Source organism: Meles meles, chromosome 8 (genome assembly GCF_922984935.1).
Source record: "Meles meles chromosome 8, mMelMel3.1 paternal haplotype, whole genome shotgun sequence".
In the NCBI taxonomy this organism is placed as follows: domain Eukaryota; kingdom Metazoa; phylum Chordata; class Mammalia; order Carnivora; family Mustelidae; genus Meles; species Meles meles.
In genome coordinates, this window is record NC_060073.1 from 7501 (window position 1) to 119419 (window position 111919).

At 58.4% G+C, this 111919-nt stretch overlaps 7 protein-coding genes, 1 long non-coding RNA gene and 1 pseudogene across 19 annotated transcripts; 5 read left to right on the top strand and 4 right to left on the bottom strand.

The window, feature by feature from the left end:
• Positions 1-35443: 35443 nt before the first annotated feature.
• LOC123948124 lies at positions 35444-36701 on the bottom strand (annotated as a pseudogene).
• An 800-nt stretch (positions 36702-37501) lies between these two features.
• On the top strand, positions 37502-39390 carry LOC123948317 (collagen alpha-1(VII) chain-like). Of its 2 annotated transcripts, none has more exons than XM_046015076.1 (2): positions 37502-38659; positions 38749-39390. In XM_046015076.1, the coding sequence occupies exons 1-2, from the start codon at positions 37674-37676 to the stop codon at positions 39137-39139; spliced, it is 1377 nt and encodes a 458-aa protein (XP_045871032.1). In that variant the 5' UTR covers positions 37502-37673; the 3' UTR covers positions 39140-39390. The 2 variants fall into 2 exon arrangements, with proteins under 2 accessions (XP_045871032.1, XP_045871031.1); XM_046015075.1 differs by having other exon boundaries at positions 37502-38655; positions 38745-39390.
• Positions 39391-42035: 2645 nt separating this feature from the next.
• Positions 42036-44166, bottom strand: LOC123948322. The gene is made up of 2 exons (XR_006819962.1): positions 43892-44166; positions 42036-42458 (listed from the first exon to the last, which is right to left on the bottom strand). It is a non-coding gene; the product is annotated as an uncharacterized LOC123948322 (long non-coding RNA).
• A 2554-nt stretch (positions 44167-46720) lies between these two features.
• Positions 46721-49727, top strand: SCGB1C1 (secretoglobin family 1C member 1). The gene is made up of 5 exons (XM_046015082.1): positions 46721-46790; positions 46870-46963; positions 48307-48415; positions 48938-49137; positions 49594-49727. Exons 3-5 carry the CDS (start codon positions 48361-48363, stop codon positions 49624-49626), a joined length of 288 nt encoding a protein of 95 aa, XP_045871038.1. The 5' UTR covers positions 46721-46790; positions 46870-46963; positions 48307-48360; the 3' UTR covers positions 49627-49727.
• A 1463-nt stretch (positions 49728-51190) lies between these two features.
• On the top strand, positions 51191-54216 carry ODF3 (outer dense fiber of sperm tails 3). Of its 2 annotated transcripts, XM_046015077.1 has the most exons (6): positions 51191-51299; positions 51550-51750; positions 52186-52287; positions 52481-52602; positions 53390-53530; positions 54084-54216. In XM_046015077.1, the coding sequence occupies exons 1-6, from the start codon at positions 51191-51193 to the stop codon at positions 54171-54173; spliced, it is 765 nt and encodes a 254-aa protein (XP_045871033.1). In that variant the 3' UTR covers positions 54174-54216. The 2 variants fall into 2 exon arrangements, with proteins under 2 accessions (XP_045871033.1, XP_045871034.1); XM_046015078.1 differs by lacking the exon at positions 53390-53530 and having other exon boundaries at positions 54084-54173.
• A 1310-nt stretch (positions 54217-55526) lies between these two features.
• On the bottom strand, positions 55527-59485 carry BET1L (Bet1 golgi vesicular membrane trafficking protein like). Of its 2 annotated transcripts, none has more exons than XM_046015080.1 (4): positions 59342-59485; positions 58358-58449; positions 58029-58085; positions 55527-57887 (listed from the first exon to the last, which is right to left on the bottom strand). In XM_046015080.1, the coding sequence occupies exons 1-4, from the start codon at positions 59358-59360 to the stop codon at positions 57720-57722; spliced, it is 336 nt and encodes a 111-aa protein (XP_045871036.1). In that variant the 5' UTR covers positions 59361-59485; the 3' UTR covers positions 55527-57719. The 2 variants fall into 2 exon arrangements, with proteins under 2 accessions (XP_045871036.1, XP_045871035.1); XM_046015079.1 differs by having other exon boundaries at positions 59192-59485.
• Positions 59486-60329: 844 nt separating this feature from the next.
• On the top strand, positions 60330-66228 carry RIC8A (RIC8 guanine nucleotide exchange factor A). 2 transcript variants are annotated; one of them, XM_046015074.1, is made up of 10 exons: positions 60649-60844; positions 61068-61115; positions 61199-61798; positions 62224-62315; positions 62800-62950; positions 63998-64093; positions 64175-64319; positions 64397-64541; positions 64932-65051; positions 65419-66228. In XM_046015074.1, the coding sequence occupies exons 1-10, from the start codon at positions 60761-60763 to the stop codon at positions 65537-65539; spliced, it is 1602 nt and encodes a 533-aa protein (XP_045871030.1). In that variant the 5' UTR covers positions 60649-60760; the 3' UTR covers positions 65540-66228. The 2 variants fall into 2 exon arrangements, with proteins under 2 accessions (XP_045871029.1, XP_045871030.1); XM_046015073.1 differs by having other exon boundaries at positions 60330-60844; positions 63998-64319.
• Positions 66229-66807: 579 nt separating this feature from the next.
• SIRT3 (sirtuin 3) lies at positions 66808-86424 on the bottom strand. 8 transcript variants are annotated; one of them, XM_046017010.1, is made up of 9 exons: positions 86107-86297; positions 82663-82810; positions 81289-81480; positions 80952-81184; positions 78709-78809; positions 71993-72154; positions 68782-68991; positions 67225-67359; positions 66808-67073 (listed from the first exon to the last, which is right to left on the bottom strand). In XM_046017010.1, exons 1-8 carry the CDS (start codon positions 86159-86161, stop codon positions 67339-67341), a joined length of 1122 nt encoding a protein of 373 aa, XP_045872966.1. In that variant the 5' UTR covers positions 86162-86297; the 3' UTR covers positions 66808-67073; positions 67225-67338. The 8 variants fall into 8 exon arrangements, with proteins under 8 accessions (XP_045872966.1, XP_045872964.1, XP_045872969.1 ...); XM_046017008.1 differs by adding an exon at positions 68258-68396 and having other exon boundaries at positions 66808-67359; XM_046017013.1 differs by lacking the exon at positions 82663-82810 and adding an exon at positions 68258-68396 and having other exon boundaries at positions 66808-67359; positions 86107-86424.
• A 256-nt stretch (positions 86425-86680) lies between these two features.
• PSMD13 (proteasome 26S subunit, non-ATPase 13) lies at positions 86681-98353 on the top strand. The gene is made up of 13 exons (XM_046017016.1): positions 86681-86840; positions 87865-87943; positions 91086-91120; positions 91206-91261; positions 91498-91541; positions 91723-91809; positions 93445-93616; positions 94738-94817; positions 94898-95023; positions 96460-96522; positions 97058-97138; positions 97273-97389; positions 97925-98353. The coding sequence occupies exons 1-13, from the start codon at positions 86746-86748 to the stop codon at positions 98018-98020; spliced, it is 1131 nt and encodes a 376-aa protein (XP_045872972.1). The 5' UTR covers positions 86681-86745; the 3' UTR covers positions 98021-98353.
• Positions 98354-111919: the final 13566 nt, after the last annotated feature.

Here is a 111919-nt window from a genome sequence, read left to right on the forward strand (position 1 = left end):
CCCTAACCCTAATCCTAACCCTAACCCTAACCCTAACCCTAACCCTAACCCTAACCCTAACCCTAACCCTAACCCTAACCCTAACCCTAACCCTAACCCTAACCCTAACCCTAACCCTAACCCAGTCCTCATGACAGAATGTCCCGTGGCTACTTTCTCCGTGTGTCTGGGGCACGGGATCGCGGCAACCCCTCCTGAGACCCCACGCCTGCCATCCTGCTCCTGGGGACATTCAGAGTTGTTGAAGGAGGAGGTGGAGAGGATCCAGGACGACAGAGGGCCAAGGAGAAGGAAGGTCAGCACAGGGAGGACAGATGGGCCTGCCCCGAGCCACCACTCAGGGCCGAATCCTCACCTGAACCAAAACCCCAATACTAAACCTTACCCAAACCCGAACCCGAACGCGAACCCGAACGCTAACCCGAACCCGAACCCGAACCCGAACCCCTAACCAATAACACTAACACCGAATCTGAAGGCGAACCGGAAGCCCAACCCTAACCCTAATCCTAACCCTAACACTAACCCCTAACCCTGACCCTGACCGTTACCCAGAGCCGGACCCCAACCCGGACCCTAACACTGACCCTGACCCGAACCCTCACAACCCTGACCCTAAACCCTAAACCTGACCCTAACCCTAACCCCGACCCTGACCCTAGCCCTGACCCTGACCCTGACCCTAACGATAGCCCTGACGCTGACCCTGACCCTAATCCTAACCCTATCCCTCTAGCCCTAACCCTTACCTTCTAAACCTAACCCTAACCCTCACCCTAACCCTCTAACGCTCACCCTAACCTTCTAACCCTAACCCTAACTCTAACTGTGACCCTCACCCTAACCCAAACCCTAACCTTCCCTGTCCTCCTTCCCACCCAATGACTCAAGCCAGGGCTAAATCCAAGGACAGGCTGGACCTCTGTCCCCAGGAACAACCAGGAAGACCAAGCAGAGGGAGAGAGGAGAAGTGGAAGGGGCCCACTGACCTCCCTGCCACCGATGTCTCCAAGGCCTCTGGCTCAACCCCGCATTTCGCGGGACCCTGGGAGGGATTCTGAATTCCAGGCCAGCTGGGTGGGGAGTACTCGGTGACCTTTGCATCCCTAGAGGTCCAACCCGCCTGGCCTTGCACCCTGAGCCTTGCTCCCCGGGATACGCATGGCTCTGGTGCCCAGCAGACTTCGGGGCCACAGAGCACTTGGCAGACGTGAGGGAACATGGGGGACCAGTCAGGGACAGCGCCATGGGTCGCGTACACATCCACCGCAAGGCTGGGTCACGGTCCAGGTGCAGTGTGCAGGTCTCCTGGGCACACCTGGCCCTCTCGGAATGGAGGTCTGTGTGCCTGGGGCACCTTTCCTCCACCTCCACCTCCACCTCCCCCTGGAGGAACGGCCAGATTCAAGCATTTCCATGTCCAAGCCTCAGGAACAGTTGGAAACCTGGGGTCAAGAGAGGCAGGGACTGGCCCAGGACGAAAGACGGGTACAGAGTCCAAGGAGCAGCGCTTCCCTCCAGTCCTAGGCAAGCCCCGACCCTCCCATGAGGTCTGCTTTGAGGGTGAGAGCCTCTCAGATCCTTGGGGAGAGCTACCCACCCCGTCCCATGTGGGGACGTGACCTCGAGCATCCCCAGACAGGTAGAGGCGTATGTGCTTGGGCGTGCGCACGTACACACGCACACACACACACACACACACACACACACACACACACACACACACCACTCTGCCCGGCTAGGGGTCAGAGGGGGAGACACCCTGGGAAAATGGTGGGTAACAAGGTGGAAAAGAAGAAAGAGGTTGGAGACAGCTGGGCCGTGGGGTCAGGGGCGTCAGGACTCCTGGCAAGGACCGAGATCCTTAGCATGGGGAGGGGAGACAGGAAGGGCTGATGGTCAAGGGGTCCTCAAGGGGCCCAGGGGCTTTGCCAGGGCACTGGGTGAGGACAGGGTCTGGGGCCTGGTGTCCTTCACCACCCCGGACTCCTGGAAGTAGGAAGAGGTAACCCCCCCCCTCACCCAGTGTGGACAGGGTTACACCGCCAAAGGCCTCCCCTTACTCTTCCATCAATGGGGCCATAGACACGGGCTGTCCCTAGGCTCCCACAGGCTTGCCGAAGAGCCTGTTGGCCTTGAATCTCTCTCCCTGATCCACTGTGCTCCCAGTCTTGGGAACATGCTTTGGACTCCCTCGAGGTCCTTCTGAGCAGAGGACAGCCTGCAGGCTTGGGGGGCTGACATCGTGGGCTTGCAGAATGTGGCAGAGCCCTAGAGCCCTGGTCTGGGGACCAAGGTCGGGACCCTCCTTGTTGCAGCCTCAGGGGCCCCATGTGCCAGAGGTTCCAGAGTCAGTGCTCTGCTCAGGGGGACAAGGCCTTAGCAAGGAAGCAAGCACCGGCCCAGGGGAGGGAAACAGGGACAAGGGAGACTTCTGAGGGTTCTCCCATCACCCCTGGAGCCCACAGATCCTGCTCCTGTGAGACACACAAAACCAGAGACAGAGACAGAGACAAAGACAGAGACAGACACCGAACACAGGGGAGAGGGAACCAGGAGAAGTCACAGACTTTCCTCCATCGGCTGGGAAATGACCGCCAAACACTTTGTCCCCTTCTCAGTCCCAGGGGCCATCCACCCTGGGAGGACGGATTCGGGATTGCCCGGGAACCACGGTGGGGGCTGTCCGGCACATGGGCGCAGACGAGGCCCTTGGACCTCAACCTAATGGGAGCCCCTGGAAGTCTGTGTCACCACGGTCAGACTCCATGCACTGCCACCTTGCCACGGCTGATGGGACCCAGGCAGAGGAGGGTGGCCTTGCCTGGATCCCAGAGCAGATCCAGGCCCCTCTGGGCTGTGCTCCAGGCCCCCGCCCAGCCCCTGGCTCGCCCGTGCATCGCCAAGGGTGTGCACGAGCCTCCCGGGAGAGCGGGTATGGAACGTATGGAGAGGTCCCACCCCTGATGGCATCCCCAGAAGTAGAAGCCAGAACACCCCCAGTGTGCACACGGGGAGACTGGGGAGGCCCTGGGAGCCACAGGGTGCGTCCGCGGTCCCAGTCCTGGGCAGGAGCCAGAGCAGGAGCCCGGTCTGAACCCAGCTCTGGGCCCTCACAGCGGGGACCACAGCTGCACCCAGGCCTCCCAGGGGCCGTGGGTAGGCCATGTGGGGAGTCACTGTAGAGACAGGGCATGGGGTGGGGGTGAGCCTGGAGCAGCTGGGGGAGGGGCGCCCTCAGGGAGCTCGGGGGTGAGGAGGAAGTCGGGTAAGGAGCCCCCAGGCAGCGGTGACCTCACTTCCCTGACGACACAGCCCAACGGAATTGGAACCCACGTATCCAGGCACCCACGTTCCAGAGACGACCCCCTGCCCAGCTCATTTCTGCGGAGATCCCGACAGAAGACAGAAGCGACATGTTCCTCTGTTGCATACCCAAGTCCAGAGCAGGCGAGCAGAGGAGAGCTCGCCCGCCAAGCACTTCCCCTCGCTGCGGAGGGCCTGGCAGGGCTCCCTGACGCCTCTGGCCCTTTGGCAAGAAGAATCGAAAGGTGACCCCGGGAGGCTCCGAGTCAGACAGCCCCACACCTTCCGATCGACCCGTGTCGCCCCAGGCCTCCTCCCCGTGTGTGTGTGTCCGTGTGTGTGTGTGTGTGTGTGTGTGTGTGTGTGTGTGTGTGTGTGTGTGAAGAGAGCTCATCGGGGGTGGACACGCCCCGAGCAGGAGCAGGCTGATGAGGGGTCAGATGCCGGGTGGGCAGGTCATGTTCACACCCCAGGTTCAGGCTGGCTACGTGGGATGGGGTGTGGGGGCTGCGCCCTTCTGCCCGGGGTTTATCCTGACACCCTGCAGGGACGGGTCACTGACCCAGGTGCGGGGCTGTGCACGTGCAGGTCTGCGTGTGATCCGGGAGAAGCCGGGGGACTGGGCAGGAGGACGGTGGGTATGGCCGGGCAGGGCTCTGAGGCCTCTTGCACACTCCCCGTCTCTGCCTTGGCAGGCCACGGATGAAAGAGGAAGGAGGCGGGAAGGCACGCACTCCTCCCTGACCCTGGAGTCCCCGGTCCTGGGAAGGCTTCCGGTCCCTCCCAGACCACGGTGCCCGCTACTCCATTGGACTGCGGTCCTGGACACGGAGCCCACGGAGGCCAAGGCCGAGGGTGAGAAGGCTGGGATGGGGTGCCTGTGGCTGTGTGGGGAGGGGTCGGTGCTGGGCCCCACAGGGAGAAGCCCCCACAGGCTGGCGTGGGGCCGGGAGCCACGACCTGCCTCGGAGCACCCAGGGGGCGGCCTGCCGTCGGGGAGACGTCCCGGGGAGGGTTCCTTCGTGGCTGCGGCTTCTCCGGGAGACCCTGGGCTGCGCTCGGTCTCCGCCAAGCCGCAAGGAGAGGCAGGCCCGCGGGTGACCTTCTCTCCTCTCACAGCTACTCTGGCGGAGGAGCTAGACCCACTCCCAACTTCAGCAGCTCCGGAGGGGGACATGGTGACGGGAGAGACTTCGGCGGGAGACCGGGAGCCGACAGGGGACCGGCCGCCTGCCCACGGAGGTGCTGATGCCGTGCAGGGAGAGCCGGCTCCTGCTCCTGCCCCCAGCCCTGCTCCTGCCGCTCCCCCTGCCCCTGCCCCTGCCAGAGCTACCCCCACGTCCCCTGCCCCTGCCTGTGCTCCTGTTCTGGCCCCTGACCCAGATCCTCCCTTGGTCCCACCGCTTCCCCGGGCCCTCAAGGGGCCCCTGTTCCTGCCCCAGACCCAGCTCCTGCCCTTGACCCTGCACCAGTCATCACCACTGCCCTTGTCCCAGCTCGTGCTCCTGCCCCTGCCCCTGCCCCTTCATCTGCCCCTGCCCCTGCCCCTGCCCCTGCCCCTGCCCCTGCCCATGCACCTGCCCCAGACCCAGCTCCTGCCCTTGACCCTGCACCAGTCATCACCACTGCCCTTGTCCCAGCCCATGCTCCTGCCCCTGCCCCTGTCCCTTCTCCTTTCCCTGCCAGGGCCACTGCCCCTGCACCTGCCCAAGACCCAGGTCCCACCCCTATTCCCGCCCCAGACCCAGCCCTTAGCCCTTCTTCCTGCTCCTTTCCCTGCCCTTGCCTGGGCTCCTGTTCCTGTCTCTGACCCAGCTCCTGCTCTGGATCCTGCGCTGGCCACGACTGCTGACCCTGCCCCCGCCCCGATCCCAGCCCCTGCCCCGACACCTGCTCCTGCGGGGCTCCCAGACCCGCATCCAGAGCCCACAACTCTGCGGGGAGATCTCCCCGTAAAATTACCCTCCGTTCCGTCCCCTGACCCCGACATCCCCGCAGAATGTTTCCTCCCCTCCCCCTGTGTTCTTCCTCTCCTGTATGGAGTCACCGTCCTAGTCGCCGTCCATCTCCTCTATGCTGTGTATTATTTATTTTAAATAAAAGTACCTGTTTTCCCTTGAACGCGTCATGAGCATGAAGTGCATTCCCGACGCTGCGCCACCACACCCCAGAACGTCGCTGCAGGATAGCTCCGTCCCCAGAGGAGACCCTGAGCCCAAGCCCTCCCTGCCCATGGCTCCCCCGGCCTGGCCCCTCGCAGCCCCTAAGCTGCTTTCTCTTTCTGCTCCTGCACGTGTTCTGGAGGTTTCTGGAAGTGGAATCCCTCAACAGGTGCCTTGGAGTCTGCCCACCTCTTTTCAATGGGCACTCGCTTGGTTTTTTTCTCTGTTGGACATAGAGTTGCCCTTATTTGATGTTGAAACGCCCAACGGATTACAGAGGCGATGTCATCCTAGGGACCCCTTTAGGAACTCTGGGCACAATCTTGGGGCCAAGGCCCCGATGTCCGTGGTGGGACACCCAAGTCGGTCCCCAGACAGGACACGGCTGTTTCCTCCCGTGGCCCACACAGAAACCAGGGAAATGCAGAAAGCTGGAAGGCACGCTGCAGAGGGCAGACGCATCGCTCCCAACCCAAGGCCAGGGAAAGGTTTCCCATGGGTCTGCTCCAGTCCATGCTCCAAGTCACTGGGTCCCACAAGGACAGAGACAGGGACAGAGACTAAACACGTGCAAGCTCAAGGGGGAGGATGGGCACACGGGGAGTATGTGTCAGGAGATGCAGGAGCTCCCGGGGAAGGACTCAGGCAAAGGAAACCCTGGGGAGGCAGGGCTGGTCACCCTCAGACCGGCAGGTGTCTGGTCTGGGGACCAGCAGCCCTGGGGAGAACGTGAGGAAGCAGAGGTCCAATGCAGGTGTCCTGGAGAGAAGGGGGACAGGCACCCCCGTCTGGGACCACAGTGAGCGGCACCCGTCCCAGGCCACAGGTGCACCGTTCACCTAGCAGGGCTCAGCCTGGGACTCACCCCCAGAAACTCTGGCTCGGTCGTTCCCAGACGTGTTTTCAGGAGCAGCCGGCACAGCGGTGGTGGAGACAGCAGGGGCTGGAACCGTGTTCATGCCCAAGGAGATGGATGGGATCCTCCTCCCAGTCCTCATGACAGAATGTCCCGTGGCTACTTTCTCCGTGTCGTCTGGGGCACGGGATCGCGGCAGCCCCTCCTGAGACACCACGCCTGCCATCCTGCTCCTGGGGACATTCAGAGTTGTTGGAGGAGGAGGTGGAGAGGATCCAGGACGACAGAGGGCCAAGGAGAAGGAAGGTCAGCACAGGGAGGACAGATGGGCCTGCCCCGAGCCACCACTCAGGGCCGAATCCTCACCTGAACCAAAACCCCAATACTAAACCTTACCCAAACCCGAACCCGAACCCGAACCCGAACGCTAACCCGAACCCGAACCCGAACCCGAACCCCTAACCAATAACACTAACACCGAATCTGAAGGCGAACCGGAAGCCCAACCCTAACCCTAATCCTAACCCTAACACTAACCCCTAACCCTGACCCTGACCGTTACCCAGAGCCGGACCCCAACCCGGACCCTAACACTGACCCTGACCCGAACCCTCACAACCCTGACCCTAAACCCTAAACCTGACCCTAACCCTAACCCCGACCCTGACCCTAGCCCTGACCCTGACCCTGACCCTAACGATAGCCCTGACGCTGACCCTGACCCTAATCCTAACCCTATCCCTCTAGCCCTAACCCTTACCTTCTAAACCTAACCCTAACCCTCACCCTAACCCTCTAACGCTCACCCTAACCTTCTAACCCTAACCCTAACTCTAACTGTGACCCTCACCCTAACCCAAACCCTAACCTTCCCTGTCCTCCTTCCCACCCAATGACTCAAGCCAGGGCTAAATCCAAGGACAGGCTGGACCTCTGTCCCCAGGAACAACCAGGAAGACCAAGCAGAGGGAGAGAGGAGAAGTGGAAGGGGCCCACTGACCTCCCTGCCACCGATGTCTCCAAGGCCTCTGGCTCAACCCCGCATTTCGCGGGACCCTGGGAGGGATTCTGAATTCCAGGCCAGCTGGGTGGGGAGTACTCGGTGACCTTTGCATCCCTAGAGGTCCAACCCGCCTGGCCTTGCACCCTGAGCCTTGCTCCCCGGGATACGCATGGCTCTGGTGCCCAGCAGACTTCGGGGCCACAGAGCACTTGGCAGACGTGAGGGAACATGGGGGACCAGTCAGGGACAGCGCCATGGGTCGCGTACACATCCACCGCAAGGCTGGGTCACGGTCCAGGTGCAGTGTGCAGGTCTCCTGGGCACACCTGGCCCTCTCGGAATGGAGGTCTGTGTGCCTGGGGCACCTTTCCTCCACCTCCACCTCCCCCTGGAGGAACGGCCAGATTCAAGCATGTCCATGTCCAAGCCTCAGAGACAGTTGGGAACCTGGGGTCGAGAGAGGCAGGGACTGGCCCAGGACGAAAGACGGGTACAGAGTCCAAGGAGCAGCGCTTCCCTCCAGTCCTAGGCAAGCCCCGACCCTCCCATGAGGTCTGCTTTGAGGGTGAGAGCCTCTCAGATCCTTGGGGAGAGCTACCCACCCCGTCCCATGTGGGGACGTGACCTCGAGCATCCCCAGACAGGTAGAGGCGTATGTGCTTGGGCGTGCGCACGTACACACGCACACACACACACACACACACACACACACACACACCACTCTGCCCGGCTAGGGGTCAGAGGGGGAGACACCCTGGGAAAATGGTGGGTAACAAGGTGGAAAAGAAGAAAGAGGTTGGAGACAGCTGGGCCGTGGGGTCAGGGGCGTCAGGACTCCTGGCAAGGACCGAGATCCTTAGCATGGGGAGGGGAGACAGGAAGGGCTGATGGTCAAGGGGTCCTCAAGGGGCCCAGGGGCTTTGCCAGGGCACTGGGTGAGGACAGGGTCTGGGGCCTGGTGTCCTTCACCACCCCGGACTCCTGGAAGTAGGAAGAGGTAACCCCCCCCCTCACCCAGTGTGGACAGGGTTACACCGCCAAAGGCCTCCCCTTACTCTTCCATCAATGGGGCCATAGACACGGGCTGTCCCTAGGCTCCCACAGGCTTGCCGAAGAGCCTGTTGGCCTTGAATCTCTCTCCCTGATCCACTGTGCTCCCAGTCTTGGGAACATGCTTTGGACTCCCTCGAGGTCCTTCTGAGCAGAGGACAGCCTGCAGGCTTGGGGGGCTGACATCGTGGGCTTGCAGAATGTGGCAGAGCCCTAGAGCCCTGGTCTGGGGACCAAGGTCGGGACCCTCCTTGTTGCAGCCTCAGGGGCCCCATGTGCCAGAGGTTCCAGAGTCAGTGCTCTGCTCAGGGGGACAAGGCCTTAGCAAGGAAGCAAGCACCGGCCCAGGGGAGGGAAACAGGGACAAGGGAGACTTCTGAGGGTTCTCCCATCACCCCTGGAGCCCACAGATCCTGCTCCTGTGAGACACACAAAACCAGAGACAGAGACAGAGACAAAGACAGAGACAGACACCGAACACAGGGGAGAGGGAACCAGGAGAAGTCACAGACTTTCCTCCATCGGCTGGGAAATGACCGCCAAACACTTTGTCCCCTTCTCAGTCCCAGGGGCCATCCACCCTGGGAGGACGGATTCGGGATTGCCCGGGAACCACGGTGGGGGCTGTCCGGCACATGGGCGCAGACGAGGCCCTTGGACCTCAACCTAATGGGAGCCCCTGGAAGTCTGTGTCACCACGGTCAGACTCCATGCACTGCCACCTTGCCACGGCTGATGGGACCCAGGCAGAGGAGGGTGGCCTTGCCTGGATCCCAGAGCAGATCCAGGCCCCTCTGGGCTGTGCTCCAGGCCCCCGCCCAGCCCCTGGCTCGCCCGTGCATCGCCAAGGGTGTGCACGAGCCTCCCGGGAGAGCGGGTATGGAACGTATGGAGAGGTCCCACCCCTGATGGCATCCCCAGAAGTAGAAGCCAGAACACCCCCAGTGTGCACACGGGGAGACTGGGGAGGCCCTGGGAGCCACAGGGTGCGTCCGCGGTCCCAGTCCTGGGCAGGAGCCAGAGCAGGAGCCCGGTCTGAACCCAGCTCTGGGCCCTCACAGCGGGGACCACAGCTGCACCCAGGCCTCCCAGGGGCCGTGGGTAGGCCATGTGGGGAGTCACTGTAGAGACAGGGCATGGGGTGGGGGTGAGCCTGGAGCAGCTGGGGGAGGGGCGCCCTCAGGGAGCTCGGGGGTGAGGAGGAAGTCGGGTAAGGAGCCCCCAGGCAGCGGTGACCTCACTTCCCTGACGACACAGCCCAACGGAATTGGAACCCACGTATCCAGGCACCCACGTTCCAGAGACGACCCCCTGCCCAGCTCATTTCTGCGGAGATCCCGACAGAAGACAGAAGCGACATGTTCCTCTGTTGCATACCCAAGTCCAGAGCAGGCGGGCAGAGGAGAGCTCGCCCGCCAAGCACTTCCCCTCGCTGCGGAGGGCCTGGCAGGGCTCCCCGACGCCTCTGGCCCTTTGGCAAGAAGAATCGAAAGGTGACCCCGGGAGGCTCCGAGTCAGACAGCCCCACACCTTCCGATCGACCCGTGTCGCCCCAGGCCTCCTCCCCGTGTGTGTGTGTCCGTGTGTGTGTGTGTGTGTGTGTGTGTGTGTGTGTGTGTGTGTGAAGAGAGCTCATCGGGGGTGGACACGCCCCGAGCAGGAGCAGGCTGATGAGGGGTCAGATGCCGGGTGGGCAGGTCATGTTCACACCCCAGGTTCAGGCTGGCTACGTGGGATGGGGTGTGGGGGCTGCGCCCTTCTGCCCGGGGTTTATCCTGACACCCTGCAGGGACGGGTCACTGACCCAGGTGCGGGGCTGTGCACGTGCAGGTCTGCGTGTGATCCGGGAGAAGCCGGGGGACTGGGCAGGAGGACGGTGGGTATGGCCGGGCAGGGCTCTGAGGCCTCTTGCACACTCCCCGTCTCTGCCTTGGCAGGCCACGGATGAAAGAGGAAGGAGGCGGGAAGGCACGCACTCCTCCCTGACCCTGGAGTCCCCGGTCCTGGGAAGGCTTCCGGTCCCTCCCAGACCACGGTGCCCGCTACTCCATTGGACTGCGGTCCTGGACACGGAGCCCACGGAGGCCAAGGCCGAGGGTGAGAAGGCTGGGATGGGGTGCCTGTGGCTGTGTGGGGAGGGGTCGGTGCTGGGCCCCACAGGGAGAAGCCCCCACAGGCTGGCGTGGGGCCGGGAGCCACGACCTGCCTCGGAGCACCCAGGGGGCGGCCTGCCGTCGGGGAGACGTCCCGGGGAGGGTTCCTTCGTGGCTGCGGCTTCTCCGGGAGACCCTGGGCTGCGCTCGGTCTCCGCCAAGCCGCAAGGAGAGGCAGGCCCGCGGGTGACCTTCTCTCCTCTCACAGCTACTCTGGCGGAGGAGCTAGACCCACTCCCAACTTCAGCAGCTCCGGAGGGGGACATGGTGACGGGAGAGACTTCGGCGGGAGACCGGGAGCCGACAGGGGACCGGCCGCCTGCCCACGGAGGTGCTGATGCCGTGCAGGGAGAGCCGGCTCCTGCTCCTGCCCCCAGCCCTGCTCCTGCCGCTCCCCCTGCCCCTGCCCCTGCCAGAGCTACCCCCACGTCCCCTGCCCCTGCCTGTGCTCCTGTTCTGGCCCCTGACCCAGATCCTCCCTTGGTCCCACCGCTTCCCCGGGCCCTCAAGGGGCCCCTGTTCCTGCCCCAGACCCAGCTCCTGCCCTTGACCCTGCACCAGTCATCACCACTGCCCTTGTCCCAGCTCGTGCTCCTGCCCCTGCCCCTGCCCCTTCATCTGCCCCTGCCCCTGCCCCTGCCCCTGCCCCTGCCCCTGCCCATGCACCTGCCCCAGACCCAGCTCCTGCCCTTGACCCTGCACCAGTCATCACCACTGCCCTTGTCCCAGCCCATGCTCCTGCCCCTGCCCCTGTCCCTTCTCCTTTCCCTGCCAGGGCCACTGCCCCTGCACCTGCCCAAGACCCAGGTCCCACCCCTATTCCCGCCCCAGACCCAGCCCTTAGCCCTTCTTCCTGCTCCTTTCCCTGCCCTTGCCTGGGCTCCTGTTCCTGTCTCTGACCCAGCTCCTGCTCTGGATCCTGCGCTGGCCACGACTGCTGACCCTGCCCCCGCCCCGATCCCAGCCCCTGCCCCGACACCTGCTCCTGCGGGGCTCCCAGACCCGCATCCAGAGCCCACAACTCTGCGGGGAGATCTCCCCGTAAAATTACCCTCCGTTCCGTCCCCTGACCCCGACATCCCCGCAGAATGTTTCCTCCCCTCCCCCTGTGTTCTTCCTCTCCTGTATGGAGTCACCGTCCTAGTCGCCGTCCATCTCCTCTATGCTGTGTATTATTTATTTTAAATAAAAGTACCTGTTTTCCCTTGAACGCGTCATGAGCATGAAGTGCATTCCCGACGCTGCGCCACCACACCCCAGAACGTCGCTGCAGGATAGCTCCGTCCCCAGAGGAGACCCTGAGCCCAAGCCCTCCCTGCCCATGGCTCCCCCGGCCTGGCCCCTCGCAGCCCCTAAGCTGCTTTCTCTTTCTGCTCCTGCACGTGTTCTGGAGGTTTCTGGAAGTGGAATCCCTCAACAGGTGCCTTGGAGTCTGCCCACCTCTTTTCAATGGGCACTCGCTTGGTTTTTTTCTCTGTTGGACATAGAGTTGCCCTTATTTGATGTTGAAACGCCCAACGGATTACAGAGGCGATGTCATCCTAGGGACCCCTTTAGGAACTCTGGGCACAATCTTGGGGCCAAGGCCCCGATGTCCGTGGTGGGACACCCAAGTCGGTCCCCAGACAGGACACGGCTGTTTCCTCCCGTGGCCCACACAGAAACCAGGGAAATGCAGAAAGCTGGAAGGCACGCTGCAGAGGGCAGACGCATCGCTCCCAACCCAAGGCCAGGGAAAGGTTTCCCATGGGTCTGCTCCAGTCCATGCTCCAAGTCACTGGGTCCCACAAGGACAGAGACAGGGACAGAGACTAAACACGTGCAAGCTCAAGGGGGAGGATGGGCACACGGGGAGTATGTGTCAGGAGATGCAGGAGCTCCCGGGGAAGGACTCAGGCAAAGGAAACCCTGGGGAGGCAGGGCTGGTCACCCTCAGACCGGCAGGTGTCTGGTCTGGGGACCAGCAGCCCTGGGGAGAACGTGAGGAAGCAGAGGTCCAATGCAGGTGTCCTGGAGAGAAGGGGGACAGGCACCCCCGTCTGGGACCACAGTGAGCGGCACCCGTCCCAGGCCACAGGTGCACCGTTCACCTAGCAGGGCTCAGCCTGGGACTCACCCCCAGAAACTCTGGCTCGGTCGTTCCCAGACGTGTTTTCAGGAGCAGCCGGCACAGCGGTGGTGGAGACAGCAGGGGCTGGAACCGTGTTCATGCCCAAGGAGATGGATGGGATCCTCCTCCCAGTCCTCATGACAGAATGTCCCGTGGCTACTTTCTCCGTGTCGTCTGGGGCACGGGATCGCGGCAGCCCCTCCTGAGACACCACGCCTGCCATCCTGCTCCTGGGGACATTCAGAGTTGTTGGAGGAGGAGGTGGAGAGGATCCAGGACGACAGAGGGCCAAGGAGAAGGAAGGTCAGCACAGGGAGGACAGATGGGCCTGCCCCGAGCCACCACTCAGGGCCGAATCCTCACCTGAACCAAAACCCCAATACTAAACCTTACCCAAACCCGAACCCGAACCCGAACCCGAACGCTAACCCGAACCCGAACCCGAACCCGAACCCCTAACCAATAACACTAACACCGAATCTGAAGGCGAACCGGAAGCCCAACCCTAACCCTAATCCTAACCCTAACACTAACCCCTAACCCTGACCCTGACCGTTACCCAGAGCCGGACCCCAACCCGGACCCTAACACTGACCCTGACCCGAACCCTCACAACCCTGACCCTAAACCCTAAACCTGACCCTAACCCTAACCCCGACCCTGACCCTAGCCCTGACCCTGACCCTGACCCTAACGATAGCCCTGACGCTGACCCTGACCCTAATCCTAACCCTATCCCTCTAGCCCTAACCCTTACCTTCTAAACCTAACCCTAACCCTCACCCTAACCCTCTAACGCTCACCCTAACCTTCTAACCCTAACCCTAACTCTAACTGTGACCCTCACCCTAACCCAAACCCTAACCTTCCCTGTCCTCCTTCCCACCCAATGACTCAAGCCAGGGCTAAATCCAAGGACAGGCTGGACCTCTGTCCCCAGGAACAACCAGGAAGACCAAGCAGAGGGAGAGAGGAGAAGTGGAAGGGGCCCACTGACCTCCCTGCCACCGATGTCTCCAAGGCCTCTGGCTCAACCCCGCATTTCGCGGGACCCTGGGAGGGATTCTGAATTCCAGGCCAGCTGGGTGGGGAGTACTCGGTGACCTTTGCATCCCTAGAGGTCCAACCCGCCTGGCCTTGCACCCTGAGCCTTGCTCCCCGGGATACGCATGGCTCTGGTGCCCAGCAGACTTCGGGGCCACAGAGCACTTGGCAGACGTGAGGGAACATGGGGGACCAGTCAGGGACAGCGCCATGGGTCGCGTACACATCCACCGCAAGGCTGGGTCACGGTCCAGGTGCAGTGTGCAGGTCTCCTGGGCACACCTGGCCCTCTCGGAATGGAGGTCTGTGTGCCTGGGGCACCTTTCCTCCACCTCCACCTCCACCTCCACCTCCCCCTGGAGGAACGGCCAGATTCAAGCATTTCCATGTCCAAGCCTCAGGAACAGTTGGAAACCTGGGGTCAAGAGAGGCAGGGACTGGCCCAGGACGAAAGACGGGTACAGAGTCCAAGGAGCAGCGCTTCCCTCCAGTCCTAGGCAAGCCCCGACCCTCCCATGAGGTCTGCTTTGAGGGTGAGAGCCTCTCAGATCCTTGGGGAGAGCTACCCACCCCGTCCCATGTGGGGACGTGACCTCGAGCATCCCCAGACAGGTAGAGGCGTATGTGCTTGGGCGTGCGCACGTACACACGCACACACACACACACACACACACACACACACACACACACACACCACTCTGCCCGGCTAGGGGTCAGAGGGGGAGACACCCTGGGAAAATGGTGGGTAACAAGGTGGAAAAGAAGAAAGAGGTTGGAGACAGCTGGGCCGTGGGGTCAGGGGCGTCAGGACTCCTGGCAAGGACCGAGATCCTTAGCATGGGGAGGGGAGACAGGAAGGGCTGATGGTCAAGGGGTCCTCAAGGGGCCCAGGGGCTTTGCCAGGGCACTGGGTGAGGACAGGGTCTGGGGCCTGGTGTCCTTCACCACCCCGGACTCCTGGAAGTAGGAAGAGGTAACCCCCCCCCCTCACCCAGTGTGGACAGGGTTACACCGCCAAAGGCCTCCCCTTACTCTTCCATCAATGGGGCCATAGACACGGGCTGTCCCTAGGCTCCCACAGGCTTGCCGAAGAGCCTGTTGGCCTTGAATCTCTCTCCCTGATCCACTGTGCTCCCAGTCTTGGGAACATGCTTTGGACTCCCTCGAGGTCCTTCTGAGCAGAGGACAGCCTGCAGGCTTGGGGGGCTGACATCGTGGGCTTGCAGAATGTGGCAGAGCCCTAGAGCCCTGGTCTGGGGACCAAGGTCGGGACCCTCCTTGTTGCAGCCTCAGGGGCCCCATGTGCCAGAGGTTCCAGAGTCAGTGCTCTGCTCAGGGGGACAAGGCCTTAGCAAGGAAGCAAGCACCGGCCCAGGGGAGGGAAACAGGGACAAGGGAGACTTCTGAGGGTTCTCCCATCACCCCTGGAGCCCACAGATCCTGCTCCTGTGAGACACACAAAACCAGAGACAGAGACAGAGACAAAGACAGAGACAGACACCGAACACAGGGGAGAGGGAACCAGGAGAAGTCACAGACTTTCCTCCATCGGCTGGGAAATGACCGCCAAACACTTTGTCCCCTTCTCAGTCCCAGGGGCCATCCACCCTGGGAGGACGGATTCGGGATTGCCCGGGAACCACGGTGGGGGCTGTCCGGCACATGGGCGCAGACGAGGCCCTTGGACCTCAACCTAATGGGAGCCCCTGGAAGTCTGTGTCACCACGGTCAGACTCCATGCACTGCCACCTTGCCACGGCTGATGGGACCCAGGCAGAGGAGGGTGGCCTTGCCTGGATCCCAGAGCAGATCCAGGCCCCTCTGGGCTGTGCTCCAGGCCCCCGCCCAGCCCCTGGCTCGCCCGTGCATCGCCAAGGGTGTGCACGAGCCTCCCGGGAGAGCGGGTATGGAACGTATGGAGAGGTCCCACCCCTGATGGCATCCCCAGAAGTAGAAGCCAGAACACCCCCAGTGTGCACACGGGGAGACTGGGGAGGCCCTGGGAGCCACAGGGTGCGTCCGCGGTCCCAGTCCTGGGCAGGAGCCAGAGCAGGAGCCCGGTCTGAACCCAGCTCTGGGCCCTCACAGCGGGGACCACAGCTGCACCCAGGCCTCCCAGGGGCCGTGGGTAGGCCATGTGGGGAGTCACTGTAGAGACAGGGCATGGGGTGGGGGTGAGCCTGGAGCAGCTGGGGGAGGGGCGCCCTCAGGGAGCTCGGGGGTGAGGAGGAAGTCGGGTAAGGAGCCCCCAGGCAGCGGTGACCTCACTTCCCTGACGACACAGCCCAACGGAATTGGAACCCACGTATCCAGGCACCCACGTTCCAGAGACGACCCCCTGCCCAGCTCATTTCTGCGGAGATCCCGACAGAAGACAGAAGCGACATGTTCCTCTGTTGCATACCCAAGTCCAGAGCAGGCGGGCAGAGGAGAGCTCGCCCGCCAAGCACTTCCCCTCGCTGCGGAGGGCCTGGCAGGGCTCCCCGACGCCTCTGGCCCTTTGGCAAGAAGAATCGAAAGGTGACCCCGGGAGGCTCCGAGTCAGACAGCCCCACACCTTCCGATCGACCCGTGTCGCCCCAGGCCTCCTCCCCGTGTGTGTGTGTCCGTGTGTGTGTGTGTGTGTGTGTGTGTGTGTGTGTGTGTGTGTGTGAAGAGAGCTCATCGGGGGTGGACACGCCCCGAGCAGGAGCAGGCTGATGAGGGGTCAGATGCCGGGTGGGCAGGTCATGTTCACACCCCAGGTTCAGGCTGGCTACGTGGGATGGGGTGTGGGGGCTGCGCCCTTCTGCCCGGGGTTTATCCTGACACCCTGCAGGGACGGGTCACTGACCCAGGTGCGGGGCTGTGCACGTGCAGGTCTGCGTGTGATCCGGGAGAAGCCGGGGGACTGGGCAGGAGGACGGTGGGTATGGCCGGGCAGGGCTCTGAGGCCTCTTGCACACTCCCCGTCTCTGCCTTGGCAGGCCACGGATGAAAGAGGAAGGAGGCGGGAAGGCACGCACTCCTCCCTGACCCTGGAGTCCCCGGTCCTGGGAAGGCTTCCGGTCCCTCCCAGACCACGGTGCCCGCTACTCCATTGGACTGCGGTCCTGGACACGGAGCCCACGGAGGCCAAGGCCGAGGGTGAGAAGGCTGGGATGGGGTGCCTGTGGCTGTGTGGGGAGGGGTCGGTGCTGGGCCCCACAGGGAGAAGCCCCCACAGGCTGGCGTGGGGCCGGGAGCCACGACCTGCCTCGGAGCACCCAGGGGGCGGCCTGCCGTCGGGGAGACGTCCCGGGGAGGGTTCCTTCGTGGCTGCGGCTTCTCCGGGAGACCCTGGGCTGCGCTCGGTCTCCGCCAAGCCGCAAGGAGAGGCAGGCCCGCGGGTGACCTTCTCTCCTCTCACAGCTACTCTGGCGGAGGAGCTAGACCCACTCCCAACTTCAGCAGCTCCGGAGGGGGACATGGTGACGGGAGAGACTTCGGCGGGAGACCGGGAGCCGACAGGGGACCGGCCGCCTGCCCACGGAGGTGCTGATGCCGTGCAGGGAGAGCCGGCTCCTGCTCCTGCCCCCAGCCCTGCTCCTGCCGCTCCCCCTGCCCCTGCCCCTGCCAGAGCTACCCCCACGTCCCCTGCCCCTGCCTGTGCTCCTGTTCTGGCCCCTGACCCAGATCCTCCCTTGGTCCCACCGCTTCCCCGGGCCCTCAAGGGGCCCCTGTTCCTGCCCCAGACCCAGCTCCTGCCCTTGACCCTGCACCAGTCATCACCACTGCCCTTGTCCCAGCTCGTGCTCCTGCCCCTGCCCCTGCCCCTTCATCTGCCCCTGCCCCTGCCCCTGCCCCTGCCCCTGCCCCTGCCCATGCACCTGCCCCAGACCCAGCTCCTGCCCTTGACCCTGCACCAGTCATCACCACTGCCCTTGTCCCAGCCCATGCTCCTGCCCCTGCCCCTGTCCCTTCTCCTTTCCCTGCCAGGGCCACTGCCCCTGCACCTGCCCAAGACCCAGGTCCCACCCCTATTCCCGCCCCAGACCCAGCCCTTAGCCCTTCTTCCTGCTCCTTTCCCTGCCCTTGCCTGGGCTCCTGTTCCTGTCTCTGACCCAGCTCCTGCTCTGGATCCTGCGCTGGCCACGACTGCTGACCCTGCCCCCGCCCCGATCCCAGCCCCTGCCCCGACACCTGCTCCTGCGGGGCTCCCAGACCCGCATCCAGAGCCCACAACTCTGCGGGGAGATCTCCCCGTAAACTTACCCTCCGTTCCGTCCCCTGACCCCGACACCCCCCCAGAATGTTTCCTCCCCTCCCCCTGTGTTCTTCCTCTCCTGTATGGAGTCACCGTCCTAGTCGCCGTCCATCTCCTCTATGCTGTGTATTATTTATTTTAAATAAAAGTACCTGTTTTCCCTTGAACGCGTCATGAGCATGAAGTGCATTCCCGACGCTGCGCCACCACACCCCAGAACGTCGCTGCAGGATAGCTCCGTCCCCAGAGGAGACCCTGAGCCCAAGCCCTCCCTGCCCATGGCTCCCCCGGCCTGGCCCCTCGCAGCCCCTAAGCTGCTTTCTCTTTCTGCTCCTGCACGTGTTCTGGAGGTTTCTGGAAGTGGAATCCCTCAACAGGTGCCTTGGAGTCTGCCCACCTCTTTTCAATGGGCACTCGCTTGGTTTTTTTCTCTGTTGGACATAGAGTTGCCCTTATTTGATGTTGAAACGCCCAACGGATTACAGAGGCGATGTCATCCTAGGGACCCCTTTAGGAACTCTGGGCACAATCTTGGGGCCAAGGCCCCGATGTCCGTGGTGGGACACCCAAGTCGGTCCCCAGACAGGACACGGCTGTTTCCTCCCGTGGCCCACACAGAAACCAGGGAAATGCAGAAAGCTGGAAGGCACGCTGCAGAGGGCAGACGCATCGCTCCCAACCCAAGGCCAGGGAAAGGTTTCCCATGGGTCTGCTCCAGTCCATGCTCCAAGTCACTGGGTCCCACAAGGACAGAGACAGGGACAGAGACTAAACACGTGCAAGCTCAAGGGGGAGGATGGGCACACGGGGAGTATGTGTCAGGAGATGCAGGAGCTCCCGGGGAAGGACTCAGGCAAAGGAAACCCTGGGGAGGCAGGGCTGGTCACCCTCAGACCGGCAGGTGTCTGGTCTGGGGACCAGCAGCCCTGGGGAGAACGTGAGGAAGCAGAGGTCCAATGCAGGTGTCCTGGAGAGAAGGGGGACAGGCACCCCCGTCTGGGACCACAGTGAGCGGCACCCGTCCCAGGCCACAGGTGCACCGTTCACCTAGCAGGGCTCAGCCTGGGACTCACCCCCAGAAACTCTGGCTCGGTCGTTCCCAGACGTGTTTTCAGGAGCAGCCGGCACAGCGGTGGTGGAGACAGCAGGGGCTGGAACCGTGTTCATGCCCAAGGAGATGGATGGGATCCTCCTCCCAGTCCTCATGACAGAATGTCCCGTGGCTACTTTCTCCGTGTCGTCTGGGGCACGGGATCGCGGCAGCCCCTCCTGAGACACCACGCCTGCCATCCTGCTCCTGGGGACATTCAGAGTTGTTGGAGGAGGAGGTGGAGAGGATCCAGGACGACAGAGGGCCAAGGAGAAGGAAGGTCAGCACAGGGAGGACAGATGGGCCTGCCCCGAGCCACCACTCAGGGCCGAATCCTCACCTGAACCAAAACCCCAATACTAAACCTTACCCAAACCCGAACCCGAACGCGAACCCGAACGCTAACCCGAACCCGAACCCGAACCCGAACCCCTAACCAATAACACTAACACCGAATCTGAAGGCGAACCGGAAGCCCAACCCTAACCCTAATCCTAACCCTAACACTAACCCCTAACCCTGACCCTGACCGTTACCCAGAGCCGGACCCCAACCCGGACCCTAACACTGACCCTGACCCGAACCCTCACAACCCTGACCCTAAACCCTAAACCTGACCCTAACCCTAACCCCGACCCTGACCCTAGCCCTGACCCTGACCCTGACCCTAACGATAGCCCTGACGCTGGCCCTGACCCTAATCCTAACCCTATCCCTCTAGCCCTAACCCTTACCTTCTAAACCTAACCCTAACCCTCACCCTAACCCTCTAACGCTCACCCTAACCTTCTAACCCTAACCCTAACTCTAACTGTGACCCTCACCCTAACCCAAACCCTAACCTTCCCTGTCCTCCTTCCCACCCAATGACTCAAGCCAGGGCTAAATCCAAGGACAGGCTGGACCTCTGTCCCCAGGAACAACCAGGAAGACCAAGCAGAGGGAGAGAGGAGAAGTGGAAGGGGCCCACTGACCTCCCTGCCACCGATGTCTCCAAGGCCTCTGGCTCAACCCCGCATTTCGCGGGACCCTGGGAGGGATTCTGAATTCCAGGCCAGCTGGGTGGGGAGTACTCGGTGACCTTTGCATCCCTAGAGGTCCAACCCGCCTGGCCTTGCACCCTGAGCCTTGCTCCCCGGGATACGCATGGCTCTGGTGCCCAGCAGACTTCGGGGCCACAGAGCACTTGGCAGACGTGAGGGAACATGGGGGACCAGTCAGGGACAGCGCCATGGGTCGCGTACACATCCACCGCAAGGCTGGGTCACGGTCCAGGTGCAGTGTGCAGGTCTCCTGGGCACACCTGGCCCTCTCGGAATGGAGGTCTGTGTGCCTGGGGCACCTTTCCTCCACCTCCACCTCCCCCTGGAGGAACGGCCAGATTCAAGCATGTCCATGTCCAAGCCTCAGAGACAGTTGGGAACCTGGGGTCGAGAGAGGCAGGGACTGGCCCAGGACGAAAGACGGGTACAGAGTCCAAGGAGCAGCGCTTCCCTCCAGTCCTAGGCAAGCCCCGACCCTCCCATGAGGTCTGCTTTGAGGGTGAGAGCCTCTCAGATCCTTGGGGAGAGCTACCCACCCCGTCCCATGTGGGGACGTGACCTCGAGCATCCCCAGACAGGTAGAGGCGTATGTGCTTGGGCGTGCGCACGTACACACGCACACACACACACACACACACACACACACACACACACACCACTCTGCCCGGCTAGGGGTCAGAGGGGGAGACACCCTGGGAAAATGGTGGGTAACAAGGTGGAAAAGAAGAAAGAGGTTGGAGACAGCTGGGCCGTGGGGTCAGGGGCGTCAGGACTCCTGGCAAGGACCGAGATCCTTAGCATGGGGAGGGGAGACAGGAAGGGCTGATGGTCAAGGGGTCCTCAAGGGGCCCAGGGGCTTTGCCAGGGCACTGGGTGAGGACAGGGTCTGGGGCCTGGTGTCCTTCACCACCCCGGACTCCTGGAAGTAGGAAGAGGTAACCCCCCCCCTCACCCAGTGTGGACAGGGTTACACCGCCAAAGGCCTCCCCTTACTCTTCCATCAATGGGGCCATAGACACGGGCTGTCCCTAGGCTCCCACAGGCTTGCCGAAGAGCCTGTTGGCCTTGAATCTCTCTCCCTGATCCACTGTGCTCCCAGTCTTGGGAACATGCTTTGGACTCCCTCGAGGTCCTTCTGAGCAGAGGACAGCCTGCAGGCTTGGGGGGCTGACATCGTGGGCTTGCAGAATGTGGCAGAGCCCTAGAGCCCTGGTCTGGGGACCAAGGTCGGGACCCTCCTTGTTGCAGCCTCAGGGGCCCCATGTGCCAGAGGTTCCAGAGTCAGTGCTCTGCTCAGGGGGACAAGGCCTTAGCAAGGAAGCAAGCACCGGCCCAGGGGAGGGAAACAGGGACAAGGGAGACTTCTGAGGGTTCTCCCATCACCCCTGGAGCCCACAGATCCTGCTCCTGTGAGACACACAAAACCAGAGACAGAGACAGAGACAAAGACAGAGACAGACACCGAACACAGGGGAGAGGGAACCAGGAGAAGTCACAGACTTTCCTCCATCGGCTGGGAAATGACCGCCAAACACTTTGTCCCCTTCTCAGTCCCAGGGGCCATCCACCCTGGGAGGACGGATTCGGGATTGCCCGGGAACCACGGTGGGGGCTGTCCGGCACATGGGCGCAGACGAGGCCCTTGGACCTCAACCTAATGGGAGCCCCTGGAAGTCTGTGTCACCACGGTCAGACTCCATGCACTGCCACCTTGCCACGGCTGATGGGACCCAGGCAGAGGAGGGTGGCCTTGCCTGGATCCCAGAGCAGATCCAGGCCCCTCTGGGCTGTGCTCCAGGCCCCCGCCCAGCCCCTGGCTCGCCCGTGCATCGCCAAGGGTGTGCACGAGCCTCCCGGGAGAGCGGGTATGGAACGTATGGAGAGGTCCCACCCCTGATGGCATCCCCAGAAGTAGAAGCCAGAACACCCCCAGTGTGCACACGGGGAGACTGGGGAGGCCCTGGGAGCCACAGGGTGCGTCCGCGGTCCCAGTCCTGGGCAGGAGCCAGAGCAGGAGCCCGGTCTGAACCCAGCTCTGGGCCCTCACAGCGGGGACCACAGCTGCACCCAGGCCTCCCAGGGGCCGTGGGTAGGCCATGTGGGGAGTCACTGTAGAGACAGGGCATGGGGTGGGGGTGAGCCTGGAGCAGCTGGGGGAGGGGCGCCCTCAGGGAGCTCGGGGGTGAGGAGGAAGTCGGGTAAGGAGCCCCCAGGCAGCGGTGACCTCACTTCCCTGACGACACAGCCCAACGGAATTGGAACCCACGTATCCAGGCACCCACGTTCCAGAGACGACCCCCTGCCCAGCTCATTTCTGCGGAGATCCCGACAGAAGACAGAAGCGACATGTTCCTCTGTTGCATACCCAAGTCCAGAGCAGGCGGGCAGAGGAGAGCTCGCCCGCCAAGCACTTCCCCTCGCTGCGGAGGGCCTGGCAGGGCTCCCCGACGCCTCTGGCCCTTTGGCAAGAAGAATCGAAAGGTGACCCCGGGAGGCTCCGAGTCAGACAGCCCCACACCTTCCGATCGACCCGTGTCGCCCCAGGCCTCCTCCCCGTGTGTGTGTGTCCGTGTGTGTGTGTGTGTGTGTGTGTGTGTGTGTGTGAAGAGAGCTCATCGGGGGTGGACACGCCCCGAGCAGGAGCAGGCTGATGAGGGGTCAGATGCCGGGTGGGCAGGTCATGTTCACACCCCAGGTTCAGGCTGGCTACGTGGGATGGGGTGTGGGGGCTGCGCCCTTCTGCCCGGGGTTTATCCTGACACCCTGCAGGGACGGGTCACTGACCCAGGTGCGGGGCTGTGCACGTGCAGGTCTGCGTGTGATCCGGGAGAAGCCGGGGGACTGGGCAGGAGGACGGTGGGTATGGCCGGGCAGGGCTCTGAGGCCTCTTGCACACTCCCCGTCTCTGCCTTGGCAGGCCACGGATGAAAGAGGAAGGAGGCGGGAAGGCACGCACTCCTCCCTGACCCTGGAGTCCCCGGTCCTGGGAAGGCTTCCGGTCCCTCCCAGACCACGGTGCCCGCTACTCCATTGGACTGCGGTCCTGGACACGGAGCCCACGGAGGCCAAGGCCGAGGGTGAGAAGGCTGGGATGGGGTGCCTGTGGCTGTGTGGGGAGGGGTCGGTGCTGGGCCCCACAGGGAGAAGCCCCCACAGGCTGGCGTGGGGCCGGGAGCCACGACCTGCCTCGGAGCACCCAGGGGGCGGCCTGCCGTTGGGAAGACGTCCCGGGGAGGGTTCCTTCGTGGCTGCGGCTTCTCCGGGAGACCCTGGGCTGCGCTCGGTCTCCGCCAAGCCGCAAGGAGAGGCAGGCCCGCGGGTGACCTTCTCTCCTCTCACAGCTACTCTGGCGGAGGAGCTAGACCCACTCCCAACTTCAGCAGCTCCGGAGGGGGACATGGTGACGGGAGAGACTTCGGCGGGAGACCGGGAGCCGACAGGGGACCGGCCGCCTGCCCACGGAGGTGCTGATGCCGTGCAGGGAGAGTCGGCTCCTGCTCCTGCCCCCAGCCCCGCTCCTGCCGCTCCCCCTGCCCCTGCCCCTGCCAGAGCTACCCCCACGTCCCCTGCCCCTGCCTGTGCTCCTGTTCTGGCCCCTGACCCAGATCCTCCCTTGGTCCCACCGCTTCCCCGGGCCCTCAAGGGGCCCCTGTTCCTGCCCCAGACCCAGCTCCTGCCCTTGACCCTGCACCAGTCATCACCACTGCCCTTGTCCCAGCTCGTGCTCCTGCCCCTGCCCCTGCCCCTTCATCTGCCCCTGCCCCTGCCCCTGCCCCTGCCCCTGCCCATGCACCTGCCCCAGACCCAGCTCCTGCCCTTGACCCTGCACCAGTCATCACCACTGCCCTTGTCCCAGCCCATGCTCCTGCCCCTGCCCCTGTCCCTTCTCCTTTCCCTGCCAGGGCCACTGCCCCTGCACCTGCCCAAGACCCAGGTCCCACCCCTATTCCCGCCCCAGACCCAGCCCTTAGCCCTTCTTCCTGCTCCTTTCCCTGCCCTTGCCTGGGCTCCTGTTCCTGTCTCTGACCCAGCTCCTGCTCTGGATCCTGCGCTGGCCACGACTGCTGACCCTGCCCCCGCCCCGATCCCAGCCCCTGCCCCGACACCTGCTCCTGCGGGGCTCCCAGACCCGCATCCAGAGCCCACAACTCTGCGGGGAGATCTCCCCGTAAAATTACCCTCCGTTCCGTCCCCTGACCCCGACATCCCCGCAGAATGTTTCCTCCCCTCCCCCTGTGTTCTTCCTCTCCTGTATGGAGTCACCGTCCTAGTCGCCGTCCATCTCCTCTATGCTGTGTATTATTTATTTTAAATAAAAGTACCTGTTTTCCCTTGAACGCGTCATGAGCATGAAGTGCATTCCCGACGCTGCGCCACCACACCCCAGAACGTCGCTGCAGGATAGCTCCGTCCCCAGAGGAGACCCTGAGCCCAAGCCCTCCCTGCCCATGGCTCCCCCGGCCTGGCCCCTCGCAGCCCCTAAGCTGCTTTCTCTTTCTGCTCCTGCACGTGTTCTGGAGGTTTCTGGAAGTGGAATCCCTCAACAGGTGCCTTGGAGTCTGCCCACCTCTTTTCAATGGGCACTCGCTTGGTTTTTTTCTCTGTTGGACATAGAGTTGCCCTTATTTGATGTTGAAACGCCCAACGGATTACAGAGGCGATGTCATCCTGGGCACCCCTTCAGGAATTCTGGGCACAATCTTGGGGCCAAGGCCCCGATGTCCGTGGTGGGACACCCAAGTCGGTCCCCAGACAGGACACGGCTGTTTCCTCCCGTGGCCCACACAGAAACCAGGGAAATGCAGAAAGCTGGAAGGCACGCTGCAGAGGGCAGACGCATCGCTCCCAACCCAAGGCCAGGGAAAGGTTTCCCATGGGTCTGCTCCAGTCCATGCTCCAAGTCACTGGGTCCCACAAGGACAGAGACAGGGACAGAGACTAAACACGTGCAAGCTCAAGGGGGAGGATGGGCACACGGGGAGTATGTGTCAGGAGATGCAGGAGCTCCCGGGGAAGGACTCAGGCAAAGGAAACCCTGGGGAGGCAGGGCTGGTCACCCTCAGACCGGCAGGTGTCTGGTCTGGGGACCAGCAGCCCTGGGGAGAACGTGAGGAAGCAGAGGTCCAATGCAGGTGTCCTGGAGAGAAGGGGGACAGGCACCCCCGTCTGGGACCACAGTGAGCGGCACCCGTCCCAGGCCACAGGTGCACCGTTCACCTAGCAGGGCTCAGCCTGGGACTCACCCCCAGAAACTCTGGCTCGGTCGTTCCCAGACGTGTTTTCAGGAGCAGCCGGCACAGCGGTGGTGGAGACAGCAGGGGCTGGAACCGTGTTCATGCCCAAGGAGATGGATGGGATCCTCCTCCCAGTCCTCATGACAGAATGTCCCGTGGCTACTTTCTCCGTGTGTCTGGGGCACGGGATCGCGGCAACCCCTCCTGAGACCCCACGCCTGCCATCCTGCTCCTGGGGACATTCAGAGTTGTTGAAGGAGGAGGTGGAGAGGATCCAGGACGACAGAGGGCCAAGGAGAAGGAAGGTCAGCACAGGGAGGACAGATGGGCCTGCCCCGAGCCACCACTCAGGGCCGAATCCTCACCTGAACCAAAACCCCAATACTAAACCTTACCCAAACCCGAACCCGAACGCGAACCCGAACGCTAACCCGAACCCGAACCCGAACCCGAACCCCTAACCAATAACACTAACACCGAATCTGAAGGCGAACCGGAAGCCCAACCCTAACCCTAATCCTAACCCTAACACTAACCCCTAACCCTGACCCTGACCGTTACCCAGAGCCGGACCCCAACCCGGACCCTAACACTGACCCTGACCCGAACCCTCACAACCCTGACCCTAAACCCTAAACCTGACCCTAACCCTAACCCCGACCCTGACCCTAGCCCTGACCCTGACCCTGACCCTAACGATAGCCCTGACGCTGACCCTGACCCTAATCCTAACCCTATCCCTCTAGCCCTAACCCTTACCTTCTAAACCTAACCCTAACCCTCACCCTAACCCTCTAACGCTCACCCTAACCTTCTAACCCTAACCCTAACTCTAACTGTGACCCTCACCCTAACCCAAACCCTAACCTTCCCTGTCCTCCTTCCCACCCAATGACTCAAGCCAGGGCTAAATCCAAGGACAGGCTGGACCTCTGTCCCCAGGAACAACCAGGAAGACCAAGCAGAGGGAGAGAGGAGAAGTGGAAGCGGCCCACTGACCTCCCTGCCACCGATGTCTCCAAGGCCTCTGGCTCAACCCCGCATTTCGCGGGACCCTGGGAGGGATTCTGAATTCCAGGCCAGCTGGGTGGGGAGTACTCGGTGACCTTTGCATCCCTAGAGGTCCAACCCGCCTGGCCTTGCACCCTGAGCCTTGCTCCCCGGGATACGCATGGCTCTGGTGCCCAGCAGACTTCGGGGCCACAGAGCACTTGGCAGACGTGAGGGAACATGGGGGACCAGTCAGGGACAGCGCCATGGTTCGCGTACACATCCACCGCAAGGCTGGGTCACGGTCCAGGTGCAGTGTGCAGGTCTCCTGGGCACACCTGGCCCTCTCGGAATGGAGGTCTGTGTGCCTGGGGTACCTTTCCTCCACCTCCACCTCCCCCTGGAGGAACGGCCAGATTCAAGCATTTCCATGTCCAAGCCTCAGGAACAGTTGGAAACCTGGGGTCAAGAGAGGCAGGGACTGGCCCAGGACGAAAGACGGGTACAGAGTCCAAGGAGCATCGCTTCCCTCCAGTCCTAGGCAAGCCCCGACCCTCCCATGAGGTCTGCTTTGAGGGTGAGAGCCTCTCAGATCCTTGGGGAGAGCTACCCACCCCGTCCCATGTGGGGACGTGACCTCGAGCATCCCCAGACAGGTAGAGGCGTATGTGCTTGGGCGTGCGCACGTACACACGCACACACACACACACACACACACACACACACACACACACACCACTCTGCCCGGCTAGGGGTCAGAGGGGGAGACACCCTGGGAAAATGGTGGGTAACAAGGTGGAAAAGAAGAAAGAGGTTGGAGACAGCTGGGCCGTGGGGTCAGGGGCGTCAGGACTCCTGGCAAGGACCGAGATCCTTAGCATGGGGAGGGGAGACAGGAAGGGCTGATGGTCAAGGGGTCCTCAAGGGGCCCAGGGGCTTTGCCAGGGCACTGGGTGAGGACAGGGTCTGGGGCCTGGTGTCCTTCACCACCCCGGACTCCTGGAAGTAGGAAGAGGTAACCCCCCCCCTCACCCAGTGTGGACAGGGCTACACCGCCAAAGGCCTCCCCTTACTCTTCCATCAATGGGGCCATAGACACGGGCTGTCCCTAGGCTCCCACAGGCTTGTCGAAGAGCCTGTTGGCCTTGAATCTCTCTCCCTGATCCACTGTGCTCCCAGTCTTGGGAACATGCTTTGGACTCCCTCGAGGTCCTTCTGAGCAGAGGACAGCCTGCAGGCTTGGGGGGCTGACATCGTGGGCTTGCAGAATGTGGCAGAGCCCTAGAGCCCTGGTCTGGGGACCAAGGTCGGGACCCTCCTTGTTGCAGCCTCAGGGGCCCCATGTGCCAGAGGTTCCAGAGTCAGTGCTCTGCTCAGGGGGACAAGGCCTTAGCAAGGAAGCAAGCACCGGCCCAGGGGAGGGAAACAGGGACAAGGGAGACTTCTGAGGGTTCTCCCATCACCCCTGGAGCCCACAGATCCTGCTCCTGTGAGACACACAAAACCAGAGACAGAGACAGAGACAAAGACAGAGACAGACACCGAACACAGGGGAGAGGGAACCAGGAGAAGTCACAGACTTTCCTCCATCGGCTGGGAAATGACCGCCAAACACTTTGTCCCCTTCTCAGTCCCACGGGCCATCCACCCTGGCGGGACGGATTCGGGAATGCCCGGGAACCACGGTGGGGGCTGTCCGGCACATGGGCGCAGCCGAGGCCCTTGGAACTCAACCTAATGGGAGCCCCTGGAGGTCTGTGTCACCACGGTCAGACTCCATGCACTGCCACCTTGCCACGGCTGATGGGACCCAGGCAGGAGGAGGGTGGCTTTGCCTGGATCCCAGAGCAGATCCAGGCCCCTCTGGGCTGTGCTCCAGGCCCCCGCCCAGCCCCTGGCTCGCCCGTGCATCGCCAAGTGTGTGCACGAGCCTCCCGGGAGAGCGGGTACGGAACGTATGGAGAGGTCCCACCCCTGATGGCATCCCCAGAAGTGGAAGCCAGAACACCCCCAGTGTGCACACGGGGAGACTGGGGAGGCCCTGGGAGCCACAGGGTCCATCCGCGGTCCCAGTCCTGGGCAGGAGCCGGAGCAGGAACCCGGTCTGAACCCAGCTCTGGGCCCTCACAGCGGGGACCACAGCTGCACCCAGGCCTCCCAGGGGCTGTGGGTAGGCCGTGTGGGGGTCACTGTAGAGACAGGGAATGGGGTGGGGGGTGAGCCAGGAGCAGCTGGGGGAGGGGCGCCCTCAGGGAGCTCCGGGGTGAGGAGGAAGTCGGGTAAGGAGCCCCCAGGCAGCGGTGACCTCACTTCCCTGACGACACAGCCCAACGGAATTGGAACCCACGTATCCAGGCACCCACGTTCCAGAGACGACCCCCTGCCCAGCTCATTTCTGCGGAGATCCCCACAGAAGCGACATGTTCCTCTGTTGCATACCCAAGTCCAGAGGAGGCGGGCAGAGGAGAGCTCGCCCGCCAAGCACATCCCCTCACTGCGGAGGGCCTGGCAGGGCTCCCCGACGCCTCTGGCCCTTTGGCAAGAAGAATCGAAAGGTGACCCCGGGAGGCTCCGAGTCAGACAGCCCCACACCTTCCGATCGACCCGTGTCGCCCCAGGCCTCCTCCCCGTGTGTGTGTGTGTGTGTGTGTGTGTGTGTGTGTGTGTGTAAAGAGAGCTCATCGGGGGTGGACACGCCCCGAGCAGGAGCAGGCTGAAGAGGGGTCAGATGCCCGGTGGCCAGGTCATGTTCACACCCCAGGTTCAGGCTGGCTACGTGGGATGGGGTGTGGGGGCTGCTCCCTTCTGCCCGGGGTTTATCCTGACACCCTGCAGGGACGGGTCCCTGACCCAGGTGCGGGTCTGTGCACGCGCAGGTCTGCGTGTGATCCGGGAGAAGCCGGGGGACGGGGCAGGAGGACGGTGGGTATGGCCGGGCAGGGCTCTGAGGCCTCTTGCACAGTTCCCGTCTTGCCTTGGCAGGCCACGGATGAAATAGGAAGGAGGCAGGAAGACACGCACTCCTCCCTGAACCTGGAGTCCCCGGTCCTGGGAAGGCCTCCGGTCCCTCCCAGACCACGGTCCCCGCTACTCCATTGGACTGTGGTCCTGGACACGGAGCCCACCGAGGCCAAGGCCGAGGGTGAGAAGACTGGGATGGGGTGCCTGTGGCTGTGTGGGGAGGGGTCGGTGATGGGCCCCACAGGGAGAGGCCCCCACAGGCTGGCGTGGGGCCAGGAGCCACGACCTGGCTCAGAGCACCCAGGGGGCGGCCTGCCATCCGGGAGACGTCCCAGGGAGGCTTCCTTCGTGGCTGCGGCTTCTCCGGGAGACCCTGGGCTGTGCTCGGTCTCTGCCAAGCCCCAGGGAGAGGCAGGCCCGCGGGTGACCTTCTCTCCTCTCACAGCTACTCCGGCGGAGAAGCTAGACCCACTCCCAACTTCAGCAGCTCCGGAGGGGGACATGGTGATGGGAGAGACTTCGGCGAGAGACCGGGAGCCGACAGGTGACCGGCCGCCTGCCCACGGAGGTGCTGATGCTGTCCAGGGAGAGTCGGCTCCTGCTCCTGCCGCTCCCCCTGCCCCTGCCAGAGCTACTCCCACGTCCCCTGCCCCTGCCTGTGCTCCTGTTCTCGCCCCTGACCCAGATCCTCCCTTGGTCCCACCACTTCCCTGGGCCTTCACGGTGCCCCTGTTCCTGCCCCAGACCCAGGTCCTGCCCTTGACCCTGCACAGGCCATCACCCCTGCACTTGTCCCAGCTCCTGCTCCCGCCCCTGCCCCTGCCCCTGCCCCTGCCCCAGACCCAGGTCCTACCCCTGTTCCTGCCCCTTCGGTTGCCCCTTCCCGTGCCCCTGCCAGGACGGCCTCCCCTTCCCCTGCCTGCGCCCCTGTTCCCGCCCCAGACCCAGAAACTGCTCCTGCTTCTTCCCCTTCAACTGCCCCCTTCCTGTCCCCTGGCCTTGCCAGGACCACTGCGCCTTCCCCTGCCCCTGCCTAAGCCCCTGTTCCCGCCCCAGACCCAGCCCCTAGCCCTTGCTCCTGCTCCTTTCCCTGCCCTTGCCTGTGCTCCTGTTCCTGTCTCTGACCCAGCTCCTGCTCTGGATCCTGCGCTGGCCACGACTGCTGACCCTGTCCCCGCCCCGGTCCCAACACCTGCTCCTGCGGGGCTCCCAGACCCGCATCCAGAGCCCACAACTCTGCGGGGAGATCTCCCCGTAAAATTACCCTCCGTTCCGTCCCCTGACCCCGACACCCCCCCAGAATGTTTCCTCCCTTCCCCCTGTGTTCTTCCTCTCCTTTATGGAGTCACCGTCATAGTTGCCTTCCATCTCCTCTATGCTGTGTATTATTTATTTTAAATAAAAGTTCTTGTTTTCCCTTGAACACGTCATGAGCATGAAGGACATTCCCAACGCTGCGCCACCACACCCCAGAACGTCGCTGCAGGATAGCTCCGTCCCCAAAGGAGACCCTGAGCCCAAGCCCTCCCTGCCCATGGCTCCCCCAGCCTGGCCCCTCGCAGCCCCTAAGTTGCTTTCTCTTTCTGTTCCTGCACGTGTCCTGGAGGTTTCTGGAAGTGGAATCCCTCAACGGGTGCCTTTGTGTCTGCCCACCTACTTTCAAAGGGCACTCGTTTGGTTTTTTTCCCTGTTGGACATAGAATTGCCCTTATTTGATGTTGAAACGCAGAATGGATTACAGAGGAGATGTCATCCTAGGGACCCCTTTAGGAACTCGGCACAATCTTGGGGCCAAGGCCCCTGTTCCTGCTGGGACACCCCAGTCGGTCCCCAGACAGGACACGGCTGTTTCCTCCCGTGGCCCACACAGAAACCAGGGAAATGCAGAAAGCTGGAAGGCACGCTGCAGAGGGCAGACGCATCGCTCCCAACCCAAGGCCAGAGAAAGGTTTCCCATGGGTCTGCTCCAGTCCATGCTCCAAGTCACTGGGTCCCACAGGGACAGAGACAGGGACAGAGACCAAACACGTGCAAGTTCGAGGGGGAGGCTGGGCACACGGGGAGTATGTGTCCGGAGATGCAGGAGCTCCCGGGCAAGGACTCGGGCAAAGGAAACCCTGGGGAGCCAGCGCTGGTCACCCTCAGACCGGCAGGGGTCAGGTCTGGGGACCAGCAGCCCTGGGGAGAACGTGAGGAAGCAGAGGTCCAAGGCAGGTCCCCCAGAGAGAAGGGTGACAGGCACCCCTGTCTGGGACCACCGTGAGCCGCACCCATCCCAGGCCACAGGTGCACCGTTCACCTAGCAGGGCTCAGCCCGGACTCACCCCCAGAAACTCTGGCTCGGTCGTTCACAGACGTGTTTTCAGGAGCAGCTGGCACAGCGGTGGTGGAGACAGCAGGGACTGGAACCGTGTTCATGCCCAAGGAGATGGATGGGATCCTCCTCCCAGTCCTCATGACAGAATGTCCCGTGGCTACTTTCTCAGTGTCGTCTGGGGCGCAGGATCGCGGCAGCCCCTCCTGAGACCCCACGCCTGTCACTCTGGTCCTGGGGACATTCATAATTGTTTAAGGAGGAGGTGGAGAGGATCCGGGATGACAGAGGGCCAAGGAGAAGGAAGGTCAGCACAGGGAGGACAGATGTACCTGCCCCAAGCCACCGTTCAGGGCCTGGGCTGGGATTCCCTCAGATCTCACCCAAAATAATGGCTCCTGATGTGTGGACCGGCTTCTGCGGTTTCACTCTCTCCCTCCCTCATTTATTCACTCCGTCATTCATTCCCCCTCCTTCCCCTTCATCCCTCCCTCCCTTCCTGCCTCCCTCTCTGCCTCCTGCCCTCCCTCTCTCTTTCCCTCACTCATCCTTCCTCATGCCCTCCCTCATTCAGGAGAGGATCTGGGGTCTCTGCTCTGTACTGAGCACTGGGGCTTCATCAGTGAGCCCCCCTCAACCCATGTGGTCACATCCACTGTGGGAGATGACAGGGGGTAGTCCTCAGGGCTCGCAGTGGTGATAAGCACCAGAAACCTGCTCCTGAAAACAGAGGCCCATTTCACAAAGAAAAGAAAGGAAACACACATGCTTAGCATTTCCTCTAGAAAAATCCGGTCCTGAAAAATGATGAAAAGTAAATATATCCTAGACTTCATGCAATGTGACTTCTAATGGCCCATACACACTGATTCCTAGAAGCAACAAAGAGTAAATCATTCAATGTTGACTGGTGGTTTGTGACACAACTTTTCTGAGCAAATGAGAGCATTTCAGCGAACATCTCCAGGGCCTCTGAGCTTACCCAAAGGTCTCTGTGATCCTCTGACTCTTCCATTGACCTCTGGGGAAGCTTAGTCCTGCTGACTTCCTTGTCTCCTGCTTCTTCTGGGACACTTTCATGGACTCCTACCCCCCACCAGGACCTCCCCCACCAGGAATCCCCATGCCCTGTGGTCTGGTGTCCAGATCCTGCGCTGGGTCCCTTGAGCCCCGTGCTTTGTGCAAGGACTGTGCCCTCCCTCTGGGGTCACTTGGCCTCTCCCGTGTAGTGGCCTGCATCTTCCTGCACTGGGTCTCCTCTGATGAGTCTGCAAGGCCAGCCTGTGCCCATGGGCATGGAAGAATGTGTCCAGAAGGTCCAGATGATCTGCTCCCAATCCCAGCCTGTGGAGCCTGGGCCAAGAATGGTCCCCGAGCAGAGGACGACTTGGGCCTAGGGAGCCCAAGGGAGAACGTAGTATACTGAACCCACAGGAGAGTGAGAACGGTGGGGACCTGGCGCTCAAGTCAACTGGAAGACCACACCCACCCGCACTGGCTCTGCCCCCAGGGCTGGAGGTCATCGGGGTATCTGCCCTCCCAGGCTGCAGGCTGGCAGTGACTAGCCGGGGAGGAGGCCCCGCTGGAGCAGGAGAGAGCCCTCCGCGGAGAGGAGGGGCAGGGGCTTCCAGCAGCAGGTGCACTGGGTTGAACTGAGGGGGTATCGGGAGACAGCAGTGTCTGCAGCTGGGGTCTCCACACAGACCCCCTCCTCAGGCTCAGCACAAGCTTGTCTGGATGGCCTTTGTGTCCCAAACACAAAGTCTGACTCAGGCCCTCCCCTCCAGCTCCTACTCCCAAGCCTTTGCATTCAGCTCAAGTGACAAGAAAGGGCCAATAGTTTAGGTGGTGTTGGGTGCAGAGACGTGTGATTTTTCTGGCCCACACTGTAACACTGCTGGCATTTTAGAGATCTCAGGGCTGGGGCACCTGGATGGCTCAGTGGGTTAAGCCTCTGCCTTCGGCTCAGGTCATGATCTCAGGGTCCTGGGATCGAGCCCCACATCGGGCTCTCTGCTCAGCAGGGAGCCTGCTTCTCCCTCTCTCTCTGTCTGCCTCTCTGCCTACTTGTGATCTCTGTCAAATAAATAAATAAAATCTTCTTAAAAAAATCTCAGGGCTTTGATTCAAAAAACGGTAGGATGCGTGGGACCATGGAAAGCTTTCTGAAACATGCCTCTGTGCCCTACAGCCCTCCCATCCCACCAGCTCTGCTTGGAATCCCTCCAGGCCACAGACCCACAGTCTTGGGTCCTCAGATAACCCAGACAATGTGCCTTCAAAAAGGTGGGGCAACAAGACATACTGCGGATTCCAGCAAATCCCCCTCCCAGGAAGTGAGGGTACCGCTGGACGAGCTATCGAGAACAGCCAGGTCAGGGTTCCAGGTAGACCCCAGAGGCCCAGGAGAAACTGAGGAGCATCTGAAGGCAGCCACCTCACTACTGGGAGAGTTGGTGGAAGTGAGAAGTCACAGAGGACTCCCAAAGTCTGGACTTGGTGTTTCCCTCCCCTGAGATGGGGACACCTGTGGGAGGAGCGGTGGCCAGCTGGTCCAGGCGCCTGACATGGGCAGATGGGGTAAGTGAGGCCCGAGACCCCCGGGGGATGTTCCTGGCATCTGGACTGAACAGGTCTTAAAAGCTACAGAGTGGTTGGGATCATCTTCAGACTGAGAAGGAAGATGAGGGGCAGAGGGGACTGAGGAGGCTCGGCGTAGACAGGAAAGGGCTGAGACACTCCTTTGGGGGGAAAGTGGGTCAGCTCCAGGCTCATGGGGACAGACCTTGAGGCCATTGTGCTACGTGAAATAAGTCAGTCCCCCAAGGACTGATACTGAAGGACCCCACTTGTGAGGGATGGAGAACTGAGTCATAGAGGTGGAAGGAGCTAGTGGGTACCAGGACTGGGCAGGGGAAGTGGAGGGTTAGAGTTAGGGTGAGTAGAGTTCAGTTGGCAGTGAGGACAGAGTTGTGGCAGTGGATGGCGGTGGCAGGTCCAGAAGAGCGAATGTACTCATTGCCACCGAACCGACCCTGAAACGTGCTTCACAGTGTCAGTTACGTGTCTGATACACCACACTAGGAAAGAAGTGAGTCAGGAGGTCAGGGCCATCGTGAGTCCCAGGAGGGCCCTGGAGCGGGGATCCTGTATCTTAGTTCTCACTCTCAGGCTCTGCCCCTTGTCGGTGACAGCTCACAGCAGGCACTCAGTGAATGCTTGCTAAGACACAGCGCAGGCAGATGAGGGCACAAGGGCAAACCCACCGGTGGGCACTGAGGAATCCCAACAGGACCTGCATCCAGACGGAGCCGGTGCCCACATTTTACAAACACCAGCACAGAAATAGCCATTTAAAACCAAGGCAGTGCCTCTCTGCCTACATGTGGTCTCTGTCTGTCAAATAAATAAAATCTTTAAAAAAAATAAAAATTAAAAAAAAAAATAAAACCAAGGCAGGAACCACATATAGCCCAGAGGATTCCATTCTCCTGGAGGCTGAGCTATCGGCCACAGCCAAGGCCTCTGGCAGTCAGGGGACTGGGGATCTGACAGGTGGCTTGACACACCCCTGACCCTGAAGCCCCACGGGACTGGGAGGGAAGACCCAGCCAGGGCCATTCTGGCTCCAGGGTGGCTGCAGGGCCACTCCGAGCCCTACCAAGAAGTGTCTGTTCAGAACCAGGGAGGAACCCTTTTCTCTTGCTTGTTCTTTTTAAAGATGATGCTCAGCATTGATACAGAAAAGCATCTGCCATAAAACTGGAGCTGTTCATAGCTGCCAATGCCCCAGAACTTATCAAAATGTGGTGACCACAAAGAGAGGAACTTGTGTCCCCAGGCAGGCCTCCCATATGCAGGTGCAGCTGGGGGCCCTGGACATCTGGGCCTCACAGTCTCCCTCAAGGGGACTGAAGAAGGAACCTGATCTGACAGCTCCACTGGCAGCATCCCCTGATGGAAATGGGGGCAGCCCCTCGCGTGTTCCTGGTGTCCTGGTGATTCTTGGGCACAGCCATGTATCTCAGCTTCTCCATGATGGGGGAGGGGGGTGGTGGGTAGCCCAGCATGTGCGGATCCCACAGATCCTCCAGGGACAGTCCAGCAGCTGCAGATCCCACAGGTCCTCCAGGAGACGGCCCAGCAGCTGCAGGTACCACAGGTCCTCCAGAGGACAGCACAGCAGCCACAGGTCCCACAGTTTCTCCAAGGGACAGCCCAGCACCTGTGGGTCCCATAGGTCCTCCAGGGCACAGCCTAGCCACTGCAGGTCCCATGAGTCTTCCGGGGGTCTTCCAGGTCTTAGTGAGTTTGTGATACAGCAGGTACCTCTTTAGGGGTCTCTTGTCATGCCACATGACCTCCATCCCATTGGCCATGTCGACCCCCATTGCATGGTGACAGGCCAAGGTCAGTCAGTGAACCTCCACCACCAATACCCCCAAAAAAGCCCCCCATGTAGTAAACGTTGCCCTGATCCCTGGGGATGTGGGCCTGGGACTACAGCTGGCACTCATAGCTGAAGTCCTTGCAGGCTGCCCTGTAGAAACTGGGGTACAGCGTGCCAAAGAGAGGGGAGAGGATCTCCATACCCACGTGGTCACAGAACTTCAGGTCTACGCCTGCACACCAAGTCATCCACCTCACGGAGGAAGTGCTGCTCGCAGAAGCAGCTGACCATCACCATGTGCTGCATGGACACATCCTGCCGGTGTGGGGCACCACAGACCTCAAGGACCATCACCCTCAGCCCTGCCGGATGGGGCACAAGGGCTGGCAGCCAGCTGGTCGGTGAAGATGTAGCAGGTGACCCTGTGTCTCACATTGAGGACCACTATCTTTCAGCCCTCCCGGAGGGGCACATGGGCCCGGCAGCCAGCTGGTCAATGAAGATGTAGTAGGAGACCCTGTGTGCCACCATGAAGGACTTCTCTGCTGTCTGCAAGAACAGGTCCAGGAAGTTATAGGGATGGAGACAGCGTGTGAGAAGGTTCACTGCCAGAGGCTGGCAGCAGGACCCCAGAGCTGGGGGCTGAGAACATGTACACCTTCTTCAAGGGGGCAGGCTCTGGGCTGTTTTAAGTAACAGCCACTCTCCCAGCCACTCCTGAGTCCGCTCATGGGGCCTCCCTACCTCCTGCTCCCAGAGATGGGGGCCATCAGCTCCCCATCTTACAAAGAGGACTCTAAGGCCTAGAGGTTGGAAACCCATGCAGCCCTACATTTAAGTGGGGGAAAGCACATGCACACTCAGCAGGCATGAGCCAGGTCATCAGGGGCAAACCGAGGCTCAGCCAATGGGGAAACAGCGAGACGTGAAGCAGGAGGAGAGAGAGTGCTCCTGGCAGAGGCACAGCATACGCAAAGGCTTGGAATCAGGCTGAGGCACCTGTGGTCAACCACACTCCTGGGTGCCCACAGAAGGGAGGGTCCCAGTGGGAGAGGTGAGGCTGGGGGGGTGGGGGGAGCAAACCACAGAGAGCCCCAAAGGTTATGTTCCAGAAAGATCACTCTGGTTACTGGAGGAGAATGGGCTCTGTGCCGGCGAGGACAGGGAGACCCTAACCCTAAGGCAACCATAACCCTAACCCCTAACCCCTAACCCTAACCATAACCTCCATCCTAACCACTAACATCAATCCCAATGAAATCATCACAAAATCAGCAAAATACATTCCTATACGTTTCTTAAAATAAATGTGAGGAGCCTGATCAGAAAAATTGCAAAACCAAGAGCTCATGGATACATTGTGCGCCATAAGCAAGTGTCTCTTCACAAACCTCTCCAGGGTTGTTAGATAGAGTGAAACAATGTTGCGCACCACAATGAATGTTTAAGTAAAACCCGGTGGTCGTATTAAGTGCTGCAGAAAATGTTAACCAAAATCCATGTCTGTTATGGATATAAACACTCATGAAAGCAGGAATGAGGGTAATTTTTCCGTAAATCTACGGCAAACACCACGTGCACGTCTGAAGGCTGCCGGCTCCACTCTGCAGTCCGGACCGAGGACCAGACGCCGGTGCTCACGGAAGGACAGATACCAGGACCCCCTCGGAGGAGGCGTCTGGGACACAGTCGGATGCGGCTGCGGGCCCAGGGAGGGGACGGGGAGTCGGTGTCTCGTGCCCATGGTCCCCCTCGGGGAGGGGGAGAACCTTCTGGAGAATGACGTGCGGCGCGTGACCTCGGCGGAGGCTGCGGATCTGCCACCTGCCATGTCCGAAGCGGTCCGTGTTGTCATGTTTAGTCGCCGTGAAAACGCGACGGAGGACGCATGTCACCACGCGCACGGACCCGAAAACAGCCCCAGTGACGTGACCCTGCGGCGGCGCCGCTCAGACCGGAGCCCGCTGCGCCCTCAAACCCGTCGGGTCGGGCGCACAGGGGAGTCCGGCAGCGGCTCCGGGAGGAGAAAACCCGACGGGACCGGAGAAGACGGGGTCGGGGCAGCAGGTGTGGCCGCTGACGTGGCCTGCGGTCTGTGGGCCCCTGCGGGCGCCGTCAAGGTTTCCTCACCCGGGGATCCGTGGGGGTTCCGCCGGGCAGCATCGCTGTTCGGGGTCAAACGCCCCGAAGCAGCCCCTGCGACCGACCGACGTGGTTCGGGAGCGACCGCGGGGGTCTGCGTGCGGGGACGACGCGTCTCTGGGCGGCGACACGGTCCGCGGATCCGAGGTCACCACAGAGGACGCAGCGCTTCCCGACCCGGCACCAGGTCGCAGGAGCAGAGACGCCGTCGCACCCGGGAGGGAGGCCGAGCCCGCCGGGTCCGGGTCCCCGTGGACGGGCCACTCGCCCTCGCGGGAGCCGCGGCCGCCGGACACTCGCGGGAGGCCGGGGTCGGGCCGGGTCTCGGGCGCGGCGGACGCGGCGGGACTCGGGGTCCAGGTCCCCGCGGCGCCCCCGCAGCCGGTCGGAGCCGGGAGGAAGCGGGTCGGGCCTCGGGACAGCGGCCGGGGCGGCGGGACGGGGGCGGCTCAGCGCGACAGACCCCGCAGCGGCGACACGCCCGCGGAGGTCGCCGCCCCCGCAGCCCCGCGGAGGGAACCCGCGTCCCCCCGGCCCCGCCTTTCCCCGCGGACGCGCCCTCCCGGCAGCCCTCCCGGATTCGCCGCCTTGTGCGGGACCCGCCGCGCCGGGACAGGCCGGTGCTCCCACCCCGCGCGCCGCCGCCGACGGACGCGGGAAGGACGCGCGGGGCCGAGCGGGCGGCGGGGGCAGCGCGAGCCCGAGGGGGACCGGACCGTCCGCGGAGCCGCAGGAGCCGCGTCCGCCGCGCACGGACACAGCCGCGACCCGGGAGCACCGCCGGGACAGGGGGACCCGCAGCCCCGCGCGACCCCCGCGCGACCCCCGCGCCGCGCACAAACCCGCGGAGGCCGCACCGTCTACACTGCGCGCCCGTCCTGCTCCGGCGGGCCTGAGGGGCCGGACTCCTGTCAGCGTGGACGCGGCCCCACATCCCGCACAGCGGGTCCTGAGAGGCCCGGGCTCCCGGCCGTGGGGGAGGCCCGCGTCCTCCCGGAGCCTGGGCGTCGGCGCAGACGGTCCTGAGGCCTCGGAGCCCCTGTCAGCGCCGGAGAAGGCGGCCTGAGTGCGCATGCGCAGCCACGGTCCCGGCGTGGGGCTGGGGCGCCCCCTGCGGGCGGCGCGGGACGCGGTGCGGTGACTCGGGCGCCCCCTGCAGGCGGCGGGGCAGAGCAGGACGCAGTGCGCAGAGTTCGGGGGCGGGGGTCCCGCTGGCCCCGCCGCAGCCTGGAAATTCGGGCTGACGCGGAGCCCGGCTGTGCCCGGCTTCTCCGGAGAGAGGAGCGACGCACCCGAACCCCCACAGCGCTGAGTGACATGCGGACTCCGGGGTGCTCCCGGGGCGGGGCTGCAGGGCTGGCCAGGCTGGAGGTGGGGGCCGGGAGCGCTCCGGGAGCACGTCGCCCTGTGCCTCGTGTGAGCGTACGTGCCGGTGCGACCGGCGCTGGCCCGAAAGGAAGCGACGGGGCGGGCGAGGGGCGGTGTCCCTCCGTGTCCTCCGCAAGGCGAGGTTCGGGACGAGACTTCCGGCGGCGCGATTTCACGTCCGGGGCGTCCGCCGGAAGCCGGCGCCGCGGACCACGACGTGCGGGTTTGCCTTTCCGTTTGGCTGCGCGCGAGGAGACGGCGCCCTCCGACCCGCTGCCGCAGCGCGAGCGGCCGCGGGAAGCAGCCCCGCGGAGCGGGAACCCGGTGACGGCGCCGGCCCCGGGCTGGTCCTGACCCGAGCCGAAGGCAGTGGCCGGGCCGGCGCGGCCTCCCGGGCGTCCGGCCCCGACGCGTCTTTCAGGTCGGAGGTGCGGGGCTGGCGCAGGCCCGCGGCGGCAGGACGGGGAGGCGGAGAGCGGGGAGCCAACAGCTGGTCGCGCCGGCGAGGCCGCTTCTCCTCCCGCCGGAAGCAGCCTCGCGCGACGGAGTTTGCGGCCCTTGGGCAGGGCAGGGGTGCGCTGAGCTGCGTGCGGGCGTGGGGACGTGGCTGCTGGCCCCGACGCTGCCGGCCAAGGGACCGCGGGAGCAGCCGCCGGTCCCCCGCGGAGGTGAACCGGCGTTTACGTCTGGTGACCTGTTTCCTGGGCGGGCAGTGCTCAGTGACTACGGCCTCCCGCGCTGTGTCTTGAAAACACTCTCGGCGGTAAGACGGACTCACCAAAGCTGCCCGTAATCAACGGAGCAACCGGACCCTGACCCTGACCTCATACCGAGTTAAGATAAACTCGATTTAGAGTATCGCTCGTGAACTGTGGGGTGGTTTTCAGGAGCTGCGGGATCCAGGGGCCAACCTTATTCTGTTTTACTCTCCCTTGAATTTGAAACATCCCGCCCCGCGCCGGCTGGAGAGTGGCCACATGGGGAAACAGTGAGCAAACATTGGCAGGAACAATGCTCAAAAAGAGGGGTTCCAGGAGGCAGGCTGGAGTAGTCAGGGGCCCAGGGGGTGTCTCCCGGAGGAAGGGACCAGGAGACACGTCTCGGGTTCCAACAGTGCAGCATCAGGGTGTACGCTCTGCCTGACCCACGACCCCCAGGGGCACTGGGACATTCTAGCTCCAGAGGATCTGCAGACTGCAAATTGGCCTGAGCACGGCCTCCCCGTCTGGGTGTGGCTCTTTCTCTGCTTCTGGAGGCGGTTGATTGTCCTTTTGTTTTCCTCTGAACTGCACTGTTTTGTGTGGATTCAGCGCTGTTAGCTGACCCAATTTCTTCCTGAAAAAAGGTGGAATAGAAGTCATCCTTCTTTCCTGGGTAGACCTGAATAGATTCAATAGGAATAGCCTTTTTCCAGCTCCCTGGGCCTTCATCTGCTTGACAGCTCTGAGAATTTTAAAAACATATTATTAACAGTTTAAAATAATTGGTTTGGTTTTTTAAAAATTCAACAAAGTCACACTTTTAATAATCTATAAAATGATCTGAAAACATTGAGCTAGTCTTTACAGGATGAAGGACTGAGTCAAGGTTGGGGCCAAGGTCAGGGTTGGGATTAGGGTGTGTGAGGTTGAGGTTAAGTGTAACGGGGTCGTGGTCAGGGTGAGGGCCAAGGTCAGTGTCACAGCAAAGTTAAATCGGCAGCCCCTGCCCCACCACCCAGCACCCTGTGAAGCTTTTTTTTTTTTTTTTCAATTTATTTAACAGACAGAGATCACAAGTAGGCAGAGAGGCAGGCAGAGAGAGAGGAGGAAGCAGGCTCCCCGCTGAGCGGAGATCCCGATGTGGGGCTCCATCCCAGGACCCGGGGATCATGACCTGAGCTGAAGGGAGAGGCTTTAACCCACTGAGCCACCCAGGTGCCCCCCCGTGAAGCTTTTGCTGCCCCTCCTGAAACGCTCTCCCGCCCGGAGCTGGGGGTCTACCTCCCTCACCTGCGTGGAGTCCTCAGTGCTGCTGGACCCTCCCTGCCCACCTCCACAGGACACAAGTGTCATGAAGGCAGGGACAGAACATTTTGTACGTGGATGGGTTCCAAGCCCTCCAAAGAACGGGTGCCACAGGGCAGGAGCTCCACTGAAGCTTGTTTAATAAGCGATGAGTGTCCATAGAGGTATTTCTGGAGGGAAAAGTGGATCTGGAAATGAACCGCTCACAGTTCTCTCTGTGCACGAAACAGAAAGTTTCGTGGCTGACTGGACACATGTCCACACTGTTTAAATTCTTTTCAAGGTAAGGAAGAATTGGTTTATTGATAGTTGCTCAAGAATTTTACAACATGAATAGAGGCTACAATTTTTCAAATTTTAAAAAATTGATGTTGGTTATTTTATAATCACCAAAAATGGATTCTTCCACTTTGAGAGAAAACAAAGAGCTCCAGGTAAAGTGTCTGGTAGAGTGACAAGAGACTCCACACTGTAGCTATAACCCAAGCCTCAAACAACCGGCAGCCTTTTGCGGAGCCCTGGAGACCCTCGAAGGAACCCTGCTCTAGCGCTCTTCTCTAAGGAGGAAAGACAAACCAAGGGGCAAGACAACACGGAAGGTCCATTTATTCAATAGCAGCTTCGGAAAGGAATCCTCGAGACAGCGAGGGGATGTATTTCCCCATCTCTGCTTCACTCCTCTCCCACACACCTCTGTCCTTCGCAGGCTAGAGCCTGATGCAGACAAGGTGACTGTCTTAGATGTACTTACAGCCTTGGAGGGCACAGTCTGGAGGTGCAGACGGATGGAACATTTGTAAAAGTGGGACAGCAGAGTCTCACTGTACCCCGCCAGGAAGTAGAACTTGTGTGCAGGCAGCTGCCCAGGACCAGAGCACAGATCTCAACTGGTTAGCCCGGCGCTTTAGGACCAGCTGGTCAGCCAGACACCCTGGGAAAGTGCACAGCATGAACAGAGGAAAATTTCCTCTGCTCTTCGCTCTGAAGCAAGGTCCTCGCCACCCAGGTTACCTGAAAGGAGAAGGGCACCTTGAAGACCCAGCACCAGCTCCAGCGGGAACATCCAAGACCTGTCACCCCCAGCCTGGCTTTTCTCTTGTTCTACAAGTGGAATGAAAAGAATAACACTTTCAAGTTCAAAGTACATTATTTCATTACATTCCCAAAGCCTGTGAAGTAGGTATTATTGGTTATCCTGGTTTTACCAAAGGGAAGACGGAGGCCTTAGCAGGGCATGAAACTCAGATGATCCTTTCCTGTCTAGACCTTTTCCGCTCTTTCTGGGCCATTTATAGAAGCACTGGCCATCCCTTGACCCAGAGAGATGAGGCCACAAGCTACTTCTGAGACTGGGACATGAGCTCTCTCACCAGCCAGGCCCACAGCCTCAACCAGCGGATTCTCAGTGCAGATCCTGAAACTCCTACACCTCAAAAGTTCAGCATGTGTGAAGAGTCTCCACACCCAGCCCCAGACCTCATCACCCATCCCCAAATCCCCAGATCCTGAAACCCCTACACCTCATAGCACATGCTTGAAGAGTCTCCACACCCAGCCCCAGACCTTAGAGCCAGAACCTGGAAAGGGTGGGGGACAGGAATCTGTATTTTAAGCTTTCTAGACAGATGGATCTCAAAACACCCAAGCAGAGAAGCCTCATACCGAACAAAACACAGCTGATCCTCATTAATCCCAGTAGTTACGTTCTATGGGGTCAGCACGAGCAATGAAGTAGGGACACTGAACCCTCGCGTCTAGAGGATCTACGGGGTTAGGTTTCTGCATGCCCTGGTTTGAGTCACATCAATATGTAACCTTGTTTCCCGCGTGTTTCTGCTTTAAGACCCCTTGTTTAATACATACGACGCTTAACCCTCAACTCTCTGCCCACAGTATTAGAACTCATGCCTGAAGGAAGCTTATTAACACCCATATTTTCTCCCCAGTGTAGGTCACACCTTTCTTGTGCTTCACACGTCAGCATTAGGGCTATTTTATTTTTTTTTTAAGATTTTATTTTTTTGACAGAGAGATCACAAGTACATAGAGAGGCAGGCGGGGGGGGGGAGGGAAGCAGGCTCCCTGCGGAGCAGAGAGCCCGACGTGGGGCTCGATCCCAGGACCCTGAGATCATGACCTGAGCTGAAGGCAGAGGCTTAACCCACTGAGCCACTCAGGCGCCCCCATTAGGGCTATTTTAAAGCAGCGAAGCCACCGACAGAAAGCCTGAAACTGCAAACATGGGCACCATGGACCTCGAAAAGCTGTCCGGAAAGAACACCTGTTTACGCAGGATGGAAACAAGAAGGCAGAGCCCTCGGCAGGGAAGGCGTGTGCCGGGTGACTGCTCTGCCCCGGTCCCACGGTGATGTGGGACTATGAAATCTGAGCATGAAGCCCTCCGAACAAGCAGCAGTTGGATCGGGCCTTGCGCACGTGCTTACCTGGTGTCCGTGCGACAGCCACGACCAAGAACGTCATCCGCAGGCCCCCAGCACCGTGACCGCACACCTGTGTGAAGCGAGAGCGAGCTCTTGCGGTGGGCGCTGTCGTGCCATGTGTGGGCCTCCTCGTAGCTCACTGGCGTGTCCCCTTGCCCACTCTGACTTGGGCTGCCTGGTTCTAGAAGCACAGAGGGGCCACGACTCTGCATGTCCACCGACCCGGGCGACCATCCCCATGCCCCACCCCTGGCCCCTAAGGTCCCTGACTACACTGCCCCCGGCTTCACACACAGGTTCCCACCACCTCCGCACCCCCGCCCCACCACCCCCGGCCCTCAAGACCCTACACTCCCAGCTCTCGGCACCCGGACCCTAACCCTTCCACACAAATTCAGCGCCCCCCGAACACAAACCCTAACCCTCACCCTCACCATAACCCTCCCCCCAATCAGCCCTCTGGGAAGGTCTCCACACTGCCAGCAGATAAGACCCACAAAGCTCCTGGGCCCCAACCCTAACCCTAGTCATGGCTCTGGTACTACCCACACACAAAGCCTAGGTCTGAAAAACAGGGGCTTCGGGAACCCTGACCAACACCAGGAGACTCAGTCAGTGACACAGAAGGAAACCCCGCCATTTGGAAGACTGAGATGGAGCTGGGGCAGGAGGGTTTTGAATGAAAACCTTAGCCAAAGCACATTCACCGCTCCCATGAACACAAACCCTAACCCTAATTCCTAGCCCTAAGCCTGACCTAATCTGTTTTTTTTTTTTAAGGTTGTACTTATTTATTTGAGAGAGAGAGTGTGAAAGAGCACAGAGGCAGAGGGAGGAGCCAACTCCTCCCAGAGCAGGGAGCCCAACATAGGACTAATTCCCAGGCCCCCGGGATCATGACCCAAGTGGAGCCGAAGGCAGACACTGAATAAGCCATCCAGGTGCCCTCCATGTCTTAATTCATAGCTTAACGCTGACTTAGGAAAGCACTCTTGCCTGAGATTTCCACTGTTAGGAGGCGCTGCTCTCCCAAATGGGGCAGGTTATCAGAAAACACTGCCACGACAAGGAAATGAAGATAGAGTTCATGTTCTTTGAACTTGGAAGAACACTCTGTTCCCTTGCCTCCATTTTAGTTAACAGTGCGAGGCCACAATTCCTGTGTCCCGTTTGCAGTGGAAGCCTGGCAGCTGAGGCGTTGAAACTACCAGAACTCTGGCGGCATTTATGTGTGAAACATAATAATTGCAAAACCAAACAAACTGCTTGAAAGAAAGGGTGCTGAGCTTAGAAGCCAACAGAACCAGCTTTTCAATATGTCACATATATGAACTTAAACACTTCGCAGGCTTTTGACCAATGGCACTTGCGTTTGCTGAGCCCAAACAAGCCCAAGCAACCGCGATGACACAGAAGGCAGTGTCACGGGCTTGGAGCACCGAAGTCACTGCTTGAAAATACTGGGTGTGTCTGCCACAGAGAAACGGCCTCGCTCGGCACAGCTTTCCGGACACCACTGCTCGACACGCCAAGGGGCCTGCGGACGAAACACAAGTCCAGCTCAGAACTGGTGCGACTACTAGAATATTTTTCACCAAAACCTGATGAATCCAGTTGTAGGTGACGTGTGTATGTGTGATTCGAATACAGTGATGGTGCAAAATAAGAAATTTGTTTTCAGCCTCATTGCCAACAAAACTGTAAGCTCTGAATCCTATGAAACCATGCACAGCTACACTGCCAAGCGGCAGAGTCCCGAGACCAAGTTTGGGGTTGTGTGTCCTGAGGGCACGGCCACAATGAGAACAGGGCTCCGAGCATCCCAGAGTGTTGAGCAGGCACCAGGACCTCAGCCAACACCCTGCTTTCCTCAGTGGCCATGCCTTTCCTGAGGAACGTCAGCTGACCAAGCGGTGTGCTTGAAGAGGCAGTGAGCCTGTGGCTTGCACACCAGTGCGTGTGTTGGACTCAGGATTGTGCTCTCTCTCGTGCATCGTACGGGGCTCGTCATGAGCAGATGCCGACGGACTTTCGGATATGATGGCCGTGAGGGGAGGGGTCCAGTCGAGAACATCTGGCCACAGAGGAGCTCCTCTTGTCTCCCCCAGCTCATTGACTCCATGAATCAGTCCGACAAATTGCCGGACACCTTCAATATGTAATGGGCTTAACGTTTCTGTGCAGGAACAGAAGGCCACTTAGCTTCACTGGAACACAGAAGGTCATGAGACACAAGTAATCGCTCAAACACTAGAACAGAGGCTCTGCGGATCGTGAAGGTGAATAGCATAGTTAACAAATACTGTCTTGGTATTTGCACATCTGTGAAAATTGTACCAAACACCTTATGAACCCACAGAATGTGGGCTTTTGGAGTAGAATGTTTTGAGTATGATTTTTGATCAAATAAAGATCCATCCCTGTAAAGTTAATGGATGCTGAACATGTTGGTCCCCCATTGTTAGCCAGACCGAACCAGAAAACAGAAGGCCGGGAGCCTCCCAGGGCACTGAGGAAGATACAGGGACGTAGTGAGAGTCTGCGGAGCCAAAGGGAGGCCTCCGTCACCAGTGTTGAGGGGACATTTGTGTTCTGCTGTGTCTGCTTGAAGTGGGGTCGAGTTACAGCACAAATAAATGCTGAGGGGTGATGGACTGGAGATGTGCAAGCAAGGTCCCCACCGCTGGGAACCGTAATCATCCGAGGAGGAGGCCCACTTTCCGGCCTCCTGGGCTGGGAGGTGGCTGGAGGGTGTGTCTTGGGCAGCCCAGGAAGGGCTGCAGGGCAAACACCAGCAGCTTCCGCTTTCAGGGGCTGTGGTGTGGAGAAGAACAGCCACAACGCAAACGCAGCCAAGGGGCACCCAGTCCACCTCCGGGAGGGATGACGCTCTGGAGACTTGGTAGGAAAACAGAGAAGGAGATGAGCTGGGCAGGCTGGTCTCCATTAGAGCCAGCCCTGACTGTCGGAATCATCTGCAGGGATTCAGACCAGCTGAGGTCCAGGCCGTACCCCCGGAACACTGCTTCTGGGCAACGCTGAAGCCCGGGGCCGGCATCACTAGACATCTGCCCGGTGAGGCAACAGGCAGCCAGAGACCAATACGGGGTGGGGGGTGGGGGGGATGGAGACGGGCCCAGCAGAGGGAATAGCCAGTGGCATGGCAGGAACTTTGTTCGGGACAGACAGGGGCTACGCTTCTTGTGGGGAGGGCTGAGTAATGCCCAGAGCGGTGGAGTCACTGAGCTGTAACCCTAACCCTAATGTAACATCTTAGGTCGATTGTACTTAAATAATCTAATGAAATTAAATGAAGAAGGTGATGGGTCCATCAGAGCAAATGTGGAGGCCATGGCCAGGCCAGAATCCGTGCTTCCTCGGGCCCCTGGGAACAGGGGCTCCACGTGGCCTCGAGCACAGTCTCACCGATGCAGCCACATGGCTGTTACGGGTGACCTCAGTACACGTGCTCTGCCCCGTACCCCTGGAATCTGTGTGTAAGTAGATGACCCTCGCTGGGTCTTACTCCATAGCAGCCAAGAGGATTCAGAATACACCTTGTCAACAGGACAAGGGCTGTGGTCTGTGACAGACTTGGGCCCAGCTAGAGACGAGTGAGGGACAGGGTGACCAAGGGTGACACGCACGCCAGAGTAGTCAAGCCAGAGCACTTTGGGGAAGGTGGAAACCATTCAGATGCTCCTCAGATGCTGAATGAGGAGCCCCTCCAGGGCTAAACCCCTGAGTTCTCTCGGCACCCGAGGACGCCATCAGCCACCAGGTGGCAGCAGGGGACAGGAGAGGGCCCGAGTCCCAGAGGGGAATGGTGGCTCCTGGGCAGGTCTGGTTGGGGACCTAGACTTCTCAGGCCCACAGTTCCATTCTAACCCTAACCCTCCCCACCCCACCCCCGATCCTGGGCTCCCAGGGCTGGCCTTGCTGCAGAAGGAGGCCACGTCTCGGAATGCGGCCCCTCCCCGTCCCCCACAGTGGGGGAACTCCCACCAGGCCCCGTCTGGTCTGGCTCTTGGCCCCTCAGTCTCTCTGAGGCCCACCTCCTCCCGCTGGACCCGACTGTCCACTTGAGCTTCCTGTGGCCCTGGGCCCATCTCCCACCAACCAGATCCACAGGCCCAGGAAGCCCCCGCCCCTGCCCCAGGGGAGACACTCAGGCATGTTAAGCAGAGGGGGGACCCACAAAAGAAAGACATAAGCCCAACCCCAGACCCCACCACTCTCAGCCACAAAGCGGGCATGGCCAGAGGCCTGCGGCATCCTGGCCCCTCCTGTCCTTCCCCACTGACCTGACATCCCCCTCCCACGGTGCCCCCACCTTCCGCTGCTGACACCAGGGAGCGGGGTGAGGACACGCCCCCCTGACTGCCCAGGTGTTGACGGGCAGCTTGTCCCGCCTCCAGCCCAGGTGCAGCATAAAGCCAGCGGAGGCAGCTGCCACGGGACCGCTGTCTGCCATGAAGGGGAGCAGCACCCTCCTGCTGGCGGCCCTCGTCCTGCTCTGCTCCTGGGGTGAGTCTGTGCTTCTGTCAGCAGGGCCCCTGTTTGGGGGATGGAGGGGGGCCTGGACAGCTGAAAACCCAGGCACCAGGCCCCTCGCAGGGAGGGCGACAGCCTTGGCAGGGGCCCGACTGGCTCCCATCACCTCATCGCAGAACGCGGATGTGGGCGACGACCCTGACGCCCCTGCCGAGCCCAGCCCCGTGCAGCCCAGCTCCAACCTCTCCCCCAGCCCTAGCGTCAGCGACCCAGCCTAGCCTGACCCCCACACTCCAAGCCCCAGGTCCGCCAACCCCACATGGAGGGGAAGTCCCAGCTGCGTGAGGGGCTGGACCCCTTCCCTACAGATGCCGGGGAACCCTCGTGGAGGGAGGAAGTGGAGGAGGGGTCCGTGGGCAGGTAGGGTGGGGGCTGCCGTGGAGGAAGGTCTGAGGGAGGTGAGGAGGGACACGGAAAGGCTAGAGGCCGAGGCTGGAGTTCTGGGAAGTCTGGGGTGTCCTCCTGTCCTGGTGCCATCCCTGCCTCGCCACACAGGGCTGGCCACCGGGGAGGACAGCAGCGAGTTTTTCATGGACTTCCTGCAAACGCTGCTGGTGGGGTCCCCGGAGGAGCTCTACGAGGGGCCCCTGAGCAAGTACAACGTCAATGCAGACGCCAAGGCCGCCCTGACCGAGCTCAAGTCCTGCATAGACAACCTCCAGCCCATGCACAAGGCGGAGCTAGTCAAGCTGCTGGTACCGGGGCTGGGGGGCGGGGGCACCCAGGTCCCTAAACGCCCACAGCCCCAGCAGGACCCACGGCCCCACCCTGCTGGCCCTCTGCCAAATGCTGTGGCTCCTGATTATCCCCCAGTGCAGCCCAACGCGCCTACAGACACCCTGACCGGCTGCAGTAGATGGGAGTGGACACCCCAGACCTCACTCCTCACAGAGCCCCTCAGCCGCCCCTACACGTACACACATGCATGGGCACACCTGCACACAAGTGCACACACACACCCACGCAGGTGCACGCACCACTTCCCCAGCTGCTAGGAGAGGTAGGAGAGGACTGGCTGAAATGGGCCAGAGGCTCCTGACGCCCACGGGCTGGCCTGGGCCTGCCTGCCCAGTGGAGATGGCGCTTTCTAGTTATTGCTCACCAAGGACGGGACCCCCAGCCCTGTCGGCCCACATCTGTCTGCCTTCCAGGTGCAAGTGCTGGGCAGTGAAGATGAGGCCTAGCAGAGCCCAGTCATGACTCCAAGCAGCCCCAGGACCCGCTACACAAGCAGCCAAGGCCACGTCTTCCCATTACCACTTCCCCATGTGTGAATTTACCCTAATACTGTTCAGTCAATAAAGCGTCCTGCAGCTCCACTCCGGGCTCCTGTCTCTGCCCACACTCAGGGACACAACCACAGGCTATGGAAATTCACACACACGGGGTCCCGCCCGCAGAGCGAGCACGTGCAAGTAGCCCCACCAGACACCCGTGCGGACGGAGCAGACAGACAGGCGGGCGGGTGGACACAGGAAGGTCTGCAGAGGCAGTGGCGGGATGCAGGGGCCTCAGAGCAGGGAGGGGCAAAGGGCCCCAGGCAGAGGACGTGGCCAGGCCTGGGAGGCCAGGCTGGGGCTGCTGTGCATGTGTCGGAGACCGTGAATATGCGCAAACGCACAAAGGCACAGGGCAGGGGCTGAACGCGGCTCCCTCAAGTCACCCAGGAAAAGAGTGTACCCCGAAGAAGCACAGCCCGAGCCGCAGCCCCAAGAGGAACTTGGACAAAGTCGAGAACAAAGTGCATCTGCACAGCCAGCAGGGGCGTGGGCGGGAGGGCAGCAGCTCCCCCCCCCCACCTCCCCGCCAGCCTACACTCACCTTGGATCCCAGGGTCCCGACTGCGGGAGACTTCCTGTGTCTCAGTTCCCCTCCCCCATCAGTGGTCCTCACTGGGGGCCGGGCTCACTTGGTTCTTCCCTCTCCCACAACTCTCGCTCCCCGGCCACTCCAGTTCCGCCCCGTGACCTCCATGTCCAGTACAGAACCTTGCTGTCCCTTTTCCTCCGAACCTCTGCCCCTCCCATCGCAAGGGAGGAGGGGAGCAAAGTCCCAACCTGAACCATGCCTGGTGGGGAGGGGGTTCCCTGGGCAGAGGCCATTGTCTCCATCACACAGATGGTGATCTAGAACCCACGGTCCCACAGAGCCACATTCTAGAGCTTGGGGCTAGGACCCCTCCCCAATTCTCCAAGCCCCCCAGGGAGAGGAGAAAGAGGGAGAGGCCTTCCTCTCCATGCCCCTTTCTCAGGAACTCCCTGGCACTGAGGCCAGAGTGACAGGACCGCCTCTGAGGAGGCCTGGTCCATAGGTTGCTCTGAGAGCAGCTCCTGGAAAAAGAGGTGAGGACCCTTCTGGAGCCGCCTGCCCCCCCATAGCACAGTCTCACCCAAGAAGTTTCCCACCTTTGCCCACCGCTCCTTGCCCAGCAGTGCCCAGAGTCCTCTGAGTAGGAGGAACCTGCCCAGAGCCCCTTAGAACCAGGGAGGAGGGGGTCTGTGAGGGCTGGAAGAGACAGTCCCTCTGGGCATGTCCACAAGGGCCTGGCGCTCCTCCTCTTGGGGGTTGGTGGGGGCACAGAAGGCCCTACTCGAAGCAGAAGTTCTGTAAGTCTGGGCCCAGCTCGAGACCTCATTGAGGGGACTGTGGCCTGAAATTCTGCCCATCAGTGGGGACAAAGCAGGGATGGGGTTAGGAGTCAGGTCTTCCAGCACCTGGTCACCCTTCCCTCCGTGGACAGAGCCAGCCATGGCGGAGGAAGTATGGGTGGGCACCTGGAGGCCCCATCGGCCCCGGGGGCCCATCATGGCCCTCTACGGCAGCCCAGGGCCCAAGTACCTGATTCCACCCACCACGGGTAAGTGCCTGGAAGCCTGGAATGGGTCTGGGGAGGATTTGGGGCCACCTGGGAAGTGCCTGGAATGACGCTGGTGCGGGTCCAGGGAGAGTGTAGGGACGGTCTGGGGGGTCTGAGGGGTCTGAGGGGTGGGTGTGGGGGGGGCTGAGGGCTCACCCCTGGCTCTCCGCCCGTGAACCCCTCTGGGGCCAATAGGGTGGGGACAAGGACGGTGTCTGGTTCCAGGCTGCTCAGAGCCCCTGTCCCACAGGATTTGTGAGGCACACGCCCACCAAGCTGCGTGCACCAGCCTACAGTTTCCGGGGGGCCCCCATGCTCCTGGCAGAGAACTGCTCCCCAGGGCCCCGCTACAGTGTGAACCCCAAGATACTGAGGACGGGCAAGGACCTCGGTCCCGCCTACTCCATCCTGGGGCGCTATCGCACCAAGACCATCACGACCCCTGGCCCTGGTAAGGGACTCTGGGGCCCCCGCAGCCCTGCCCAATCCTGCCAACGGCCACCGTGTGTCCTGTTACGGCGAGGCAGTAAGGGAACACAAGCGTCCTGGGCCTCCTATCCCCTCGTCTGCCTCACAAGGGACACCAGCAGGCCCGAGGCAGTGTAGGGGACTCTCCAGCCCAATTCTGACCCGAGCTTTTCTTGGACTACGTCCCAGCACCAGGCCCACAACTGAGCCTGCCCTTTTCCCTCCAAAGCTGCAGCTCTCCCCTGATTCCTGCAGCCCCGGACACCCCCTGACCAACCTCGGGCACCATCTGTACGGGGGCCGGGAAGCCCTGCACCTGCAGTGCTGGGAGATTTCCTTGACCCCCCGGGCCGGATCTGCAGCCTGTCTGTGTGGTCCTTTCCCGCCCAGCACACCCTCCGCTCCTTTCCCGAGCCAGGTGACTACTTTCCGGAGAGATCTAGCAAGCACGTGTTTGACTCAGCACCCAGCCATTCCATTTCCGCCCGGACCAAGACCTTTCGAGTGGACAGCACCCCAGGTGTGCAGCAGCCCTGGCAGCCAGCATCCAGCCGGGCTGGGGACGCTGGCAGGGGCGCCGGGGTGGGGGCGGTGGGACAGGGCAGCCCGATGGCTGCTCTCCTGGAGGTGAAAGGCCCCAGGGAAGGAGCCAGTGGAGAGTCTGGATGCAGGCTTCTGTCCCAGCCTGAGACTCAATGCCCGTGCGCCCGCAGGCCCAGCCGCCTACATGCTGCCTGTGGTGATGGGGCCCCACACCGTCGGCAAGGCCTCCCAGCCCTCCTTCTCCATCAAGGGTCGCAGCAGGCTGGGCAGCTTCAGTGACGACCTGCACAAGGCAAGGGTCCCCCTGCCAGGGTGCAGCACTGTCCATCCCCCAGGGGTGGCCCCTCTGGCCCCGTCCCCCAGATCCCACCGGACTGAAGCCGGTCAGTCAGCTCTTCATCCTCTGGGCCCTGCCACATGCCTGGCACCACCCTGTCGCGCCCCCACCCACACACATCCCAGGTTCCAGTCTAGGGGTGAGGAGAGGTAGGCAGTGGACAGGGGTGCAGACGCTGAGAGTGCGGAGGAGGGTTGAGCAAGGGAGTGTCCTTGGCTGCAGGGAGGACAAGGAGCAGCCTTTGATAAAGCGGCATGCAGGAAGATGGGAAGAAGAAAAGCTGTGAGATATTTGGGGGAGGAGGGTTCCAGCTGCAGAAATAGCCAGTGCAAAGGCCCTGGGGTGGGCACGCGCCCGGGAGCTTGAGGAGCCTGGGGAGAAGGCCAAAGTGGCATCCGAGCACTGCTGACCTTGCCCACCCATGCCGTGGCCATCAAGTACCACAGAACAGAGTCCTAGCTGGAAAGGGGCCTCTCTGGCACACACCGAGGCGACCAGCCTGGGACGGGCACACAGGGGTATCTTTTCCAGAGCGAGGCTGCCGTGGAAGGGCCACGTCCCACACAGAAGAGGTCATCCCCACAGGATGATTATTCTGCGGAAACAACAGGGACCCCTGGACACAGACACACACACAGTGGCTCAAGCGTGAAGCCCACGGCCCGATGCTGTCCCCCACCCCCTGCCAGGAGTAGCATGCCCCGGGCAGGCTGAGGCTCTCTGAGACTCTTTCGCCTCCTAGACGCCAGGTCCTGCAGCCTACCGCCAGACGGACGTGCAGGTGACAAAGGCCAAGGCTCCACAGTACACCATGGCAGCCCGAGCAGAGCCCCCAGGGGACAAGACCCTCAAGCCGGGACCGGGAGCTCACAGCCCTGAGAAGGTCCAGGAAGAACAGGGCCCGGAGGGGTGGGGGGTCACAGTGAGGAGGGAGTGGGGATGGCAGTGGTCACAACCCGGTGCGGAGGGGTCGCAGGGGCACTGCCCAGAGTGGGGGTGGGGGGCACACCCTGGGGACCAGGGACCACAGGCCAGAATGGTTGGGTTACTGGGGGCACAAGCCCGGGGTGGGGGGGTTTGCAGGGGTACGGCCTGGGGGGCACAGGCGGGAGGACTTGAGCAGCTGGGGAGCGCGCCCAGAGTGGGTGTGGCGGGGAAGGGCCTGTGGGGGTCCCGGTGGCCACGCAGTCCTAGCACGCTAGGCATCCGGGGCACACCACTGCCCCAGGGTCAGGTTCTGCCTCCCCAGAAACCAGGGGCAGTTAGTGTGCGGAGCACTCACCGTGCACGAGCCTCGGTGTTTAAACCCAGCGGCGTGGACTTGCTGCCGGTCACCTTGGCCCAGGCTCAGGAGGAACAGTGAAGCTACTGCCAGCAGCTCAAGCCCCGGGGACGGGCAGGAATGCCAACTCTTCTCACAGCCTCTCCTCTCCCAGGTGACCCTGACCAAGCCCTGCGCCCCTGTGGTCACCTTCGGCATCAGACATTCGGACTACATGACACCCCTGGTGGTGGATGTGGAATAGCGACGGCCCAGAGCCCGGGCACAGCACGGCCAGCTGGTGCGGCCTCTGGGTGTGGGCTCGGGACTCCGCCTCCACCAGGCGGGCTGCGGCCTGCAGGGCAGAGCATGCTCGTTTGGACAGTCGTGACCAGTTACTTTTTCTGTGCTGCTTTCCCGTTTGCTTATCTTGTTTCCTGCTATGCCCAGATATCTAATAAATCACAGATTGCATTAGTGACGAATTGGTCTTGGCTGTAGAATCAAGCTTTCCTAGAAAAGGGGCTCCTGCCTCAGTGGCTGGGCCCTCTCCTGGCTTCCAGGGACTGGGGTCTGAGCAGAGAGGGGGGCTTGGGACCCTTGGACCCCGTGGCACGCCACCCTCCCAGTTCTGCCCCTGGCCTTGCACTTCACAGCTCGTCCTACACTCTGAGGATGGTCACACCCGCACCCGTCTCCTTCCCCAGGGCCTTCTCCCTGCGGGACAGACCCACCCCCGGGACAGACCCGCCCCCGTGAGCTCTGTGCCCCACCCCTTGAATCTGGACTAGAATCTGTGCCCACCCCCAAGGTAGCAGTACTGAGGCTAGGCTGCAGGACCTACAAAGGAGACAGCCCCTCTGTGGAGCAGGGGCAGCCCCTTCTCTTTGCTCCCTCCAGCACCAGCCACCGTGGTAGGGGTGCGTGCTCAGCACCCCAGGCTCCGTCTGCCAGCCCGAGGCCTTAATGTTCTAGGCGGAGGCCCATCCCCACCATGCCCGTCTCGAATGCCAACCACACTAACCGTAAGACATGAATTACTGTACTTGCGACTAAGGTTTCAGGTGATCTGTTAAGAGCAAAGGCAACCCAGGAAGCACAAAGATGTGGGCTGGGAAGGGGGTATCTGAGGCCAAAGCCAGGCATCTCCAGAGGGTATCCGGAGTGCAAGGCCAGGCCTTGAGCAATGGAGTGTGGGGTTCACCGCAGCCCTGGAGAAAGGTCACCGTGAAGACTGCAGGGCGGCCGCCCCCGTCATCCGCGTGAGCCCACGAGCCGTAGCGGTACGAAGGACAGTACGGCTGCTGCCCCTCACCCCTCCCTCCCCTTGCTCTGCTGCCCCTCACCACATGAGACTGTGTTCTGAGCTCCTCACACTTACTCATTTAACCCTTAGGATGAGTTACACAAACTCGGCACGGAAAGTGACAAGCCTGGGACCACCCGCCTGAGGTGGCGGTGGGAGGGACACGTGAGAACCGGAGCAGAGACATGGTAGAACCAGAGAGGGAAGGATGTGGGGTCCATACCACCAGCGTCCATGGCCGGTCTGTGGACCAGGGTCAGCTCCAGGTGAAACTGAAGCACCCAAGAAAATGAGGACACCAAGACTGTTTACTTCATCACGAAGCTGTTTATTCCAAGTTTCCATGGTTAAAAGTCTTGTCCTTGAATTGTGGGATAGAGCCTGGCAGCGTGTCCTCACTTGGCATAGGCTGGGCCCCCAGGTCCTCTTTCTTTCAGTGGCTTCAGGGACCAACGTCAGCCGACCGCACAGCGGGAGCGCCGCAGACGGGGCAGGAGGGCGAAGGCCGCAGCTGCCACACCCCCCATGTGGAATCTATCCCAATCCAATCAGAACGAGAAACGAAGGTAAACCAGAAAGTAACAAAACCCAGACCCCAAAATAGCTGGGAGGGCCACAAAGAACTGCGGAAGGTGGGGTGGGGAGGCAGATGGGGCTTTAGGAGAGACACAGCAGCCTGAGTTCTCAGGGGGACAGCAGGAAGCACCTGTCAAGACTGCCCAAAACACAAAATCTAATCTTGCCCGCATCGAACCCATAGCGTGGCGCGGATCCCACAGCTGAGCCACGCCGTCAGGAAGAGAGGTCAGGAGCACAGGCCTGGGCGGGGACGCAGAGCGTGGGTGCAAATGGAGACACTGCAAAGGCTAGTACCCTTGGTGGCCGACCAGTGGGCATGCCCCTGTGGCAAGCCTTAACATGAGATCGCTAACTCAAAGCCACAGTGCGTGGGGACTGGGGAGGGAGGCAGGACTACGGGGGCCTGAGAAGGAATGTCAAGGTGTCAGGGGAACAGCAAAGCCCCCCAGACAAGGAGACAGGTCATGACCTCCCCGCATGAGAGCTAGCACCCGGAGGGGCCGGGGCAAGTCAGAACAGAGCAGTCAGGAGGAGGAAAGTGGGCTCCCCTCCTCAGGGAGGCTGCGTGGCCCAGCAGGTACAACGGAGAAGGGTGCTACGGTGACCACTGAGGAGAGGCCAGGCTCGCGGGACGGAGAAGGGACAGGAGTAGCAGAAGGGAGAGCAGGGAGCAGCGGCAGTGAAAATGAGGTGACCGGAGCCGAGGTGCGGTCACTGTGTGGGAGTCACACAGGGGACCGCACAGCGGGCAGTGTGGGCAGCACCAACAGTCCTCTGGGAGCCAGGGGAGTGACCAGGCAGGCAGGAGATGGCAACAAGGACAGAGAACGCAGAGCTGACCAATCGCTTCTCACGTGTGCTTATGCACGAGGGCGCGACACCTCACCACGGGGTAGGAAGCCGCTGGCCCAGCTGGGCCTGTGCTTCTGTCTGTATGAACGTGGGGATGGCCAAGCGGGCAGGGAGGGCCCAGGGAGAGGCAGGCATGGAGGGCAGTCTGCAGGGGCCGGGTAGAGGGGACTAAGAGTTCCCTCCGTAAGGGATGCTCGCTGTCAAAGGGCCTCACGTGGTGGAGAGGAACCTGCCCGGTGACCCTCAAAGTGACCCGCGGAGCCTACAAAGAGAGCCCTTGCAGGGAAACCTCCTGCCTTGACCCATAGAATGCCTCCCCCCAACACACACCCTGCCTGACTCCAAGATGCCAGAGGGAACTGCTTCTAGACGTCTGGTCTCCCGGAAATCCATCTTTGGTGTTGGCCAGACCGTGAATCCTGAGAAAACGGGACTTGCTGCCCACTGATACAAGACTGTGAGACCCAGAAGGATCAGAGCCCAACACCTCCAGTCAAGTTGCAGTCCACTTCTTCATCCACAACACCATGCCCTCCCCCGAGGCTGACCTGCCCTTGTCCAGCAGCCCAGTTGAGCTGCCACGTCTGGCCCCCAACAGTAGTTGCCATCTCTGAGCTGAGGCGGTGGCGCTCCAACCTCACCACCAAACCCCCCTTCCTGTATCGGCACCTCAGCCATCAGACGTGGCCTTACCCAGAGATGTGGATGGGGCCGGGCCCCAAGATGTCAAAGCCCCAAGGGATAAGGGAAGGGCTGCTGGCCACAGGTAGCCGTGTCCCGGACTCCCACAGGCTCTGCTCACACCTGACTCTGCCCTCTCACACCCACAGCAGCACAGCTGGGTGGGCGTTGGTTTCCGCAAGGGAAAGAGGCCCTCACGGGCACGGGGCCAGCCAGTCTGAGCTCACTCGGTCAGAGGCAGCCGTGAACTCCAGCCACACAGGAAGAAAATTCCCAAGCCACGATCATCATTTCAAAGGAGTATTTTGTAGGTGGGTCCTCTGGAGCCTCGGACACCAGGCAGGGGAAGGCCCTGGTTGTCCCAGGCACCCACAGAAGTCAGCTTCTCACGGCTCAAGTCCTTGTCCTTGACAGGAGATAGGAGAGGATGAAGAAGGCCACGATGAGGCCCACGGCCATGCCACACAGAAGCTTCCGGTTGTCTCGCCCAGACCTCGCCATTGTGGAAAAGCGCTTCACGCTCCCCGTGAGCAGGCCTGTCATGCTTGTGAAATCCGAGTCCTGAGGGAGGAATCCCAGCAAGGTCACGCAGGGGCAGCACCTCCACGACGGCCACGCAGGTGCCCCAAACACCACCAGGGGCCACAGCAAGCAGCATGGGCAGAGCTGACCGCGATGCCCGCGCGCCCTGCAGACCCTTACCATGCTGTCCAGGTACCGGTTCTGGTCTTCTGCGTCCCTATCGATGTCCAGGGCCAGCTGGGCAGGACACAGGGGCAAGGTCAGGCCAGAGAAGGCACGCCGGATGGCCCCTGACCCCCCAGGAGACCAGCAGACCCTGCCAACAACTCTGCCAGGCACAGTGCTACCAGCAGGGACCAGGAGATCCCGGTGTCCCCTGGACCTCAGAGATGAGTGCTGCCATGGAGACAAGGACGATGGGAACTACCTGAAACGCTTCCCAGCCTCGACCCTCCCTCTGGTCCCCACTCCAGAGTGCCAGGTGGAGAGGAGGCAGCACCACCACTGACCGATTTGAGCCTGGTGACCTTGGACGCCAAGCTGTCGGCCATCCGCTTATTCTCCCGGTCCAGAATCTCCTCCACAGCCGCGGGGCTCTGAGCTGTGGAAGGGAGAGTCTGAGCTGGGGGGACGTCCACCTGTGAGCCCGGCCCTGGACCCCTGCCCATCGGCCTTGCGAGGCCCCAGGGCGCTCACTCCAGCTCTATCCGACAAGCTGGAAGTCTGAGGGGACTGGGCTCCCGGCGGTCAGGCAGGCCCAACCCTCCGCCAGGGTCAGGCGCAGGGACTTGGCCGGACAGGCTCGTGCGAGCACCTGCCGTGTGAGCAGACCCGGTCAACGCAGCCAAGCCACGACCGGCAGGTGCCCCAAGGCTTCAGTCCTACCAGCACTTCCGGACACGGTGACAGAACCTGTCCGCTCCCTCCACAGACGTCACCAGGATACAGGGGACCCGTCCTCCGAAAAACAACTACTCTGGCCCTCGGGGGACGCCGCAGAAGGGACCCTGCAGGGACGACCTGGGCGCTGGGTCCGGAGCAGCCGACGAGCGACCGAGAACTACGGGGAGGAGAGCCCCGCGACACCCAAGAACACGGCCGAGGTCCGCTGAGGTCTGCGCGCCCCTGCAGCCCACAGCCCACGCGGCAGCCGGAGCACGGTCCGTGCTGAGACCTGACGGGACTGGCGCGAGGCCTGGGGATCCGAATTCCTGTCCCCTCGGGTGGTCAGAACCACCTGCCCCGCGGCCCCGACGCCTCGGCGGGCCGGACCCGACCGCGGCCCCGCCCCACGAGACACCGTGGGCGCACCGCACAGAAAGGGACGCCGACGCCCTACCAACCGCGCAGTCCCCGGCGACACGGGCATCGGCGGCCCACTTCCCCGGGGAGAACGGGCGCTCTCGGGACGCCAAGCCCCCTCTCCCAGCGCCAGCTTCCGGGGCCCGTGGACGGGCGGCCGCGCCGCCAGCCGGCTGGCTCCCCGCGCTCACCACGAGCCCAGTCCGCCATCGCGCCCGGCCCTGGCCCCCGTCAGCCGCGCGGCCCCGGCCCCCGCGGACGTGGCGCCGTCCCGGGAACGACCCTCCGACCCCGCCGCTTCCGCTCGGGCCGCTGACTTCCGGCCGGCGTCCGGCCCATGTCCGGTCTGGGGAGGGGGCGGGGCGCGGGTGCTTTCCCTGCCAATGACGGCGTGGGGGCGTGGACAGACACCTCTACCGGCCAATCGCGCGGAAGACGGAGGCCGGTCCTACCCGCGAGCGCTCCCGGGCTGGAAAGGGTCGCCGCGGGCGCTCGCCCCTGCCCAGGCTGCGGTGCGCGTCGAGGCCGCGGCCGCTGCTTGTGGGATTAGGTGGAGGCCAGTGCCGGCCACGGGGTGACGCGTTCTGCAGGAAAACGAAGCCAGACGGAGGGTGGGCGTGCGGGACAGTAGGAGCCAGGGCTTCCCGCCGCCGCACTCGGCCCCGGGAGTGGGCCTGGCGCGGGGCCGACGGCCCACAGGGTCTTGTTGCACGGACGCCCCGGAGCGTCCATCTCGCTGCCTTTCGGAAGAGGACACCGGCCAGGCAGACCGTGCGTCTGGGCCGCACACCCGGGACGCTGCGGCGCACGGTCAGGCTTTGCCTTCATCCTGGCCCCTCCGCACTCTCCGCCTTCGTGGAGCTGCAGGGACGTGTTTCTCTCGCCCACCGCGGCCGTTCCCGTCTTGGAACCGGCCGCTCCTTTTGCTTTGATGACCTTCCCCCAGACCGCTTCTTCTCGTCCGGTCTCCGCAGAGATGGCGCGGACTCGACCCGGACCCCCCTGCGGCCCACCGCGAGTCCCAGATGTCCGTGTTCCCTCGTCTTCCCTCTCGTGACACGAGCCCTGCGACAGCAGCGAGCTGGCCCTCAGCAGGCCCTCAAGCCCCCGCTGAACACGCCGAGTGGTCCGGGGCTGCAGAGTCTTTCCCGCCTCGGCTCTGCCCTCGACCTCCGCTTGCTCTGCGCATCACGAGGGCCGCGGGAGGGCGGCGCGGCGGGCTAGGGTCTTCGCCTGCGGGCAGCTCGGGCCCAGGAAGCAGGGGTCCCTAGGGGGGTCAGGGGCGACTCCGCCCCCAGGTCTGACAATCACCCAGTAAGACCTTTGCGAACCAGTCAGCCCACCCAGCTCGCCACCTTAAGGAGCCCGCGGCCCCCGCCCCGCCCCACGGCGCGCACAGTCCCCGCCTCCGCCGCGCGCAGTCCTGGCCCCGCGGCGCGGCGCACCCAGTCCCGGCGTCCCCCGCGCGCAGCCCTGGCCCCGCCCCGCGGCGCGGCGCGCACGCTCCCGGCTTCCCCCGCGCGCCGGGGCAGGGCGGGGCTGCTGGACTCCTCCGGGAGCCGGTGAGCGAAGCGTCTCCCGCCTGCGCGGCGCGGGAGCCCGCGGGCGTCATGGAGCCCCGGGTGGTTGCGGATGCTGTGGAGGCGGGGGAGGAGGACGTGATCGTGGAGGCTCTGCGCACGTACAACCGGGAGGTGAGCGAGGGCCGCGAACGGGGTCCTTGGCGGGGCGGGGCGGGGCGGGGCGGGGCGGGGCCCACGCCGTGTGTGCGCGGCGAGGGGCGGGCGGCCGGGCGCGCGCCGCGCGGTGAGGAGTTGCGGGGAGAGGCTGGGTGCACCCCCGAGGGCCGGGGTGCGCTGTCGGCTCGGGGCCTGTGCCCTCGGCCCCCACCCGCTGAGCGCCCGCGTCTCCCCGCAGAACTCCCAGAGCTTCACGTTCGAGGATGCCCAGCAGCAGGACAGGAAGGTGGGCGCGGGCCGGGGGGAAGGGGCAGGCGTGGGTGGCCCGGGGAAGGGGCCTGCTGGAGCCGCTCTTCTCCCTGCCCGCAGAGGCTGGCGGGGCTGCTGGGCTCGGTCCTGGAGCGGGGCCTGCCGCCCTCCCGCCGTGTCACCTGGCTGCAGAGCATCCGCATCCTGTCCCGGGACCGCAGCTGCCTGGACCCCTTCACCAGCCGCCAGAGCCTGCAGGCCCTTGCCCGCTATGCCGGCATCGCCTTGGAGGAGTCGGTCCCCGAGCCTCTGGACATGGACGTCGCACTCGAGTCCCTCAAGTGCCTGTGCAACCTCGTGCTCAGCAGCCCGGGGGCACAGGTGCTGGCGGCAGAGGCCCGCCTGGTGGTGAGGCTGGCAGAGCGCGTGGGGCTGGGCCCCCAGACCAGCTTCCCGCACGACGTCCAGTTCTTTGACTTGCGGCTCCTGTTCTTGCTGACGGCGCTTCGCACGGACGTGCGGCAGCAGCTGTTTCGGGACCTGCAGGGGGTGCGCCTGCTGACTGACGCGCTGCAGCTGACCCTGGGACTGGTCCCGGCGGAGAGCCCGCCCGAGCGCCAGCCGGAGCTCCTTCCTCCGCAGGAGACCGAGCGGGCCATGGAGATCCTCAAAGTGCTGTTCAACATCACCTTTGACTCCATCAAGAGAGAGGTGGACGAGGTGAGGATCTGAACCCACAGGGCTTCACGGTGTGGGTGCTTCCCGGCTCTGCCTGCCTGGAGGGCACCTGCCGGTTTCCGGGTGTCTGATGGGGAGAGGACGGGTGGGGTTCTCAGCCCGTCGGGAGGAGGCGAGGAGATGCACGTTTGGGGCAGAGAGCCCGGAGAACGTTTCTAGGAGAGAGTGTGTGGCGGTGCGGCTCCTGCAGCCTGGCAGGAGGGTGTTTGGGGCACGGGGAGGCCATGGGCGTGGGGCTGGAGTGCACTGTGGCTTTGTGCCGAGAGGACCTACACTCGATTGAGGATACGTCGTCAGGGTGTGTAGGAGAGGACAGGGTGAGGTGTGCAGGAGAGCAGCGCCGCGGTCCATGCACGTGAGCCCGGAGTGGGGCTTCCTCTCACAGGAACCCCTTTCTCTTCGGTCAGGAAGATGCTGCCCGTTATCGGCACTTGGGGACCATCCTGCGGCACTGTGTGATGATCGCTGCTGCTGGAGACCGCACAGAGGAGTTCCACGGGTGAGGGGGGCCTGTTAGATGGAAGGGAGGTGTGCTCGTGTGTCTGCCGAGCAGTTCCCAGCCCTGGCTGGGACCGACGTCAGCACGTGGCCAGACGAGGGGTTGGGATCTGAGGATGGGAATGTCTCCAGAAGCGGAGTAGTAGTGACAAATGGTGCTGAGCTCACAGGGTAGCGTACTTCCTCCTCTCCATCTCGGTGACCTGTCCTGGGCAGGTTCTAGTTTTCCAGAGGTGGTCTGCGGTGCTTCAGCCCAGACAGAGCCTGGCAGGGAGGGCATCTGCAGACAGTGCTCCCTTCTTAGGAGCTCGCCCCACCGAGTGGAAACACTTCTGTGGTCAGTCCTGCCCTCAGCCCTGGCCTCTGGTTCCTGTCGCCAAGTCCCCAGTCACTAGTTCCTGTCATGTGTGGTCTCTGGGGGCATCAAGGGTTGTACCTACGCTGGGGATCGGACTCAGGAAGCTCTCCTCCCCATCTGCCCTCAGCCATGCGGTGAACCTCCTGGGGAACTTGCCCCTTAAGTGTCTGGATGTCCTCCTCACCCTGGAGCCGCGCGAAGGCTCCCTGGAGTTCCTGGGAGCCAACATGGATGTGATTCGTGTTCTCCTCAGCTTCCTGGAGAAGCGTCTGCACCAGGTGGGCAGAGGGACCTGATGTGGGGGCTCCTCAGTGGCTCTGACCTTCCTGGGCAGCCATGGTCGCTGCTAACTGTCCACATTGCAAAGTGGAGATCAGCCTGGCGGGGTGAGTCGGGTGATTTCTGCGGCTGCTCTGTGGTCCAGCTTGGCAGACCCTGAGAAACGTGGGCGCGCGCGTGCGTGTGCGTTCTCTCTCTCTGTCTCTCACGCACGCAGACATACACACAGATCTTGCGGGTTTTATTTTTTCTGGTTATCGTAATGATCTTTCCAAGTCAAACAGGGAGCTCACTTTTTACAGTTCTCTGTGGGTGTCTCTTGAATCCTTGCTTGTGGCCTAAGAGTCTTGGCGTTGCTGTGTTCAGCAGCTTTGGGAACGAGTGCCAGTCGTGTCTTGGCATTCCTGAGGGGACCCAGAGGCATCTTGAGCCAGAGACACTGGCTGGCCAGACCTCTAGCCAGCTCCTCTGGGAGCTCGCAGACGTCACGCAGGCTGCAGATCGCCGCAGTGAGACTGGGTGGACCCCTTGGGAGTCCATGTTGCTCACACCTGCTGTGAGCTGGGTCACGTGCGTTGAATGTGACATCTGTGACTGTCCCTACCACTGCTGCTGCTAGGCTCGGGACCCAGGGAGATGAGTGGGGGGAGGCCGGGAGCTCTTTGCTGTCTGAGTCTGTGAAGCCCACAGAGGAGAGATTTTTGTTGTTTCGGCCGCTATTTTTTGAGGACAGGCCGTGGGTCTTTGGCGTACAGGTAAGGAGGGTAGAGTAGCTGAGTGACTTCCCCAAGTCGCAGAGCACGCATGAGCGCTCCTCAGTTAAGTTCCCGCCGCGGTCCTCTTGAAGCTCACACAGATCCCCACTGCCCATCCCTGGCCCCTCAGCTCACCGACCGTGGCAAGGCCTCTTCCTGAACGCCTCCTGCCGAGACCGGGCCTCGTGCGGGGGGGAGGTGCGTGTGTGTGTGCGCGTGTATTAGTCACCACCCCACTCCAACCTCAAGTCAGGTGGGGGTACAGCCCCAGTGACAGAGGCCCCTCTGCAGACGCACAGGCTGAAGGAGAGCGTGGCCCCCGTGCTGAGCGTGCTGACCGAGTGTGCCCGCGTGCACCGGCCCGCCAGGAAGTTCCTGAAGGCGCAGGTATGGGCGGGGCCGGGGGGGGGGGAGCTGGGCCGCCCAATCACAGACCCCAGCCTCTGCAGGTCCAGGCTGCCTCCCCAGGTGCTGCCCCCACTGCGGGACGTGAGGACCCGGCCCGAGGTTGGTGAGTTGTTGCGGAACAAGCTCGTTCGCCTCATGACACACCTGGACACCGACGTGAAGAGAGTGGCCGCTGAGTTCCTGTTTGTCCTGTGCTCAGAGAGTGGTGAGTGCTGGATCCAGCCCCCTGCCGCCTGTCCCTCCCAGCCACCTTCGCACACTGACCTCTGCCCTGCCCTTCAGTGCCCCGGTTCATCAAGTACACGGGCTACGGGAATGCCGCCGGCCTCCTGGCTGCCAGGGGCCTCATGGCGGGGGGCCGGCCTGAGGGCCAGTACTCGGAGGACGAGGACACGGATACGGATGAGTACAAGGAAGCCAAGGCCAGGTGTGTGCCCCTACACCCTTGGCTCCCTCACTCAGCCTGGTCCCTGTTCCCATAGCCAGATGGAGCCGCAGGCGGGTAGGACAGGAGAACAGACGGGCAGGACGTTGCAAGTTAGGCACTGATTCCATAAGTGATATGTCCTGATGTCAGGACGTTTTGTTGAGAACATGGACTGAAGGGGCCTGGGCAGTTGGGGGACCAGGAGATCCAGGTGGCAGGAGCTGGTCCACTGCCGCTCCTGGAGGGAGACTTCCTGCCACCCCCAGGAGAATGGGTTTCTTGCCAGTCCAGGCCCAAGCAGGTGGTGTGGGACTCCCCCACCCTGTGCAGCGGTGTCCTGTCCTAGAGAGTCACTAATGCATTCCCTGCACCTCCTCCCCTGGGAAGCAGCATAAACCCAGTGACCGGGAGGGTGGAGGAAAAGTCGCCCAACCCCATGGAGGGCATGACGGAGGAGCAGAAGGAGCACGAGGCCGTGAAGCTGGTGAACATGTTTGATAAGCTCTCCAGGTACGTGGTGAGGCAAGGAGGGGCCCACGGCTGGGAGAAGGGAGGATAGAATCCCAGGCCTGTATCCAGTCTTGTGAGTCCCACGAGGTGGGGTCAGAGGTGGGCTTGGGCAAGGCTGCCTTCCTGAGGTTTCAAACAAAGGAAATGCCCCAGGAAAGGCTCAGACTTGAGATTGATGTTATGTTTGTTTCATAAGTGATGAAAATTGAGAACTCGAGAAATTAAGACTAAGGTCCCAAAGCCACTGGGTACTAGTTGGGATTCCCCAGTAAATGGGAACAGCCCGGTGGAGCACTAGGAAGTAGTCAGGGTGAGCACGACTTCCACCGCCAGGCCCCTTCCCCACTTCACTGTGCTTTTCTCACAGGCACAGAGTCATCCAGCCCATGGGGATGAGTCCCCGGGGTCAGCTTACATCCCTACAGGATGCCATTTGCGAGACCGTGGAGGGGCAGCTCTCGTCGGAGCCCGACTCAGACCCCGACTGAGGACAGCAGTCTTCTGTTCTCCCTTCAGAACTGGTGCTGCTTCCAGAGAGGTCTTGGGACTGTGACCCGGGGAAGCCACGTCCCTCTCTCCAGCTTGGAGATCCCTTGCTCTTTACTTCCAAAGTTCTGTTAATGATTTGTCTCTGGTCCAATCTGTTATCTTTAGGACTGTGAGGGCCTTGTCCCGCTGCAACTCTGGGAACTCAGCCTTGATTTCCGCAGATGAAGTAGTCTTGGGTGTGCCAAGAGGATGTGTGCAAAAGGCTGCTGCCTGGGGACAGAGGCTGAGCGTGGGCACACGCAAGCACGTCCAGGTCTGGCAGGCTTTCCCAGAGCTTCTAAGCCAAGCGGACGCTGCAGTTCACAGGAAAAGAACTGGCTAGAGCTGTGTGTACTGATGTCAGAAACATATTTCCAAGGTACGCTCTGCTCTTCCTGTCCCCACTGAGCTCAGGACTGGTGGCCTCTTACGCGTCCGTGGCCCTCGCTCAGCTGTCTGCTCTAGTGTCCACAGCGCCCCAGCTCTCACTGGTGTGACAGTGCACTCCTGACCTTCCCGCTGGTGTAGACCGTGAATATGTGAAGGGACGTGTACCTCGTAAAGCCCTAAGTTTGGATTTCTGTCACCTGCCACAAAATGTTACCGATGTCACAGAAACGTCGGTCTTGGAATAAAGTTTCAAGCAAGAGCGTGTGTATTGGGTTCATTTCATTCTTTTCAGAATTTGGCCCTTTTCCTAGATCATTAGTCCTGTTCTCTGTTCTTGAGGAGTCCCCAGATCCCCTCTGAGTCTGTCTGTTACATGTGCCATGGGTGGGGAAACCATGCCTAGGAGGGACCACACACAAGGTAGGAGCCAGGGATCAGGAAGCTGGGCCTAGGGACAACCCCAGCAGAAGGAGCCTGTGCAGGAAGTATGGGCAGGCCAGAGGCAAGCCGAGGTTTCTAAGTAACACCTTCCGCAGCACAGAGGTTAATCTCGGGGGCATTACTGGGAAGGTCTGGCGGGGCAGAGTGGGGACTGGGGAGCTGCTCAGCTGCCAGAGCGGAAGAGTTTCTGGGAGAGGCTGAGGTAAGCGGCATCAGGGTAGAGCGGAGGGAGCACGATGCCTGTTGGTGAGAGGTGTTGGGGCTCCGTGGGAAACAGCACTAGGCCCCTCTCCAGGGTGGACCCAGAGGCGTGTTCTCCATCCTTGGGTGATTCCATTGTGGGGAATGTCCATGCTCGCCCAAGGTCCCCTTTCCACATCATTAACACCTGCATTCCTTTGAGGAGACCAAAGAGTTTATTTCATGCCAGAAATGAGCAAAGTTTCTCCAACTAACAATAACCCTACTAAGGAGGCTAGCATGCTACAGGACTGGATTCTATTAGCTGGGACCCAGGACCACGCCTTGGGAGTGGCGGTGGCCCCTCTGCCCCAGACAGTCTAACGGACAGAGATGCTGAGCCTGCCCCTTCAGACGGAGACCCAGATACAGAGCAGATCCGGTCTGGGTGTCCTGGGGGTCCGCTGGGGTTCCAGAAGGTCACTGTCAGGAGAAAGCTTTTGTTCAGCATCAAGAGCTTCAGCGACTGAAGAGTCAAAGCACAGAAAAGCGCCGGGCAGTTTGGCACCCGCAACTGGGGTGACCCACAGCCGGAGCCTGACATGACCCATTGGCACGGAGCTCAGGACCTCACCCTCTTCCTTAGGCCGCAGGTTCTGGTTCAGCCAAGACTGTTGGCTCAGAGGTGGGCAGGGACTCCTTGGAACCATTTCCAGTCCCAGAAGGGGAGGGGGGACCCGCCGTCACTCTATCTGTCCTGTCCACGGAGCTGGAACAGAGGAGAAAGGGAATCGGACCCACAGAGCTCAGGGCCTGGGTTCAAACTATTTCATAAAACAAAAGCTTTTCTGCCTCTGCCAGTGGTGCTGTTGAGCCCAAGTAACACGATGCCAGCAGGGCGAATCCAGGTGGCCAGCCAGGTGAGATGTGCTGAAGCAAAATGCTCAGAAACAGGCACTACTGGGGAAGGTGACCCCAGGGCAGACTGCAGCTCCTCCCTCGACATTTAACTTCTGGGTAGCAGCCCTTTGATTATATACATAAACCCCTAATACCAGAACCCACCTTACATAAATTTCCGTAAGACTGTAAAATCGCACAGGTCAAATCCTGTAGGACTGCTTCTAAAAATCCCGGGGGGGGGGGGGGGTCGCATGACTCAGTCTTGTATGGAAAAAGGATGTCAGATCCAAGAAGCTGCCAGGCTGATCGGACCAAGCCACTTACCGCCTCTTCTCTTAATGTGCAAAGTACAGGCTTCCCTGCTACCTGCCTTGTCTGTGTCCACAAAACCACCCAGGAGCGGAACTTTGACATTTACAATGAGATAAGGAGCGGTATCAGCCTACATCTTAGCCATTAGAGCCAAACTCTGGAAAGGAGAGCCAGAAAAACCAGCGGCCACAATGTCTAAGATGTGTGGAAATAGCACGAAGCCTCCTGGCCTCAATAAGCCTCAAATTCTTCTTTCTTTGGTTCAACGTGGTACGAAAGCAGGCTGCAGCCAGAGGCTGGGGGCTTTGGTCAGTCCCCACCCAACAGCCCTGAGCCCCGAGGCACTCACAGCTGAAGGGCAAGGCTTTCCCAAGACCTCAGCCCCAGGGCCCCGGTCACAGGACCCTTCTGGAGACAACTGACTTGAGGTACTCAACCTGCCTCCTTTAGACAACAGGCCACACACGCTTCACTGATTCTCCCAGGAAACTTCACTTGGAACAGGTTTGACACCTCGAGAGCATCAGGGGTCTTTGGCTTTCCACCCTCCGGAGGTCGTCACAGGCCAGTAGCCCTCGCGCTGACCACCTCCTGAAAGCATCCCAAGGTTGGGCTTCATCCCGTACCAGCACACAAGTCCAGCTCCTCAAAGTTCATCTCAGAATCGCACCCGAGCCTGGAGCTGTTGGTGCTGCTTTATGTGGGGACAAAAGGCTGCAGTGAGAGCCGCCGGGTCCGCCTGGACCGAGTCGCAGCTCCGCGACTGTCTTCATCTCCGCCCGGTGATGATGAGTCCCAACACCCAATTCATAAGCACCCGGAAGGCCCCAGACAGTGGCCGGGACAGGAGTAATAGCCAGTATCTGCTATTTCTGTCCCTTTCCAGCCAGCCAGAACTCCCAATCAGGTGGACCCAGACCCCTGGGCAGTGAGGAAGACAGCCCTTCTTCAGAGGACCCTGCTTGACAGCCTGTACCTTCTCCGTCTCCTGCTGGACAAGCTCCTGCAACTCTTCCGTCCAGCCCAGAAGCTCCACCAGCCTTTCCACGCCTTGAACCACATCCCCCAGCTGGACCACATCCGTGCCGCGAGGACGCCAGGCAAAGGGCCCCACCAAGTCCCGGTTGATGAGCAGTCGGGGCACCGAGCTCCGCACAGCCTCAGACAAGCTGGCAAAAGGTTCTACCTGAAAAATTGCCCAAACGTGAGGAGCCCAGTGCCCACCCTCCAAGCCCCCCAGGATACTGCATGCCACAGCCTGAGCCTTTGAAAGGGCAGCTCAGACTGACGTGAGGCCTTGGACACAGTGAAAACACACCACTGTCCCACTTCTTCCAGCCATGCGGTCTGCTCGGTCTCAGTGCCTGGGTTCCTCCCTTCTTGTGCCTCCCTCTGGTCCATGTCATTCTGCTTCCCACACGTTCTGGCCTCCACAGGTCTCCCTGCCCAGGTGCATCTGGGCTGCAGCGTCTGTACCCCCTCTTACCTGTCCTGCCCCATCACACACAGTCTCCTCCCAGCAGCATCTCGCCTGTCCGCTCCCGCTCCCTGGGAGCAAAGGCCTGGGCCCACAGGGGGCTCCTAGGCAGCCCACAGGGGTGGGTGTCCCACCTCTCCACAGTCTCCACCATCCAGACCTCCAGGGCTCCTAACTCGGTGCCTCTGGGCTTCTTCATCCAGCTCCCAAGTGAAATTTCCACTCACGAGTAATAATACAAGGAACGGATGAAATAAATGGCATGGACATGGCTCATTGTCTGGAAAACACTCAACTCCTGCTTTCGCTGAAAAAATTTCAAGTGAGTGATTGAAATGTACACAGAACAGTTCTTCAAGGGAATTTGGGTTTCACAAGTGAAGGTAGAGAACTTTTTAGGCCTGTTAAGTCAGATAAGGCCAAGTATCACATTATTATCTACATAAAAATATGAGGTAGAAAAATAATTTTTAAACCTCATTACCATAAACTGCAAACATACTAACAAAATGTGACAATTTATCTAACTGCTAAACTATTTATAAACACTTTCTATCATGTATGGCTTTATATGCTAACTTATAAACAGACGAAGAAAATAGCCCACGGAAAAATGAGCAAGAGGTATAAATATGTAACCCACAGAGAATACAGTGGTTAGCACGAAAGGATGAACTTCACTCTTCACTATAGAAATGTTAGATCTCCCTCCTCTCGCTCTCTTTCCTCCTCTCTCTCACACACATTTATTTCTAACCAATCAGACGGATAAAAACTTAAAGACAGATTTTAAAAAAACACTTAAAGACAGCTAATGTTTGGTGTTGCTGAGGGTGTGGGAAACGGCCCCTCCTACATGGTTGGTGGCAGTTCACCTAGTGTATCTTTTTGGAAAGTAACTTCTCCGTATTAACCGAAGTGCTCACATGAGAGCGCAAACACGTGTACACACAACCGCTCACTACGCTATTATTCTAAACATAAAATCCATACACTATTTGTTTCTGCTGTCCATCAATAGAACGTTACTTAAATAAGTTGTCATACATCCCTCATCCCTCATCTTAAAACTCTTGGGGCTAGATGTGTTCCAGAGTTCAGCTAATTCAGATTTTAGAAAGCACCCTATGGTTGACACGCGTCCCCCTCAGTGGGACCCAGAGGGTTGGTCTGTAATCAAGTGCATTACTGTTTCTTCCACGCGGCACAGGAGATAAAGTCTGAGCAACACCGCAGACTCCTCGGTGCCCGCAGACAAGAACTCTGCTCGGGGGTCCCAGCGGGGACCGCATACCCGCACCTGACCAAGGAGGTCTCTGTACACAGTGTTGCCCCGCCTCTGCTGAGAGCCCACATCTACGCAGCAGAGAAGCCTGTGAGGACAAACAAACCACCTGGAGGGACTCTCTACTTCACTCCCTGTCTCTGTATAATGTGGGAGCACACGGTACTTTGATAACCAGAGAAAAAGGCTATTTTCATTTCACTTAACAAAGAGAGGACTGGCGGTCCCAGTGTCCACTTCTGCCGGGCAGCACAGGGCGGCGGCCAGACCCTGCACCACCCACCGCTAACTACTACGGCCCTGGCCCTCTGCCCCCCACAAAGCTCCCCCTTCTATCCAGGCCCAGTATGGGCATCACAGGTCTGACATAGCACTCGAGTCAGTGAGTCTGGGGCCAAGTTCCCCCAACCTGCCCATGTGGCTTCTCACTCTCAGGAAACCAGCTCTGTTCTTGTGGCCACTCAGGTCACAACCCTTTCCGGCTTTCCCGTCCCACTTGTCACTTCTCCTCTGTCACACTGCCACCTAACGCCATCCCTGGCTTGCGTCTGTCCAAAGCCCTAGCACAGGGCCAGCCCACAACAGGCACGTCTGCTGAAGAAGCGTGCTGGACTCGAGGCCTCTGGGCTGGCGAGAGCTGTGAGCACAGGCCCTCCTGGCCCTGGTGCCCTGTGGTGCCGACATCCAGTCAAGCAGAGCTCGGTGCAGGGCTCGTTTATTGCTCTTGTAACGTCCTTCGCAAAGTCCTGAGCTTCAGGCCCAGATGGAGAACAGCTTCTGGAATGTGTCCATGGTTGTGTCCCAGGTACCTCACACACACATGTGCAGAACTGAGCTCGGCACCCCCCTCACACACCTCCTTACCAACAAATGGCCTGAGTGCCCACAGGCAGAGCCAAACCACTCCCTCTCCTGTCCCCAAGTCCTTCCGCTTGCCCTCTCTCACAGTCACATGGTCTGAATGTGCCCATAGCTCTGGCGTCATGAGCACCAGCCTCCTGGACATCTTGCTTCAATCCCCAGTGCCCAACAGTCTCTGGGACGCTCAACCCCTTCGAGTCCATCAATGCTTCTAGCACAAAACTGGCCTCTGCGATACGGCCTGGGAAGTCTGTCCTGCCCTACCCCTCCACATCCCTCCCTTCTCCCTTCTGCTCACACACGGTGCCCCACCCACACTGACAGCACCCCCAAAGCTGAGTGTCCTCCCTCCTCCCCATTCTGCCCAGACTGCCGCTCCCTAGGCCAGCAATACCTCTGCTTCCTCACCAGCTGGCCCTCCTCCCCTTCCCAAGTCAGGATGCCAGAAGGCTCCGAGAGCACCTGGTGCCCTGCCCCACCTCCTGGGCCCTTCCCTTCCAGCCTCCCCCCCGCCCGCCACACATGCACACGCACTTCAGTCCACCTCTGGACCTGCTGACAAACCTCCAAGGATGTCCCAAGGATGAGCAGCAGATCCGCCATAGGGAAGTCAACCACATGCAGCAGGAACCTCTGGGGAAGTGCCTCGCCAAAGAACACGATGTCGGGTTTCACAATGCCAGTGCAGACTGGGCAGCGGGGAATCCTGTCCACGGACACGTCAGCCTGTGTGACACACACAGAAAATAGGCTGAAGACGATGTCACAACACACTTTAAATTTTTTTTTAAGATTTTTTATTTATTCATTTGACAGACAGAGATCACAAGTAGGCAGAGAGGCAGGCAGAGAGAGAGGGAGAAGCAGGCTCCCTGCTGAGCAGAGAGCCCGATGTGGGTCTCAATCCCAGGACCCTGAGATCATGACCTGGGCTGAAGGCAGAGGCTTAACCCACTGAGCCACCCAGGCGCCCCTAAATAAAATCTTTAAAAAAAAAAAAAAAGTTGGCTCTTAATATCGAGGGAAACAGAATGAGAGAGAGAGAGGCAAACCAAGAAACGCTCTTAACTAACAACATGAGAATAAACTCATGGCGACTAGAGGTGGGGGGCAGGGGACGGGCTGACTGGGGGACGGGGACTGAGGAGGGCATGGCGGTGACGAGCACTGGGGGACATATGGACGTGTGAGTGACTAAACAGCACACCTGAAACAAACACAACAGTGTATGTGACATAACTAGGACTTAAGTAAACACTTAAAAAAAAAAAAAAAAGATTGCCTTCACTAAGAAATTTTCAAACACTCACAGCAACTGAATCATGAACCCAGCTTTGGCATTTATTGACATTTTGCCCATTTTGATTCACAGAGCCCCTAAAACTGGCGGCCGGGTGGAGTACTCAAGAGTGGGTCCCGAAGGCACAGGACATGCCGCACGTATCCCATGAAGCTGTGCACCTGGGGCGGTTCTCAGAGCCGTTCAGATGCCAAGGAAATACTCAGTGGATGAACAGCCCTCAGGGGGTTCTCTACAGGCCTGCGGCCTCCACTAGGCATAATTCAATGTGAAAGTTGATATAAAATTTGTCCCTGACTTTAGCTAAAGCGAACATGACATCGTCCTAGGCCTGGCAGACATTCAGGCTGAAGCTCTAAGGACCATTACACCAGACCGCTTCCCCGCAGGCCACGGGGAGGTGGACACAAACCATCACTATGCCCTAAGATGCCTGCTTTGATGTGCTGGGCTGGGTTTCAGAGGAGGCAGCCTAAGAAAGAGGACACCGGTTTCCTAAGACAAACCTTCCTGGTCTCAGCTTAGCAAGCTGAGCCCAGCCAGAACCAGCAGAGACAGCAGACCAAAGAGAGTCTACGCAAAGACTTCACATACTATCAGACACAGATTAAGGCAAAATTGTGTTCAGTGCTTTAAAACAAAACAAGACAGCTTTGAAGCATCTGATGGAGATAGAAAACTATAAAAAATAATGTAGTGGATTTGAAAAAGAACCAAAGAGAACGCCCAGTAATAAAAAGTACCAAAAATTAGGAAGGCACTTGTGATAAGCACTGGGTACTGTAGGTAGATGATGAATCACTAAATTGTACCCCTAAAACCACTACCACACTATATATTAACTAACTAGTTTTTAAATAAAAATTTGGAAGAAAAAAATGGGGCCAGTAATTCAGACCTGGAAATGAGCCTACTGCTGATTGAGGTTTTGCATCTCATTAAATCTTTTCCAAACAAACAAACAGAAAGTAGGAAAAATCAGCACTCAGTGGAAGAGCTTGACTCTGAACCACAGAATAAAAGGTAGATAAACTGGAAAACAGATCAAAAGACATTATCCACAATACAGCACAGAGAAGAAAGCCAGAATACACATAAAAGCCACAGGTGGGAGCCTGAGAAGGTCTCATGGGAGTTTAAGCTCCACAAGGGAGGAGAGGGAGTGGGAAACGCATTAGAGGCAATGGCCAAGGGTCTTGCCAGCAATGATGAAAGGTCTCAAACCACAGATTCAGAAAGTCCTACAAATTTACAGCAGAGTAAGTAAACAAGAGGAGATCCATAAGGAGATAGACCACAGTAAAAGTGCAAAACTCCAAAGACAGAGAGAAGAGGTTACAAAGGTGCAAAGAACAGATAGTGACAGACTGATCTTGAGTTCATACGGGAAGACCAGAAGACCCAACACATGGAATAATGGAGAAGACATCAAGACTTAGTATAAAGGGGAGCCTGGGTGGCTCAGTGGGTTAAAGCCTCTGCTTCAGCTCAGGTCATGATCTCAGGGTCCTGGGATCGAGTCCCACATCGGGCTCTCTGCTCAGCAGGGAGCCTGCTTCCCTCCCTCTCTCTGCCTGCCTCTCTGCCTACTTGTGATGTCTGTCTGATAATCTTTGAAAAAAAAAAAAAGACTTAGTATAAAAAGCTACAGGACTCAGGACTGTGGCATGACTGTAAGAACAGGTAAAATACCAGTGGGACACAACAGAGAGCCTAGAAGTAGACTCGCACAGTCAACTGATCTTTGACAAAAGAGCAAATCTCGTCTCTTCAACAAATGGTGCCGGACGTTATGAAAATTAATAAAGGGAGATCTTGCTAATGTGGATTCAGGAGACTGGAAGGAACCCTACCACTCACCACCAATCACATGAAGAATTGCGAATTACAGACCCAACAGAAGAGCCCCAACAGCAAAGAACCATCAAGACAGGTCCCAACAGGGGAAGATGTGTACCACCGTCTACAACAAATCAACCATCCCAGTGACTCAGCTAGCAAGACACCATCTTGCCCCTGAACTGCTTCTCCAGCCCCTCCCAACTCCCTCCTTCCTCTCCATCAAATGTTCCTCTCCTTTGTTGTTTGGACTTGCCGAGTTTTGCTGTAGCTTGCTTGTCCCAAACTGCGTTTTTCTACTGTTCCTGAATAAGTCCATTTTGCTAAAGGTAGTTTTGCTTTCAGGAAAACATGACTTGGTGTCAGAAGTGGGATGCAGGCGCTGCCCCCAGAGGTTCTGAGGCTGCGAGCAAACAGGTGCCAGGCCCCACAGACCCAGTCGGGCTTGCAGCTTTCTCCCCGAGCCTGGGGTCGAGGGCGAGCTCTCTCCTGGGCTGTGTTTTGAGTTCTTCAGGCTTTATTAGAGAACTTTAGATGGCGTTGTCCTTTCTCTGAGTACTCGCCTGATCTTTGGTCTGACTCCTTCCTAGAGCCAGGCTGTCCCTACCGGAACTGCACTGTTTGGAAAGTTATCTCTTCCCTCTAGGGAAAAGTCTCTCGGAAAGGGGGTCCCGGGGATCAAACGCTTTGAGGACACCTCTGCCCCCACACTCTCACACTTCTGGGGCCCCAACTTGCTCTAGATTTCAAAACTGTGGTCCCTCCTCACGTGCATTCTTAACTAAATGGACGGACTCCACCAAAAGTAATTTACACCTTCGATGGCCATGATGGGGAACGCGCCATCTCCCCCAGTTCACTCTTCTCACCACTGAATCGGACAGCCATGTTATTTTAGTTGGTACCTGGAAGCTTCCAAACATTTTAGGGTTCAAAGAAAGTTTGCTCCACTCTTTGGTTCGTTAATTTAGAAACAGCATTTTCCAAAGAGGCAAACAACTGAAAGAAGTCAACGCAGCCTCTGAGTCTGGCCCTCCTCACCTCCTTTGTCTCTGACAGGTCCTGCGCTCAGGCCCCGCCTGTGGAGCCATTTTCCTCTTCCCTCGGCACAGCCCCCACCTCCCTCACACCCACCGCTCATTCTAACCCTCCGCGGAGCCTCCCTTTACCTCCAGACTCTCCCCACCCACCTCCTCCGTCTCCTGAGCCTGTTCACGCCTGCCGCTTCTAAGGTTCACTCTGCTGGGGCCCAGTGAACACCAATTGCTCGTGTTGCCTGGACCAAAGCTGAATTTCGAGCCATACTGGAAGAGTGTCCTAAAGGGACTGAGGACCCCCAGAATCTGCTGTAGAACCTAACATGGTCGTTCAAACTTACTGATCTGATTTCTCAGATTTATGTCGATGGGTCCATATGCTTGCCGGTGAGGGTCAGGCCAAACGCTGGACAAAACCAGCCCAATGAGAGTGCCTGAAAGGGATTTAGAGAAACAGATGCCTGAGTTTGGGCAAAGTACTAGAATACTCGCTGGAAATCTCCAGATGTTGGGGAAGGGCATCAAAGAGATGTGACCCTCAGTGGACCTGTGACCTGGACCCCAGCACTTGGAAGCTCCTCACTCCGTTCCTGCATCCTCGGATCATGGGTTCCCCTTGTGTCCCCCCCGCCACCCCCCACAGAGGCTGCTCCAAGGACGCGGCCTTGAGAAGGTGATGTGGTGTGGTGTTGAGAACACGTGCAGGGTAGACTGGGCTGAGCCCAGTTACGGCCTCTTCATACATTTTTTAAGATCTGGAGTCAGATGTGGGGATCCAGCCGTCCCGCTGCTGCCCAGGACAAGCCTTGTATGTCAGTTCCCTTGATGATGAGAACGGACACCTACGAACCTGGAGTGGCCGCCTCCTCAGTCTGTCCCTGCCCTCCGCCAACCGGGGCAGATTTGGGATCGCACCCGGGAGCTCCCGAGATGGCTGCCGGCAACATCGAGCAATTACAGGACCCTTTCCTGAGCCTGCGGACTGGAACAGACTCGGGCTTGCTCGGAGAAGCCTGATGAAGCTGTTCATGACCATCACGATTGACTGCACACGGTCTTCAAAGAAAGTTCTTCCTCTGGATGCTAAATCCCCCCCAGGTAGCCCTTAACTCCATTACCAATGAGCCGAACCACCATCTTACAGGAACCCTTGTCCGCTCCGGACTTAGTTAATTTGGAAAACCAGCGCACTGGCATCCTAGATGACTCACCTAACAGAAAGACCACGACCACTCTCCATTTTCACCTGCAGCAAAGGTCGGCCCCTAAACAACCAGCCCCAACCCCCCGCCCTTTGTTTCCGCTGCCATTGCAAGGGCCGGGGCAGGAGCCGGCAACGACTCTTCAGAGGTAACACCGAAGGCACAATTCATGGAAGACCCCGTTAAAACCGGAACCTGCTCCGTGAAAGACACTGTCAAGAAAGCAGGAAGACAGTGTTTACGAAAGACATCTGATAAAGGACTGTTATCCATAATGCAAAAAAAGTTCTTAAAACTCCACAATAAGAAAATGAGCAACTGAATTAAAAAATCGGCCGAAGACCCGAAGAGACAGCGAAGAAGTACAGGCAGCAAATGAGCGTCTGAAAAGCGTGTCCTCACGGAACCGCACACGAGAGCACACGGGACCCCCACCAGCCTACCACCACGGCCAAAGTCTAGAACACGGACAACACCAAACGCAGCTCCCACTCGCTGCCGGCGGAAATGCAAAGTGGGGCAGCCAGGTCAGAAGGCACGAAACACGCTCTCACTTGGTATTTAACAAAAGCGCCAAAAACTCACATCCACACAAAAACCTGCATGGGGAGGTTTACAGCAGCTTTGTTCATCATTGCCAAAACACGGAAGCAGCCAAGAGGCCCTTCGGTAGATGCAGATAACTGTCGTCCGTCCGGACAAGGGAGTATTACTCAGTACTCAGAAGAAGTGGTCTGCAAAGCCACGGAAAGACATGGAGGAACCTTAAAGGCATCTGACTAAGTGAAGGGAATCGGACTGAAAAGGCTGCACGTATATGAATCCAGCTCTGAACTTCTGGAAAAGGGCCCGTGTTGGCCAGGGGTTGTGGGGGGTTGACCGGGTGGGGGTACAGAGCTTTCCTGTGCAGTGATGAAAATGTTCTGGGGTCAGAGAGAGGCAGTGGTGCCAGGACACGGAATATACCAACAAACTGAGCACTGCCGGATGTTAATCTGACGGTTCTGTGAGTCTGACCTCATTAAAAGATAAAAGACAGGGTCCTATGCCTCAGCAACACTTCAGAGTTTTGTCTTTATTTAAGGTTCTCCAGTCTATCCTGTTCTGCTGGAAGAAACCCATCCGACAGAACGACCGCCAGCAGGACACAGGACACAAGCACGAGCATCATGGATGCATTCTTCCTCACAGCAAAATCACAGACATCAGAAAATACCCCGCGGCCGGTGAAGGGCTGACTGTAATATAAGTCACTAAAAACAGCAGGCAGACCTGTACTTTCTGACACAAGATATCCACAAACTTTTGTTCTGTAACAAAGCAGTTTGTAGAATATTAAACTTAACAACCCTATTGCTGGGGCGCCTGTGTGCCTCAGTCAGTAAGTGTCTGACTCTTGGTTTCAGCTCGGGTCATAATCTCAGGGTCATGGGATCGACCCCCACATTGGGCTCTGCCCTCGGTGGCGAGTCTGCATGAGGTTCTCTCTCCCTCTGTCACCCCCCGCCCACTCGTGCTCTCTCCTTCTCTCTCAAATAAATAAATTTTTTAAATTCTTAGTAATCCCATTACTAAAAACAGCACAGTCACTCTGTGGTGTAGGTACACCGACAGGGCCAATTATGTTTAGGGTATGCTTTTTTGCTTTTTTTTAAGGCTTGGAGCATTGTACATCAAACTGTTACAAGTGGGCTGTAGGAACAGGTTGAAGGGAGATACGTTTTCTCCTACACATTTCTTAATGTTTTACAAGTGTGTATTACTTTTCCAATTTAAAAATAAAGGAAAACGCTTCACACCATTACCGTTGTCCTTCTAAGATGATGCCTATAAAACGCCACTTTTCCGATCACTCCCACCACAAAGTGCAGAAGAGAGAGAAGGGGCAGCAGGACAACTCACCCAAATGTCCTCCCCCGGAGAGGGCCTTTGGCAGACGGTGCACGTAGCAGAGGCGAAGGATCCATGAGCTTCAACCAGCTTCGAGGCAGGGATACCGGACGCTGAAATTCAAACACAGCTAAGAGCGGCCGGCCCCAGGGTGAGCTCTGAGCCGGGAGGCCCTGCCAGAGTCCCAGCCCTCAGTGCAAGCCTGGGGTCACCACCGCCGCCAACTGAAGATGACGCCCCCCTGAGCGGGGTGAGCGCAAGGATCAGGGCTCCCAGATGGAGCTGAATCCCGGTTAAACGAAGCCTGTCAACAAGTCTGATTAAGTGCAGATAAAATTACATTTGATACCTAGGGAAACATTTTCTACTCTACAGACACCAAGGAAAAGTGAAACAACGATACAGGGGTGTCTGGATGGCTCAGTCATTGGGCATCTGACTCTTGATTTCGGCTCAGGTCCCCGCCTCAGGGTCACGGGATCCAGTCCCGAGGCAGGCAGGCCCCACACTCGGAGGAGGGTCTGCCGGAGATGCTCTCCCTCTCCCTCCGCCCCCCACCACGGGCACATGCATAGGAAGTGCTCTCACTCCCTCTCAAATAAATAAAGCTTAAAATTAAAAAAAAAAAACTACATAAAGACAATAAGTTTCAAAAAAATAGAAAAACTGTGGAGCACCACCTGCCCCGCCCCGCCCCGCCCTGTCTCCTCCGCAGGGGAGCCACCCTCCGGCCGCAGCCACCCGTCCTGCAGAAGCTCGGCCCCAGCCTCTGCCCGGAGGGCCTGCCGGCCGCTGAGCCCTCCGCGGTCTGCACCGGCACTCACCCCTCCCCTGCGGGCCGCGGACGAGAAGAGCCTCAGAGGCAGCACCACACCCCTGACCTCGCTTCGTCCCGGGCGGCTTCTGAACCGTCTCACAGGACAGCCACACTGTGCCTGAGGCTCCCACGGTAGGGGCGACCGGCTCCAGGGCTGGAAGCAGCAGCGCTCCTCCCACACCGTTCTGGGCCTTGCCCTCTCAGAGCGATGGGGCTCTTCCGCGGGTCGCGGCCTTTCTCATCCTCTTCGCTATGGGAAGGAGCCGCGTCCACCTCCCACAGGTTCTTCCCCCGCGTCTGGTCTGCCCTGTTTGTTCCTCTTCCTGACCCTCCCCAGGCAGCCTGGCGAAAGTGGTTGGCTCAGGGTTTGACAGAGGGAAGACAAATAAATATTGTACTAACGAGGGAAAGAACTGTAGAAAAACAGAGGTAACTCATTAGGAGAGTTACCTGTTCCCACTGTCAGCTTCTGAGCTGTGACGGGCAGACAGTCCCAGCTGCGAGTGGCTTCCTACTGTCCCCGTTACTGTCCTAAATCTCCGTACGTGAAAGCCCACGGCCACACACTCCCACCTTCCCACAAGGCCTGTCCTGCTGCAGCTCCGGAAGGAGAGGTCATCCCCACGGGTGTTCATGGCTGCTAAGTGCCACTCTGGTTTTCAAACCACCAGGTGTCTGCGGCCCAGCCGAGCTGTGCGGCCTCACAGCACCCGTTGGCGCCACTGCCATAAGAGAAAGGCTCAGCCAGTGCCTCTCGCGATGCGTGGTGGGCGTCAGGACCATCCGTGAGTCGCTGGTCAGGGCCGCTAGCGGGGCAGGCAGGACATCGCTGTCCAAAGAGTCGGCTCATACTAAGGCATTAGTGGTCATCTCTTTGTGACAGTGACATCGCAGTTATGTTTTGAAGGTCTTCACCTTCTCCAGATACCCGGTGAAGTCCTTACAGGTTGTTTACAGGTTAAGCTTATGACATGGCGGACAGACACGCTCCAACAAAACGGGCTGAGTGCTCGCTTCGGCAGCACTCATATACAACAAGAATATGCCAGCACGTATACAAGAAAACGGGCTGAGAGGTGGAGGGGGCAGCAAGACCCAGACGAAGGAAAGACCGGCTGGACGAGGGCATGAGGGCTCACCGCAGTCCTCCACTCGTATGTGCTCAAAAAAGTTCATCATAAATTTCTTAAAAAAGAAATCATTCTATCAGATTAGCCTAACTAGAAGCTCCCAATGTCAACTTTAACTCTTTCCAAAACTCACAGCCCAGCCAGTAGGCCAGGACATCGGGTCCACCAATGAGATCTCCACGGTGACTCTTAAACACACGGGGGACTTTTTGTCAGGGACAAAGGCGTAACTAGTGGGCTTGAAATCAGAGGACGGGGTAAGCACTGCCTCGAAGCAGGGGCCAGGTGGCGACAGGAGGAGGGCTCACCTCTCTCCAGCCCATCGATGTTCTGTGTGTAGAGCCGCAGAAGAAGGCCCTTGTCGTGGAGCAGTCGGAGGAAGTAGTGTATGATGTTGGGCCTGTAGTTCCTGAGGTACAGCTCCTTGGCCAAAGTGAAAAAGGGCTTGGGGTTGTGCGAGAAGAAAGCGAGCTCGAAAATGGCCTCGGGGTATGGGAGGTCGTACTGCTGCAGGTTACTGTAGAGGCCACTCTTGGGAGACCTGCCAAAAGGAGCAAGGAGCTCTGAGCCCAGAGCAAGAGGGTGGGGCCAGGAGGCAGCCCAGGTGCCCAGGTGGCCAGGGAAGAGCCGGGTGCTGCAGGGCACCTGAAGTCCGGAATGCCGCTGGGCGTACTGATGCCGGCCCCCACCATGACCACCACCCTCTGGCAGGCTCTGGCTTGGATCAGCTCCGCTATATCCTGCAGGAAAAGCTTCTCCTTCTTACTGCTGCCTCCTCTTCCAAAGACGCTTGAGGCACTAGCAGAAAGAGACATGGGTCTTCTTCCACCTGTAATGCTGACGGGAAAGGAGAGTGGCCAGGTGACTGGGGACAGTAAAGCCCGTGCCCTTCCACCACCCCCACCAAGACTGGTTACACACTTCCCTCTCCTCCCCCCAAACGACCACCCTTCGCATCATGGATGACTACTGGGCTACAAGAGAGAGAAGACTCAACTCAGAAATCAAAACTTATTTGGGAGCAAAAAATTCAAGTCAGTTGGAATGTGCAAACCAGGAAAGTCTCTTAATTCTGTTATCCGGTGTGAGTGCGAAGACAACACGGTCCACGCCAGAGACGTGGGAGCTGTGTGGGGTTCTGGGCGTGCTCTCTGCAGAGGCATACACTGAGCACACCTCGGTGTGACAGACGGGCAGGACACTTAAAGAAAGCCAAATGTCTCAGGCTTTACACCAAAAACGATCAGGAGAAAAAGTGGGTTCTGGAGACCATTCCAGAAAGAAACACTCGCACCCTAACTGCTGTAGAAACTTGATCTTCAATGTTCGCCACCGCTGGTACGATGAAGCAGCCGAAGGAATCCCACAACCCAGACAAGGCAGTGGGTCAGGGGCTGGGGCCCCCGGGGGCGCTCAGTCAGTGGGTGTCTGCCTGAGGCTCAAGTCACTATCTCTGGGTCCTGGGATCGGGCCCCACATCGGGCTCCCTGCTCAGCTGGGAGTCTGCTTCTCTCTCTCTGCCCTTCTCCCTGCTTGTGCTCTTTTTCTCACTCTCTCTCAAATAAATAGATAATTAAAAAAAAAAAAAAAAAAAGACAAGGCAGTGGGTAGACTCAGCTCAGGCTCTCTGAGAAACACTGGAAGGCTTCTCGAGGGAAACGCCCCCAGAGGCCAGGAGCCGAGACACTCCCACCGCAGAGGGTTAGGGAAGCAGGACGATCTTCCATCAGAAAAAAAGTGAGACACGACATACAAGTCATGAGCTTCAGCAGAGCCTCAGGACTTAGAAAATGACCCAACACCCAGGAAAGCAACAAGAAGAAACAAAAGCAGCAGGAGTAACACCAAGCCCACAGCACCCCGAGAGTGTGTTGCAGCCGTGGGAGGCAGGGCACCAGGGCCTCCCCTCCTGTGGGCCTGGGAATGCTTCCTAGGTTCACTGATCTGCTGGAGCCCCCGTGCAGCATCTAACCAGGCTGCACGACTCCCTCACCTCCTGGCGTCATGCTGGCAACTCACCCAGGGTTCAGGACTGCCAGCCCCACTGCACCGGGCGCCATTCTCACACCCCAAAGACTGATGGCCACCATGTCGCTTCTTCCGGGAGAAGGCCCTTGATGACCCTCCCCCAGGACGCCTCTGACTTCAGTATAGAAACTCCTCCACCCTGACGGGAAAGAGATTCAACAGAAGAAACTCACAACCCACCCCCCATGAGTGATGAATCTAAAATGAATACAGACATAAAAACAGGAGACAGGGAGCATTTCCTTTACTCATTTGTGATTTAGGCAAGAAATAAGCATCATCCCAAAAGCGCATCGTCATACATATCTGAACGATTCGGGAGCACGAATCTTCTAGAAGGATGACTCTGTCTTTTGTGTTCTTTCGCTCCTTACAAAACCAACACTGCCCACTCTGCACCAAGCCCCCACGGGACGCACAGGCAGTGAGGGTCCCCAGAAGCTCTCTGCTCTCCATCCCAGCACCACGTCCCACGCCAGTGACAATTTCAATCCCCACCCTGCCCTCTTATATACCCCGCTTTCAGCCAAGCAAAAGGACCGCCTGGCTCTTGTGTATGTCCGACCCCAGCTTCCTCTGCCTTAAAGACCTTTCTCCACCTCAGCATGTCCAGCTCTCCCAGTCAAGGCCAGGACTTCGTGACACCACCTCCTTCGTGAACAATCACTTTGCAGCCGTTTCAGTCCCTGCTCCTTTTAGGCAGGCTGACAGCCCTCCCCTCCCTGCGGCGACCCCGCACGCCACCTCGCACACCCCACCCTGGGGTCAGGGCCTTGCTTGCTGCTCACGGCCTACTTGCTTGTGTTGCTGCCTCTCCCACCACATGCAGCATCACCTTGGTTTTCAAAAGAAGAGATTTCTGAAAGGTATGTACAAAAGAAAGAGGACCGTGACAAAGGAGGGTGTAGGTCAGGGAGTCCTGCTGCATCAGAGACTTGTGTGAAAGCACCCGTCAAGCAGTTCTTCCGAGTGCGACGTGGTAAGTCTCCAAAGGAAGTTTTCCAGTGAAAACTGGCCAGACGGTCAGGAAGAAAAGAGATGCTCCGGCTGTCCCCACCGCTGGGAATGGCCCCACGTCCCTCAGCACCTAGAACGACTCTTCCCTTATGGTCTGCGCCCAAGGTTTACTGAGCTCCTCCTACATGCAAGTCATTATGAGAAACACAAAAGGAATTAAAGGAAAGTTGTGATATTGTGATTTATAATAAATGTTTTTGGTCTTTATCCTCAAACCCTTGGAATTTCTAAGAGCAAAGGGCACGTCTTTTGTTACCATGGTTGGTCTCTGTCCTCAGTTCCTGAACGCCCCTCACAGCCACGAAGCTGAAGTGGGTGTCCTGTTTGCTCAACCAGCCCCTCTCCACCACATGTGGTTTAATGTTCATGAGGGGACTTTGGAAAGGCCCTAAGGAGAGGGGCTGGGTGCCGGGCAGACCAGCTGTGACTAGAGCGGTGGAGTCTCCAGAACACTCAAGGGGAGGGTGCTCAGAGGGCTTCCCGGTTGGTGAACCACATGCCGGGCCCCTGGGCCCCAAGCTCCGTGAGGCACAAGGGACCAGGGACCCTTGCCGACCTCCCCTCTGCATCTCTGGATCTGGCGGTTCACTCAGTTCCTGGAGCATCCCGTGGACGAAGCCCGGAACCGACTCCGTCAGCTGGTCCCCCCCGTTCTGTGAGCCGCTCTCGCAAATGAATGGACCCGGAGGAGGGGGTTGTGGGGACCTCCGATTCTCAGCTGGTCAGCAGCAGCACGGGACACAGCCGGATTGCTGTCCCCACCGGGGGCTGTCTCGGGGCGGGGGTCCTGTCCCCACCGGGGGCTGTCTCGGGGCGGGGGTCCTGTCCCCACCGGGGGCTGTCTCGGGGCGGGGGTCCTGTCCCCACCGGGGGCTGTCTCGGGGCCGGGGTCCTTCAGGTGCTGTCCTCAGGCAGGTGGAGTCAGAATGTGCCAGACACTGGTCAGGGCAGTAAAGGTTTCTGGAATGAAGGAAAGATCCCTTGGGTCTATTAAACTCTTCACCAACACTTTCAGTACCTGTGTGAGGCGGCATCAAGGCGATTATTATAACCCACTGCTGGACATTTCAGTTTCTTCCAACTATGGGTCTTGAGATATTCCCGTGTTCGATTCCTAGGCAGTGAGCGGAGCGGAGGCCGGCAGGGGGCGCTCCCACGCCCGCCATGTCCTCGCAGCCCTCCGCCTTCCCCGCAGGAAGAAGCCTCTGCGTCCATCCGGACCGCCCAGCCCACGAGAGCAGAGCCCAGCCAATGAGAGTTAGCCACAGCTCAGCCAATGAGAGCCAGTCACAGCTCTGCCAATGAGAGCAGAGCCCAGCCAAGGAGAGCGCAGCTCCGCCAATGAGAAGCCAGTATACTTCCAGTCCCGTTTATTCCGAAGGACTTTCTGCTTTTCAGGGTCTTCCAAGCCCCACCCCCCTTCCTCTCTCGAAGGGCGGTTCTGTCTTCTGTTCATGGAACTTGTCTATGGTTCTGCCGTAACTTTCTCGTCTTGGATTGCATTTTCTGCTATTCCTGAACACACCCATTTTCGTGGCAAATTAACTTTTATTTTTAAGGTTAACAGCAAAGATCCCAAAATGTACAATTACTGCCGAGAAGGGTATGAACGTACGCTAGGGAAGTGCTAACCGCAGTCTTCATCGAGAGCAATGAACGCCCATATACCTTCAGACCAGGAGTCCCACGGCCAGGCGTTTACCCTCAGCATCACCTGTGACAGCGATCACAAAGGGTTTCAAGAAGAGAACATTAAACACGACCCGAAGCATCAACAGAACGGAATCCTGCAGCTCGCGCCCAGCCTGGGAAGTCGGCGGGGGACCCTCAGTTCCCCGCGGAAACAGGCGGTGGGACGGGTCTGAACGGTCAACAACCGCGAAGCCCCGGCTCCACCAAGACCTGCCCCTGCGGGACCCGAGCGACAGGTGGCTCCCCCCGACTCTAGCCGTTTCCGTTCGGCGAGGCAGGGTCGGGGGAGCGCTTGCTGGGGTGGATGTGGTGGTTCGCACAGAAACGGTCACGCAGGAAAAAACGAGAATTCTCCAGGTCCGCATGAACGACCTCGGAAGCCCCCGCGTTCTGAACGCTGAGCGGCGGCAGCTCACTGCGAGCGTCTACAGGACACACGAGTGCTGCCCGCACCCACCCGAAACGCGCAGAGGAGAGCCGAGAACCCGCTGCCGCGCTGACCTCTGCAATGTCCTTTGAGCTGCGTGAACGGGGACCCCGCGCTTCCCGGTTCTGCGGTGTCCCGCCCACCACCCAAGGAGCACCCCGGACCCCGGCGCCCGCCTCGACCGAACCCCGCCCGCTGCTCAGCCCCAGCAGCGCGGGCGCCCGCGCGCTCGCCTCCCCCGGCCCCGCCCGCCCCGACGCACCCCTGCGGCCGCCCTGCCGCGCCGAGAGGCCCCTCACCTGCCGGGCCCCGGGCTCTGAAGGCGGAAAGCGCAGGCCGAGCCCACCAGGCCATGTCCACGCTCCGCCGCAGCGCGCTCGCGACCTTGTCCCCAAGGGCCACGAGTCCAGCCCAGGTGGACAGACGCCAGGCGGGGCGGCGTCCCAGCCCCTTGAGGTCCCGCCTCTCGCCCCGGAGACAGGCCCAGGCGCCGGCACTCGCCTCTCCCACTTCCCCACCCGGTTCCTCCGGGGCGGGGGGGGGGGGGCGAACTCTGCGAGCACTTGCTCCGGCCGCTCACGGCATTCTCAGTCCGTCCTCGCGAGACCCAGTTCAGACGCTACGGTCAGTCACCACGGTCCCCATCCGAGATGAGAGCCTGCGCGGCACCAGGGCCGAGGCCGCAAAGCTGGTCGGAGGCCGGGCCGGCCCCAGGCCCTCGTACCGTGGAATGGCTCGGCGGACTGCGCAGGAAATCGGGCGCAAACCCCGGAGCGAGCTTCTCTCACGGCGCAGGCGCGGTTATCCTGACGACCAGCGCGCGCCGCGGCCGCCCGGGCGCTCCCAGCCTGCCTCGCGCGGCGCGGCGCCGGAAGTGAGTGAGCATTTCCGGCGGCTACCCTCTCCGTCGTGCGAACGGCCCCGGCCTTCTTGCCGTCATGAAGGACGTTCCGGGCTTCTTACAGCAGAGCCAGAGCTCCGGCCCCGGCCAGGCTGCCGTGTGGCACCGTCTGGAGGAGCTCTACACGAAGAAGTGAGCGCGCCGCCGAGGGCCCGGGGCCCGGTGCTGGGAGAGCGGGGCAGAGAGGGCGCCGGGGCCCGGGCTCGAGGGTGCGCGGCCCTGAGGGCGGAGAGTGGGCGCAGGCTCGGCCGGAGGTGCCTGAGGGCGGAGAGGGCTGACGGCCCGGGGACTGCGGAGCAGAGCCGTGGGCGGAGCGCGGGGACCCAGGCCTCCCTGGCTTCCTGGCCGGGGGGCTGCGGCAGGCTCCCGACTCCGGTCAGACGAGCAGACGCGCTTTCCGGCCGGGCCGCCGCGCGTCTTGAGTAGCCGGTTCCGGTCTCGGCCTCGCCGCCGTGCGGCTGGGTCTGCGCCGTCTTCCTCAGCGGCCGGCCGCGGAGAGACCGGAGCCCCGTGCCGCTGTGCGTCCCTCTTGCTTCTGCGGCTCGCTACGCCCCGGGCTTCAGCGCGCCTGCCCTCGCGTGGTCCCTGCTTCCGCTGCGTCCCGTGCTGGGCTTTGTGCGCCTGCGGCCGCGGAGTCCGGGCTTCCTCAGACGCGGGGGGTTGTAGCGGGTCGTGGCCGCCCCCGGCCGCTCTTCACGCGCGCGGAGTGACGCGCCGGCAGTGCCCCGCAGGAGCCTGGCGCTCGGCAAGATGGAGCGTGCCGGGGACGCTCAGCAGCCCTCCGCGCTAGCGCTTCACTCGCGTCCTTCGACCTCGACTTTGGTGTCCGGCGCACTGTCGTTTCCCGAGAGGGCGGATGCGTCCGCCCGTTTAATGCTTCGTGCACCCGCTTACAGGGGAGGCAACGAGCTCGCTTTAAGCTCCTTCCCTGAGAGAGTGAGTAGAAGGGCCCGGATTTCTGCGTGGACGTGTGTGACCCCAGACTCACAGTAACTCGAGGTCATCTGGAAAGGGGTCTCCGGGAGAGGAGCTCGGCCGTTCGCGTCCGCTCTCGCTTTCTCCTGTTACCGCGGAGATTCGGTCTGGTGCTTGGTAGCACTGTCGGGGCTGGGGCGTCTGCGACCGGATGCTAGCTTCCGGGGCCTTCTCTTTTCAGGTTGTGGCATCAGCTGACGCTCCAGGTGCTTGATTTTGTGCAGGACCCATGCTTTGCCCAAGGAGATGGCCTCATCAAGGTAAATGATTTGCCACACCAGCTCAGATGATATCAATGTAAAGACTTTGTTTGAATACACTACACCTCCTAACCCTCACGGTGGGTGTCGTACTCTTTACCACGACAAGGGAACCCTGTTCTGTGCGGTAGAAGCCAACACCAGGAGAGTGAGTAACTTGCCGCAGATCACAGCCAGTCGGCGGCACGAGTGGCTGCAAGTACAGTCTGGCTTCTTCTGAAGTCGCTGCCTGAAACGCTGTCTTCTCGCCCAGGAGGCCGTGTATCTTCCTGTCGTAGACCTTCTTTTTCAGTACTGTACTCTCCGAAACGGCTGTTCAGGTCGGTGGGGGGTGGGTAGGAAATCGTGGAGGTAACATAGGGACCTTACAGGTGACCGTCACCACTGCTGCTCCTCTGCTCCCGCTGATTTCTGCTTGCTTGCCCAAATGCTTTGTCGTGGGGCGTGTGGAAGGTAGAGCCTCTTTTGTGCTTCGCTTGGAGGTGGGGAGGCTTGGCGGCGGGAATCCTCTGTAGTGAGCACTTTCAGAATTTTGTCAACAGGGAAGAAAAACAAAATTCTCTGTCCAAGCCTTCCCCGTACTCCCTGACAGACCCCCCCAGTTTGATCACTGGTAGCTTCCTGTTTAAAGTCTTTCTTAACATCTTACTCTTTGATGCCTTGCTCTCAGATTCTGAGGGAATCAGACTTGTACCTGCATTGGAGCCCAGCACTAGTTTTGATGGCACGAGGTACTCGCCCTGGATACACCACTTTATACGTGCCCGCAGTGAAGCTTACACCTGGGGTCCTGAGAGTTTCTTGTGTTTTTTACCCACCAGTGTGACATTTTACTCCTTCAAAGGAACTTGTATTCGTTGGTAAACCTAAAGATCTTGCTGGGCGTTCTGCCTTCTGGGTTATGTGGGAAAATGACAAATTAGAGCTCTCTTAATACTTGTTTCCTAAGGTTCTATGGCACAGCAATGAATAATTCGTGATTCTTCATCTCTATCCTCTGCTTTCTTGTCTTTAAATCACTTTCTACCCAGAAAATAGTCCCTCAACCGCATATAACACAACATGTACGCAGGTCAGCAGACTGGTGTTCACTGTTTCCGTGGGCAAGCAAACCTTTAAAAATTGTTGAGACTCGGCCCACAAAACTTTCAGTACTAGTGTTCATGAATCTGCAGTGACCAGTAGTAATTTGGAGTTTCTTTTTCCTTTGGAGGAGTTTTTGCATAAATTATAACGGGTATCAGAAAAGTTGAGAATGCCCTCTTACTGAAAAAGATAGCTTTGAAATAGTCCTTTGTAATGAAAAAGCCATTTTATTTAGATGGCTCTCTGCTGGGTACCAGATTATGTATTTGACAGAGAGAGCACAAGCAGGGGGAGTGGCAGGCAGTGGGGGAGGGAGAAACAGGCTCTGCAGTCTGTGGGGAGCCTGATGCGGGGTTCAGTCCGGGACCTTGGGATCGTGACCTGAGTCAAAGACAAACGCTTAACCGACTGAGCCACCCAGGCGTCCCGTGCTGGCTGCCAGATTTAAATAACTAACTGATGCTTTAGGGGCATTTCTAACCCCCCCCCCAAGTTTTTTTGAGAAGTAATTGACGTGTAATACTGTATTAGTTTAAGGTGTACAGTGTGATGATTTGGGGGGGTTGTGTCTGCAAAATGGTCACAGGAAGTCTAGTTAACATCCATCTCACAGTTAGACTTTTCTTCTTCCCGCGATGACAACTTGTATGACCTGCGCAGCACAGTGCTGTGCACTCTAGTCGCTGCTGTAGTGTGTCTCTGGGACTTGATTATCTTAGGACATTCGTACCTTTTGACCACCTGCAGCCGTTTCTTGCACCCCCCATCCCCTGCCTCTGGCAACCACCAGTCTGTTCTCTGTATCTGGGAGTTCAGTTTTTTTAGATTTCATGTGGAAGCAGGTCATACAGTGTTTGTCCTTCTTTGTCTAACTTACTTCACTAAGCAGAACGCGCTTTGATGTCATCGTGTTGTCTTTTAATGGCTCAGTATATCCCACGCTCTGTGTTGCACAGACGCCGCATTTTCTTTCACTGGGACATTTCCCTCTTTCTGTCTTCACGTGGCAGAGGAATCGCAGACTCTCCTTATCCAAGTTGACCCTATCTGGATGCTCCCTCTTCCCAGTTTGCCCAATTATCCAGAGATAACCTCTGAGGTCATTGTCCGTTCCCCCTCCCTGTGACCAGCGAATCTCTCGGACCCTTCATCTGCCCTCACTGCCATTACTCCCTCACTCTCCTGTCTTGACTAGTAGTAGCCTTGGCTGGTCTCTGTCCCTCCGTCTGTTCCCTCCCTATCCTACCCTGCCTGCCTGCAGTCATGCTTATAAAGTAGACGTGTGATCATGTGTTTCCACTGACTCGGGCTTACCTTCAGGACAAGGAAAAGCCCCACTACCTCCCACTGTCTGTGCCCTTCAGAAGTGCTCCTAAAACACGGTGCAGGGTTTCTTTAGTGCTTTGCACATGTTTGTTCCTTTCCAGAATGTTCTCCCAACTCCATGCCTCCTCTCCAGATTTGTCCAGCTCTCTATTGTTCTTCCTTCCTTAAAACTCAGTTATCACCATTTCTGGAATAACCTTTGGAAACTCTCCTTTTGGTTGATCCACCCACGTGGGGTTTTTTCCTTCGATCGTAAACTCATGGTACTGTCATTTATTTGTTTATAAGTCTGCTCTATTAGGTCAGGAATCCTTGAACGCCAAACTTTCATTTTACATATCCTGTGTCTATAGTACCTAGCAAAGAGTCTGAGTAAGTACTCAAGTGTTTGCTGAATGGCTACTAAATTTGGTCATATAGGCTCCAGCCCTCTAAAATCTGAAGGTTACTGAGTCTTTCAAACTGATAGTCTGTTTTCCTAAAATACTTTGGAGAAAGAATATAGGAATTGGGCTCTAGGAGATTCTTAAAGGTCAGGGGTCTAATTACCAGGGGAAAAAACCATAGCTTTCTTCAGTAATCCATTGGTGATCAATAAACCCATATGTGGGTCTCCTGTCATTTCACCACCATTTTTGCAGGACCTGCCATGTGGCAGGCCTGGTGGTCATGTTTGATTTTGCAGAATGAAAGACATCCTGTAATTACTCTACATGTTCTGGTTCCACAGCTCTATGAAAACTTCATCAGTGAGTTTGAACACAGGTAAAACACCTTTGTCGGTTTTTGACTTTAAACATGAAAACACTGATGCTTAGCGATAATCATAGACTGGTGTTTTTTATTTCAGGGTGAATCCTCTGTCCCTGGTAGAAATCATTCTTCACGTAGTTAGACAGATGACTGGTGAGTCTCATTTTGTGTCATAAAGGAGTAGATCCAAGTGGCAATTAAAATGATTTTTAAATACAAGATAATTGAACTTTTACATTTTGATAGAAAATACCAGATTCTAAAATACATTTATGTTACATTTTATGATCTAAATCAAAAGACTATCCCACCTGTGTTGTGGTTGGTAGGAACTAATCTCTAAGGGTACTCTATTGGTGGTTCTTCTGACATTGTTCTGCCTTTTCTAGATCCCAGTGTGGCTCTTACTTTTCTGGAAAAGACTCGAGAAAAGGTCAGTATGAAGTCTGAGTCAAATCTCGAGAACATGTGTGACTTACAGTTTTGTGTCCACACTTGCCATATGCACCGTACAGAGACCAGCGTGTCTCTGGTCACGCAAGTGAAGCCAGCGTGGATGTTCTGTTCATCTCCTGCCCACACTTCTCAGGTCTCCTTGTTTCTGACGTCTGTAGGTGAAAAGCAGCGATGAAGCAGTGATCCTGTGTAAAACTGCGATTGGGGCTCTAAAATTAAACATCGGGGACCTACAGGTCACGAAGGTAAGGTTGCCATAATAAAGGTTTGTCTTTGGTTTACAAAGTGGTTTGAGTTTTAGGGGGAAAATCCTATTTCTCCGTTCTACCGTTTCAAGTGATTTTAAATTATAGAGAAGTTGCGAACACAGCACCAGGAACTCTCACGTATCCTCTCTCATACTCCCATGGCTGACAGTCCTTTGTCCCATCATTCCGTGCGTGCAGGCGTGCGTGCATGCTGTGTTTGGTTTTGTTTTTCAAAACCACTGAGAATCAGTTGCTGCTATGAGGCCTATTACCCTTTAACATAAGAGGACTGCCCTGGCATGTCTGTCAGCAGGAGGGTCCAGACAGCCTCAGATTGTCCATGTGGGCCCTCGCAGACCAGGGTCAGCCCACTCACCACGACAGGTCACAGGCTGCTCCTGACCCTCTCTCTGCCTCCTAATCCCTGTCTGTTTCTTATTTCCATTTTAGTGTTATTTGGGGGACCGATATGGGTATGGGTGGCTGTAAGACCAACTTGTATGTGGTCAGTCCACCTTGTTGAACCAGAGACTACCTGTGTTTGGTTTGAGTTTGAGTGTGGGCTTTTTGGTAACCACAGTATTTAAGAAAATACTGGGTAAGTGTTGGTATTCTCATTGTCCTAAAAGAACACTTCTTATTTCTTAACTGCTTCCCGGTCCTGTCCTGCGTGCATACTTACTACATTTTGTTCTGAAATATTTAAGACCTATTAAGAGCCATAAAATCCTACGTAAAGAATTTTGTCGAGGAATGCGGCAGCACTGCACAGTTGGGGGGCCCTCTGAGCACGTTCCTGCCCCAGCGGTGCTCTCGTGCACGGGTCTGGTGTTCCTCGTGCTTGTGTGGTTCCTGACGCTCTGTGGATCGGGTGTAAGTCAGGTGACGTGTAGTATTGTTGTAAGTTACTGGCTCGGCGTGAGGTTTGAGAGTCTGTGTTGGCGCGTGGCCGTTCATTCTTGCTGCTGTTGGGTGTTTTACTGTTGTGACTGTTCGCAGCCTGGGCATCAGTCTCCTGTGGAAGGGATTCAGGGTTTCTTCCTGTCACGAACAGCACTGTTAGTTATCAGCATGTCTGTGCCCGGTGCCTTGTGTATACACGGGCAGAATCACACCAACACCTGGGCCTATAGGTGAGGGCACAGGCGTAATGAGGCGTGTGCCCTGCGCCTTTACCAGATGTGGTCAAGCCTTTCCGCGGGATGGCCCACACTCCCCAGCACCGTACTCGCACTGCCAAAGCGCAGCACTTGGTGTTTTCAGACTGTTCAGTTCTTGCCAGTTTGGTGGAGGCGAGAGGCCATCTCACTGGGGCTTTAGTGACCACTCCGTTCATGTCTCCACTTCTGCAAATTGCCCGTTCATATCTTTTCTTTGACCCATTTTTTTCTGGGTCGCTTTGCTCCTGTTGGTTTGTTAAGAGTTCGTCCTGGAGTGTCGCCCGTACTCCCTGGTGTGTCGCGTGTGCGGCAAAGGCCTTTGCCCAGTCTGTAGCTCGTTTGTGTTCTTTTCGTGTGTGTCTTGGATGAACTGAATTTTCCATTCTAACATAGGCCTATCAGTCTTTGGGTCATATGTTACCTTAAAAGTGCTTTAAGTTAAAAGGAGGGCGGTCTTGCTTCCTGCGCGTAGGAAACAATCGAGGATGTTGAAGAGATGCTCAACAGCCTCCCCGGTGTGACGTCAGTTCACAGCCGCTTCTACGACCTCTCCAGTAAATACTACCAAACGGTCGGAAACCACGCCGCCTACTACAAAGATGCCCTGCGGTTTCTGGGCTGTGTCGACATCAAGGATCTGCCAGGTAACATGGAGCCGTTAAAGTCGGTGTCGAAGGAGCATGCTCTGGAGGCATGCCAGCAGCTGTCAGAAGTTGCTCTGGCGTGTGCGTCCCTCGCTGAGGAAGGCCCAGGTGGGAGAGGGTGGAGAGAGCCGCGCAAGTGTCCGTTCCTCCCCGGGGCTGCCCTGGGCGTTTAGTTCAGGTGAAGACGAGGCTGTACCCTGTCGCCCTTCACGGGTCCTCCTCAAGTCTCCCCTGTCCTCTGAACCAGAGGCCTTTGCGAGAGGCACAGCGACGCCAGCGTCTTGGGCTCTGCAGCCTGAAGGGCGCGGTGAGACCCTGCACCTGAGGGTCTGGTGGCGAAAACGGAACCAGACCCGGGGGCACACCTCAGAAAAGTCCTTCGAGGGTCTGAGGAATGGAAAGAAAGTGAATAAGTTTAGGGGAAAGTACGAGGAGTGTGGGAGCCCGCTTGAGATGTTTCTCATGGTTCACTGAGAAGCTGTGGACACGAGCAACGCCGTAAACACGGTAGTGCCGTGTTAGTTCTGCATCTCAAGAAGCGCATCCTGGAAAGAGAAGGAGCGCAGTCAGGAGAGTGGGGAATTGCATGGGAACGGGAAGTACGTTCACGCTGTTCTGAAGAGGCTGGATGAGGTGACGTAAAGAGAAACGTGAGGTAGTGCTTCCAGGAAGTAGATTAGCTGGAAATACACATAGAGTCACACATTAGGTAGAAATAAGTAAACAAAACGTGTATACGTGGTCCCAGGTATAGCTTGAGTCAGTCCAGTGCTGTAGAAGAGGTGACCGATGGGGCACCTGGGTGGCTCAGAGCTTTGAAAGTGTCCGACTCTTGGTTTGGGCTCAGGTCATGATTTCAGGGTCCTGGGACTGAGCCCCGCATCAGGCTCCGTGCCGGGCATGGAGTCTGCTTGAGATTGTCTCTCCCTCTGTCCCTCCCACTTTCCCTTTCTCAAAAATAAAATAAATAGAAGAGGTAAAAGTTTTTTTTAAAAACATGTTAAGGCTTTGTGATAGAACCATTACAGGGAATGGTTTCTTTACTTTTTTATGAGATTTTTAAAGCCAAACAGGACTGATCTTGTAACGGGGGTGTCACTGGAGGTGTGCTGTTGCCGTAGTGTCTGAGCAGCAGGAGCGAGCTTTCACGCTGGGACTAGCAGGACTTCTTGGCGAGGGAGTTTTTAACTTTGGAGAACTCGTAAGTGGACCCTGGGTACAGATTTCTTAACAAGGGGGCGACTCACGGTACTTTGCCGGCTAACCATGTCCTCCCCGCAGCTCATGCACCCCGTGCTGGAGTCACTGAGGACCACCGACCGGCAGTGGCTGATTGACACCCTTTATGCCTTTAACAGCGGCAACGTAGAGAGGTTCCAGACGCTGAAGACCGCCTGGGGCCAGCAGGTCAGTAGTCGGAAGGACGGCTGAGAGCCCCTGCAGTGTCCCTAGCTCTCCTTCAGCCCGCACCTGCCCGGCGATGTACCTTCCCTCCGCACCCCGGGCACTAGGGAGACAGGAGATGAAGCCAGGCTGGTCTCGCTGTCAGAGCAGGTGGTTAAGTGGCTAGTCACGGTAGTCACTCCGTTCCTGTGGTAGTGCGCAGCGCTGCCAACAGAACATGATCGGGAGTGCCGTCTGGAGGACGGGTGTCACAGAGGGCCCAGAAGAAGTAATGCTCTGTGTTTGATCTTAGGGGTACATAGAACTAAGCCAAGTGAAGAGTATGAGAATGAGGAAAAGGCAGCTTTTAGCATTTGCTGAACAGACCAGGGTCTGTGGCCAAAATGAGTGAGTGAGGAGAGCCAGGGAGAGCCCAGGGTTCGGGAAGGCAGGGCCATCTGCGGAACGGGAGTGCACATGCAGGGGCGGTGGGGGCGGTCAGTGTAGGGGGAAAGGGGTCTGCAGGGGAGAGGGCACCGGGCGAGGAGAGGAGCCTCTGGGAGGTGTGGACTGGGGAGAAGAGGTGTTGTAGTAAGTCCTGAGCTTTTGTAGTAATTTTAGTTTTTAAATTATTAGAAGGAAATATTACGAAGTTGTTCGTAGTGATAGGGATTATTGTTTTCGTACTTCTCTGAAACTTCAGTTTTCTCGAAGTTCAAAATAAACTTGTAGAATTCACACACGATGGAACTGAGTAGACGTAAGCGGGCTGTGAAGAGGCAGAAAGCAAGCCCAGCTCTCTTCTGTGGTCTGTGGTCTGTGTGCTGGTCCCTGAGAGAAACATGGGCCTTGGGAAGAAAGACGGCTGACCCGCTGTTCCCGTGGCAGGAGTGCCCGTGGGGGCCACCTGCGTCGGTGTAGGGGTTCCTCCGTGTTTGAGTCGGGGAACCCGTTCTCTCTTGTCTCTGCTCGGCAGTAACCTGTGGCCTACCTGTGGGCGACTGTGCGGGTCGCACAGAAGGGCCTATTCCGGTGCTCACGGCTGTGCCGTTTCTCTGCAGAAGTTCTAACATCTTTCCGCTCAGAGCAAGTCCCTGCAGCTTAAGGGCTGTGTTCCTTGGAGGCCCCGTTTCCATGGAGCTGACCGCGCAGGCGGCGCACTGGGACCTGCTCAGGCGCAGGACGGGTCTGTCCTTGCCTTTTTGTGCCAAGAGTCCCCTTGCACACCTGTGCCTGGGTCCTGCCCACTGGCGTCTGAGGCGTTAGTATCCACCACCCCGCGGCACCTTCGGTGGGCGCACGGGCTTCGGGGGATGCAGCCGTTCGTGGCGTCCTGAGGAAAGAGCCGCCGCGACCCCGCAGTGTACCGTGTCCGGATGTGCAGGGTTTCTTTTTCCTCCATCTGCTGTAGGAAGGTTCCGAAGTGCAGCTGACGTAACGGATGTCTTTCTGCTTCGCAGCCGGATTTAGCAGCCAACGAAGCCCAGCTGCTGAGGAAGATCCAGTTGCTGTGCCTCATGGAGGTGAGCGCGGGAACCTGTGATGCCAGACCCTGCAGCGGAGCCGGTCCCGCGGGCTCCAGGCCTCTCGTGGTGGTGCTCCGGCCGCACCCCTCCGCCACCCTCCTTTTGTCTTCCGTGCCGGTCGGGTCTCCTCTCAGATAACCGTCCTCAGAGAGGTGGTCCTGACCTCGGAGCTGAAGTAGCTCCCGCCTCGTCGTACATCACAGCGCACGTACATCACAGCGCCTTCCGCGCGCTCCTCTGTCTTTCCTGTCAGAATTTGAGCTTCTTGAGGAAGCACCACAGTCTCCGGCTCACGTGCAGCCCTGGCTCACGGCCTCAAGCGCTTGCTCGGCGCGCGAATGCTGACCGTGCGGACGACTGCCGTGAAGCCGGTTCCCAGTAAACGTACAGGGCCGGTGTTAAGAAGAGTTTAGTTTGCGGGATAGAAATAAGATCTGTGCTTTCGGAGCAAGTATTGCCGAAAACATCCTTATCGGTCAGTTCTCGGACAGTTTTTATTTGGAAACCTAGTTAACAAGAAATTGTTTTTCAGATGACTTTCACACGACCTGCCAATCACAGACAACTCACTTTTGAAGAGATTGCCAAAAGTGCTAAAATCACTGTGAACGAGGTACAGTTGTTGGACCCAGGGGGCCAGAGCTCCTAGGAACGCTGCTCCCCAGACTCCAAACCACAGAGGGCACGGTGTCTCGTTGCCCACACTTAGGGCCTCGGGGTGACTCACGTCAGCCCCTCTCTGCGCAGGTGGAGCTCCTGGTGATGAAGGCGCTCTCGGTGGGTCTGGTGAAAGGCAGCATTGACGAGGTGGACAAGCGGGTTCACATGACCTGGGTGCAGCCCCGAGTGTTGGATCTGCAGCAGGTAACGCATCGTTCGCCCCTGGGGGTGGTTTGGGTGGTATCTGCTGTCTTAGTTTCGCTTGGATGGAAGCCAGTTAGGAAGAAAGCAGTATTGACGAGATTTGGGGGAATATATTACTGCTGCGGGGGTAAGGGTTTTTCAGAAAACCTAATTTAATACAAGTCTTGGGTTTGAACCCTGCATTTAAAAGCTTATCATAATTACAGTGCTGTTGTGCTGACGATGCCTTTTAATCTTAAAATTGGTACTCTGATCAAATACGTTCCTAGTTCTGTGGTTTGAGCTCAGACCCATCTTGTCCATGTTGGCTGGAAATTTAATCCTGTGGATTTCCTCTGTTCTTGCCTGTTTTCTTTCTTGCAAGTTTTTTTAAATGTCCTTGCGATAAGAATTGACTGGGGTCACCCCCTCTCACACAGCCCACTCCCCCAGCTCCGGGGTCCTTTTGATTAGTCCTGCCCTAAAGACTTAGCTGGAGATGGACGCCTGGGATTGCTAAGTGTCCTAACACCCATGTGGTCCTGGTTTGCCTCAGATCAAGGGGATGAAGGACCGCCTGGAGTTCTGGTGCACCGACGTGAGGAGCATGGAGATGCTGGTGGAGCACCAGGCCCACGACATCCTCACTTAGTCCCCCGCCTCCCCGTCTGGCCACCGGGGACGTCTGCACTCAGTGGGGGTGGGGTGGGGGCTGTCCTTCCTGCTGCGAAAACAGGACCATCGCTGACGGGTGCCGGGCCACAGAGAGAAGCCGCCTCTGGGGGTGTCTCCCATAGCCCACGGTGGGGAGGGGTCACGGGTCTCCGGTGACAAGGCAGGCAAGAGTGTACGTGTGCCCCGAGGAGTGAGAAGGAGTAGCCCGAGAGTGCATGGGGACACCTCTTGGAGGCTCATCTCCATGACCTCCATCTGTGGGAACCTCTCTTGTGTCATATGAGAATGTAATAAACGCCTTTGTTCTGTCCTCTTTGTAGTTCTGTTTCCTCAGTCTTAGCTCCCAGGTCAAGCCTGGGCCTCAGATCAGAAAGCAGGAGATGGGAGATAGGGCTCTGTGGGGGGTTGGCCTCAGCCCTCCTCTCCTACCCTGGGCAAAGGGCGGCTCAGCACGTACAGGGCACTGGGGCCAAGGAAGCAAGTCCTATCTCACGGGGCTAAGACGAGGGGCTCCCTGCTCTCTGACAGAGGTGTCTGACCCATTCCCTCCCAGCCAGGGGCTTCTGGGGCCCAGGTGTCCCAACCAGCCCTCCGCCCAGTGCTGAGTGTCCAGAGACGGGGATGCTTGTACACAAATCACACAATCACCAAGGGAGCACTAGGTGGAGGAGGGGTTTAATGCAATTCTCTGTCCTGTGCCTGGAGCCCGAGCTGCGGAGCCTTCACGCCGCGGAGCCTTTCTTGTAGCTGTCCAGGTGGGATAAGACCCAGCCTGCGGGAATCAGGAAGCTGAGGAACATCACAGAGAGTCCAATGGCTTGCTCCTGGGTCAAGGAAAGCACTTGTGAGTCCGTGACGCATCAGGTCATCCCTGGGTCACTGAGGAAGGCTCTCCACCTGCCCCGTGTCCCCTGGCCCTGCAGTGCGGGATTTCTCTCACCAGAGCAGTGGTCCAGAGAGACCTGCCCCACCCCTTCTGCTCCTGGGGGACCCTCAGCGCAGCCCAGGGGCAAAGCCCACACGAGCGGGGACTACTGCAGTCCTCCGTGCAGACGGCCTCTGCAAAGACCTGGACTGACCGCCCTGGGCTCCACTCTGCAGCGGGACCTCTTCCCATCGCCCCTGCCCCCGAGACCTGCCTGGCCAGGCCACTTGTGCCTCGACCTTGAACTCCTGCCTGGGCACAGCATGTGCCTGTCAGGTGCAGTGCGGGGCAGAAGAGACGGCGGAGATACAGGTCGTACAAAAAAAGGGCCTTTTCCCTAGATAGTGGCCCTGCTCAGAAGCTGGGTGGAGGGGATGGGACTCCCCGTACTGCACGTGCACGCACACACACAAACACACAGGCCATCCCACCTGGCTACCTCCCCTCCACTTGATTCCTCCTAAAACAGAGCCTGGGCCCAGTCATCCCCCCTTGGTCCCTCAAACAGAGTCAGATGCTGGATTGGAAACCAATTCTTCCTCTTGACTTCACCTTCCAGCAGATTGAAAACAATGTTGGCCCAGAACCGGGCCCTTCAGCTGGGTTCCGATCTTTGCTTCTCCAGTGGTATGACCTTGAACAGTTGACCTTCTAGACCTTGTCTTATTGATGCTTAACACAGAGGTAGTTGTCTGCCGTCCCGGAGCCCAAGGATGACCGAGCTCTGTGTTCTCACCTATGCTCTCACGGACCCTCAGAGCAGCCCACCGTCCCTTTCAACGGACAGTGGAGCCGGCGTCCACACCGACTGCCCTTCCGGCTCTGCTCTTAGCACCCTCATTGGCCAGAAGGCAAGTGGGGGCCTGCAAACAGAGAGCACTGGCCCCTCACTGACTGCTTTGGCAGCCTAACCTCCAGGTGAGGGATGTAAGGACCTCTTTCCTGGAGTCGGGACAGTGTCCCAGCCACAAGACTCTGTTCTAGCACGAGGATCACCTCTAGAAGCCACAGGCCTGAGAACACATTCCCCCCTCCCCTTTACCAGCCTGGCCTTCTGGGTCCTGCCCCCAAACCCACCTCATCTCCCAACGCAGTGCGGGACGTCCCTCTCCACTGCTCAGGTCAGCTCCCCTCCGCCCCGGAAGACTTACCGTGGGAGACGTGGGTGTTCGGGCCGGCTTGGTGGAGACGTGTGCCTTGGGAACCACCCAGGCCCTCAGAGAGGCCTGCAGGAGCCTGGGGGCACAGGGTAACCTCAGCATCATAATGGAGCCGAGCTCCCCCGGAGTCCAGCTAAGTTCTGTGTATCTGCTTGGCGTGGCCTCCGCTCACTCGGGTGTTGGGGCTTTTTATAGCTCAAGGGGGAGCTGCAGCTGTCTCCTGTCACGCTGCCTGGCAGAGAGAACTCCTGCTTGGAAGTGGTGAGGGCCAGCCTCGGGCCAGCAGCCTCCAGGCCCCGTCCCTGCTGGGGCACCCAAGGGGCTTTGAGCTCTTCTCAGCGCAGGCAGGCTTGGCCCACTCGGCAAAGGGCCTTCATTTCTCGGTGACAACGACCCTCAACACAGAAGCAGGAGTAGGGAAGTCAAAGAGCTTGAGAATGCAAGAGGGGGAAAGGGGGAAGTGACGTAAGTCAAGAGGCACCTTAAGTCTCTAGAGGGTCAGATGACCTCCCCATGCAGAGCTATTTTAAAGTTCTCTAGCTCAGGGATTCCTGGCTGGGCTGCCCAGCCTTCTGACTCTTAACCGATGGACGCGGGCTGTTTCCAGAGCCCTGCTCCTCCCAGGCCCAGCACGCGGTAGGTCTGAGCGGCTTCTCTGCTGCGTTCGCTGACATGACAGCCTTTGTTCCTGGAGGAGACCCTCACAGTTGCCCCGTGGACAAACAGAGGTGGGAAGGTCAGCAGACCCTTGGCAAGTGCGAGTTCAGGGGCCAGGGGGCACTTAGGCCCCTGCCTCTGGGCCCACCTGTGGGGACAGGCTCCCAGGGCCAAATGTGCTGGGTCCCGGTGCCCACGGGCCCCAGGGATAATTGGCCTGTGAGCTGTCCCCCTGCCCTGTGAGAGCTCGGAGCCTCCCCACCTCTCTTCCCTTATTTATGCAGAAAAGGACTTACTCGATTCTTCCCTCAGCAAACACCTACAGTGTGTTTTCCTGCTCTGCGAGACTACTTCACACCTTCTCTCTGAACCAACACCCCCGCACAGACCCGCGCACACACACACCCCCTTATCAGAGACCCTGCTGCTGATTTCCCTGAGATAACGGAAGTGACCAGATGCGACTCACTGTGGACCCCAGTTACTGTCCTCCAGGAGAACAGCGGCCCTGAGCCCCTGGGGATGCTCAAGTCCCCCAGCAGCTTCTCCAGCCCTTCCTCCCTTGGCTGCTGGATGCCGAGCCCCTGGCCTTCCTCCCGACTCATGCGGAGCCTGCCTGATCCCCGCAGCCCTAGGACTTTTGCAATCTCTCCATCCACCTTTCCCAGACCTCCTTCGGCCGTGACACCCCAGCTGCTTATCACTCATGATATTTAGGGTGTACTGAGGCTGACCCTTGTCCCCAGCTTTGCTGGAGTTCCCGAGGCCCTGAGGTCTGTCCCCTGCCCTTTCCCTTCCCAGGTGCTCAGGTCGAATGTCCGAGCATCACCCTCGTTTCCCTCCAGTGCTCACACTCCACGGCAGGTCACCAACGACACCACATCCCCACCGAGCCGCGTCGCCACCCTCACCCAGTCCAACCTGGAACGTGTTCTCTGACACTGCCCCACCCAGTAGCCTGGACAGCCCTGGACAGCCCTGGACAGCAACCAGCTCCTACCACTGCCACGTTCGGCCTCCCCCCTGGCTCCTCTTGCCTCCCTTCCACGGCCTTCAAGGCCTGAGTGGTCTGACTTTGCCTCGCCTGCTCCCTATACCCTAATGCCCGCCTCCTGCCTTCTTCCAGACACCCCTCACTCACACCCCACACTGGAGCATTTGCAACATGTTTTTAAACCCTTCAGGTCCTGCTCCATTCTTGATGGTCTGCTTTCATAGCTGGGATACAAGCCCCATGAGGGCAAGCACTTTGCTGGGGTCATCATAGAACCGTTGGCGCCTGGCAGGTTTTCGGTCCATGTTGGAAGGCTGGTTGGGGTAGGGAACCAAGGAGAGTTGGGTCGGGGTGGTGGACAGGCTGTGGTCGGAGGGACAAATATGGTTTCCGTTCCACGGCCAGCACTAGCCTGTCTTGAGGAGCATATTGTTGAGTCAGACGAGAAGGAATAGGGCAGGGTTTCGTTCCACTGTCAGAACGACCTAGAGTACCATGCACGGGGATGAAGTCACAGCCCAGAGCGCACTCCTCAGCTGTCTGCAGACCTGATCAGCGTGGACACAGGCCAGGAGCTGGAGGGGCAGCAGGCCACCTGAGCCCAGACTCAGCCGTGGTCACCACCCTCCCTGGGTATGATCACACACAGTCTGCTCGTGAGAAACGGCGAGCTGCTGGTCTGAGCTTGCAGCATGGGAAAGGTAATGTCACACGTGTTCTTCCCCGGAAACCGCACTTGTTCTAAATGTGCGGCTCATTTCTGGGCACCCCGCCTCCCACCGTCTCCCTTCGTCTCAGTTTTCCAGAGAGGAGGCAGAAGCTGGAGGCGGGAGTGTGTCCTGAATGTTATCTCCGGCGGCGCGAGTCCCATGCGCCGATGCCAGCCTCTGGTATGGCCGATGCCATACCTCCTCTGGAGTAATCCCTTCCGCCTAAACCTTTAATTATACGTTTGGGGTCCAGTCAAGAATAAGACCGTGGGTCAGATCATCAATCAGGCAGCCTACGGCGTTTCCTTTTTCACAGAGAAACCCTGCTGTCCCCAACCACCCAGGACTGGCTCTAAGGAAGGCCTTCTCCTCCCGAGCTCTCCCGGCCGTGCGGGGGCAGGAGTGCAAGCAGTGGGGGCGACCACGTGGGGAGGCCCTGGTGAAGCCCAGGACCGGAGGGCAGGGGACCGCAGGCCGAGGGAGGGAGAAGTCCCCGGCCTCCCCCGAGCTTCCATCCAGCCCCGCTTTCACCTTCAGCCCCTTCGCATCCACTCCCACAAGCCTAAGTTTCCAGCCTCTCCGAGCACAACCCTGCGCTCCCTGTCTCTGTGCTCACATGGCTCCTGGGGGCTCCCCCAGCCCCAGATGCAGACCTCAACCCGGCTGGGTTTTTGGTCCCCGGAACCAGTTGTGCAGACCAAGCCCTACGCACACCCTGCTGCTCGGGCACACAGACGCTGCTGAAGTGGGGACCCTGGTCTGGCCTCTTCCTTGGCTGCTCTGAGGCCACACTGAGCCTCCACAGAGCACGGCTCTGTGCCCTGAACGACTCTCCTCCTCCAGCTGGAAGGAAAAGGAGATGACCCACGGAGAAGAGTGGTGACCAAGTTGGGGGGGGCGGCGTCAAAATGAACAAGAAAGTGACAGGCTCTGAGGGTGCAGGGTCAGATGAGTCCCCTGTAACAGCAGGAGAAACCAGGGCTTAGAGAGGGAGCAGGGCCCAGGGACCAAGGCAATACAGGCCTGTTCCAGCCTGGGGTCAGGAGTGGCCCCAAGAAGAGCTCCCAAGGGCTCTGGAAGACACAAGGGCCCCTGTCGTCTGAATCTTCACCATCATCTCCTTCATTGACCCACACCCAGCACATTCCTATCTCTGCCCTTGACCTGACCCTACTGCCCCGGGGGGGAGGGGGGGGTTGGGGTAGGAGAGACCAGCCACCTGCACGCATCCTCCCACTCAAAGCTGCCAGGGCACCTGGAAGGTCCAGAGTGACTCCATGGGCACATGGCACCACCCTGTGTCCATACTTGGAACCACAGAAGCCGCTGGATAAGGCAGAGAGGCTCTGACCGCAAGGCACAGGGACCCTGAAAAAATGCAGTCACGCAAACACTTGGATATCACTTATTTTAAGGTTGTGTTTATTTGTGTATTTATTTTAGAGACAAAGACAGAGCATGAGCAGCGGGAGGAGCAGAGGGAGAGGGACAAGCAGACTCCCTGCTGAGCACAGAGCCCGACACGGGGCCGGATCCTACCTCCCCGAAATCAGGACCTGAGCTGAAATCCAGAGTCAGTGCTCCGCTGACTGAGCCCCCCGGGTGCCCCAAACATTCCCATTTTATTGCAGATCCATTTCGTCACATAAAACATTGGACCGGCAGCAGCGGCATCACCTGGAACTTCCTTAGAAACCTGGAACTCTGCGGCAGTCCCAGTCGGCTATCCCAGTAGCCATCCAAAGGAACCATGATCCACGGACAAGTTGAAGAACCATTTCGAGTCGTATAAAGATGGACACGTCCTGCAGTTTCATTCAAAACGAAACGCCCACTTCCAGAAAGATCCAACTCTCACCCAGACTGCAAAACAGCCTCTTCCTTTTATCCACAAAGACATACTTCCACTAAGTGTTTCTTATGTGGCAGCATTTACTGAAAACCCCGAGCTCATGGGTAAAGACCACGTGGAGAGGCCAGCTGCCCCTTCCCCAGCCCACCTCTGTCCTCCACTGCCCTGAAGCCCCGCTCCCAGACAGGCCCTCCCCGTGGGCGACATGCCCAAGGCACGCTGGTGCCACTGTGCTGCCGGCAACTCACAACCCCGCCCACTCTCTGGTGTGGTGGCTAGTTTGTGTGTCAGCTCAGCCGGGCCATGAGGCCCTGGTACTGGGTCGAACATTCTGGACGTTCCTGTGAAGGTGATTTTTGGACGAGATTAACATTTAAATGGGTGGACTTAGAGTAAAGCAGATTGCCCTCCACTGTATGGGTGGGCCTCATTCAATCAGTTCACGGCCTTAACAGAACAAACACGGACTTCCCCAAGTAAGAAGGAATTCTGCCAGCAGATGGCCTTTGGACGGACGCCCCATCGGCTCCTGTCTGGGCCTGCAGCCTGCTGGCCCACCCTGCACACTTTGGACTAACCAGGTCTCCACAGTCACATGAGGAATTCCTTAGAGGAACCCCCGACCCCCTCCCCATCTCTAGCCCTACACACACGTCCTGCTGGTCCTGATTCTCTGGTAGAACCCTGACAAATACAGTCACCAAAGTCCAGAAGAGAAGCCCTTTGGCTGCTTTGGCGTTTTGCCTTCAGCAATGAAAACAAAACTTTATTACACTTTCTTTTCTTAAATATATACTGTATTAAATGATGCCTAATGTAACCCAGACCTGCCATTGCTCATAACAGCAGGAACACATCACACCATTGTTACCTGGTACATCCGTTCCTCTCACTGTGTAACCAGCTGACACAGACCCAGCAGCTCAGAACAGCGTGCGCGTAACCTCAGTGTTTCCAGGGTCAGCAGTCCAGGTGTGCGTTGCTGGTCCTTTGCCCGGGTCTCACTCGCCGACATCAGGGGTCACGGGGCTACGGGGCCCACCTGCGGCTCAGGGTCCTCCTCCAAGGGCACTGCTTGTTGGCAGAATTCAGAGCCTTGAGGGGGTAGGGCTGAAGCCGTGAGCTCTGGCTGGCTGTCGGCGGGGGACTGTCCTCCGCTCCTGGAGGCCACTCTCAGACCCTTACCACAGGGCTCCCTCAGTAAGGAGTTCACAAAATGCTGTTTGCTACTTCAAGGCCAGCAAGAGAATCTTTCTTGTTTCAGATCTTTCTGGCATTTAAAAAAATGTTTTTTTAAGAACAGTTTTAGATTTACAGAAAAATTCTGAAGATAGCACAGAACTCCCCTACAACCCACATCAAATTCCCTATTACTAACATCTTACATGATGGTTAATCTGTATGTCAGCTTGAATGGGCAATACAGTGCCCAGACTTTAACTCAAACAGTTTTCCTGGGGTGTATGTGAGGGTATTTCATTACCTGATACACTGTACCTGATACGTGTACCACGATACACTGACATGTGTATCAGCCGACTGAATGAAAGAGACGACCCTCCTCAGTGTGGGTGGGCCTCGTCCAATCAGTTGAAGGGCTGATTTTGCTGGGGTTTGTTTTTAAAGTTGTCCCTTCCCTAAGCAAGAAGGAACTCCTCCTGCCTGTTTCATGTGGGACATGGGTCTTTTCCTGCCTACAGACACATACCGAAACGTTTAGCTCTTTCAGGGTTTTAAGCCCCTGCTCTCACACTGGAACCTCCCCATCAGGTCTCCCCGGGCTCCAGCTGTCAACTGATGATGTTAGGCCTTCTCAGTCTCCACAGTCATGTGAGCCAATTTCTTTTCTTTTTTAATTCCATTTTTTATTTGAGAGGGAGACAGGAGAGAGAGCATGAGCATGGAGAAGGTCAGAGGGAGAAGCAGACTCCCCGTGGAGCAGGGAGCCCGATGCAGGACTCGATCCCGGGACTCCAGGATCATGACCTGAGCCGAAGGCAGTTGCTTAACCAACCGAGCCTCCCAGGCCCCCGTGAGCCAGTTTCTTATAATAAATCTATGTCTACATCTATAACCATCTATAACCTGTTAATTAGTCAGGAGAACCCTGACTAATATAATTCGTGCAGTACATTTGCCGCAGTTAATGAGCCAATACTGATGCATCGTTACTGACTGAAGCCCACACCTTTTTCAGGTTTCCTCAGTTTCCTCTAATGTCCTTTTCCTACTCCAGGACCTCACCCAGGACCCCACAGGACATTCGGTCCTCATGTCTCCCGGGGCCCCTCTGGGCTGTGACAGCTGCTCAGACTTTCTGTTTGTGATGACCTTCACAGTCTGAAGGAGGACCAGTTGGGTGTATTGTAGGGTGTCACCGTCTTGGCATCTGCTCTTCTCACGACTACGCTGGGGTTGTGGCTTTGAGGGGATGGGCCCAGAGGCCAAGAGCCGCTGTCACCGTGTCATGTCGGGTACACGTGACCGACAGGACCTGCCACCGTGATGCTGACCTGGACTGCCGGCTGCAGGGGGCTCGTCAGGTGTCTCTGCTGTGCCGTTGCTCGCGGTCCCCCCTTCCGCCCCGCGCTCTCTGGGTGGAGGTCCCCGGCGCAGCCCACACTCAGAGTGTGTGGTTGTGTGCCACCCCTCGAGAGCGGCTTCTCTGCGTCAATTACCAGGAATTCTTTTGCGTAGGGTATTTGTCTCCCAGTTACTATTAATTACTATTTTTATCCACTTGTTATTTATTCAATTATTTATATGAGCATGAGCTTGTGGAATTTGCTTTATATGTTGGGTTATATTTATTCAACACTACTTTATTTTGTTGCTCAAGTTTTTCCCGATTTGGCCTCGAGAGCTCTTTCTTTCTTTTTTTTTTTTAAGATTTTATTTATTTATTTGACAGAGAGATCACAAGTAGGTAGAGAGGCAGGCAGAGAGAGGAGGAAGCAGACTCCCCGCTGGGCAGAGAACCCGATGTGGGACTTGATCCCAGGACCCTGAGATCATGACCTGAGCCGAAGGCAGAGGCTTCACCCACTGAGCCACCCAGGCGCCCCCTCCTTTTTTTTAAAGATTTTATTCGAGAGCTTTCTTTTGGCTCCTGTGTCCCATTCGCATACATAGCTTCATGATCGTGGGGTTTGTTTGTTTCTTTAATTTGTTTGTTTTGAACACTGCCTTACTTGCTGGCAAGATAAAATGCCCCAGGCTCATCTAGCATATTTTCTGCCCCAGTCCAAAAATCAGCCAAGGAGTCTGGTCCCTTTTATTGGCGAGTAGCACGAGAAACCGAGATCTGGGAGTAGGAGGAGGCATGACTTCAGACTCTCGTCAAAAATTCGTAGAACTTCACAGCGCAGAGTCAACATTAATGTGTGCAAAATTCAGCATATCGTGGGGGCCCGGGACTCCCAGGGTGGGAGTCCTCCCCTTGCACACACGTGGAGCATTCTCGCCGGAGGGAGTGGGGAAGATGCTGACCCAGTCACTGGGGAAATGAGGGGGGTCTGTACAGACAAAGGCCAAGAAACTGAACAGTGCGGCACTCTAGCTTATAAGGCAGAGGACACGAGGGGTTAATGCAGCCGAATGCCTTCCCGGACACGTGGCTGGACCCCATTTCCCACCCTTTCCTGCTGTGAGGGTTGACCGCACGATGCTGAGTGGAAGTGATGCGCGTGATCCCTGTGTGACCATAAACGTTCTCACGCATCAGGCTGTTTCCTAGAGCAATCTTTACAGGAGCAGGAAAACGGGAATGATCCAATTTGCCTTGGTAGCGCACGGTTATAAATGACTGGTGGTTCATCTCTGCAATGACGGAGGTAAAAAGAACGAGACACATTGGATACAGCCACGTGGACAGATGTCCACAATGTACTGCCATTACGTGCACAAAGCAAGTTAAGAAGCAGCATATAATACCCCACAAGGGACAGGGACAGACCAGCGAGACTGCCACACGGTGCCCGTCACACGCCGCACTGAGTAGGAGAGCAGCCTCAGCAAACCGTGTGCCGTGGCAAGAGTTGGCAATTCCCTGTGAGAAAATTCAGCTCACATCTTGTTTTGGGATCTCTTATGAGTAAAGAATAGGTTTGGGTTTTTTTTTTTCTTTTTCTTTTTCTTTTTTTTTTTTACATTTTTTAAATGGTTGTGTGAAAAATACACTTAAAAATGAAGAATAATGAAAACACAGCATATGAAAGCTTACGAGATGCAGCTAAATTCATGCCTTAAGGGAAACCTATGGTTTTAAATGTAGACATGCGAAAGAAGAAAAACTGAAAACCAACGACCTCAGAACTCCTCTCGAGAATTTAGGTAGAAAAACAATAAACTAAACTCCAAGAAAGTAAAAAGAATAAGGAAATAAATAAAAGTAGAAAATAAATGCATAAGAGAGGATTAACGAAGCCAATACGTGAAAAATCAATTAATTGAGATACTCCAGGTACAACTATCCAGGAAAAAACAGAGAAGATACAAATAGCCCATTTCGACAATGAGAATGGATGAACATAGAAGCAAAAACCCTCGGCAAAATATTACCAACCAAATCCAACAACAGTACATTCACAGGGTCGTGCACCACAATCAAGTGGGATTTATTCGAGGGATGCCATGGTGGTTCTACAACCACAGATCCACCGGTGGGGTGCCGCACAGAAACAAAATGAAGGGTAAAAAGGAAAGGACCCTCTCGACAGATGCAGAAAAGGCACTCGACAAGAGTTAACATCCATTTGTGATACAAATGCTCCACACAGTGAGTAGCAAGGAAACACACCCTTACCTAAGAAAGGCCATATCTGACAATCCCAGAGCTAACATCATCCTCAACAGTGAGGGCTTTTCCTCTAAGATCAGGAACAAGGCCAGGATGCCCACTCTTGCTGCTTTTATCCAACACAGTATTGGAAGTCCCAGCCACTACAGTCAGGCAAGAAAACGAGATAAAAAGCATCCAAATCAAAAAGGAAGAAGCACAACTGTCACTATTTGCAAATGACATGATATTTTAATAGAAAACCCCCAGACTCCACCACACAGCTGTTAGAACTAGTAAGTGAATCAGTGAAGATGCAAGACACAAAACGCACAAAAAATCTGTTGTGCACATTGGGGAAGGTGTGTGCTATCGTGAGTGCTGTGAAGTGTGTAAACCTGGCGATTCACAGACCTCTACCCCTGGGGATAAAAATACATTATATGTTTATAAAAAAAAAAATTGGAAGGGGAGGAGAACCATAAGAGACTACGGACTCTGAAAAACAACCAAAGGGTTTTGAAGGGGCGGGGGTGGGAGGTTGGGGGAACAGGTGGTGGGTAACAGGGAGGGCACGTATTGCATGGAGCACTGGGTGTGGTGCAAAAACAATGAATACTGTTACGATGAAAAAATAAATAAATTTAAATACTAAAGGAAAAAAAAAATCTGTCGTGCTTATACACACCAGTAACGAACTATCAGAAAGACAAACTAAAACAATTCTATTTGCAACTGCATGAAAAAGAATAAAATACCTAGGAATAAAATTAACCGAGGAAGAGACAGACTTGTACCCTGATAACGCTAAGACACGGATGAAGGAAAGTGAAGAAGACACAAATAAATGGAAAGGCATTCTGTGTTCATGTCCTGGACTGTTAAATCGTCCACACACCCAAAGCGGTCTACAGGTTCAGTGCAGTCTCTTTTAAAATTCCAACGGCACTTTTCACACAAATAGCACAAATAATCCTAAAATTTGTCTGGAACCACAGAAGACCTTGAACAGTCAAAGCAATCTGCACAAAGAAAAACGAAGCTGGAGGCACCCTGCTACCTAATTCCAAACCACATCACAGAGCTGTAAGAACCCAAACAGGATGGGTTTTTTAAAAGATTTTATTTATTTATTTGTCAGAGAGAGCGAGCACAGGCAGACAGAATGGCAGGCAGAGAGAGGAGGAAGCAGGCTCCCTGCCGAACAAGGAGCCCGATGCGGGACTCGATCCCAGGACGCCGGGATCATAACCTGAGCCAAAGGCAGCTGCTTAACCCACTGAGCCGCCCAGGCGCCCCAAACAGGATGGTTTTTCATAAAACAGAGCTCAGTGGAACAGAACAGAACAAACCCACACACCTGTGGCCAGTTTCTCAGCGACAGAAGAGCCAGCGGCTCACGGTGGGAAAGGACAGTCTCTTCCACGGTGCCGGGCCACTTTCTCACACAAAAACCAACTTAAAATGGACTAAAGTCATGAATGCAGGACCCAAAACCATAGAAGTCCTGGGAGAAAACAGGTGGCAAGCTCCTTGGCCCAGGTTGTGGCAATGAATGCTGGATTTGGTAAAAAGCCAAGACGACGGAAGCGAAGCTAAACGTGTAGGACCGCACCAAACTAGGAGGCTTCTGCGCGGCCGGGAAGCCACCAAGAAAATGAAAAGGAAACCTACCGAAAGGGAGCAAATAGTTGCACATCATACACGTAATAAGGAGTTAATATTTTAAATGTATCAATAAGCAGGGTTACCTGGGTGACTCAGTCAGCTGAGCGTCCGGCTCTTGGCTTCAGCTCACGTGATGATCTCCAGCCTCGGACTCGGAGCCCCGAGTTGGGCTCCCCGCTCAGCGTGGAGTCGACTTCCTCTCTTGCTCTCCCTCTGCCCCTCCCCACCCACCTTGTGTGCTCCCTCTTTCTCTGAAATACATAAATAACTCACACGACTCAAAAGCAAAAAGCCAAACAGTCTGGTTAAGAGATGTCCAGAGGATCTGAACAGACATTATTCCCAAAAGACATCCAGATGGCCATCGGTACCCGAAAAGATGCTCGACGAGACTCATCGGCAGGGAAATGCCGGTCCAAACTGCAATGAGACATCACCCCGCACCTGTCAGAATGGCCGCTACCAGAAAGACAGGACATAACCGCTGGTGAAGACGTAGAGAAGAGAAAACCTTGTGCACTGCTGGTGGGCGTGTCGACTGATGCAGCCACTGTGAAAACGGCACGAAGTTTCCTCGGAAACTTAAAGACAGAGCGACCTGCTGACCCAGTAATTCTGCTACTGGGTACTGACCCAGAGGAAACGAAAACGCTAACTTGGAAAGATGCCTGCACCCCATGCACAACCCCTCCCCCCTCCCCCCCCTTGCCTCCTCCCCTCCCCCACACCCCCCCTCCTCGCAGCGCTACTCACAAGGTTAAGTGTACGTGTTAACTGACCAGTGAGGATGAACGGGTACAGAGGAAGTGGCAAATACACACAAGGGACAAAAAAGAAGAAAATCTTACCATTTGCAACAACGTGGATGGACCTTGAGGGCATTATGCAAAGTAAAATAAATCAGACGGAGGAAGAAAATGCCATCAGTCTCACTCCTACGTGGGATCTAAACAGGCAGACCAAACCAGGCTCGCAGAGAACAGGTTGGTGGTGGCCACAGATGGGGTTGGGGGTGGACGAATGGGTGAAGGAGGTCGCAGGGCACAAATCCCCAGTGATAAAAGAAGTCAGTCATGGGGATCTAATGTGCAGCATCACAGTGACAGTGACAGTTATTTTGTGACCATAGTTGT

Excerpts from the sequence above, each read along its gene's own strand:
- PSMD13 (XM_046017016.1), top strand. The coding sequence starts at position 86,746 with ATGAAGGACGTTCCGGGCTTCTTACAGCAGAGCCAGAGCTCCGGCCCC. Across the intron at positions 91,810-93,444 it reads GGGACCTACAGGTCACGAAG|GAAACAATCGAGGATGTTGA; the intron begins GTAAGGTTGCCA and ends TCCTGCGCGTAG. Across the intron at positions 97,390-97,924 it reads GAGTGTTGGATCTGCAGCAG|ATCAAGGGGATGAAGGACCG; the intron begins GTAACGCATCGT and ends GGTTTGCCTCAG.
- RIC8A (XM_046015073.1), top strand. The coding sequence starts at position 60,761 with ATGGAGCCCCGGGTGGTTGCGGATGCTGTGGAGGCGGGGGAGGAGGAC. Across the intron at positions 62,951-63,997 it reads TGGAGAAGCGTCTGCACCAG|ACGCACAGGCTGAAGGAGAG; the intron begins GTGGGCAGAGGG and ends GCCCCTCTGCAG. Across the intron at positions 65,052-65,418 it reads ATGTTTGATAAGCTCTCCAG|GCACAGAGTCATCCAGCCCA; the intron begins GTACGTGGTGAG and ends CTTTTCTCACAG.
- SCGB1C1 (XM_046015082.1), top strand. The coding sequence starts at position 48,361 with ATGAAGGGGAGCAGCACCCTCCTGCTGGCGGCCCTCGTCCTGCTCTGC. Across the intron at positions 48,416-48,937 it reads CGTCCTGCTCTGCTCCTGGG|GGCTGGCCACCGGGGAGGAC; the intron begins GTGAGTCTGTGC and ends CTCGCCACACAG. Across the intron at positions 49,138-49,593 it reads CGGAGCTAGTCAAGCTGCTG|GTGCAAGTGCTGGGCAGTGA; the intron begins GTACCGGGGCTG and ends TCTGCCTTCCAG.
- BET1L (XM_046015079.1), bottom strand. The coding sequence starts at position 59,360 with ATGGCGGACTGGGCTCGTGGTGAGCGCGGGGAGCCAGCCGGCTGGCGG. Across the intron at positions 58,450-59,191 it reads GTGTCGCCGGGGACTGCGCG|CTCAGAGCCCCGCGGCTGTG; the intron begins GTTGGTAGGGCG and ends TCCCTTCCACAG. Across the intron at positions 58,086-58,357 it reads AGGTCACCAGGCTCAAATCG|CTGGCCCTGGACATCGATAG; the intron begins GTCAGTGGTGGT and ends TGTCCTGCCCAG.
- SIRT3 (XM_046017008.1), bottom strand. The coding sequence starts at position 86,161 with ATGGCCTGGTGGGCTCGGCCTGCGCTTTCCGCCTTCAGAGCCCGGGGC. Across the intron at positions 82,811-86,106 it reads CAGAGCCCGGGGCCCGGCAG|GGTGGAGGAGTTTCTATACT; the intron begins GTGAGGGGCCTC and ends CTTTCCCGTCAG. Across the intron at positions 81,481-82,662 it reads CTGGCAGTCCTGAACCCTGG|CATTACAGGTGGAAGAAGAC; the intron begins GTGAGTTGCCAG and ends CTTTCCCGTCAG.
- LOC123948317 (XM_046015076.1), top strand. The coding sequence starts at position 37,674 with ATGGTCCCCCTCGGGGAGGGGGAGAACCTTCTGGAGAATGACGTGCGG. Across the intron at positions 38,660-38,748 it reads CAGCCCTCCCGGATTCGCCG|AGCGGGCGGCGGGGGCAGCG; the intron begins CCTTGTGCGGGA and ends CGCGCGGGGCCG.
- ODF3 (XM_046015077.1), top strand. The coding sequence starts at position 51,191 with ATGGCGGAGGAAGTATGGGTGGGCACCTGGAGGCCCCATCGGCCCCGG. Across the intron at positions 52,288-52,480 it reads TCGAGTGGACAGCACCCCAG|GCCCAGCCGCCTACATGCTG; the intron begins GTGTGCAGCAGC and ends GTGCGCCCGCAG. Across the intron at positions 53,531-54,083 it reads GAGCTCACAGCCCTGAGAAG|GTGACCCTGACCAAGCCCTG; the intron begins GTCCAGGAAGAA and ends CTCCTCTCCCAG.